Here is a 130,093-nt window from a genome sequence, read left to right as displayed (position 1 = left end):
ATCAGAACATCTAAGTCAAGCAAATCCGTTCACAGGACAACCTAGCCGACCTCCTCACGAAGTCATTACCGAAGTCTATTTTTCAAAAGCTCGTCCAAGGAATTGGTATGCGTACATTATCTGAATTGAATTGCTTATAGTTCTCTTATTCATAAGTTATGTCTAACTCATGAGGAGTATCCTGAAGCATACTCATTTAAACTTAATGTACTCTTTTTCCTACGATTATGAGCATTTTTTCCACTGAGTTTTTGTTACCTAACGAGGTTTTAACGAGGCACCCATCTTAGGATGATCATACTCCATTGAGTTCACTACTTTCGTCCTGTTTAACGTTTGTTTTAGACATTATGCATACTTCTCACTTTTCTCCTTAGTCTATGGGTTTTCCACATGCCTTGGGTTTTACCATAGCGAGGTTTTGTGAGTTTTACTACCAATGCATACGTACTTACTTGTCTTTGAGACTCGTGTTCACCCATTATGCTGAAGACTTCATCAATTGTTCTACCTCATCTGCTGAAGATCTAATGCAATGTTTTGTTTGAGTATTTACACACTCAAGGGGGAATGTTACAGTCCTATCGGATAATGAATGTGATTGTGTAAATCCTGGTATATCTAGGAGTATCTAGTTTATTCCTATTAGGAGTTGATTATCTATTAAGAGATGTAATCCTAAAAGGTAAGGATTCTACCCATCCTACTACTATAAATAAAGGCATAAGGGGGTGATACAACACACACCTCAGAATTAAACTCTCTCATTCTCTCTTGTTGCCACCGGCCTCCTTTCTCTCTATTCCTTAGATAGCTCAATTAAATAGGCCTACGACACTATTGTTTTTATTTAATTATAAAAAGACATTAATGACCGTGAATAAAGCTTTTATGTTCAATTTCCATTTTCCTAGTTTTTTTTTTTTTTTTTTTTTTTTTTTTTAACAATCGATATTATCTACACTGAGAGGAGATGGGTGGGCTCAAACTCATAATGGGCTAACAATAATATGGCTCAAATTCGCCTTTGGCGAGAATTGAACTTAAAACCTTTTACTTACAAGTGAAGATGAATACCACTAGATTATAATGACATGTTATAAAGAAAACTCTAAGTTTGTGCACCCAGAAGTGAACTCCCAATGGACAACAAGCCTGAAGGCCTCGACCCCCGAAAGAAAACTATAAATTTATAACTCTTATGTTCAATTTCCCTTCTCCCAATCTCACTTATGAAGAAAAGGAGTTATCAAGTTCTCATGTGACCAAAAATAGCATATCACGTGCCATAAGTTGCTAAAGGCAAATGAAATATTATTATGATAATGTAAATATTTTATACCACTTTAAATAGGATGACTCAACTATTAGCATTCAATCTAGTGTTGTTATATTCACCTATCAGTGAACTCTCATATTTAACTTGTTTTAATGACGGGTTTGATATTTAATTTAAAAAAATAATTTAATGACAACTTAAATTCGAATACCTTTCTGAAAAATGTAACCGACTTAACTCATATTTACGAAAAATAAGCTCATTCTCTTCAAATTACTGGGAGGGCCCGAAGAAGGGGTCCGGTCCAAATATTGAAGGCTTCTGTTTACCACTTGGGCTGTCTGTAAATTGCACTTGTGTGTGGCCTCACGGCACCGGGCACCGGCAGCTGTGCGTCTCAATCGGTGACAGTTGTCATCACTCCAGCCTCCTTAGTCACCACCTACCTCCGTTCGCTTTCCTTCTCTCTCCTCTAAAACCGCCACCACGCAATGGAAGCATGGTCAGGCTCTATCTCCTCTCTTCTTCCACTCACCTCCTTTCTTTCTGTAGAAAATCCACTCTCCACACCCTGACCAGACGAGCTCTTTCTTCCACCTCCACCGCCGCCGCCACCATGTCCATAAGCCTCCAGTCCCACGCCTTCGCTGGCAATCCTCTGCTATCCAAGACCCCAAATCCCAGCGACCCGTTTTCACCATCCCAAGCCCTCGAGACCCTTAAGACCCAACTTTTGGAAGGGGCCCAATTGCCCTCTTCCCTCGGCTTCAAGGTTCTGCCCTTCAGAAAGGGCAGGCCTTTAGCCTCCTCAAGCGTTGGGGCCGGCGATTCCGCGCCAAATTGGCATCTGGGTTGGATCAGTTTGTCTGAGTGTAAAGGTTTCCTGGCCAATTGTGGGGTTCAGCTGAGTGGAGAGTCGCTGGTTTATCTGGGTTCTCGGCCCGAAGACGATGTCGTTTATTGGGCAATTGATGTTTCTGCTGAGAGTAACTTGGTTACTGAATTGGGTAGCAAGCAATTGTGTTTTGTTGAGCTGAGGACGCTTATGGTGGCTACTGATTGGGCTGATGCTCGAGCTATGGGGGAGTTGGCAATTGCTGGACATGTAAGTGCTTCTGCTCAAAAGTGCTTAAGAATGCCTAATATTTTAAAATTGACATGTTAGTGAGATCAAGTTCTTTGAATTGCAATGCGAATGTCTTTGGTATGTTTAGTGAATGAACCTATTGAAGTTTTTTATTGCCGTGCACCAGTTGTATGATGGTCTCAATCGGTTTTGGAAATGGTTTAAGATATGTTGAATGATTTTGGTGTGATCAGGCCAGGGCTTTGCTAGAATGGCATAGTATATCACAGTTTTGTGGACATTGTGGAGAAAAAACAGTCCCCAAGGAAGCTGGGAGGCGGAAGCAATGTTCTAGTGAGCAGTGCAGAAAGCGGGTCTACCCTCGTGTTGACCCGGTATGGTTGTACTAGTGAGTTTCCATTTCAAGCATTGGTTCAACCTCTTGTTTAGTTTTCCCATACCTTTACCTTTTGAACAGGTTGTCATAATGTTAGTCATTGATAGAGAGAATGACCGTGCTCTATTAAGTAGACAGTTTCGATTTGTACCTCGAATGTGGAGCTGCTTAGCTGGTTTTATAGAGGTAAGCTTTATGGGATATATCACTCTTTGTTAACACTTAATAGTTTTAATATCAGTATCAATGCTCACTTTCGGGAGTTCCGTAACAGTTTAACTAGTTTCGATCCTTTTGTTGTCCTTAGCCAGGAGAAAGCTTAGAAGAAGCAGTGAGGAGAGAAACGTGGGAGGAGACCGGAATTGAAGTAGGAGAAGTTGTCTATCATAGCTCTCAGCCATGGCCTGGTATTAACTTTGTGTATGTGTGTTGTCTACAGATTATTGTACATCCCATATGGATTTCTTTCTTTGTTTTATGTTGATTGATTGAGTTCCTGTTTTGGTTTGTTTCCAGTTGGACCAAGTAGCATGCCGTGCCAGTTGATGGTTGGGTTTTTTGCATATGCAAAGTCACTTGAAATAAATGTGGACAAGGAAGAGTTGGAAGGTACCCACTAAATTAGCCTATATTTACAATTTTATTGGACCTTCGATCATGTTTCCCCTTTGCTCTGTCCTGAAATTTACGTTTCCCGTGAAAAAACTGTAAGAATATAGTACTTATGCGAGGCATTGCATCTGATACGATCAGATGAATTTCTAATATTTTTTTCTCCTGAAAATTTTTGTTTAACTAGATGCTCAGTGGCACAGCAGAGAAGATGTGAAGAGAGCCTTGACATTTGCCGAGTACAAGAAGGCACAGAGAACGGCGGCATCAAGGGTAGAACAGATGTGCAAAGGAGTAGAGAAAGAGCAGAGCTTGTCTGCCGACTTCAATGTTGAAAGTGGCGAACTCGCCTCCATGTTTATACCCGGGCCATTTGCAATTGCCCATCACCTTATCTCTTCATGGGCCTATCAGGATGGAACCGATGGTGCCGCAGCTCTAAAACAATCTAGTGGTTCTACTTCGAATTTGTAGCATGGTTCAATTCTTTTCATCCGTACTCCAAATAGTCTTTCGATAATCAAATAAGCTCAGATATATGTTGATTTGGATGCTGCAGGGTTATGGATGTTTGAATTTTCTTCTTCTTCAAGATTCACATCATTCGATCATTGTAAAAGTTTATTGTTCAATTTTTATTTGATGACATTTTGGCTGTCCACTTGTAACTCATAAATCTGAGTATATATATTTCAAACCAGAAGTTGATTTTACAAGAGGTTTCATCTGAGTTGATTTAAAGATTGCTAATATCTTCAGAAAAGAAGAGAAATATGGCACAAAGCCACCCAGATTATGTACATTTTATTTAGCCATGTTTGCTCCGATCTCTTATCCACCGTTGCCGGTGACCGTTGCCCATTTTATCGTTGACCTAGCCAAAGCGAACCATGGGATCGATACATTTCTTAAGAAGAAGATTGTCCGGAGGCAGACCGCCCTGCAACTCCTCTGAAACAATGATCGCGGCGTTCACCGCCCTCACCAGCAGGACCTGGACTGCAATTCTTGACGGGGTTTCGTGCCCCCTCCATGTCCCGTATTTTTATCTCTTTCAATTGCCGGAATCAACACATGCTCCATGTTTTGTGTGTCAGGGTACCACAACCTCAAACCCCCGTTCATTGCCATGGGACTAGAAAAACGTTTTCGCCGGTGACTTAAAACGCAAGAGAAGTTTTCGAAGAAAATCGGAATTGGTATCTTCCAGGCTTTCACATATTTTTGATAAATATGTAAACAAGAAAGTAACAATAAATTAACGAAATTGACTTTGTAACTTTTCTTGGTGAAAACCAGCCATAAGTTGCATCTGCAGCAAGCACTCCAATCCTTACACGTCCTTTTTCCAGTGGCTTCAACTTTGCTTCCCTGAGCTCCCGGGCCACACACTCATCGACGTGAAGGAAGCACAGCGAACTGCACAGCGAACTGTATGAACATCAAATAACACATGAGAAGATCCGTCAAACTGCTTAGCGTCAAAATTTCAGAGTCGGTCAAATGATTCACTACTACTCTACACCGATATTCTTCAACAGATCAAAGCGTTTACTTTACTACACAACTCAAGTGGCCCTGAGGACCCAACAAATGTGGTATTTCAAGTGCAGTAATGCTATTCATACTATGTTCTTGTACTATATTTTCATATCATCTCATGGACCCATAAACCACATGGGTTTAGTACGTCTGGCCTTAAGGTTCGACTAATGAGCCATTTGGATTCCACTTCAATAGACCAGGCCCATATTTGAATTCACGGCCCACCCAGTGATAAGTATCCGATCCATAACTTGGGCCGTTGGGATGTTCCGCCCCGCCAACCACTGACTTCCACGCCATAGACGTAGAATTTACCGACGAAAGAGGAGCCAGAGTAGAAAGAAAGCAGCTATTTTCTTCTCTTCCTCGCTGAAAAATGGCTACCTTCTTCCAGAGGCTCTCCAAGGCGGCCCCGATCGCCTTCAGCAGCTCGTTCCGAGGCCAATCGAAGTCCAGCTTTCGTATTCCCTTCGGAGCTGTCGCAGCCGTCTCCGGCGGAATCTCCTACCTCTGCTACTATTCCTCGCCGGATTTGGTAATTTCTCCTGCTCATTTCATCTGGGTTTTGATCAGATCGTGCATTTATCTGTGAAGCAATGTGGTTTATCTCAGTAATTATTTTTCTGAATTACGGTGATACTGATGTTATTTTAGTGGTGCTCCCAATTGGGTTTCTCGAATATTTCATTTCTTTTGATGGTATTAAGCATTTGAAGAAATGGGTTTATTTGTGATGATTTTATTCATGTTTTCAACATTTGACTTATTTATTCATAATTTATAAATTAGAGGGCTGGGTTTGTGGTTGTCTGTGTGCTTCTGTATATCTAATTTGGATTTTTTATGTTGGTTTATTAGTTATATATTTGTTGGCCAATGGGTTGGTATTCAGCTTTCTCTTGTCTTTCCTACTTTCACGAAAGAAAAGCAAGGGGATTGTTCAAGCTTAAGGTGGTTCGTGTTTTGAGACAAAGTACATGCCTGCATCTTATAGCTTTGTAAACGTAAAAAACCCCAGGATAATCTATCCCTGTGATCGTATACCTTATCGTTGGATTATCTTTCTTTCTTATCGTTGAAATTTGATCATGTGGTTTTTTAAGGCTAAAGGTTATGGGATGTGAATATCGGAGTTGATGGTGTTTCATTTTAGGCATGTATGTTCCTTTCTAAGTGAAACTGCATGTGATACATTTGATAACTACAATTTTCGTAACATTTTGGGATTTGAGCTTACTAATGAGATGAAAGGTTGTTCGTTGTTTTCCTGCTCATTTTGGTATAGGTTATATGAGATGATCTGCCCATACTAGCAACTCATTTGTCATTAAGAGTTTAGGTCTCGAAGTCATTTTTCTTTATTAAAAACTAACACTCGTATTTTTCACAGGCTTATCTAGACGAAGTCAAAGAACAAGCTGGCCCAAAAGTTGGTGAGTCTCTCTCACTCCACATCCCATGCAACACTCGGAGAACATGACCATTACGAAAAGAAAGTTGGTTGGAATTTTCGATAAGACTAATAGTTAAATGAAAGGCTTTTGTTTACATCATGAACATAGTTTTGTTTTTAAGTATCTAATACTTATGGTTTGAAGCTTAATTTATGGAAACATGCTCAATAGATGTGTTTACTGTGTTTTCAGCACTTAATCCAGACAAGTGGATTGAATTTAAGTTGCAAGATACTGCAAGGGTTAGCCACAATACGCAATTATTCAGGTATTGTCCTCTAGGCTCTCTCCAGAAGCCTTGGAACTATTATTTGAAAGAAATTCTATATTGATCAGAAGCACTATAAACAAAAGTTTGTAAGGTGTCCTGATTTATGTTCTCGTAGAATGTTTAAACATCAATGTGACTGATTTTTCTTAGTTTTCTCCAAAATTGGCAGGTTTACATTTGATCCAACTGCTAAGTTGGGTTTAGATGTTGCTTCATGTCTCATTACGAGGTATTCTGTTTATAGCTACTCTGCTTTGTCTTGAGATTCCCTACTGATAGGAGTCTGTCACTACATTGATTGACTTTTTTGTCCCTGTGATCATGTACTCTAGGGCTCCATTAGGACAAGATGCTGAAGGGAAACCAAAATATGTCATACGCCCGTAAGTCTCTTTCTGTCCGCATGTCAAATGCTGATCTTATTTTCTCCCGATTTCGGGACTTGAATATAAGTCCTTGAATTCAATATTTCTCTACTTGCATCCATTTGTACGAGTGATTGATTTTATTTTGGCTTACCTTTATGCTCAGGTATACTCCTATTTCAGATCCAGATTCCAAGGGATACTTTGACTTGTTAATTAAGGTATGCTGTCAATTATATACACCTATTCTCCTGCTTTGGTTAAGTTTTTGAGGATTTATGGATCCTTAGATGTAAATCATGTAATTCAAGCTTCTTTCATTTTGTTGAAACTCTACGCAGGTGTATCCAGAAGGAAAAATGAGTCAACATTTTGCAAGCTTAAAACCAGGCGATGTAGTTGAAGTGAAGGGGTAATTTGTCCACATTCACAAGTAATAGTAGTGGATATGCTCTAAATCATCTTCTAATCAGGTGTATCTGTTCCTTGCAGGCCTATTGAAAAACTTAGATATACTCCCAACATGAAGAAACATATAGGCATGGTATGAGCGACTTGTATAGAATTCTATGTTTAAGACTTACAAATTTGCTCCACCTTTTATACAAATTTCTCGTGGGTTCCATGCATTTGCATTGTTTTAACTTTAGCATTTACAGTAGCGGTGTTCAGTTCTTTTTTGCATTGTCTGTTTAATCACGTGAATAGTTACAAAAGTTAAGACCATCGGTGTATGATAAATCTGTGTAGTCACTTTGTCTGAAGTGCGATTTCATTCCGTATTACAGATTGCTGGTGGTTCGGGTATTACTCCAATGCTTCAGGTTATTGAGGCCATACTGAAAAATCCTGATGACACGACTCAGGTAAGCAATAGCCTATATCATTAGTCTTCAGTCACATCACAAGATCATAACTGCAGTTTCATCAATATATGTGTACCTATATACATGATACTAACAGTGTAAATATATTTGTGATATTCAACAAAGTCAATTCCATGTGATTAATCACTGTATGACACTGTCCTTAAATATATATGTGTAAAATTGACGGTTTATGATGCCTAGGTGTCACTTCTTTATGCAAACGTCTCCCCAGATGACATACTGCTTAAACAGAAACTTGACATACTTGCAGCTAGCCACCCAAATCTAAAGGTACAATTTGTCTCATTGGAAGATACTATCTCTGCATCACTCCAAATTCGGGTATTTATCTCATGAAATGAGGCTTTATTTTCTGAAAATAAAAATGCAGGTATTTTACACGGTAGATAATCCAACAAAGAGTTGGAAAGGGGGAAAAGGTTACATATCAAAGGACATTGCAGTTAAAGGCTTACCTGCTCCTGGTGAAGATACTCTCGTCCTGGTAAGTGTACTTGTTGATATCAGAGGACCACATACTGGAGAGGCGCCATGTACTAGTCGATGTCACTTTTACTTCAATTAACTCATCGATCGACCTTCATTTGCTTGTGCAGGTGTGTGGTCCTCCTGGGATGATGAAACATATATCTGGTGACAAGGCTAAAGACTGGTCTCAAGGAGAGGTAAAAAAATGCGCTGTCCTGGTTTTTAATTTTGGTGTAAAACCAATACCATTTCTCTTATTTTTCTTCTGTGTTTGCTCATAAGTTTCTGTCTGTTTTGTTGCAGCTCACTGGCATACTAAAAGAACTTGGATACACTGAAGAAATGGTTTACAAATTTTGATTCATCGACGACGATTTAGCTTTGAAGAAGCAATCACTAGGCTTTGATTCAAGTTTTGTACAATAAAATGCGTTCTTAGGAAGCATACCTAACTCGAACTCAAATTCGAAATCTTTTATTCAATAAATTTGGGAAGAATACTGAATAGGATATAGTGTTATGAAATTTTTTGCATTGCCCATTTGAGTTGGCCGTTGATTTTCAAAATTGATTCTCATTGAATTCATTTACGGAATGCCAGAAATAAATAAGGTGTGCAGGGAGAAAAAGAAAGTGTGCGGAAATGATTTCCCATTTTGAAAACGAGTATCAAACTTGATGCAACGCGATCTATTATGTTCGAGTATTGAATCACAGATTGTAAAACGAAACTTACATATCGTTTGATTCTGCATGGGCAACCATGTGTTGAAAATTACATTACTTATATACCTTGCAAGTAAACAAGTCATTAAACTCATTAGGCGTAAGGAAGTTGACCGTCGGACTGGACGGTTGCCCCACCGGCAAACCGTGACACTCTTAATTTTTTACTATAAAGGAAAATCTAATATGTGTACGGTTACCTGAAAAAATTATTAAAAAAGAGCGAGTAAAAGAGCAGGGCCTATATAAACCGAAACGAGGAGTCGCCGCGCCAAAGGATCCGAAACGCCACAAACAGCAAAACCCGAACGACACACAGAAAGCACAGCACAAACCTCCCTCACTCTCTTCGTTCCCTCACTCTCATCCGCCATCGCCGCAGTATCGGCCATGCACATTTGTTAGCACCCTCCGACTCTGACATTTCTCTTCAAGTTTTTTTTTTCCTCTCACCATTTTCTTCTGATTTCCGCTTCGAAAAATGGAGGAAGAGTTGGTGAAGAGAAACACCGATTGCGTCTATTTCTTGGCTTCTCCTCTCACATGCAAGAAGGTTCGTCGACAAAAACAATAACCCGTTTCGCTTTTTTATTTGAATTTGATTTTACTTTTGTGTTTGATTTTGTCCAGTGCTGCGAGTTGGGGTTCTTTCTTTGTTTCCAATTGTTACGATTTGCCCTACATTTGAAGGATTTTTGGGTTTTAGTGTTTCTGAAAGAAGAGCAGGATCTAGGGTTACAATTGTTTGATGTATCGATTTCGAGTGTTCATTCTTAACTGGGTTCTGTATGCAGTGAATTTATTTTGAATTTTACTACATTTTAGTGTGATATTTGTTTGAGTAGTGACATTGGTGGTGGTGTTCTTTTTCAGGGAATTGATTGCGAGTTTCGACACAGCAAGATTGCGAGGCTCAACCCGAAGGAATGCTGGTACTGGTTGGCTGGGAATTGTCTCAATCCGACCTGTGCTTTTCGACACCCTGTACGCTCTTGTTCTCTTTTTTTCAACTGCATCATTGTGCTGTGCTCGACATCATTGTGCTGTGCTTGATTTCTTTATCCTCGGTTTACAGATTCTCCTTTCTAGGTTATGTGTAGGTTGGGACCTAGAACATGATATGTTTAAGATGATCTTACAGTTTCACAATAAAATACATGTTTTCGTCAAAACGATATTCTTAATAATTTATATATGTTTCTGGTTCCATGTGTGTTATCTTTTCATTGATTGTTTGTCCTTTTTAAGTTCCATATCACATGTCATTAGGGCGACAGAAACTCTTGATGTGTTGACGACTTACGCACATTTAAGTTAGTGCTAGTAATTGACATTTAATTTGTATTCTAAATTTGATACCCTATCATATCTTGAGGATTTGCTTACACCCACCTTTTTCTTTTCAGATGGTTTTATGTAACGTTTATCGATTCATGACTGTTTTAATGATCTTTGCCATCCCCTGGTCATTTGACAATGCCAATTGACACTTTTCTGTTTTGATAGCCGTTGGATGGGCATGGCGGAACACCATCAGAGTCTTCCCCGCCTTCTGTAACTTCAAACAAGACCAGTGTTCCTTGTTACTTTTACTCCAATGGCTTCTGCAACAAAGGTGATAAATGTTCTTTCTTGCATGATACTGATGGTAACGCATCAAATGGGAAATCTTCAAAGACAGCCTCTGCATGTAATGAAGCACTTGCACTTACTTCAGAAAACGAGGCAGCTGCAGGGAATGGAGCACTTGCACGCATCTCAGAAAGCAAGGCACCTGCAGGAAACGAAGCACTTGCACTTAATTCAGAAACCAAGGCATCTGTAGGAAATGACACAATGTCAGCGCCAAGAATCACACATCTCAACCCTTCTGAAACTGCCTCGAAGGCAACAGTTGGTACAAGATTCCAGCACAAAGAGAATCTTAGTTATTTTGAGCAGCGGGTACAAAGAGATGTTACACAGAAAAGTGTCTACACTCAGATTTCTATGTCTGGAGGTGAAGAGGCTGGTGAAATTAGGTCAGACTCGCCTCCAGAAGATAGCTCTATTCGTACCAAATCTCATTCATGGACAGATCAGAGTTCTGAGGATGAAGATGATGACCTTGTGCTAGAGGAACGCTGGGAATCCTCACCAGGATTTGATGTTCTTGTTGATGGAAAATCAGACAATTTGGGTTGTGACGATGATCAGGAGTACTTTCCAACACTTCACGGGGAGCACAGGGAGCTGAATAGCCGCTTCTTGGGCCATGATTTTGAAAATCCAGACGAGTATGTTCCCAAATATCCTGATGCTAAACTTCTACATGACAGAGATATGTACAATGATTGTCTGGATACCAGGATTATTTTTGGTAATCATGGACCAAATCCTGTCTACACGAAGGAGAGAATGTCGGATTTGATGTTCTCCAGCAAGAGGAAACATATGCCAAGGGAACTGTTCGATGGTGACGAGGATTTTTTGGATCTCCGAGACCGCCTGAGAAGGCGAAGAGTGACTGATGGTCGTTCAATTAATGGCTTATCAAGAAGGCACGAATCACTTGGATTGTTTGGCAGGCCTCAAAGACATGGACTAGGTAGGCGGTTGCATAGAAGATTGGCATCAGTAATGGGAAATAACACTTATGAATCACTTAGGGGGAATGGAGCTTTCTCCAATGGTGGAATTCAACGTGGTTCGCTTAGGCATGCACAGGAATATAGATCCAGGAAGCATCACAAGGAGAGAAGGCCGGCTAAGCAGCAGTTTCCTTGGTCCGAAATCTCGAAGAAACCATTTCCAAGGGAGAAGAGATGTGCGGGGCAGCCAACTAGCTTTACAGGACCCAAGAGCCTTGCCCAGATCAGAGAAGAGAAGAGGAAAGCAGAAGAAAATGGGGGTAGCATTGGGATACCAAAACGTGCGAGAAGAACTACAGTGGATTTCCAGGGTCCAAAACCCTTGAACGAAATTCTAAAAGAGAAAGGGAAGATACCTGACTAGAGGGAAGGAAGTGCTGCTGGTAGCAACTGAAGTACTTGATGAAGAGCGATTTTCAGGTGATGACGACAAAAAGTTGTGTGTTGTTTACCGTTGCTAGATAGAAATAGAATCATAGAAACACATTTTCCTTCATGTTACTAGATGAAGCTTGCATGGCTGGTGGTGCAGAAGCTTACAGGCCTTGTTCAAAGACCCGTTTTAGAGTCTGCATTTACTCTCGAATATGATAGTAACTGATTCGGAAGCTTGACAGAGTTGGTTGCAAGGCCTTGGCATCTTTTTTTGGCAACTTCATTTGCTTTTGTTATGATTTTTGAACACAGCCACATATCCTCTCATCTTAGTCATTGTCGTTTCTCGTTGATATTTGGTTTCTATTTTCGCTTCAATTTGTACAGTACATACTTACGTAGCTCAAGCGGTCACGGGCGTTTATTGTTGCCCGATGTCTCGTTGTAGATATTAGAATTCCTTTTGGCTGAGTCAAACACAGTGGTTTAGGAAATTACGAGTTCGAACAACAATATTGACCAAGTGGTGACCCATGTTGGATTGTTTTGGGACCCGACCCGCATTCATCTGAAGGTCCACACGGCTTGTACACAGCAGTGATTGACCGTTGATCCAATTTATATACTTTTCAGACCAAAAATAAAAGAATTATATATTTAGACCAGAGCTAACACGGAAGTTGGCCGACATCGGAAAATATGGAAAAAAATGTTACCAAATGATTTAATTTCCTTTCGGTTGATGTCCCGAACTTGTATGCAGAATGGGGGAGCAACAAATGTCCAACAACCGGTGTGGAATTGGAGCATTGTGAACACAGAAGTCGCCATGCCATTGGAAGATTTTCTTGCTAGCTTTGACGATCTCAACTTCGTTTAGGAACGTTTTTTTGTCTTCTATTTAGAAAAAGAGAGAGAGAGTGAGAAATTAATTATTTAAGTTAGAATGAATAATATCGATTAATTTTGTATCTATAATTTTTGCTATAATTGATTTTCCTTCTTCTTAAATTGTAGCTCCAAGTTGTTAAGTACATTTTACTTTTACATGATTTTGCTCATTCAATAATTAAAATGACGGAATAGTATATTTAAAGGAGATATTAATTTTAAATATAAAATTCAAATTTGATTATCTATGTGACACCTTGATATCTTTTAAAGGTTCTTTATGCATTCGTTATGTCTAAATAAAATATTATTTTATTACATTAAACTATTACAATAAATATTTTAAAACAAAAAACAATAATATCACTAATAAAATGCATTTAATAATTAATCTTTTTTTTTTTTTTTAAGTTGTTGTCAATTTTGGCAACAAGAGTAAGGACTGTCAATTCATGTCATGTTATATCATATTAAAATTTTCAGTTGAAAAACATTGTTACTGCATTTTTTTAACAGCTAATACTAGTTCAGACATTTTAACATGTCATTTAAAAGTAAAGGAGCTCTGAAAAAATCTTTTCAACTTTATTCTTTTTAGAAAGATTAGGATATTGGGTGAGTTTATATTTCTTTCTCTCAAGAGATTTATTGGTTTTTCCTAGTTGACTATGATTTCATTAATTCTTTCCTTATAAGATCTTCCAATTCCTAATAAGACTTGGAATTTAATACAAATTAGATTCGATGCCTATATAATTGCCTAGCTCAAATTTGTTGCATTCATCCTTATTCACATTTTCTGATAAACCAAAACTATCAAAAATATTTAGGGAGAAGAAATGAACACTAAAATAAGAATTAATCGCAAATTAGCGATTAGATTTCACCTCCTAATCTCTTTCCTCCTAACATTCATTTGTCACTCTCTCTCTCTCTCTCTCTCTCTCTCTCATCCCCATAGCAGCGAGAAAAGTCCAACACCGTATAAATAAACAAACTCATACCATTATAGCAACTTGGACTTGCAAATTTTCAATCCCAAATTCCAAATCCCATCCTTCAAATCCACATAAATCGAACCCTCCAGACTCCAGAAACAAAACCCAGATCGTAGATTCAGAGATTTATCATAAAATTTCAGAGATCAATCCGATGGCTGAGGGGCTTCAGAGGTCTGAGAGCACGTTTAGGAGGCAGGGCTCGTCGGGCTTGATTTGGGACGACAAGTTTCTACAGCAGGCGCTGAACCAAGTGGAGGCGGAGAAGCAGGCGGAGGCAGCTCAGCAGGCTGAGGGCGGCGGCGGCGGCGCGGCAGGACCTACCATGGAGCGGAGCCGATCCAACGGAGGAAAGGGGTATCGGACGGTCAAGGTTTCGCCGCAAGCGATGGACCCGCCTTCCCCGAAAGTCTCCGGCTGCGGGATCTGCGGCGCCTTTGGAAAACCGAAGCCGGCGTCGGCGCGTCGGCCGAGATCGAACAAGCGAAGGTCGTAGAAGTAATTAATTATTCAAATTTGTACTTAAAATTTGTTAGCTGTTTTTGGTTTAATTGGAACAAAAAACTGCATGCCCAGTTTTTCTTTTTTAATTTTCTGATCTTATTAGAGAATTGTGGGGATGAAGGTGTGATTTGTAATGTAATCTTGTTAAAAATTATAATTAAATACTTTTGGTGTGTCTGGCGAGCTACAATAATATCCACTTAGAATTCTTAATTATGTTCTAATTTTTCTTAATTGGTTTTTAGTTCCTGGGGAAGTTTTTGTGTTCACTTTTGGAGTGTCACTAGGTTTTCCGAAATTATGCATATTCTGAAGTTAATTACTAATTAAGCTTAGCGTTGTTTGTGTGATTCTCTCACCTGATAATTTGCATGTTGTGTTCTTGTTTACCAATCTTAATTACCAACAAGCTCTTTGTTTCTTAGGATTTGAAGATGTTCCAAGTTCGAATGCTCTTAATTTTTTATTGTTTGAAGATGTTCTGAGTTCGAATTTTTGTCACGTATTGATAATTTGATAGACAAAATAAAATGGTTGCCAATTGGAATTATAATTCAAATGCTATAATCCGCTTACTCTATAATTCAAATATTACCATTCGTATTCATGATCAGAGAATATAGTTGACGGGTTCGCATAGGAGCTGGCGTATACAATTGTTATACGTGAAATTATACGAATATTTCTTTGATATTTTTAAGCACGATATAGGCAAAATGCTTGATAAAAATGTCTCAAAAAAGATATTTCAGAACATTTTAAATGAAATAGATGTACCGCCGTATTCCTAATTTCATATACATTGTCATGTGAAAAAAAATACTGCATTTAACAATATATTATTAGATACGGAACACCATGTGACCAAAGAGCAACTAGATAAAATGGCGTTTCGATAAAACCTGAATCCGCTAACTAATCACCTCAGCAGATTCAAAGAAAGTGGGAGCCGGAAATTTGATCTATTCAACTACGGGCATTTTTTTCATGGTTAATGAAGGGAACATCAAATTTATAACTAAATTTTATAAATTAAATGATATAGAAGCTGATAATTAGATTATTATTTAAATATTGATTAACGTATTTATTTTTTATTAGTTTCTTATTAGTGTCACATTAGTTAGTTACAAAATTCGTCTACAAACTTAATCTATTTAACATTAATCCCTTTTTCATACGATTTGGATCATCTCTTGAGCTAATGGAGAGGATCCTCCTAACCAATTATTGTGGACCGTTGGATTTTTATCCAACGGCTACAAACAGAAGATTCCTTTAAAATTATAAGAATTGTAGCCGTTGGATAAAAATCAAACGACTCACGATAATTGATCAGGAAGATCCTCTCCATTAGCTTGGAGAGAATCCAAATCCTTTTTCATAAAAGTTTTTGGTGTTTTCGATGTGAGATAAGAAATAAGAAATAAAATTGTAGGATCTTTTTACAATATTGCCCTCTTGGAGGACAGCGCATTGCATAATGCAGCCACGCGGTAGCAGCTAGCAAGCATATCAAATTAACTACTTTTTTATATTAATATAATATAATGTCTGAAAATTGTTGTGTTTAGTTGAGAACTGAATCTGCTCCGGACTTTATTGTTTGGAGCTTAAGGATTAATTTATCTAAACCGTTGATTAGTGTGTTAAAAAAATCAGAAATGTTAGTTTGTATGGTGGGCTAAGAAAATAAGTTAAAGGAGACCGTTAAATTTAATTTGTGCAGCCCAGATTAGTTGATTATTAAGGTCTTGAATGGATCCAATTCCGTTTAGTTGGTGTTTGGTAAGTAGCAATTAGCAACTTTTGTTAAATTCTAATCATTTTCTAATAATTATTGTCTTTTGAAAATTAAGCGTCGGTCATTATATCATTCTACTATTTGTTGTCTTTACTTTTGAAAGAAGAATTGTTATTAGCACTCCAAAAATTTTATTTTACACTCCTCACAATTGTATTTTTCTTTCTAATTGTAGAAAATTTGAAGTGTCAAATGAGATTTTTGGAGTACTAATAACAATTTCCTTTAAGAGTTCTATTTTAATTTTGTTTAAGAATATACCACAATGAAAGTAATCCTTGACACTAACGTGCACTCCCCCAAGTTTCCAACGTTATTATATTTGCCAAGTGCAAGAGAACAAGAAATGGATGTAACATGAGGACATTTCAGGCGGATTCACTGTTTTTTTTAATTGAAAAACATGTTGTAAATGAAGAGATGTCGAACAAGCTTATTCGTTACTTACTTTTCAAACAAACATTTGTACATCTGTATATATAAATGCTAGTTCATTAAGATACGCAATAGTTCAAAATTAATTGTTCATCATCTAATGATTTTTTTTTCCTTTTAATACTCGAGAGTTTTCAGTCTCTTAGTATTACTCTTACATAAACTCGGTTAGTTTTACGTTTTTATAAATATTCAGTGTATGTGAGCTCGTATGGATTGCATCGTTTTTTTTTCTTTTACACTTTTAAAATGAGAGATGTTAAATCCCACATCGCCCAGGAGGGGAGAGAATCCTCTATGTCTTAAATGTACATGCACACCTCCATATAGCACGAGACATTTTGGGAACTCACTGACTTTTGATTTCATCGGAACGCCGAAGTGGCGAGTTCGTGCGAGAGCAATCCCATGATGGATGACCCATTGGGAAGTTCTCGTGTGAGTTTCTAGAAACAAAATCGTGAAAGCGTGGTCGGAGCCCAAAGAAGACAATATTGTGCTACGGCAAAATCGAGCTCGGGATGTGGTGGAGCCTGGGTCAGGATGTGACGAGATATTAAAACAAAAATACTTCAAACAAGGAAGACCAAAAGTCAGTTCTAGTACCAATTAGAGCTCAGCAATTTTTGCCCAACGGTATAAGGGAACATTTTTGTTATAACAACCAGAAAATAAAAATGATAAGGCATTTTAGCCAAAATAATCGTTGAGATTGGACTAAATCCTATCGATTTTAAATCATATGAACCATAGTGAGGAGTTATACCAATCTCAATGACCATTTTGACTAAATCGCCAAAAAATAATGTGAGAATATTCAAATAAATAGGACTAGTTGTGAAGAAGTTACAATTTATTTTGGTAGGTCCCAATAACAATTATTTTTTTTCTCAAACGTTGAATTTTATTAGATTAAATGTTAGATTAGCCAGTGATGGAGTTTGAACCCAATAACAATAATTAATTAAAACAAAATTGTGTGGCAAAGTTGACAGCTAATAAACTATCAGCTAATTCATCTTCTAATCCAATTTTCTATTGACAATTTGGCTTGCTTTAATTAGGTTTTTTGACGAAAAATAATAATAATAATAATCAACTAGGGTTAGGGTTAGGTCACTGCTATTGGATTTTGACAATCCAGGAGGATGCTCGCCGGATTCTCTGTGAGAATCCTAAAGATCCTCCAATCATATCCGTTTGTCGTACATCAAACGGTAATAAATTATTGTAATTTTTTTATTTAAAATTGAATATAAACAGTACCTGATAAAAACTGACATCACAATATACGATGAACGTATATGATTGGAGGATTCTTGAAATCCTTACAAGGAGGATTCGGTGAGAATCCTTTCTCTTTGACAATAACATTTTCCTGCACTTAACTTCCTCACAACAATCATTTTTGACCTTTTAAATACTATTTATTCACGATTTTCTTCATTGTTGACTTGTTAAGGATCCACACCATGTGAGCGTATGAATTTTTTTCTTCTGAAGATTGTAGAGTACATAAACAAAAATGACTCTCTTTATCTTTTTTGTTTAAAAAAAAATGAAATTGTTAGTGGCGGGTTCAGAATTTTTTAGTGGAAAATGACTTCTGTCAAACAGTTTGTTTCAAGGAGGGGATTCTCTATCCTCCTAATCTTTCTACCCTTTCATCCCCTCCTATTTGAACGGTTACGGTTAAACCACGTTAACATCTTATATTGATTTTTTTTATAGAGATAACAAGACAAAAAACAATATGTGAGAGGAATGGATGGAAGAGGGTGGAAATAGGAGGATAGAAAATTCTCCTTGTTCCAAAACAACCATGCTGGAGCTTAACTTCCATGAAAGTTCTACATTATGTGTAGCAAAAGGGGCAAGCAAGAGTAACAAACTCCACCACTCGCCCTTAAATCTGCCTCTAAATAGTCATATCAAATATCAGTAAGGTAGTTACAACTGATTACAATAAGATCAAGGGTTTAAGGCAACCTATAAAATAAACGATTTAATTATCACTGAATATTGCAAGATAAAACGAAGAGACAGAAAAGATATAATAAGAAATCGAATTTAAAAAATTGTTAGCATTCCTCGAATTTTAATTATTGTATTTGATTTGTTTAGCAGTCCGAATCAAAAGGAAATTATGCGTTTCCGGAAAGACCTTCCGTGACTTCATCGTTGGCTCGTAATTGCATATGTTCATATATATAAAATTGCGGGGTTTCTGTTTCCATACACTCCAAAACAAGCATAGTTTCCTAATTCCAGTATATTTAAAAGCTTAAGGATAATAATTAAAACTGATTAATCATAGTCTCACCTATTATTTATAGATAACTTTAACGAAAAGCGTAATGTTCATTTTTACGAAAAGTTATATTTTTACATTAAAAAGTTAATTATGGTATTATTCATTTTACTCTTTATTTTATCCTTATCGTTAAAACTTAAAATTTTCAAACTCTTTTCATCAGCTTTCCTTATTTATATGCTTGGCCAAACAGAAGAAGCCAAATTAATTAAGAAATTAGCAATCAGCAGCCGCAACCGAAGAACCTGACCGCCCCGGTATATATTCTTCTGCTTTAAGACGTGTTCAACAAAAAAAAGCCAGCCACAAGGGACCACGAATTGGTCAGACTCCAGACCAATCTGGCAACCCATATGTACTTTACTCCTAATCCCACCTTCCCTCTTTCTTTTTCTCCATAACTGCTCATGATTGTTTCTCTTTTTTTTTTCCTTCCTTTTTTCCCCCTTTTTTTTTTATACAAACAACAGTTTGCTTTAAATAATTCAATCTCAAGTGCAGAGAAAAAACACATTGTTCTAGCAAATCTGCGTTGTTTCTATGTGTTTAATTAATTAATATTAATTTATTCATTATTTTGCCTCATTTTTGTTGATTTGTTTCGTCGAGACAAAACAATAAAACCCTAATTTTTAGTATCCTATGTTATGTTAATTTGCAGCTCCACCAGCTTCACATGCAAGAACAGACAACCAATAAAACCCTAATTAATTAATTAGAGCCCAACGACGTCAAAAAGAATAAACTCGGCTACCAGTCACATCTTTCACGACCAACTTGAAATCTCTTTTAATCGAACAGTCCTCGTTCTGTCAAAACCATAAAAATCTTGCGAATGAAATTGATCTTTAACCTGAAAAACAAGTCTCTCCAATGATTTATAAAAAGCTACATGCGGTAAAATTCCGAAATCCTAATCGAAAAGCTGCATGTGGTAATTAAAATATAACCCTAAACCCTAATCCAGAAGCTGCACGCCAAATTGCAGGTCATCTCTGGATACCATGGCCCACAAGCTCAATTTGTGTTTTCATTGATGCCTTTCTAATTACTTTCGTGAAATCTTTTTATGCAAACGGGTATTCTATGTTAAACTAATTTAAATTACGAAAGCGGTGATTTAAACTCAAGTGCATAAAGCAAAGTAAATCTGCTCTAACCAATGTGATTATGTGCCCATATTTGCTCCTACTACTACAAGTACTTCCATGACTTCAATATGGCTATGGACCAAACTTGGAAATATGATTATGTTCTCTAAATAATTAAGGTCGAATATTTGAGATTTATATAAGCACACTCTAATCCAGTGTTCTTGTTTAATACAATAATGATTACCTCAACCCACAAAAAAGGAATAAATAGGTAAATGCAGACATCAATCAGTCTACTGCTTTCTGGATTTTAGTTCTAAACAAGAGAATGCACAGTTTCTCCATTGAAAAATATAGGAAGCAACCTGTTGAATGGGTCACAAACGACCCGAAACCCGAGCCCACTATGCAATGCCATGCCGGCCCGTACAACTTATCGAACTCCTGCATAAATCAGAGAGCCCATGATTAATCAATGAATATTAAGTGACTAATCGTGATTATAAGTTGTTTAATTGTGTGACCAAGAACATGGGCTGTTGGAAGCAGCTGGAACATGAACCCAGTCCAGATTTGCAGACAGGTGGACAACTATAGCAGAAACACAAGTGCTGCCAATTCAGATCCATTGATTCAAGATCTAATTAACTCGCTCATGAAATCATCTGATCAATGGGCCCATTGATAGAGAGTCAAAAGAGAAAGGCTGCCTTGTAAATGATATACAACTACGTGTTTATTTCGTACATAATTGTTTGTTAAGCAACCTCATATTAATTCAAAGACCAAGAAGAAGATCTGTCTTTATCACCGAGTTCGTGTATGTGTCTATCTTATGCAATGCATTTCATGCGTCTATATGATCGTAGTGCGGTAAGAAAAATAAACACATGACTATATAAAACCAAAAACACTTAAAAATCTTCAAGCGTAGGAGAACCAAGAAATATATCAGATCTGGTGATCGGTGACTCAATGTCTATCTAAATATTTTCATTAATTCATCCCATGTGGTCTGTGGGGTTTGTATGTGTCACCGTATGAATATGATCACACATGAACCCAATCATCAAAAACAAGACCGTATGAATATGATCACACATGATCCCAATCATCCAAAATAAGAGATATGAAGGGAAGGAAACTCCAAAAAGAAACACCACTTAGAATCCAAGACCAAAAAAAGAAAATAATTTATCCTAAACATTTGTCTTGGGCTTGTTTCCCCTCGGGAGATTTTCGGGTGTTACTGATTGTACCGGTGATGGGGCAAAATTTCTGCTTCAAACCTCATAATATAAAACTTTTTTCTTTTGAAGGATTAACCTTAATTAGTTTTAAGAACAAATAATAGTGGTGAAATAAAGTAATTACAACATAACATATGTAGATCTAGGGTTTGAATTTGGAACTTACCTTTTTTAAGTTATAAGCCATGTGTCTTGAGCTAAACTTCTCCAAGCTGTCATAAGTTCGTCTAGCGCTACGAAAGGCATGAACTTGCATGAACCCAGGCATGTCCGAGACCAACACCTTCACTTGAAGAAATGAAGCCACTGATGCCAAATTAGTTTCCACATGAGACACAGACTTCCTCGCCCCCACCACTTCTCCTCCACCTCCTCTGCCTCCCCCTCCTCGTCTTCCATTTCCAAAAGTACCATCTAAACTATAAGTTTCATTCCCGCCCTGCTGCCTCTTCTCGTCACAATGGAGTACATCAGTTTCTGGACGAGGTTTTGGTTTTCTCATGGATAAATTGAACCAGTTTCGTAAAGCATGTGTTTTATCCACCATTGTAGTAACAGGCTTGGATTCCGGCTTTAAGTGACGGCCGCTGCTCGGATTGTATTTGTACGTGGACATGGCTCCTCCTCTCTTCTGCTTCTCATGGCTGGGAGTGCTACTCGCCATTTCTCAGTTCTCAGACTCTCTCTCTTACTATTTCATGTGTTATGGAGGTACAAAAAATTTATAATCAGGGTAGGGGGACTGTTTCGAATCACCAGGACAATCAATGGGGTATTAATTAATGGTTGATTAGGATGGCAACATAGTCTATAGTAGCAAACCATGTGTTTCTGCCTGTAATCTTGGATATTAAAATGATGTTGAAATTGCTATTTTTGTGACTAACATTTCTTAATTTTGATTAGGAGTAATAATGTTTCATGTCGTTTGTCATTTTTTATATTTACGTTGAATATATATACTAGTCGATCTAATTCATTTCGATGAAAAACTTCGTAATAATGTCTTTTATTTTTAAATTTGTGCTATCGTTAGCCATGCATGTACTGAGTTGTTTATTGATTTCGATTTATATAGATATTAGTCAAATCTTAATTCATTTCAAACATGAATAATACACTCAATCATGCATGTGACCTAATATTAATTGTATTTGCATGATCAATCAGTCATGTATTTGCATGATTAAGTAGTGATTAGAATTCGTGTTAATATATCATATCATTTTACGAGTTTTTTGTAGCTTGAAATTGGTGATGGTTGGATATTGGTAATTACTCGTTGGGGCATAATGGTCGCCGATCGATGGGCGGTTTATGTGGTTTTGTTTTGGAGACAAAGCAGCAGAGGACCCCCGACCTCCCTACCTTCCAGCGCTCATTTTGTTGGTGGTACACAACAAAATGGTCGCTGTCTTTGCTGTATGCTGTTATTCTTTATCCACATATATACATATATAAAAAAAAATTAAATTACAAGATTTGACAGCTCCTAACTTACAATTGACTATGATATTGTATATGCTAGTGTATATTTTATAACAACCTTTGTTTTCTTCAAAGCACCCTTCCTAGAAATTAACAGGATCACAAATTATTAAAAGATTATGATCTAAAAAAGAATTATTAAGGGCAACAATGAAAATTCTGTCTTAGACTATTCAATTTTTCATTTGTAATATTGAACAGAATCGATTATTGTTTCGGTCAGTTAGTCACGATATTATGATTATTTCTCACTCTTTAATTCAAAATTTTAATAATGTAAATTAAAATAGTTGGGCAGAAACAGAATCTGTTAGTTTGATCATGTTTTCTATTTTTACTTTAATAAAAAAATATATAAGAATTATATAGGAAAAATCAGGGAGGAAGAAAAGAGATTACATAAACTACTCTTGGCATTCGTTTAAGAGATTTTCAATCAGTGAAAAATTACTGCATGGGCATATAATTATCTATTAAGCATCACCATCGGGTCAACACGATCACATGTCCTATACTTCTTCCAATATGCTTAGAGGTAAAAAAGTTCCGAAATAAAATTCTCTTTTAAAAAAGATTAGAAGGTCAGATTTTACTTCCTCATAATGGTGCAGTTCACTTTTGATTTTATACGTTGTGTTTGATTTGATCAACGATTACTTGAGAATAAACGAACAGTTCGAATCATTAAAAGACAATATATAATAAAATTTCACCCAATAATATCCTTCAATAAAAAACACATTTTTTATAATTTTAAGATATATAGCGTCTATAGTTCTCATAGACTCAAAATTTAGGCCAATTTTGAACCACATAGCCAAAAGTACTTAGAACCCCATCTAAACAGTAGAGTTCACCAATCACCATATTATTCTCTTTCCAAATTAAATGTTTACGTAAATTGTAGGGAGCATATTTGTTAGAAGACATTAATGGATTTTGATTGGTGAAGTTGTATTTTAGTTCCTTATCGTTGGCACCATGTAAAATATAAGGGTATAACTGTGCATGTGGGGCTTCGGACTTGGAAGCTCCTGAGTGACCTCTCCCTTCCCCTCGGGCCCCCGCCCCCCTCCACACCCCCACCCCACCGCCCCCCCCCCCCCCCCCCCCCCCCCCCCCCCCCCCCCCGCCCCCCCCCACCCGCCCCCCAACAAAATACTTGTGGGTTAAAAGCTCAGCAACATACCTTTCATTCAGGAGGGTCTTTGCTGATAATTAAAGGAAGAGGAGCCCTCAGTCTCCTTCTTCATGCATTCATAAACAGTGTAACGCAAAATGATATAGTTTTCTTTGAAAGCGATCTGGGAGTCGAATACAAGATCTTAGGTGAAAGAGCGAGTCATTCTTAACTACTTAAGTTGCATGCCCCTTTCAGGAAAATCTTGATGCCAATTTGTAATTGCTACATAAACATGTAAGTGTATGGCAAAGCAAAATGACCTAGTTTTCTTTATACAAGCGATATTGAATAATGGAGAAATCGAACATAGGACCTCATATGTAGGAGTAACTATTCTCAACTACTTGAGTTACCTTACCCTTGCAGGCAAAATGAGTATTTAAGTAGACAAAAAATTGGTTAGGTTTTGGGATAGAAGAAAGCTTCCAATTTTTGTGAGGGTAGGCGAGTAGATTTAATAGGATAGTAAGTTTAGTTAAATCTAGTAGCTAAATTGTAGTGAGAGTCAAGAGTGTGGGAAGAAAGTCAATGAAACAGTTAAGAAAAAAAAAAAAAGGAATTAATGTTGGATGCAAGGACAATGTTATTTGGCTATCGTATATTAAAACTTCAATAGTTTTGGAACTTAATTTGAGGTGTAGTTAGCAAAACCACTTACAATTACAATTATTTTTCTGCTGCTTCGTAATATGGTCTAATGATATTCTTCTTCACTTGCAAGTGAGAGGTCTTAGGTTCGATTCTCGCCAAAGAAAAATTTAAACTACATTATTGCTAGCTTATTATGAGGCGAAGCCCACGCACTCTCTCTTAGTGTAGATAATATCATTTGTTAAAAAAAAATTGCAATTATTTTTCCCTTTTTGGGAAGCAATTAAAAAACTTGATATCACTTTTGCATTTGTATGCTATCAAATAAAGATTATTCTCTAGGTCAGTTAGATGTCACAGTTCTACAATCAACGCTTTGGCATTCATCTTCAAGCCATGGTTAGCTATAAATTCACACACCATTTTCATTCCTTCTAATCTTTCTCAGCTTTCCCTTTCTCTTTTCTCAACTATATTCATGCGAAAATTGCAGAAATGGGAGTTCCATGCAACCCAAAACAGCGACTATGAATGAAATAGTAGCTTGGACTGAAGGGAGTGTAAACCAGTAGAAGGTTCTCAAGAACACAGAAAACAGAAAACAGAAATACAATGAGAGAGATGAAGAAAATGAGAGAGAGATTAGAGAAAGAAAGGTTATATTTCCATATCTGAATATATTCGTTAGTTACAACTGTTTACACCAATAGTATATATCAGCAAGCATAGCTTGCTCACTAAGCTACAATCTTTAACAAACTAACTGCCCTCTTAATCTCTGGCCACATGTTTCTTTTGTAGCCATTGGATCTTAATACCTCTAACATCCCCTCACAAGCTCAGGAGCAGTGAAGTTGAGCCTGAGATTGGCACAATGTGTCTGAAAAAGTGGTGCAGATAGCCCCTTTGTAAGAATATCAGCATATTGTTCATGCGAAGACACAAAATGGACTTGTAGCTGTTGTTTAGCAACCCTTTCTCGAACAAAGTGCACATCAATCTCAATGTGCTTAGTTCTTTGATGCTGAACTGAATTACAAGTAAGAGCTATAGCAGATAAATTGTCACAAAGCAAAACAGGTTGCACAGATAGTGGAACGTGAAGAAACAGCAACAGTTGTTTGATCCAATCAAGTTCAGCTGCAGTTGTAGATAAAGCCCGATACTCAGCTTCCGTGGACGACCGAGAGACTGTGTTTTGCTTCTTAGACGACCATGAAATTGGATTAGAACCCAGAAAAACAACCAATCCAGTAGTAGACCTGCGATCATTAGGATCCCCGGCCCAGTCTGCATCACTATAGGCAGTAATCTCTAATGAACCTTTGATATAGTGAAGACCACAACCTTGTGTAGCCTTTAAGTAACGGAGGATGCGCTTAACAGCCAAAAAATGTGACTCCATTGGACACTGCATAAACTGACAAACCTGATGCACTGCAAAGGATATATCAGGTCGAGTAAATGTCAAATACTGGAGAGCACCAACTAAGCTTCTGTATAAAGAAGGATTATTATAGGGCTTGCCATCATCTTTGAGTAAACGATTATATGGCAAACATGGTGTAGCACATGGTTTGGAGAGCAACATTTCAGATTTAAGTAACAAATCTGTGACATATTTATCCTGAGATAAGAACACACCATCCTCTTTCTGCACAATTTGGATGCCCAGAAAATAATGAAGAGGCCCCAAGTCTTTGATATCAAACTCCTGAGTTAAAGAGTGAATAACTGCATTAATAGCTTGTGTTGCACTCCCTGTGATGATGATATCATCCACATATAAAAGTAAAATCACCACAGAGGTACCCACAGTCTTGACAAACAAGGAGGAATCTGCATATGTGGAGAGGAACCCCAAGGATGGTAGAAAGCTAGTGAATCTCTCATTCCATGCCCTTGGGGCCTGTTTTAAGCCATATAAAGATTTGTGTAATCTACACACATAAGCCTCATGTTTTGAATCCTGAAAGCCAGGGGGTTGAGTCATGTAGACTTCCTCTTGTAAGATGCCATGAAGAAAGGCATTCTTCACATCTAGTTGCCTCAAGGACCACCCAAAATGTGCAGACAGAGCTATAACCAATCTCACAGTGGTAGGTTTCACAACTGGACTAAAAGTCTCCCCATAGTCAATACCTTCTTTTTTATTGAACCCTTTAGCAACAAGTCTAGCCTTATATCTCCCAATAGATCCATCAGCATTCCTTTTGATCTTGAAGACCCATTTGCAGCCTACTAAGTTCTTATGCTGTGGGAAAGGTACCAAAGACCATGTACCTTGTTTATGCAAAGCTGAAATCTCATCTTGCATATCTTCATACCACATTGATGACTTTAAGGCAGATTTATATGTGGCAGGCTCTACTTGACTCAAGTCAACTCCCCCATGTTCATGAACAGCAGCTAAAAGTGCAATTTTCTTTGAAATACCACTCTTTGATCTTGTTTGCATAGGATGAAGATTGAGGGGTGGTATAGGTAAAACCACTTGGAGATGTTCAGGTTGGAATTCAGGTACCACAGGGAGTGTAGGGGATAAGGACTGTGTAACTGGTGGACCACTGGACTGATCAGAACTGGAGGATCCTGAGGGGGAACTTGAAACTGCACCTGCTATGTCATTGAGCTCAACAGAGGAGTGGTTGACATTAAGATTGGGCATAGGGCTCAGTGGAGCAACAGAACCTAGATGTGGAGACCCAAAAGATAAACTAGGAGTAGAAGAACTCTGAGTAGTTGGTAAAACAAGAACATTATTGTTATCCGGGATTGGAATCTGGGGTGATATGAATGATGGTAATGGTGCAGAACAAATAGAGTGGCTTTGAAGAACCAAAGACTTGTAAGGAAACTCAGTTTCATCAAAAATCACATGTCTTGACACATAAACTTTCTTTCTAGACACAACATAGCACAAATATCCTTTATATTTGGATGTATATCCCAAAAAGACACATTTGGTTGTTCGAGGTTCAAGTTTGGTGCTAGTGTATGATCTTAACCAAGGATAACAGGAACATCCAAAAACCCTCAGGTGTTGGATCACAGGTAAAACATTATGCAGCAATTCAAATGGGGACTTATGTCCTAATGTTGGAGATGACATTCTGTTAATCAAGTAAACTGAGGTTTGACAAGCAAATGACCAAAACAAAGATGGTAATGAGGCAATTTGTAACAAGGTAATAGATGTTTCAATGATGTGTATGTGTTTCCTCTCTGCTGTGCCATTTTGCTCAGGTGTATGGGGACAGGACATCTGGTGACTAATTCCTTTATCAAGAAGAAACTTTTGAAATACCTTACTTATATATTCCCCACCACCATCACTGTGAAGAACTTTTATGGATGTATGAAACTGAGTTAAAATAAAATTGGAGAATGATACAAATGTGGCAAAAACATCACTTTTATAGCAAATTGGAAAAATCCAACAATACTTGGTACATTGATCAATAAAAGTCACATAGTATTTGAATCCCTCTAAAGAAACACAAGGAGCAGGGCCCCACACATCACTATGGACAATATCAAATGGTTTGACAGATTTAGAGATCGAAGGAGAGAATGGGAGTTTACTAAATTTACCCTCTAAACATGTTTGACACAGGGAAGGAATGCTATCTGCAATACAAGATATATTGGACTTCTTTAAGATTTGAGAAACAATGGGATTTGAAGGATGACCTAATCTTTGATGCCAAAGACTGATTGTCACGTGTTTGCCAAGAAGAGCTACAGGTTGGTCTGTCTTAGGGCCTGGAAGAGAGCCTGGTGAGATGATAGGGTACAATCCATTGTTACACAATCATTTGTAAAGAATCTTCCTTGTGGCTTTGTCCTGAATCCAAAATGAAAATGCATCAAAAATTAACCAGCAATTATTGTCCAAACAGATTCGATGCACAGACAGTAAATTGTGAGACAATTTTGGAACATAAAGAATAGAATTGAGCTTGACATGATGCATTGGAGTTGGTAAAAGAGAGGAACCAATATGGGAGATAGGTAAACCTTCATCATTAGCAGTCTGGATTACTTCATTGGCAGGGTATGGGGTGGCCAATGAGAGATTACTCAACTCAGAGGTCATATGGTTATTAGCCCCAGAATCAGTGAGCCAAACTTGCTGCTGCATTGGTGCAGAAGGCACTGAAGAAGAAGAGAATGAACCAGTGCGAGTAGCAGCATGCATTGCATTCATTTGTGTAGAATAAGCCTTCTGAAAACAAGTTTCAGCACTATGATAAGGGTTTCCACAAATCTGACAGGCTGGAGAATCCACTGTATTCCTATACCTGCAGGTATCAGCAAGGTGATTTTGCTTCCCACAAATTTGACACCTTTGAGAAGTATTTGTATGCCTGAACCGGCAAGTAGAAGCCAAATGATTAGTCTTTCCACAAATTTGACAAGGTTGAGCCTGAAAACCATAGTTTTGAACCCTTGGTGGAGATGAACCAAGAATGCCAGGAGCAGGGCTTGAATGAAAAATCTTGTTAGGGCCAAACTTTGGATTAAAGTTTGAATGATACCGATTTCGACCCTTATTATTGCTGGTGAAGGACTTATAAACAGTGGAATGAGGACTGTTATGAGTAGGACCAGGACTGAAAACAGATTGGTGTTTGGAAGAGAAACTATTGTTCTGTGCCACAAGTGCAGTTAACCCAGGTAATGCAGATACACTTTCAAGTAAACCTTCTTCAGCAAGTAATTGAGAACGAAGATCTTTCAAAGATATAACAGTTTCACGACCCCTAATTACAGACCGAATGGTATTATATTCAGCAGGCAACCCATTAAGTGTAAGAATCACAACATCATCATCTTCAAACATCACACCGGCAATAGTTAATAAATCCCTTGCTTCTTTGATCTTCTGCAGATATAATGTGATAGAATCATTCCCTTTCTTTATAGTCTGAAGCTCATACTTGAGTTGAAAGATACTTGCTTTTGTAATTGTAGAAAACTGTTCTTTAAGTCTGAACCATAAATCTTTAGAGCTGGTACTGCCAATAGCACAGGAAATGGCAGCAGGAGATAAAGTGGCAGTAATCAACTGCATCAATGCTTTGTCATGCATTTTCCAAATCTTGTACTCAACTGTTATTGTTCGAATAGAAGAATCAGCACAGAGGACTGCAGAATCCGCAGATGATTCTTGAGCAAATTGCACAGGACACGATGTTGATCCATCCACAAACCCAATAATACTATGACCTTCAAGAAGTAATTGCATTTGAAAATGCCAAGCCAAGTAATTCGTATCATCCAATTTCATATGAACTGAATTTGAAACGGACGAAATCAATGAAGTAATCGGGGACTGCAGAATCTGTAACTGAGCAGCTGTGACCATTGTTGCCGAAATCAAAGAAATCTTGAAGTAATTTGACTGAGGAATTACCACAAACACTTGGTGTGCACACTGTGTAGATCGCAGAACCGGTAGAACGGGTATAGAAGAAGAACCCCAAATTTATCAGACAAAAGCACAATTTCATAGAAGAATATTGAGATGGAGCGGAAGCAGATCACGATCGAAGAACCGTCAAGCTGTTACCTTGTTCCGGCGATGATACCATGTAAACCAGTAGAAGGTTCTCAAGAACACAGAAAACAGAAATACAATGAGAGAGATGAAGAAAGGTTATATTTCCATATCTGAATATATTCGTTAGTTACAACTGTTTACACCAACAGTATATATCAGCAAGCATAGCTTGCTCACTAAGCTACAATCTTTAACAAACTAACTGCCCTCTTAATCTCTGGCCACATATTTCTTTTGTAGCCATTGAATCTTAATACCTCTAACAGGGAGCTGCCAATTCTTCTATTTTCTTTCCTCGACAAGGGACTTACAACTAAAACAGCTTAAAATATCTAACCCTGCAACCAAAGTCATGTGTTCTCCTAGCACATATTCTTTTGCTTGTATCAAAAAAAAAAAAAAAAAAAAAAAGTAGCGGTCATGTGTTGTAGGTAAGTTATTATTTTTTAACTTTTATCTGCTCACTGATGAAACTTGAATCGGCACATATGTACAACAAAAACAAAAACAAAAGTTAAAAAAAAAAAAAAAAGCACTGGTTATTTTCAACTTTTATCTGCTCATGCGATCTGCTGTTGTTTCAGAGCACTACAACTGACACGTGTGCAGGATCTGATAGGTTAGCTTTCTAGGGGCACAATTACAGATCTCAATCACTGTGCCATCTGGGGCATGGAAGAAAAGCTAATTACAGTTGATCCCACCTTCCTCCACCCTGCGCTTCACGTACTCGATCCCCATCGATCTCCTTCAAATTTTTCTCCACCAATGCCATGCTCTCACATTGCAAAGAAAACAAACAAATGTTTTTTTTTTTTACTTTTCTAGTCATTTCACATGACCAATAGTTCAATACTCATACACATATACAAAAGTTAATATTCAATATGGGAAACGGGAAGAACAATATGGGAAAGGGGAAGAAGAAGCAAAATAAGGCAGAGGCAGAGCCTTCTTTGGCCGAGCCTTCTTCTGTTCTTCGTCCGAACCTTCTTTGTCCTCCAAAAAAAGAGCTCCACGCGCAACAGCACACTGAACTTACAGTGTACAAAAACACCAAATGTCCAAAGACAGAAGCCCTGAACACATCGACAGCTTGAAATTGTAGAAAAAAAGTACTCGTGTGTGTGGGTAAGCTTTTATTTTTATTTTTATAACTTTATCTGCTTACTGATGAAACTTGAATCGGAACAAATACATACACATTCTGATTTCAGGAACATTTTCAAGTTGGTTGACCAAATTAAACGTAATATCTCTTCCTAAAAACTCCCCATTCATGCAGAAGGCAGGTAATCTTTCTTGATGTGCATAGGAGGGAGGCATATATGCCATCTGCTGCTGATGCTGTTGATGTTTCATTTGGACTACTTGTCTGATGATCTGGTGTGGCACTTGTTCTTATGAGCACTGCAGCTGATACGTGCTGCAGGATCTGATATAGGTTGGCTTTCTAGGGGTATAACGGGAACGTTGTCACAGTTACAGATCTCAATCATTGTGCCATCTGGGTCATGGAAGAAAAGCTGATCAACGTTGATCCCACCCTCCTTCACCCTGCGCTTCACGTACTCGATCCGCATCTCCTTCAACTTTGTCTCCACTAAGGCCATGCTCTCACACTGCAAAGCAAAGAAACAAACAAATGTTTTTTGTTTTCTAGTCATGCCACATGATCAATGGTTCAATACACATGCACATATGGAAAAACATAAGAAGACTTGTAGTTAAGTGGTTTAAAAAGTATGTTCTACGTTTGGATATATTGATAATCACATGATCAACCGTCTAACTACAGTAATTAGAGATTGATCATGTGATTTTCAACATAATATCATCCGCGATATCGGTCTTAAAGAGAAAAGGAAAACGAAAGATGAGAACATATGTACAAAAAGGAGCTAGAGAGAGACCTGGAAAGAAATGTGGTTATCCTTGGGATTAATCTGGCTAATCTTGGGCATTTTATCAGTGTCTTCAGATTGGAGAAGATGGATGCCAATGCCATAATTGAATAGCCTATATATGATTAAAATTAACCAAAATTAACACAAAATAATATATCCACTATAGTCTCAAAATCATAGTAGAGAGCTCACAATATATTATTTTTGGTTGAAATGGACACTTTATTCGAAAAGTAGGTAGCATAAGATTTATAAACGACAGTCCATGCATTCACAACCCAAACGTGACTACCAGGAAACAAAAGCGGAATCCTAACTACAACGAAATCAACAAATTGAAGGGTTCTTGTTGGTTTTACAAGTATATACAGATTATATATGATCTTGAATAATGGAAATTAATAACAGTGGTAATACATATACCATGCACCAGTGAAATCTAACGAGCCAGGCCTCCTGATTGGGAAGAACCCTAGATCATTCTGGTAGAAATCAAGGGATTTCTCAACTGATCTGCAAGCTATCGAGATGTGATTCAAGGACTTCAAATGCAGCGGATTTCCCATGCTCTCTTTCATATGATCCAAATGATATGATATTTGAAAAATATTTGGGTAGAACTATATTTAATAAAAAGGATAGGGACGAGAGGCATGGAATAAGCAAATATATAGAAAACTGGATTGAAGGCTAGAAATTAGGGTTTAAATAAATAGAGTTGGGAGGAGAGAAATGGAAGGTGTGCTGCTGCTGCATTTCGTAATGGCTTTTGTTTTTAGGTTTCTGATGATTTTTCCAGATAGGTGATGACCGGCCATTACACGTAGGTTCCACGTTGATGACTCATATCAAGATTGGTATTACTCATTTCTTTTTCAACACGTAAGGGCTTTTCTGACAACCTAGCTAAACTAGCTAATTAATTGGTGAACTTTTATTTCTCTCTGTTTTCTCATATTCCTTTCACCAAGTTGTTCTCATCAACTTATTTGGACCGTTGAAATTTGATTAAACGGCTACAAACAGGAGCTCATTTTAAAAGTTATAATAACTTTAGCCGTTAGATCAAATTTCAAAGGTCTGAATTTGTGACTCAGGTGGAAGGGACAAGTTGCATGCCTTTGATCACAGGTCCGGATTTGTGTAAAATTACATGCAATCCCTCCACCAAAATATTTTGTATTACCTACACTCTTATGCTATCGAGTTTGGATGATTTTTGACACTGATCAAATGTGAGTCGCAGTAATTAATAATTAGATAGTTGCTCACGTGTGGAAAGAAAATTTAAATTAAAGTATAAAGAGAGAATATGTTGCTCTAACTAACTTGAATACACCAAGGTCATGCAGATTTGTTGCTTTAATAACTTGAATATGTCCTAGATGCTTAAAAAATGAATCAACGACGGTCATTTAGGAGGGAAAGGAAACTCACACCGATAAAGAAAGGAAAAGAAATGTCACAACATAATATCTGTTAGGGTGAATTTTTTTTTAGGAAATTAGTAGGAATATAGTACATTCAAACAATTTAGAATTTCGAATGACAGTTAAAAATACATATTGAGATATGGTTTAGTCAAATTAAGATTTTAAATCACTTATAAATTTTATTGTAGTCAATTTAAATTTTAAAAGACATTTTAAAAGTTAATTTAAATTCATATGTAGTCAATTACGATTTTAATAAATTTAATTTAAATAAGTGTATACAAATTTAGGTGTAGTAAAAAAATTAGGAATTTGATCGGATTTCATTTTTTAGTGGATTTTAGTAGATTCTATGATAGAAGATATACATGTCAATGGCCATAAATAATTCCACCCTCCCAAAAGATTTCATTGGATCCTTCTCCCCTCACCACGCAACCTTACCGGCGGTTATCCACATCGACCAACCATCACCTTACCCACAACCCTCCTCCCAGCACCGCCTGGCCAATTTCCAGCCTTCTCTTTAACTTGGACGGCTTCAACAATATGAGAGGCCACAGCCCACAGGTGGATATTTGGAAGATGTCGTTCCCTTTTGCCTTGAGAACATAAACTTTGGACCTTCTACTTGATTTTCTCTACCTTGGCATGAATTGGTTTAAGTTGCAAGTTGTGTAGATCGGTTTAAGCTGCTCCAAATTCAACGATCTTCTTGTGATGATTACAGCCAACAAACACAAATGGTCGATCCAATTCCTTTTCCAAGTATGGTTCATAGAAGTTTGTTTGGAAAAGTAGTGTAGCACAGCTCCAACTTCTCCATATGCCATTTTTTTATTTCCAAGTACGGTTCCATGATAATATTTTTGGTCCACCTTAATACATTCCAAAGATTCTCCTCCACCTACTTGTTTGCTTATTAACTCATAAGTCAACCTAAGTGGAATCCCCATTTCTTCAACCAAGTCTACTTGAGTGGCTTGTGAGGCTGTGGATTTCGATGGGATTGTAATATATGAACATATTCTTTGTTTGTTAGGGATGATTATGTTGTTTAGCACAAGTATAAATATAAATTTCCCACTACGCTTATCCAACATAACTCCCACATGAGCACCACATCCAGTCCTCGTCTCTACTCTTGATCTTTTAATCATATCATTTCGCTTATCTATGGATTGAAACCCTTTTTTAGCACAAGAAAAGATTCTTGAAGTGAGTTCACTTGTCTTTTTTTTATTGCCACTACTTTCTCTTTGAATACTAATACTCGTAGAAATCATATGCTTCTTTTTCGATATCAAACTCTATATATTTTGTAGATTTCAATTTCAAAGTACCTTCTAGTCGTCATCTGGTTCATCCATTATATCATTCACTATCAAATTCTACCACAAAAATAAATCAAGATTCAGAAAACTTGAGCAAAAGCATAATTTTAATCCGGTATACAATACGTATACGAGACAGATGGTTATATACCAAAGGTTGTGACCAAAGAAATGTGCAAGTTTCATCTCATAATTTTAATCCGGTATACAATATGTATGAATTTGGCAGTTGAAAACCCAAAATTATGTGCAAATGGGTGTGATTGGACAATTAAAATGGCAGGAGTTCTAACCGTTGATTGATGCAATTTAACTAAAATCCAAAATAGGAACGGCTCCATAACGAGTGTCGTCAACTTGGTTACTCTCACTTCGACGCCTTTGATTCGGTCAAACGACGTTAACTTTATTAACGTGGCAGTGGAGGAAGACCAAATTATGGCGATGCCCTCACTTTGGGAAAAAAAAATGTATTAGTAGCTTGAAGGTTACAATTTTTAAGATCTAGTACTTATCAGCGAGTTTCTAGTATATGAATAGGAAAATTTTATTTAAACTCATGTAACTTCTTTCTACACACAACTTAAATTTTAAATGTGAATTATTTTTTTTACTTTATTTCATAATTACTATCAAGCACAAGATGTCACATCCTAGATCGGCTCCACCGTAGCACGATATTGTCCGTTTTGAGTCTCGACCATGCCCTCACGGTTTTGTTTCTGGAAACTCACATGAGAATTTCCCAGTGGGTCACCCATCGTGGGAATGCTCTCGCCCGAACTCGCTTAACTTCGAAGTTCTAATGGAATCCGAAGCCAGTGAGTCCCCAAAAGGCCTCGTGCTATATGGAGGGGGGCATCTACATTTAAGGCACATCACCCCCTCTCCGTTGGTCGATGTGAGATCTTACAATCCACCCCACTTAAGGGGAACCCGGCAAGGAGTGTCCTCGCTGGCACATCCGCACCGAACGACAGAGTGGCTCTGATACCATTCTATCACATCCCAGACCGGCTCCACCGTAGCACGATATTGTCGGATTTGGGCCCCGACCACGCCCTCACGGTTTTGTTTTTGGGAACTCACACGAGAACTTCCTAGTGGGTCACCCATCCTGGGAATGCTCTCACCCGAACTCGCTTGACTTCGGAGTTCCAATGGAATCCGAAGCCGATGAGTCTTCAAAAGGCCTTGTGCTATATGGAGGTGGACACGTACATATAAGGCACATCACTCCCTCTCTGTTGGTCCATGTGGGATCTTACACAAGCTAAAACTAACAATAAAATTAAAATTTATCAATAAACCCACATTCAATAATCAAACCCTGCCACTATGCAATCTTTATCCTATATTCATTTTAGCTAAATGTCGCTTTAAACCAACCCGATGGATGATGATTTTGAAGAATACTGATTTGCACAAGCTGTTAATAATGATGTAAATGTCACTTGTTCTGATTGAACCATGCTATTCAGCATCTCATAAAAGAGGCCAAGAGATGTATCAACATCTTTGTGGGATGCATTAGCTGAGATTATTGATGTCCAAATGATTAAGCTCTTACATTTTGCTTGATTAAAATCCCTTTGTGCTTGGTAAAGAAAACTCGACTTTGCATGTATATTGATGTATAATAGCACTTGCAGCACATTGATTTTTGCTTGATCAAAATCCCTTTGTGTGCAGACAAATTAAATTGTTTCTAACAACATAAGTATGTACTTCCTCCCTGACTTTCAGATTTGATAAATACCATACCATGGGAAAAATACTTGACAATGTCACGGTATTTGGTTTGCAACCACATGCCTGCATTATGCGAATCAAATTTAATGCCTCTTCGTGCCAGTTGTTCTGAACTAAATCAGAAATCACAGCATTCTAATTAGTTAACTTTGGCTTCTTACTATCTCGAAAACAACTAACAAACCCATGAAACATGTACCCCGAAACTAATGAGCCATAAGTGACCTCATCCTTTTCACTCATCTCATCAAATAATTCTTGAATGAGATGCAGAACACTGGTTTTTGAGTTTTTTTTTCTAAATGGGTGTAAAGATAAATTTATAAATTGAATTGGGTTTGTGAGGGTAATTTAGGTAATAAATTTGGGTTTAAAGAGATATCAATAATTTAATTAAAAGTAATATGTGTGTAGAGAGTAAGTTGGATATAGAAAGATGTTAGATGAGTTCAAATAAAATTTCTCATACGAACATACTTCTTTTCACATAACTTTCTCTCTCTTATGCCTTTAGGGCTGGTTTGGTATTCGCTTTGAAAAAAAATTGCTTCTGTTGTGCTATAAGAATAAGCTCATTTTTGTTGTTTCACGTTTTCGGTTTTTTTTTTCACCCAAAATTGTGAAAATAAGCTGTTTTTAAGTGTTTATCAAACACATTTTTTAGCTCAGTTTTTTTTATACCTACTTTTTATTAAAGCACCTTTGTACCGAACCAGTACTTAGCTTAGTGAAGTGAGGGGGCTTCCATACTTAAAGATTATTTTCTGGTAGGGCAATGCTAGGGAGACTAACTTTTTATACTAAAATTTGTAAATAGTATGACGTAGTTGTTGATGATTGAATTATTACTTAAATGTTTATTAACGTGCTTATTTACTATTAGTGACACATCATATCATTTACAAATTTAATTTTAAAAGTTAGTTTATCTAGCATTACTCTTTCTGATATGAGCTTTTAGGAGCCTTGCCTCCAACATTGCTTATTCTGCCTTTGCCTCTCTTCTATGCTTAGTTTCGTCTTCAATCGACTCTTTAGGCCCATTAGTGTCACTGTAGCAAAGTTTAACAAAATCCTACCAATATGAGACATTCATCGTTCATTGAGTTTCAAGAAGTTAAGTGAAACAATTTGGGTTTTAAAGAAAGGAAAATGACCCTTGTCAGATCATTTTATTGGAAATCCTGTAATCATAACTGTTCTTCATACATCGTGCGATTAGAAATCATTTTAAATTTAAAATTTAAAATTAAATATAAATAGTACATAACAAAAACTGATCGCACGATGTACGATGAACGATCATGATCACGGGATTCCCGAGATCCTCAGGAAAAGAATCCGACGAGCATCATTTTCCATACGAAAACTAAAAATCCAGTTAAAACTTAAAAGGTCAACAAGAATAACCCTATTAGAAAAAGGTTGTGCCATTCACATACATCTTTTTACTTTTCACATAAGGAATTGTTATAGCACTCCAAAAATCTCATTTGATACTCCAAACTTTCTATAATTAGAAAGAAAAATACACTTGTAAGGAGTGTAGAATGAGATTTTTGGAATGCTAATAACAGTTCATTTCACATATTATTATTAAGTTTGGCTATTGATTTTCTCTATTCATTTAATCGGATGATCAAAAATTAAAGAGGATGTATGATAAGTAAAAATGGGCGTGAGAAAAAGGCCCGGAATAGGCAAATACATCTTTTTACACAAAGCAATCCGTGACTTTTCCCTTTCAGTACCCAGCTCCCCACTTCCCGCTCCTCCTAGGGTTCTGCCCGAATTTTCTCTGAAAATTTTCACTTTCCCGGAAAAAATCGAGAGAAAATGGACGGAAAAATGGAAATCTCGCTCGACAAGCTTCCCATCAAGCGCTTGGAAGTCATTGAAGAAAACGGCCTTGAACGATTTCCTCCGTACGTCGTCGTTATTTACCGTCTTTATGTCTGATTTTATTTTCTCGGCAACCAAACAGGCATCAACTTTTTATTTTCTCGGAAACCCTAATTGTCTGTTTCTTCAATTAAAGTGATGTAGGCTACGACGAGAAGCGGCAGAATTTGATTCGGAGAATCGATTTCGCCTGGGCTGTGGAGAAGGACGAGAACAAGAAGCAGAAGAAGAGCTCGAAAGAGAGCGCGGCGACGCAGTGGCAATGGCAGAGCATGGTGGAGAACTTGCAGCTGGCGCACCAGGAGCTCTCCGTTATAATAGATCTCATCAACACTGTAAGTATTTCGATTTTCGTTCGATTTCGGGGAGACATTCATTTGAAGGAGCAATGCTTGCTGTGATTGAGTGATTCTAATGGAATGTGAATGTGTGCAGGTAGAAACAAACGATGCTGTAACAGTGGCTAGCATGACGCGTCCTAAGCTGCTTCCTAATGAAGCTATGTCTGATCTTGCTGTGTCTGCCGCAACCAAGCTTCAATGCTTCAGGGTAAATTTCGTAAATTTTTTAAATTCGGTAACTTTTTGTTTTGATTGTTCGTGGATATCTGTTTATGTGTTATTGATTACCATTTCAGCATCTTGGAAAGTATTTTAAGCAGTCTGCCAAAGCTTTGGACCGACAGGTTGCTCGAGAAGCGAGATTTTACGGTGCTCTAATCAGGTGAATCTGCAATGTTTAGTGATGCTCTGGCAGTGATGTTAGTTTGTTTGCCATTTATTTTTTCTTATCACCCAGCAAAGCCATTTGCTTTAATTGTGTATATTTCTGCGTCCATTGTTTGTATCACCTATAAACAACTTCAATAAGCCCGTTGGTTTCTTCTTGCACAGAGGAATTTGGGTAACTTAGAAGTTGTGATATTCTGTTTGTGCATGAGTGAAAGGAACTTGGTACGATAGTATTCATATATTCTTGAACAATATTCTCCATCTTGTATATTGACAAGCGGATAGATTGCAGCAGAACTGGAAAGTTAAGCGGCAGCGTATGGCAGCTTCAGCTTCTGGAAATGAAGGCTTTACCATTGATCTGTTTGACAATTCATTATATGATCGAGCTGCTATATTTCGTCCATCTGCTCTGTCTACAGTTCGTGTTGAACATGACTCGGCTGGCATGCTGGCGATTAATCTACCTCCAAATTCATTTCGATCTCTTCAATTTGGGTTTCTTGGTGCTGATCCAGGTGATACTCCAATTGAATCCAGTAAAACCAAAGCCTATTCATCAAGGGAAGCTGAGAAAGAATCTGTAAGTGATGATGAGTGTGTTAAAGAAACGCATTCACTTCTTCGTGAAGTTCATCAAGCAATCTTCGATGAGCAGGTATATTTTTCACATTCTTTTTTTCCTTATTTATCCCTCTTTCACACTTCTTTTTAATGGATTTTAACTCCTGGTCTTATGGTCCAGGTGTTTAATTTGGTAAATCGTGAAGCCTTCAATCAAACTCTAGGAGTCAATGTAACTGGAATACAAGAAAATTATTTGCAACTGAATATTGGTGAAGGAACCTCTGTGTTCATATCACTTATCCCATCTAAAGATGAACAAACGGCTGACAGTCCAAGCACCCAAAACATAGAGAATGCAATTTTACCTTTGGACACATTGGATGGCCTGCAGTTCCCAGAGGATGATAAACCGGAAACCCCAAAGATAAAGTCAGTAATTCCTGATCAAATTAGTTGTGAAATATATCTGCAACAGATTTTTCACCAGCATGTATTTGTCAAAGCAAAGGATATACCAACTTCAACAGGTGCTCGAGTATCTGGTCAACCAGCCAAAGAAGGTTCTGGACTTCTTGGTCATTTCTGTTTGTCTTTGGCTCATCGGATCTTTTCAAACAAAGTTCTTAAGGAGCTGGAAAATGTGGTAAAGCTCAAATTCTTGTGAAGACATCAATGCTTGAATTTAAATTTGGTTGAACTTTTTCTCACTTGTGTTCATGATTCTGTAGGTTAAAGGGGTACCATATCTGCAGCTGTTATCTCACCCCACTTGGCATTCACGGACATCATCATGGATGCTCTCTGTGAAGATTCCTCAATCTATTCTACATGCATGCCAAACCCGAGCATCTGACATGCGTCACATGAGGAACGTTGCCAAGTCTCAGTTTCATACTAAGGTGGTTGTAACAGATGATTGCATCAATGTAGAAGGGGAAGGTGCTCCTAATGTGGTTGGCCTGTTCAACGAGAATTCTGAGGAAATTTGTTCAATGAACAGATACGATTGCGACTTGGCAGATCTTCCCGTGATAATTTTGCAGCAGGTATTTCTTATATTTCTGAGGTGGTTTAACCGGTTTTAATTTATTTAAAAAAAAGGGTAGTGTTGTGAAAAACAGATTATTGGCAAACACACCATTGGTGTCTTGTGATGTCTGTTTGCATATGGTTGCATGTGGTACGCTACAACTCATGCGTGCTTAACATGATTGTGGAATTTGGCGACAGGTTGCAGGTCAAGTTATTCGCTGGCTTCATGAAGAAGCTCTTACGGTTGGAATAAAGGCAAAACGAGACTTTCTTTGTTTGTCATTTGAGCTGGATCAGGGCGAAACACTCAGTTTGGTGGCACATGTGGACCCAGAAGACAGTGAAGGATGTATCTCATGGTGGTTGGTCATAGACGGAGGGTTTATAGAGGAACAAAAACTCAGTATAGACGCTTCCGATGCTGCATCAGAAACTAGGAAGTTTTTAGGTCATCTATCCCTGGAAGTGTTATATTCAACACTGATGGACTTGGTTAGCCTGTGCAACGGAGGCGGTAACTGACGGTGAAGTAGCTGCTGGTTGTTTTTTCTTTTTTCTATGTTATGTACAAATGTCGTCGTCATGTAATCGATATACAATCCCATAACCCATTGTGGCATGTCCTTTGCACCCTACTTTTTGCCCCCATTAACTACTGTAATAAAATGTAACCTTGTTTTTGAGTGAGATGGCAATAGCTCTAGCATCCCGGACTGGCTGGCTCGAGATCGGCACTGCCGGATCCGAGAGGCAAAATATTATTGTGGCTCATAATCCAGAACACAACCCTCGGCCGCTAACAACATCTGAATGCAACATTCTTCCTTTTGCAAGCATGCGAAACAATGCCAAATTGAAGCCAGCAATTTGCTTGCTTGCCTTTGAAGCAGGCAATCAACAAGAAAAGCAAAAGTCAACTGGGGAGGATGAACCTAGACGTTTCGCGTTTGGGCCAATCACCCCTCGCCAACTTTTAATTGGCGTGACTTTTAAACCATCTCAATCTTTCCGTTGTGTAGTCAATAAATTCAGCTTTCTCTATCACGCGGAAAAAATAATAAATTTGTGGTAATTAAATCAATTAGTGACACAATTCTTTTAATGGTTGCAGCTGAGTTTGAATTTTTTTACCTACATAATACAAAAAAAAAAAAAAAAAATTTCATGATAACTAGTCAGATTTGTTATGCGAGTGTTCTCATTTTTTTTTCTTCATCTAAACTCGAATTCTTTTATAAGAAATTTTATTTGAACTCATTTAACCTATTTCTACATTCAATTTATTCTATTCACCCATATTGTTTTTTATTAAAAAATTAATAAATCAAGATATATTACCTAACCAAAAACATTAAAGAGGGAAATTTAAAAAATTTAAAATCAAAATTGGAAGCTTCTTTTTCTTTCCTGACATTCTTGTTCTCAAACGTCCACGAAAGGAATAATATCCTTAATTACTTCTTCCCCAGTCCCTGCAAACTTCCAATCCAATCCAGACACTTTCTTTCTTCCGTTGATCCAATTCTGTCTTCCCTCTCCAAACACCTGCACCCGCTCGCACAGACCCAAAAGACCAAAATACCCCTCTAGAGTTCCGTTAGTTACACAGCCTTTACACACAGCTCGCTCTCTCTCTGTCTCTTTCTCTCTGCTCTCCTCTACTAGGACTGCTGCGTGCTTCGGATTGGTGTCTGGAAATCGGAGAAACCGATGAAATTGGCGTCTGGGTTCCGACGGGAGGTTGAGTTCGGGAACTGTGTTTGAAGACTTTGAAGCATTCGTTGGAGGAAGGTATTGGACTCCAGGACCAGATGGGTTTGTTCTTCTGAAATTCTTGTTTTTTGTATTGGAATTCGAGATGGTTTTGCGGGAATTTGGATTTCTGATAAGGGTTCTTTGGTTTATCAAGATTTATTGGTTCTTTGATGAGCATGTGGTGGACCTGTGTAATTTTAGGTGATATTGGTGATTGGATTACTAGATTATTGCATTCAATTTTCATAGATACAGAAACACATTGCTGCTCCAAATTTGATTAGAGGTTTAGGAGCAGCAGAGAGAGTAGAACAGTTTACTACATTCCTTGTAGAATTGAATTTTGCCCGGTGGGGGTTTAATTAGTGATTGATTAGCGTGGTTTGGTCAGATTCTGCGGCTTGAGATTCTTATAGTTTGTGTAGTTCATATTGTTTGTATCGATGTCCAGTGGTACGCCAACTGGGGCCGGATACATGAGGCAGAGACATAGCCAGGGCTATGCATCTAGCGGCGATGATCTTGAGGATGATGCATGCTCGGTTATGCGCACTTCATCCCCACAAAGTCCGAAAGTTTGGTCACGGATTGAGATTTTTGAGAATGTCCTTTGGCTTGCCTCAGCAGCATTCATTGTGTACTATGGTGACAGGAAATCCAACTTGATATATCTCTTCTGCCATGATGAGCGAATTAGAAGGTATCGGTTTTGCTTGAATTGTTCTCAGTTTGCACCTCTAGTTATTTTGTTTGTTCATTTGTTAGAAGGGTTGTGCCTCAGGGTTGTGATAAGTGATATGTGTTACTGTTTTATTGCTAGTGTTATTGGACAAGTATACTGTATGACTTGGTTTTTCAGTCTTGTGTTGTTGGGAAACGATACAAGACATACTCGTGGAAATTTGGTAGTTTCCCATTGAATTGATTGCGTTTGCAAGCTTTGACCGAGCTTAAACTTATGTTTGATGTATTGCTTGCTATTTTTTGACAGAGCCTATACCTCTTCATTTCTGTTCACGCAATTGTAATATTAATTTATTAAATGAGAATTTGGATTATGTGATTTTGATTTATGGTCAAGTGATTTGTGCGTATATTTGCTTAAGATTTGGGTTATGTGTAAGACAAGCATAATCATGCTGTTTAGAAAATTCTTATTCTTTTAGCGACTGGAGAAGCAAGGTTTGCCTGCGTATATTCAGTAGTTGTCACGAATTATATGGTGTATTAACTTTTAACTGATCGGGATACATATACATTTTAAAGCTTTCATTCTTATCTATTTTATATAACTTGCAGATTGCCTTTATACCTTGGGATGGCGGGCATAGTTTTAAACATTATCATCTTCTTTTATACGAGTATGTCGGCATGGAGCGTAAGGAGATTTGACGAGAAATGGGAATTAGCAAGTATATCTGCTTTGCCATTTGTGACACTACTTGGCGGCATCTCCTTTTGCTTGTAAGAGGAACCATACTGCAATTCCATTTACATTCATCAGGTGGTACGTTTACAATTACTGCTTCTGACTTGCTGCTCTTTATTTTTTGGCAGCTTCTGCTTCGCTTTGTGGCCAATATGGAGTCTCTTGACGCTTCCTCTTCTGGTAAATCCTGTTTTTTCATCTTGTCATACCTTGTAGATTTACGTATTATTTTTGCTGTGGCAAACTGTCTAAGTACTGTTTGCATTACTGCAGTTCACGCTGTTTATGTCGGGCATGGTTATATGCCCATACATTATAATTGGGATATTTAGGCAACAGCATGATGTGCTGCGTACAGATTATGCCTCGGAGTTAGGTGATAAACAATACTGATCTAGATCAACTCAAACCAGGGATGGTTAGTCGCGTAAGAAGAAGATTGAAGTTTTATCAGATGCTTCCTTGCCATATTTTGCGAGATTGGCCGTTCTGTCATAGTCTTCCAAATCAGTCGGCTTCTACTTTTACCCGAACCTTATTCGGTCGATAAGACTGGTGGTACATCCATAGAGTTCTGTATTAACGTGAAGTGGATTGGTTGGGATGTAGTTTTTGTGATCTGATACCGGTTAGCGATTAACCATATAAGCACGTTGAATCTTTCGAATAGAAATGATGCTCTTTGTTGCTGGTATGAGCCATCTTCGCTTGGGGAGGAGGTTGTGAAATCACCTCTTATGTCCTTTTTTAATCTTTTCTCATTGTAAATGAGCAATGTTTGCACCATAAATTCTGTAGCTTTGAGAGAAACTTCACTATTCGATTTTGTATACCCCTCTCGATCTCGTTTGCTTGCCTTGGCTAGAACTGGCATGGCAATTAATTTTCCTAAACTAAAGAAAACTTTAGGTAGGAGTGTCCAACCATGTCATTTATAAGACACTTCTTACAAAAATATAAAATCTCGTATATTTTGGTCCACCCGACCCAAGCGCTAGTCCTACTCCGTGTGAGAGTCGCTTTGGTCAAAAAGCCCTACCGAAGTTTCTTTCATGACCAATAGAATGTGTGGGAGTGTTGAGTTGGAAAGTGCATGTGAACCCCACAAAGAATGAAAGAAGTCAAGTCACTATGCCTTGTCCCCCATCAAAAAGGAAAAGTGGTCTGTCACTACTCTGATCATTCTCTACTTAGTGCTCAGAATAATTGATTTGAGTTTGCATCGCATGGTGAATAAATGTCACACTCAAATTCCAACACAAAAGCTTGTACAATTATACCGTGCAACATAGGGAAACTCCCAATCTGATGGCCACGTTTGTTGACTAGGATTGGATTAGTGCATTAGATTAGATCACATTGTATTAGAGAGGTTAACAATATTCTAATGTGATGTTTGGTGCTACACAAGAATGAGGAGTTGGATTCTCTGAAAAATGTACTTGTGTTCAAAAGTCTAGGTTCCATTTGTCTTGGGTTTGCATATCGGGAACTGAGAAGGATAAGTATGTTCTTTACCAACCAAAAGAGCCTATGACAAAATATATATATACATATATATATATATATATATATATATTTGAGTTATTGAAGTGCTTCATAAAGATTTTTAATGGGGTGCATGTCATCACTTGTTTACCACTTGACCAATTATAATATAAATAAGAGGAAATAAATAAATAATCTCTCCTAATCATGGGTTGAGAAAATCCGTCTCCTCAGCTCAATTTGCCAGCACTACTTTTGGATTTGAGCAACCTTGGAATGCCAAGATTTCACTAAGCCCACAGTAACTTTCCAAATATTACATTGGATTAGTCAGGGCCAACCCTAAGGGGGTGTCAGGTGTGCGACTGTACAAGGCCTCGAGTTTTAAGGGCCCTTGAATTTTATTAACCTTTATAATGTACTACATTTGCTTTTGCACGGGTTCAACTCCCAGTAGAACCCTTTTGGGCCTTTTTTGAACTACATTAATTTTTTCTTTTCTCTTTAGTATTTGTAGTTTAATTTCTATCATTATAAAAGATAACTTTTGATGATAAATCTATGATTAGGAATATCATAATTAATTAAAATCCTTAAAAGTTTGAACATATAATCTTTAAAACCCCCCTTTCCATATATGACATCATTTAATCGAATACATGTCATTCGTTTATTCTTTTGGTAAGCTTTTAAGGATCATCTAGTTTTCATTCTATTTGAAGACCATTTAGTCATATATATATATATATATATATATATATATCATATAATACAACTTTGCTCACAATACTAAAGTGGAGGTGAATAGGTAATGCTCATTTCCTATTGATTACCGTTAAATTAATTTAGTTTAATTGATTTAAGACACGAATCTTGAATTCTAAGTAATCTAACGACAATCAACCGAGTGGGGGTTAGAAGCATCCTCACTTTAGGGAGTGAGAAAAAATGCAATAAAAAAACTAACAGTTCATTATAACATGCTACAAATATCATAACCAGTGATTTGTTTAACTAGTTCATAATAAAGAGCATGTGTTGTTCTGATTATGATATATGTGCGGTGATATGATATGTACATAGCAGCACAACATGCTTTTTGTGTTTTAAAGTAAGGAGTTTTGAACCCAAAAACATAAAGAATGCAGATACATAGCCACCAAACCATGCTTCTTTTGTATTTTTTTCTTTTGCATTTATATCAATTTATACACAAGAAAAAAAATATATAAAATATAAAAGACAATATAGCAACCAAAATTTAGACCTTGTAAGGGCCTCCGTTTGAGTCTCGCACAGGGCCTCCAAAATCTCAGGACCAGCCTTAGGATTAGTGCATATGAATTGCTACTCTTCAAAGATTACTTTTTTAATTCGCGCATGATTATTATTATTTTTTAAATTTAATTACTTCGCAGAATTATTGTGTTTTGATTTAAGAAGAATTATTTAAGTTGATAGTTTAATCTACCAAATAATTAATCTAAGGGCTCATATGAAAAAGAAGCCGATACGTCCTCAAAATTAGGAACTTAGGGGAGCAGTTCAGTTGAATGAGAATCCAAACTTTTGGAAAAAAAATAAGAATCCTAACCAAGCCAAACTCATAAATTGCTTGGCAGCAGAAAACAACGTAACATACAATTAGAAGCAGCCAAACAGGACTACCGTCTAGGGTTCCGCCATTAATTACGTAACTAAAGATGTTTGAGAAGAAGAGAAAACGAAGTGTCGACATCAACCAACCCAAAATGGACGCAGACTTGGACATGCCGGCACCTGAGGAGATGAACGAGGACTTGAATCTTCCCGGGGGTGAAGGGAAGGAGGTCGGCATGCAGGGCCTGAAGAAGAAGAAGCGCCTCAAGGTCGAGGACACCAAGAACGGCAACGAGGTTCAAGGTAACCGTCTTTAACTTACTCGTTTTTCTGAAATTTTGAAACTGTCATTTTTGGAAAATTGGTTTTCTTGTTTTGGGATTGGGGTTGATTGGCATGGCCATGGCTAGTTGTAGAAGGGTGTTGGCAGACAGCACCTTCGGATACCATGGAGAATATCATACAGCGCCTCGACTTACTTGATCGGATTCGCGGCTTAAGCATCCTCTGCAAGAATTGGAGTTCGATTGCATTGCGAAGAGGCATCCGCAGTGTTCAACAATTTCCTTGGTTAATAGGCACTAAACCAGCCTGGACCCGCAAGTTTGGCGGTACTAAACCAAGTCCCACGTACTTAGGGTTAGAGTTCACCATCCCGCCTGATGGTAACGTTATCAAGTTAGGGTTGTCAAAGCGGAATCAAGGGCGGTTTCATAGTTCCTGCAAAGGTTGGTTGATTATGGTCAATGAAGAAAACTCTAAAGTATTTCTACTAAACCCTAATTCTGTAGTGAAACACGTACTTCCTTCCTTGAGAAAAATCCCGCCCTTCCAAAGATTTGGAGTTCGAAAAGCTGATCGCTTTCTTCTTAAAATTGCACTGTCCAGTTCAAATATCTCAGAATGTAGGGTGGCAGCAATTTTTTCTTCTATGGAAATTGGTGTGTGCAGGCTGGGGAAAAAAGGTTGGAGCATCTGTCCGATGTTGGATGATAGAAAAGAGTCCCCTTTATGCCTATTGTTGTCGTCATGTGGCATGCTATATGTTTTGATAAAAAAACAAGGAGATTAAGAGTGGAAAGGTTACAAGTCGAACGTGACGCTTTGGAGATGATCATGAGAAGTTGGAATATGACAAAAAAGAAGAATCAAGGAAAAGTTATTCCACTGGTGGTGGTCGTCCTAATGGTTTTAGTCATGTAAAGGTCAAGGACAAGTCATACTTGATAGGATCATCAACCAACAATGAAATCTTGTTGATCCATCAGTTTACGGATCACGAAAAGAACGATTCTGGTACCCGGATGATGACTCATGATTTTTTAGTTTACAAGGTCGATCTGGATGAGGGCGGAAGCTTTATCGAGGTACAGAGTTTGGGGAACCAAATATTATTTGTAACAAGTCGAGGTTGTTCTTTTTCCTTGTCCGTGAGTAATTTCACAGGGTTGGAAGCCAACTGCATTTATTTTGCAGAGTTAGGAGTTAGTTCCTATATTGCTGTACGTAGTAAAACCAGCATGTGTGATTTTTCTCATCATTTCTGTAGATGCAAATTTCTTCCTCCTTGATCTTGGACAAAATTGCACCTACAAAACAATTAACACCTTTGGTCAAGGCCAAGAGCTTCATGCGCCCAAGATGAATTTTGTGGGGGGGGGGGGGGGGGCTTTGGCCGAAAAACCTCCGATGCCAAAGTTAAAATTTAGAGAGAAATTGTTTGAGAATTTTTAGAGAATTTTAGCAATAGAGTTGGAAGTAGTCTTTGGGAGAGAATGGATAGCTTTTATAGGTCAATGGCCGGCCTCTTTGGGTGAGAGAGGACCGGCCACCTAGCTCTTTTTGTGGGCTAGGTTCTTGATTTGTTTCAAATTGGAGTTATGAAATAATTAGCTAATTAATCAAAATAATTCCCTAATTAACTTAGCTAATTATTATCATAAAAAGGAAAGATGTGATAGAAAAGGCAGAAGGCATGGTTGATTTCTTTTGGGGTGGAGGATAAACGGCCTTATTGTGCTTTTTGGGTAAAATGGATGACTTAATTGACATTTAAGGGATTAATTAGGCAATTAACCCATTAATTAGTCAATTATTATGTTTTTAGAAGGAATGTTTTAGGAATTATGGAATGAATAAATTATTTAACTAATTGATTAGCTAAATAATGAGGTAGAAAATATATGGAATGAGATAGGTTTTGGGAATTACCTTGTAGATGAGATTTGATGAAATAGGTTTTGAATTGTTACCTATTTGGGGCATTTTCGACTTTGTTGAGGGATGATTGCCCGCTGCTCGCTCGTAGGAATCCCGTTATGCCTCAAGGGTATTTTTGTCCTCTTTTATCCAAAAATCCACGTGTGGTGAATATCTTTGGCTCCACAATTTCTACTTAGATGGTCAGAAATTTGGACAATCAAGAGAATACTACTATCATGCTTCACCTAAGCTCATGCGGGGACCGAGTTGGTTCATTCCAAATTTATGATAGCTTAGCTAGAGATTTTTTGTTTCTTTTGTTTCAGTACTAATTATTTTATTAGAAAACTAAATTTTAATCCTTAAATAAGATGAAGTTTAGAAAAATATCTTATACAAGATTAAAAATTAATTTTAGTCCCTAGACTATATTTAATGCCAGCATATGTATTCAATATATATATATTTTTTTATATAAATTTTATGAATTTAATTTTATGAAAATATTATAGCTTTTAATTCTCATTATGGTAGGCATCTTATATAAGAAAAATATTTTCATAGAGATTTTTCGGTACACTTATATTTTTGCATATTTTCTTATCTGCCACTAATTCATTACAATATATTTAGGTACGAACATTTCGGTACAATGAGTTAATATGTTTAGGTACGGACATTTTAGTACACTAGTTTAATATAATATATTTAGGTACTGATATTTCGGTACACTAGTAGTATCATATAATTAGGTGCGGAATTTTCGGTACATTTATGTTTTTACATATTTTCTTATCTGTCACTAATTCACTATAATATATTTAGGTACGGTCATTTTGGTACACTAATTTAGTAAAATATATTATGATATGGACGTTTAGGTACACTTATTAGAGAAAGTTAAATAAAATTGTATAATAATAAATTTAAAATTTAATGTAATAACATTAAATAAGTTATCTATTAAATATAAAAACAAAAATATAATATGAATTTGAATTAAGTACACATTAAGGGACTAAAATCAATAATCAATCTAACACCAGGTTTTTATTAAATTTTAATCTTCTTGGAAGATTAATGTTCAAAAATCCCTTATGTTATTTTACCAGCACTAGTACAAAATCTGTTTTGCATGACGGAAACTTGCTCGACGAAGCAAATTTTGTCACGCAAAGTTTGTTTGCGCGACAGAGGCAACAAAGCGTCACGCAAAATTTCTTTGCGTGATGGAACTTTGCGCGACGTACATAGACCTTCGTCACGTAATGTTGGGAAAAAAGCGGTAATCATCCTTGGTTTCGTGCCAAAATCTTGCGGGACGCACAATTGCATTGCTCAAACTACCTTTGCGTGACAAATGTCTTATTCGTCGCGCAAAACTATTTTGCGTGACGTCACATTCGTCGCGTAAAGTGGACAACTTTTAGACCTGTTTCAAACCTTGTAGCTAGCTTATTGCATACATTACAGAGGCACTGGTGTTAATTTTGTTTGGATTTCATCCATGTGCGAATGCATACAAACATTTCCTTTCACTGCTTTAATAGGTATGGGTGTGAAAGTATTATTTTCTTCTCAAAGTATTATTGTAATTAAGTATTTACTTTGTTCTATGTTTCTGTAGGAGTCAAGAAGGGGTTAATAAGTTTCTGATTTCATCCTCTTGCAGGAATCATTCCAGAGATTGTTGCACAAGCAAGATGGAACTAGAGCTGAGTGGGAATATCCCTTTGCTGTAGCTGGCATCAAAATTTCCTTTGTCTTGGCACAAATGTTGGATCTTCAATCAGGTACTGAAATTTTCAAGTGAGAGGATGAAAAATCTTGTACTGTCAGATAACTAATCGATGAAAAAGCATCACCTTAGCATGTTCATCTGAAGAGTTGTTTTATTCCTCCACCAAATTTTGAATTTTGATGTTGTGTTTATAATTTTTACGTGTTTAATTTGATTTCATGTTCATCAAATGTTTGCTTACCAAGTTTAAAGGATGTCAATTCATTGAAGTGGGCAATTTCAATTTTAAAGGGTATAATGTATTGCCCTGCATTCTAGTGGATTTGTCCACATTTTGGGTTGTTCCAGGTTCTCCATTACTCAAGAATTTAGAACCATAATGAATTGCCCTGCATATCTTGTCTCTGGCCTAAGAAAACAAGTACAAGTAAATTGTCATATGAAGCAATTTTGGGAAGCACTGATAACGCGAAAATCAACATGGGAAAATGATACATAAAGCATATATTAACACGGGAAAATGATACATAAAGCATATATTAACACATGAAATTTCGCAAAATATGTATAACCATCACTCAAGAAATAGACCAACTTTTGGTCGATATACTTATGATTTCAGCTTGTATTAACCAGTCCCTGATTTTTTACTTGAGTTCTATCTGGTCAAAACAACTATACCGTCTAAAAAATTAGATAACATTTGTAGAAACATTTCAATTGACATACGAGAACTGTAATTTAAGTATACAAATTCCACTATAAATGAACCAAATAACCATTTTATCTTACACAATATTCAGCTTATCTTCTTGGCAGTCGAAAAGTAGGAGTTATATGCTTTGCTATCTAGCCTACTCACCATGAACATACAACACAGTCCATACCCCCTTCAGCTGAACCCCACACGTGCGCGCGCACCCGCATACAAATACTTCAATTAGCATCTAATAATTGTAATTTTGCATTGTCCAACTTCGTTAATCAATCAGAAGCAAACAATTTCCATGACAAAGAAAGCAGAATGACGCACTGATCATATACAATATTTACCCCTTTTCTTGGCCATCTGAAATTAGTAACGATTATGTAGTCTACCCAGCTGAAATCTAGCTCCCCCACCACACACACACAATAAATTTTCATCTCTCTTCTTCTCCATTTCCTCTCCCTTCCTCGATCTATCCCTATTCAATAAGCGATTTGATTTTGTATATGTAACTTTGAATTGAGAATTCAAACTAAAATAACTAAATTTGTTTTGTACAGGATTTTTGTATACGAATATCATTGAAGAACGAAATTGAAGGTATTTTCTTTGTTAAAATAAACTTTATTAATTTTTGTACATCACGTACAAAATTGTTTTGTGTTGTACGAAGTTAATACTACTTAACTTTGTATATTTTTTTCAAGACAAACTTAGTTTCCCGTTTGAGAATTAGTTGGATTTCGTGCATGGATGCGAAAGCATGACTGTGGTCCAATTAATTCTTGAATTGTCCCATTTTTTGGACAGTTTGGGAATGCATAGTTATGTGTTGTAGTTTGCGGTTCATGGATTAGGTTTCGATAGTGGAAATTTTGGTAACATTTTCTGATGTTCTTCGAGTACACGGTAGATATTATGTATCTATGACGTTCACTTGAAGAACTGTAAGGAAATGCTGCCGAAATTTGCACGCGTCGAAATTTCATCCATTGGAATCATAAATTACGGCACATAATTGTGCATTCCTGAATGGGATAGGGCCCTTACCGAAGGAATAAGGTGACAAGACAATAGTTGAAGTTGTTGTAATTCTTGTTCTTTTATTAGGATTGCAAACAAAATGGACAAACAGTGGATACAAAATCATAATAGATGTGTTGTTGAGTACTTGGATGGAATAGAAGAGTTCGTTGATTTCGCAACTAGACACAACGTAGGTTCAACTCATATCCGATGTCCGTGTAGGAGGTGTAACAACTCAATGAGGGAGACATTCGAAAATGTTCGATTTCATTTAATAAGAAATGGGATGATGGAGACCTATACTACTTGGTATCATCATGGAGAACGATTAGACCAAGCTTCATCTTCATACATGACACGAGTGGGGACTGTTGAATCTAATATGGATCCTAATGAACAAGTTATGGATATTCTAAATGACGTTTATCCATACGCCTCGACCACCACCAATGAGGAAGGGGGAGATGACGGCCATCCAACCATGGACAGTGAGGCATTCAAAAACTATGAAAAACTATTGAAAAATGCCAAGCAAGAATTATATCCGGGTTGCGAGAACTTTTCGATGCTCACGGCAATTGTGGAGTTGATGCATGGCAAGATCAAGTTTCGTTTGTCAAACAAGTGTTTTGATTACTTTTTGGGAGTTATCAAGAGGATGCTTCCAAAGGACAATTGTTTACCTGAAGATCATAAAAGTGCCCAAAAAGTGTTGAAGGGTCTTGGATTGGGGTATGAAAAAATTCATGCATGTGTAAATAATTGTATATTGTTCTATAAGGAGAACATACAGTTGGATAAATGCCCTGTATGCAATGAGCCGAGGTTTAAAATGACATCATAGAATAGAAAGACCAAGATTCCACAAAAAGTAATGCGTTATCTTCCATTAAAGCCTAGGTTGCAGCGATTGTACATGTCGATGCATACTGCAATCGATATGAGATGACATAAAGAAAGACGGGTAAATGACGATGTGATAAGGCATCCTGCAGATGGAGAGGCATGGAAAGAATTCGATCGGATGTACCCTGATTTTGCAGCTGACCCGCGAAACATAAGATTGGGACTTGTCACCGACGAATTTAATCCATTCGGGGTTCTAAACCAAATCCACAGCACTTGGCCGGTCGTCGTGTTTCCTTATAATCTGCCACCTTGGAAGTGCATGAAAAAAGAATACATGATGTTGACTCTATTAATTACCGAAGATCCAAGAAATTCCATTGATGTTTATTTGCGACCATTGGTTGATGAGCTAAAAGATTTATGGGAAAACGGTGTTCGTACATACGATAAGTCTACTGGGCAAATGTTCACCATGCGAGTAGCAGTGATGTGGACAGTAAACGATTTTCCCGCGTATGCAATGGTTTCATGGTGGATGACTAAGGGTTATTTGGCATATCCAATATGCAAGGAGAATGTAACATCGTCTTGGCATGCGAGAAAAGTTTGTTATCTTGGTCATCGTAGATGGCTCTCTTGGGACAACGAGTGGCGTCATAATGATAAAGCCTTCCACAGCACAAAAGAGACTCAGTCAAGACCAAGAGAATGGTCCGGAGATGAGATTTTGGATCAGTTAAACCATTTGGAATTTGGTCATTTTGGCAAAGGGGTCAATAAGCCCAGACCAACTACACATCTAAACTGGACGCACAAAAGTATGTTATTTGAGCTCCCGTACTGGTCAAAGTTAAAATTGAGACACAACCTCGATGTTATGCATATTGAGAAAAATGTGTTTGATACTTTGGTCGGGACAGTTCTAGACATTGAAGGAAAAACAAAGGACACGGTCCAAGCTCGCCTTGATTTGGAACGAATGGGCATTAGGTCATCCTTGTGGATGAAGAAAGTTGGTGGTACATTGAAGAAGGGCCATCCTTTTTTTACAGTTAAGCCGAATGGGAAGAAAGAGTTTTTCAACTTTATTTCTTCTGTAAAGTTTCCAGATGGGTATGCTTCCAATATCTCACGTTGCGTGAACGTAAGTGGGTGTAAATTTTCAAACATGAAGAGTCATGACTGTCATGTGATACTCCAACGCCTTCTACCGGTTGGTATTCGACACTTATTGCCTCTTGATGCGGTGAAACCAATAGTGTTGTTGTCGAGATTTTTTTCACAGTTAACTGCAAGGTGTTTACGGAAGTTGGATTTTAAACAATTGCAGGACGACATTGTGAACGTCTTATGCAATTTCGAACAGATATTTCCTCCAGCTTTCTTTACAAGTATGATTCGCTTGCCAGATGAGGCATTGCTTGCCGGACCAATCAATTGTCGATGGATGTATCCAATAGAAAGGTACTTAATTAAGCGTGTGTGTGTATATATATATATATATATAAATATATGTATATATATATAACAAATTCATGATCAATGAACACTTTGAATAATTTGTATCTACCCTTTTATTTGTGCATATATCTTGGTGAGTTGAAAAAGTGTGTCCGAAATAGGGCAAAGCCCGAAGGATCACTTGTGGAAGCATGGGTTGCATATGAGTCACTTACTTTTTGTGCAATGTATCTTCAAGATGTTGAGACAGCTTTCAATCGTCCTCAATGCAATAATGACGGTGGTGTCAGAAAAGAGAAACTGTCTGTTTTTGCCAAAATTGCGCGACCATTCGACAATTCTGTAAAAGGCAAATCGTTTACTAAAAATGACATGGAGGTAGCACATTAGTTCATACTCAACAATTGTGACGAGGTTTTGCCATACCTTGAATAGCATGAACAGTTGATGAAGCGAGAACATCCTTCGCATTTATATGCCAAGAAGCACCGTGAATTATTTCCTTCGTGGTTTCACGAACATGTAAGTTGTATGTGTTTTGAATTGAGCATATTTTCTAAATTGTTCATGCACGTCTTTAAATTTGGTTACACTAATAGGTTAACTTTTTGTATATGTTATATTAGATGAACAAATTGAAGGAATTGAATTCACCCTCTTATGATGAAGAATTATATAATTTGGCGAGAGGACCGCTTCACATTGAATTGTTCTCAGGTTGTCATGTCAATGGGATCAAGTTCTTAGGGGCAACACGTGATGACAAGTTGTCTACTCAAAATAGTGGTGTCCACGTCCCGGGTGCTGGCGATAGTGAAGACATTGATTTTTATGGCAAACTAACTAATGTAGTACAATTGCTTTACAAAGGCAGGTGTCAAGTGATACTGTTTAAGTGTGTTTGGTTTGATACAAACCCACATAACTGAACGAGTGTTAAGCGAGATCATGGTTTACTATCAGTAAACACTACCAGATGTTGGTACGATGAAGACCCATACATTTTAGCAACTATGGCGAAACAAATATTCTATCTAGACGACCCTAAAGCCGGCAATGGTTGGAAAGTTGTTCAGAAGATTGATCGAAGAAGGCTATATGATATTCCGGAACTAGATCATAATGACAACGACGACAATGTTGCTGACCAACAGTTTTCATCTTTGATAGAATTTGGTGAAGAAACACTCCGGGATACTAATGTTGTCCAAGAACCATTTGTTGTAGTTGGAATTCCCGAATTTGAAATATCAATTGACCTTGGTGATCTGCCACGATACAATGCACTGGAAGAGGCAAACGAAGATGAGGACGAATGGAAATCCGAAAATGATAGTAGTGAGGATAACGAGAGTTATTATTGTAGTTCGGATGACGATTAATATCTAATTGTAAAGGAAAAACCAGGAGGTTAAGGAGAGGCAAAGTCAAACTAAAAAAGGCACAGGAAGAATCTGCTCCCCTCAAATTCTTCTTCTTTATATAGAAATTATATGCTTTGTAGTTTTCTTAGCTGTGATGGTTCACATTAAGTAATTGGTTCATTGGTTTCTTCTGTTTGCAGATAAAGTTTTCGCTTCTACTTCCTTAACAGAAGCAGTATACGAGCAAGGAGTGAAAGATGTCACCTTGTCTTCTTCGATTTTCTGTTTGATACAGAGATTGTAAGAAACATATATTTATGAGTTATGCTTATAGATAAAGTCGGAGGTCCATATTTGAAAAGTTTCATTCGGCAATTTCCTGGGTCTTCAGAAGGTAACTTGTCTTTTGTATCCTACCCACCTCACATACTGTTGGAAATGTGCCCTAAAACCAATCATATGATGATACTTTATGGACATTTCACATGTTAAACTAATCTAGTTTAATATTAAGGGCAAACATTATTGTTTGAGCCGTCTCATATAAATGTTATATGCTTAAACGACAAGTCCAAGGAATATGTGATTGGAAGAATGCGATCTAAAGAAGTTAGATTTATGAGACCATTCTTTCGTTGACACATCCTAAACGTTCCTGATCATAGGATTGTCAATTGAGCATTGACAGTCCGTTAAGATCAGTACGTGCTATGTCTTCTCTCAGGGAGAGTGACTAGTCTCGAGTCATTGGTGTGTGTGACATCAAGACAAGTACGTAGGTGCTCAATAGAGAATGAGTTCACTGAACACGATCAACGAAGAGTTCTCATATTCATGTCACATGAGAACTCATGGTTGGGATAATGCAAATTAGTCTTTTGACCTGAGGCATCACAGTTGTCTTGTGGTTAGGTCCTTAATCTTTGATTATGTCAAAGTCACTCCATCAGGAGGGTGTCCACGACATCGTTGGGGTTAAACCACTTAGCCATGGAGGCAAGTGAATGCGCAACAAGGGATCTCTAACCTTCAAACTGTTTGAGGGAGAATACTCTATGATATGATTAAGAATCTTTGGCCAAAGTATGAATGAGATTTAGGAATGTGTTCCAAATCACATTCAAGGTAATCATATAAGCACAAAACTCACATTGGATAGTAGACATGAATAAACTATCAAACCAAACAATGTGGTCAAGAGTATTGTATTAGAGAAAGACCGTATTGCATTTGTAATCCTAAAACTGAATAGGTTCTCCACCTCTTCTGATTAGCTTGGGTAACCATGACATGCTACTAGGCGTCAACCATGGTTTGTGGAAGCCCTAAAAGTGTATTATCACTAACGGGAGAATTGAAAGTAAGTTTCAATTCACAATCGATTTGAAAGAGTTTGAATCGCCCACTGCCTCGCTAAAAGGAACCTAATGGATCGTACACCGTGTAAGGTAGAGATTGAAGATTCAACGAAGATGAGTAAGAATAATTAAATGGTTTAATTATTTATGGCAAGGATTAATTAATATGTTAATTAATCAAATGAATAAGTTCGTTAAAGACCTCGGGATAGTTTTGGACCTTAAGGCCCAATGGGCTTCGAACGTCAAGTCCATTGACTTAAGTTGCATGACCACTTAATGAATAATGATTCACAAAGGCCCAAATAGCCCAATAAATCCCCTTAGGCCGGCCATTTAGAGGAGGGTAGTGAACTTGGCTTAATTGCAAGTTTGCCACTCCATTGTGAGATTGTATAAAGACATCTTTATAGCCATTTCATCCAAAGGGGTTTTCTTAGGAGTAAAGATGAGAACACAAACCTCCCTTTGCTCTCAAAGAGGCCGGCCACCTTGGAGGGATCATCTAGCAATCAAACTCCTCCAAGGTCACTCATTTCTTCTACAATATGCCTTGGTGTGGAGACTTAGAGGTTCTCAATTTTGGGAACTTGGAGAAACCTTTTCATCCATCCAAATCCATGAATCTAAGATGCAAGGAATGAAGGCCCTCTCTTTGGGTGATTAGCCTTTGCTTATGCAAAGAGGAATCTACAAAGGTATTGATTTCTCAACTCACTTTGTTTTGAGTTGAGTCTTGGTTCACCTATCTACTAGGCTTTGAAGTTCATGGGTTAAGTTTTGTTTTTGAGTGCATATAAACATGATTCCGCCTTTTAATTGTTAATTGCATGTTGTTGATGTTGCTCAAATGAACTTGTTTTTCACAAATCTTCCTTCACATACATGTTGTTTAGGAAGAAAATTTATATAGTTAGGCAGATTATATTGATTTTTTTCACAGAAAGGTTTTGCAGAATGAGGACTTTTATTTAAAGGCTATCTTTAAGATTGCGAATCTTCAATTCGTTCCTAATTGATTCTGTGGAGCATTAATTTTTTTTGCTAATTTGCTAACTATTGTTTACTAGGCATGACTAGAAATGGGCTGATGTGTCATCCCAATTTAATATGATAATTTTTCTAATTTCCTACTTCCTTAACGGAAGCAGGATACGAGGAATGAGTGAAAAATGACGCCTTGTCTTCTTTGATGGGCATCAATGGTTGTGGCTTATCCTTAGACTCATGTCCCTTCTTTTTCGATCCTCATCTCGCTTTTCAACAATTGATTTATTTTCTTTGGCACTGCAACAACTATTACTCCAGGTATGAAGGAGTGATTAGAGTATCTTTTTGCTTGGAATTTTTATTTTTTTGCTATTTCATTCCGCATCTCTAACATTTGGAATTTTAGGTACAATGTAGCAATCAAGTGTGCAACTATTACTCCAGGTATACACTACTGAACAATTATACATGCATTTGTTTTCTAACTCTAGATCCTGTATTAATATTTTCAATCATCACCGAGAGATTGACAAAATTCATGATATTGTTGTTATAATTGACAGATGAAGCTCGTATGGAGTTTAACTTGAAGAGTATGTGGAGGAGTCCCAATGGGACTATTAGGAATATTTTGAATGGTTAGTGAACTGTCAACTATACATTTTCAGCTTTTGAACAATATTCTTTTCAAATTACAATGATTGCTTTTTCTACAGGTACTATTTTCAGAGAACCAATTATTTGCAAAAACATCCCTCGCCTTATCCCAGGTATTATAATGTAATATGGTGATTCTATAGTTTCGTCGGATTAGAACAATGCTTATTGTTTCTGTTTTCTGGCTGGACAAGGACAAACGAGCAGTGGGAAGACATACACAATGAGAGGGATAACAGAGAAAGCTGTCATTGATATCTACAATCATATAATCAATGTAAGTTTAATCATCACAAACTAATAACAATTATGAAAGTTATAGTGAAGATTGTTGCTTTGACAGAGATTGCAAGTATAACATGGTGTTGTGTTGGATTAAGGATAACCTGAATACAAGACAACTATATAATATGATTCAAAATAATGAAATGTTGCACTCAACTGCCACCACATAAATTCAAATCTAAACTTCTGTTGTAAAATAAAGGGCTAATGTAAATGGACACAGACAGAGGAAACCTATAATGTAGAATTGGCTCTTCTTCTCTGAAATGTATATTGTTTGAGAACTATTATCAATTAACTTATTTTTGTAATTCAACCTATCTATAAACATCTTTGCGTTTTTGTAATTGTATTTATGAAATTAAAACAATTTTGGACATCTTTGGTTTAAATTTTTATAAATGATCTGTGTTGGCAGTTTAGTTCAGTCTTTTGTTATTTTTAATTGTATTATAAAGTTGAAATATGTGCTGGTTATAGATTTTGTGTTCTGCTATATAGAGGTTAAAAAATGGGATAATTTTCATGAATAAAATTTCTGCATTGTAGGTTTTCCCTTTGTTTCTATCAATTTACATTTACTTTCTGTTTTACAAAACAATTTTATACTTTGTTTGATAACGTTGGTTTTCATGGCTTGCAGTTAAGGATTGGTACATAGGAAAGCAGCCAAAGAATCCTGTTGTACAATCATTGGTGGTGCAATTTTTTGCTCTTTTATTAAATTGTCCATTCCTGCCAAATTTAAAACGGTGAGAGTGCAACAATTTTATTAAAATTTTTTTTTTCCTTATTTCACACTCCCAATCTCACAATATAATCTTTTTCTCACTCAGTGTGTGTGATTTTGTTGTTTTTTTGTTTTCTTTGTAGAATTTATGTGTGTTACTCTCACTCTTATTTTCACTCTTGCTCACAATCTCACAATATAATATTTCTCTTGGTCTTACTCTTACTCCGACTGTGACTCACAATTTCATACTTGCTCATTACTTTTTTGGGGGTATTAAGTTACTATCAATTTTTGTCAATGTTTATTCATATTAATTGTTCCGTGGCAGAATTGGAGAGTGTGTTCTTTGCAATCTTAAGCCAGAAAACATGTGGAGTATTAAGTCATACACAACGAGAATGTGAGGGACCTGGTAATGTAGAAAGGTACTGTGGTTGAGAAGCTGGTGGAGGAAACTGCAAGCAATGATCAACATTTGGGACATTTAATCAGCAATGTTGTGCTGCTGCATTTGAAACTGCAAGCAATGATCAGCATTTGAGACTCGGATTGTTTGTTTCCTTAAATGTTGTGTTGCACAAAAACAAACCTTGCAAATTGCAATGTATATTTTTTTCCTTAATTTAAAAGTTTGAAGTCTATACTCCCTCTCTCTATAAATATATTAGAGAAACCAAAAGCGGAGCTGAAAAAGCAGAGAGTCACAAAACAAAGATAAATTTTGATTCCCGTTTCAATCAACAACCACAAGTTCCTTTTTGGATTTTGGAAGAATTGAAAAGAAAATCAAAGGGGTTAGGTTTGGATTTTGGATGTTATTTGGTTTTTTAAAATACAACTTTGCGCGATGTACCAGCTAATGCGTCACGCAAAGGCTGTTTGCGCGACGTCCAATGAATGCGTCACGCAAATATTGTTTTGCGCGACGTAAAAGTCAATACGTCACGCAAAGAACTTTTGCGCGACGTACCAGTGAATGCGTCACGCAAAGTGTTTTTGTTACTTTCGTCACGCAAGATTTTGTGCTATCAACTAGCATAAATATTTTAAATTGACGATCGAATTAGTTCATTGTATTCATATAGGATCAAGGAGTGTAGCTGTAAAAAATCACCAAAATCGGAGTTAAAACTACCGTTGAATCATGATTTTTCGTTTATAACCGTCCAAATATTTTGTCCCGTTACTTGATCTCCGAACGTTTGTTTTTTGTGATTTTTTATGTATACGATATCGACGCATATACAAACAAGTTTGACGGTTCGATCGTTCAAATTAGTTTCCAACAATCCATATCTCATCAAAACAATAGATTCACTAACACTTTTGGAATTTATTTATACTTTCATTAAGTATAACATAAGATTTTGTGGTATCCACTAGCGTAAATATTTTAAATTGACGATCGAATTAGTTCATTGTATTCATATAGGATCAAGGAGTGTAGCTGTAAAAAATCACCAAAATTGGAATTAAAATTACCGTTGAATCATGATTTTTCATTTTTAACCGTCCAAATGGTTTTTCCCGTTACTTGATCACCGAACATTTATTTTTTGTGATTTTTTACGTATACGATCTTGACGCATATACAAACAAGTTTGACGGTTCGATCATTCAAATTAGTTTCCTACAATCCCTATCCCATCAAAACGATGGATTCACTAACACTTTTGGAATTTATTTATACTTTCATTAAGTATAACATAAGATTTTGTGGTATCCACTAGCGTAAATATTTTAAATTGACGATCAAATTAGTTCATTGTATTCATATAGGATCAAGGAGTGTAGCTGTAAAAAATCACCAAAATCGGAGTTAAACTACCGTTGAATCATGATTTTTCGTTTTTAACCGTCCAAATGTTTTGTCCCGTTACTTGATCCCCGAACATTTATTTTTTGTGATTTTTTACGTATACGATCTTGACGCATATACAAACAAGTTTGACGGTTTGATCATTCAAATTAGTTTCCTACAATCCGTATCCCATCAAAACGATAGATTCACTAACACTTTTGGAATTTATTTATACTTTCATTAAGTATAACATAAGATTTTGTGGTATCCACTAGCGTAAATATTTTAAATTGACGATCGAATTAGTTCATTGTATTCATATAGGATCAAGGAGTGTAGCTGTAAAAAATCACCAAAATTGGAGTTATAACTACCGTTGAATCATGATTTTTCGTTTATAACCGTCCAAATGTTTTGTCCCGTTACTTGATCTCCGAACGTTTATTTTTTGTAACTTTTTACGTATACAATCTCGACGCATATACAAACAAGTTTGACGGTTCGATTGTTCAAATTAGTTTCGTACAATCCATATCCCATCAAGTTCAACGGTATATATATTTATTAAGTATATTTAAATTTATTTATTTTGTATGTATAACACTTAAGAAATTGAACGATATATATATTTATTAAGTAGCTTTAAATTTATTATTGTAGTTCGGGTCGAGTTTTTGTTAGAAAAATATATTATTGTGGATTTTATGTAAAAAAAATTTGATTTTGAAAGGAATAAAGTCATTTTATCAGTATTTAAAATAATTTTAAAAAAAAAAAAAAAAAAAACCTTGCATGACACCTTAATGTAGTCGTCACGCAAAAACAATTAGCGTGACGTCAACTTGAATACCTACGTCACGCAATTTGTTACAATTTTGACGTGCAATTGTAAAAATAAGGCGGTTTTTTTGAAATTTCCAAGTTTGGACATGCGCCCTTTCTTATACCCAAACTCCCGTAGCCTTCCTCATCATCTCACCCTTTCTTATACCTGGACTCCCGTAGCCTTTTTTTTTTGAAATCTACATCACTGGGTCTTTATCCCTTCCTCATCATCTCGCCCTCTTTCTCCGTCTCTGTACCGTAGCCTTCCTCATCATCTTTTATATTTTGAACTCAGACCTCTGTTTTGAATCCAGATCTTTCTCCCTCTCGTTCTAAACGACGGGCATCCACCACCCCTTCGTCATGCTTGTCTCTCTCATTGAAGGTAAGTCTAATTACAAATTATGAAATTGTGAAATTAAGGATTTTGATTGTGAATTGAGATGAATTTTAGAATTTAGGGTTTTAATTTGGGATAAATTACTAAGGCATGTGATGGATTTTAGGGTTTAAAAATTTTTGAATGGGATTTAGGGTTTTAATTTTGAAATGGGGATTGAATCAGGGTTTTTATTTGGGATAAATTATTACGAAATGGGCTGAATTTTAGGGTTTAAGAATTTCATTTTTGTTGTTTCTTGTTTGCAGTTTGAAGATATTTTGGTATACATTTTCAATTCCTAGCCAACCAGCAGGTATTGACCCAGATTTTCAATTCCCTCATCTGCGTTAAGCAATACGCTGCCTGTAGTCCCTCTTACATCTGAATTCTTTTTGTGTTTTCATATGCTTAAGTTTGAGTTTTTATACGCTTGTTGTCGTTTGGGTTTTTGTTGTTGCTACTGTTCTTGTTCTTGTGTTTCTTACTAGAGTGTTTATTGGGCATGCCTCAGCCAATGCATATTCATCATTGGATTATCTTCTTAGTGGTAAATACTTGAATTCTGGCAACAGTGGCAAAAAAGAAGTTATCTTACTTTCATTGCTTATGTGTCAATTTTAAACCTGTTAGCTGGTAACTATTTTATTTTAATCTCAGTCAACATATTACTATTAATGCACTGTTATCCATATCTTTGAAATGGTTGCGCATATCCAAATTGGGATCCACCATTTAATTTTGATAAGTTGATTGAAATCAGTACGCACAAAATCATCAACACCGGCTAGCTTCTTACTGGAATCTTTGTGATATATGTACCCTTGTGCTCATACAATTATTCATTATTATAAGCTATGCGTATAGATAAAGTCGGAGGTCCAGATTTGAAAAGTTTCATTCGGCAATTTCCTGGGTCTTCAGAAGGTAACTTGTCTTTTGTATCCTACCCACCTCACATACATGTTGTTTAGGAAGAAAATTTATATGGTTAGGCAGATTATGGGTTAGTTCATAGATCTTTGGGCTTCGATTACCAAGGAATAGAAACTTTACAAATAAAACCCGAGGATTGGCATTCGATTGCTGTCATTTTATATGTATATGGTTACAATTATCTACGTTCCCAATGTGCTTATGATGTAGCACCAGGCGGATTGTTAGCTAGTGTCTATCATCTTACAAGAATAGAGTATGGTATAGATTAACCGGAAGAGGTATGCATAAAAGTATTTGCCTCAAGGAGGAATCCTAGAATTCCATACTATAATGATTTTTTTCACATAAAGGTTTTGCAAAATGAAGACTTTTATTTAAAGGCTATCTTAAAGATTGCGGATTCTTCGTTCCTAATTGATTCTGTGGAACATTAAATTTTTTTGCTAATTTGCTAACTATTGTTTACTGGGCAAGATTAGAAATGGGCTGTTGTGTCATCCCAATTTAATATGATAATCTTGATAGTGAACATGTAATTCTTTATTTTGTTTTCCCCAGGCTCCTGATCCCTGAAATTACTTTCGGAGAGGATTAATCTTTTTTATTTTCACATTTCATAATATCAGATAATCTTTACAATGTATGCTTACTAGTGCGTTTACTAGTGTTCACCATGTTATAGTTGATACTGATATAATGAAGTTTTCGTACCATTGATTGATTACAATGTCTGCTTACTAGAGTGTTTACTAGGCATCCTGATTTAGATAATCTTTACAATTTATCACATATTCCTAGTGTTGGATTACCCATTCTTTTTTGTTTCACTTGATGCAATTTGTTTTGTTGGTTATGAAAATGGATAGGTAGTTCCTCTTGTTTTCAAATTAAGAATGTTCCTACCTACTTATATTACTTTGGCTGCTAATTGATTAGTTTCAAATGCAAGAAAGGATTAGTTTCTAATGTTATATTTTTACGGTTCAAAAGTGTATAGATGTCGCAGTTGATCACTCGTTGTCGGAGTGTAACCAATGCGCCTCCCGCATTATCAACATCTACTACTCCAAGCGTGAGTGCTCCATTGATTGGGGAGCCTACACCTCTTACTGAGGCTACTCTTACGTCGTCTCAGGTGCCCGTATCATCGACATCATCAGTGTCAGTTCACCCGCTCAGTGCACAGCGGCCTCATCGACGTCGCCGCGAGCCGGAGCCTTCTGATCACGCTTCCTCGTCCTCTATAGTCCAGGGTGAGGCCTCCTAGCTAGGTAGTTTTTTCTAATTCTCACTACATTGTATTTTTTTTCATTTTAGAACTATTATTTTTATGATTGTGAAAATTTGCTAGATTGTGAAAATGTGTTACGGGTTGTGAATTACTGTTATTTGACTTTTTAAGGTTTTGGGAAATGATGTACTATTAGGGGAGGATTTGCAGAATTTTCTGTACAAATTTAAGCTTAGGGTTTTCATCATTTAAGTTTTTTTGGGCAGCTAAAAAAAACACCAGGGGGCCTAATCGAATGCTGAAGGCGGCACAGAACATACGTCTCACCGCCTCCTTGATCAAGATTGCGTATGACTCGCGACATCATGGAGCGGCTACCTCACAGCAACATAACATCGTCGCTACTAGCTGTGGTTATGTTATTAAGCATTGTTGTCCTATGCATTGGGAGTCTTGGGCAGATATTCCCGAGGAGACGAAAAAACTGGTGCGAGACAAGTTGTCGGTTAGTATATTAATTTTTAGCCTTTTATCATTTTTTAATTATGTTTACAAATATTATAAACCAAAGTATATTATCTTAATATTATTAAATTTTTTTACTATTATTTTGTTGTTTTTAATATTTGTAGGTCAATTTTCATCTTAAGGACATATCCCCCGAGGTCTTCGCCTACTTAGAGGAGATCTTCGCAAATCGGTACAGAAATTGGAAGAGCGATCTTCATGTGCATTTTAAGAAATAGGGTGATCCGGAGACTGCTCGCCTACATGGTTGCCCATCCGAGTTGGTGGACCGGCAGGATGATTGGGACTGGCTTTGCAAGCATTTTATGGACCCAAAATTTGTTGTATGTACATAATATTTTAATAATAATTCATTACTATTTTACTTATTTTTTTAAGCTTTTTTAAATAATTTCTTTCAAATAGTCGCACTAACATGTACAGTGTGTGTTTAACATAAGAGATCTGTTGTTGGCAAGATAGCTCGGGAGTAAAAGACACTTCTCCACCATTCCGGTTCGAAGCCTTTTTCATATAGGCTTGATGAACGACGTCAGGTAAAAGTATATTAATTTTGAAATTTCATACAATTTTTTTTTTATTATTGATTAATAAAATTTTCTTAATGTTTTTTTTCTTCAGGAGGGTTCCAAGTTCTCGAATATCGACTTGTTCAAGGATGTTTACGTTTGACCCGATGATGAGAACACTGAGCAACTTCATGTAAGTATATGTAATTGTTAATTTTCTTATATTTATGAATCGTTCAAATATTATTTATATTTTGTTATTAAACATTATAAGTTTTTTCTTCTTTATTATTGTAGGCTGCTATGGTGGAAAAGGGAAATGCTATTCTTCAAGAAGCAACATCACAACTTCCCCCGGAGACCCCAATCGAGGACGTCACTATACCTGAGGATGTAGGTTTTCAGATCCTGACTGAGGTCCTGGATCAGAAGTTCGGTCGTCGTCATGGCAAGGTTGTTCGATGTATGGGGAAGGCGGGAGTTCGTGAGATAGGTACCTCCTCTTCCAGATTGACCATAGGAGAGGTATTTGCCCTTAAGGAGGAAGTGACAACCTTGAAAGGTAAGCTTGCGGCCCAAGACGAGCAAATAAGGGCCCGGGACGAGGAGATGAGGGCCCGAGACGAGGCCCGAGATGAGCAGATGAGGTCCCAGGACGAGCTAATAAGGGCCCAGGGTGAGCAGATGAGGACCCAAGGCACGCAGATGGGTATGATTCTACAGGCCTTAGCGATGTCCGGTCTTCAAATCCTTATGCCAGCACTTGATCTTGCTCCACCTTCGACCTCCCAGCCATTTTGCCCACTCGATACCCAGTAGCCTGATGTGTCAAACTTAGAAGATTACTTGTAGTTTTTTCTTTTGTTTGGACATCTTGTACGTACATTTTCATATATTTTAAAATTAAATACTTTTTTCTTTGTTTATTAATTATTGTTTAGAATTTAATTACAATATTTATTAAAAATTAAATAAAAATATTTTTGTCAAAAAAAATGAAAAAAAAATAATAATGGTTTGCGTGACGAAGAACCATACGACGTCGCGCAAACCCACTTACCCACTTTGCGTGACGTAGGTACATACGTCGCACAAAGCGGGTTTGCGTGACCTAAGACATGCGTGGCGCAAAGTGGGTTTGCGTGACGTAGGGACCTACGTCGCGCAAACCCACTTAGCCACTTTGCGTGACGTAGGTACATACGTCGCGCAAAGCGGGTTTGCGTGACCTAAGACATGCGTGGCGCAAAGTGGGTTTGAGTGACGTAGGTCCCTACATCACGCAAAGTGGGTTTGCGTGACCTAAGACATGCGTCGCGCAAAACTAGTTTGCGTGACGCACATACCTACGTCACGCAAACTAGTTTGCGTGACGTAGGACATTTCTTCGTCCCGCAAACCCTGCTTTCACAGCCTTGGCGCAACGATTGGCGCGCGACGAAGGTTCGTCGGGCAAATATTTGCGTGACATTTTCTTGATTTTGCGCGACGAAGGACCTACGTCGCGCAAAGTATTTTTTGTACTAGTGCGGTGTTATGCTTTGCAATTCTTAAATTAAGTTATGTACTATTATCTTTAATTTGTAACCTTGTTTCTTGGTGGCACTAAACCAAGGCCCAACCTATGGTATGCAACGTTATCAAGTTAGGGTTGTCGAAGCAAAATCAAAGGCGGTTCATAGTTCCTGCAAAGGTTGGTTGGTTATGGTCAATGGAAAAAACCTCTCTAGTATTTTTACTAAACCCTATTTCCGGAGCCAAACACAAACTTCCTTCCTTTCAAAATATCCCACCGTTCGAAAAATTTTGAGGTCGAAAAACCGGTGACTTTATAAAAGAGTTGTACTTTCCAGTTCAAATATTGCAGAATGTACGGTGGCAGCGATTTTTCTTCTGTGAAAATCGATGGGTGCAGGCCGGGGAAAAAAGTTTGGAGCATCTCTTGGGTGTTGGATGATAAAAAAAGTCCCGTTATGCCTCTTGTTTTCGTCATGTAGAATGTTATAAGCCTAAAAACAAGGAGATTACGAGTGGAAGGGTTATAACTCGAACGTTACGGTTTGGAGATGGTGAGGAGTTGGAATTGGAGTTGGTTCATGACACACAAGAAGGATCAAGGAAAAATTATTCCCTTCCACTGGCCCTGATAGTTTTAATGGTTCTAGGCATTACGTGTGCTGTGTAAATGATTTCAAGTTATACGACCAACACTGAAATCTTGTTGATCCATCAGTTTATAGATCACATAAAGAACGTAGAGGTCCCCAAACAAGGACTAATATTTTTTTTTTTGTTTACAAGATCGATCCCGAGGATGACAGAAGCTTTCTCAAGGTACATAGATTGGGGAACCAAATATTAATTTTCTAGAGTTAGGACTTGGTTCCTATATTAAGGACGCAGTAAAACCAACATTATGGTTAGGACTTAGATGGTAGGAAAGGAATTTCAAGAGAATACTACTCTCATACTCCACCTAAGCTCATGTGGGGACTGATGTCTTCATATTTTCATATTTTCATATATTTCTATCATTTATTATTTTGAATTTTGTATATTTGAATGGATTAGATGCACTGAATTATATTGTTTTGATATTTAGGCATACGATAGTGGAGCTACATAAAAAAGAAGAATATAAAACGAAGACTTGGGTGCCTATAATAATGTTTTACGTGCATATTTACTAGAAGCAGTAATGGATGGGCGCGAAATAGAGTTTGATCCCATGATGAACTAGTGCTTATGCGGCAGCAGTGCAATGATTCCTCCATGGACCAGTTTTTGGCAATACAAAAAGGCTTTAAGGGAATTCATTATTAGTCTATTATTTTATTTTTCCTTCTTAATTAAGGATTTATATACCACATAAGGTGACCGTTATTAGTTGAACTCTTTTTTAATAATTTAAAAAATGAGTTTAACCATCAATTATCACATCATATATTTTATAAAAATGATTTAAAATTTTAATATCTCTAGCATTTATGAGATTAATCCGTCACCAAAACAAAATATCATCATATTTCACAGGGGGTTTGAGGCAAAAGGCAAAGTTGGAAGACCTAGATTAGAGTTGTTTTTAAAAAAAAAATTTTTTTATCCATATTGAGTATCTTTTGCTATTTGTAATGCACTTGATTTTTATTTAGATGCTTGATCATCATCTAGGTTTAAATTAAGTTGATTTTTTTTTTTTAAAACACCATATTATCTACACTAAAAGGGAAGGGTGTGTGTTTACCTTCTTGCAATCGATACCATGAATTCTTATTTGGAGATGTCATGCATTTAGGGTTTATATGATTTTCCAACTATTTCCATAACGCTTGTAAGGATAATTTTGATACAACCAGATGCCATGACCATTAAATAAACTTGGAGAAAATTGATTATCAATATATTGGGTAATTACTTGTTCATAACATATTAAGGGGATTAAGTAGAATTAGTTACGGTGAATTCGTATGCCCTAGGTCTGGTTTTGTTTTTAAATTATTATTTCAATGTGTTTATTTTCAAGCTTAATTTAAATTTTCAGTTTAATTAATTCAAATCTTCTCACTTTTATGTTAAAGCTTATCAACTATGATTGTTTCAATTTGCTTAGTAAAACTTTTAGAATCAATTCGATATGTGTGACTATGTGGGACAATATTTATACTTATTTGTTATACCATCATCTGATTTATATACTTACAAACCCTAAAATTCGAGAATTATTAAAGTTAATTTTAATTAATCTAATTTTCGCAACAGAAACTGAGTTGGTTCAAATCCCATTAAGTCATTAACCCCACAAAGAATGAAAGAAGTCAAGTCACCGAACCTTGTCCCCCATGTTGGGAAAGACATGTTTCAACGTCCATCCCCCTCTAAAAGGAAAAGTAATCTCTCACTCTGACTCTGATCATTCTCTACTTAGTGCTCGGAATAATTAACTGGTTTGAGTTTGCATCATATGATGAATAAACACCACACTCAAATTCCAACACAAAGCTTTTCCTCATGGCCATGTTAATTAAGTGACTGGGATTGGATTAGTGCAGTAGTTTACGTGGGATTGGAAAGGATAACATTATTCTAGTGTGATGTTTGGTGCTACACAAGAATGAGGAATTGGATTAATGAAAAATGCACTGGTGTTCCAAATTCTTGAGTTCGGATTCTCTTGGGTTTGAGGTCTCGGGTCTGAGGTCATGCGATTGGAGTAGTTGGATTAAACGCTTGTTAAGTTCTTGTTGTAAAGTATAAAAAATCAATTGAAAACTCTTATTCTTTCTAAGTTTCCCCATCAGAATATTTTGAGAGACTAACAAAAAAAAAAAAAAAAAAAAAAAGATTAGCTAAATATATACACACTTTTGCCATCTTCCTAAAACTTTAATAAACGGGTAATGCTAGAAAAATTTTATCAAACTAAATGATGTGTCATCAATAGGAATAAACACGTTTATTAACACTTAAGTCGTAATCTAATAACTAACTTCCATAATTTCATGTCATTTAGTTTACAACATTTCGTCTCCCTAACATTACCTTTAATAAACCAGTGAAAAAAGTATTGGTTAGTGGGAATTTTACTAATTGATTTCCTGTTTGGATGATTTGGATTATTCCCAATCATGGGTTTAATAAAGCAAAAAACAAAAAGAAGTAGGAGCTAATGATCTTGCTTTATTTTTATTCACTTGAATTATAATATCAAGTCAAAAATCAGCCAAATGATCTTTAGACCAACTCCAATGGTGGGCTAAAAGCCAAATTACCTCCCAAAATTTCCCCCCAAACTCACTCCAACCCAAGGGGAAATTTTGAGCTAAATGTTAAATGTTAAACCAATGCCAAATTCCCCCTGAAATTTAGCCCAGAAATCGGGGTGGACTCTATCCAATATTTATCGAAATTTAAATTTTTTTAGATTAAAATGTTCATAAAATTAATTTACGATAGTCTACATTTTTTTTTTAATTTAATTTAACAAAAAAAAAATAGCCTAAGTTCATTCTTTAATAATCCCTGACTAAAATTTTAGAGTAGAACGGTTGGAGTAGAAAAGCTGTTTTTGGGCTAAAAGCTAAATTTTTTGGGTTTGACTTTTGACCCAACCATTGGAGATGGTCTTAGGAGACAAATGGTTAGGAATTAGGACTAGCTGAGATTTTTTTTTTTTTTTTTTTTTTTTTTTTTTTTTTTTTTGGTAATTTCAAATTAGTCTCAATCTTATAAAATGTTCTAAATAATTACTTAACATTTTAAAAATAAGATATTTGGTATGTTACCGGGGACTTTAACAATATGTTTTTATGACATTAATAGTATTAAATGACAAGATGGACAAATACTAAAGTTGGTTTTCACTAATCGACGTCTTTGGAGTTCTAATTCTTCAAATGACCTATTTTAGCCAAGTTAAACCATAAATTTTCTTAGCTAAATGGCGTCAATTGAATCTATATAGATGACTTGAGAGTTAAAAACATGTTTAATATTTGTCCATGTCATCATTGAACTCTAGTGAACATAACAGATGTTAATTTTTCAAAACTTTGGGTAGTTATTTGGAATATTTTAAAATGTTATGACCAATTTGAAATCAGTTCTAAAGATTAGTAGTTATCCAAACTCAACCCTTATTTTATCACGTAGCAAATTTTTATTGGGTGAGTTATTCATTTTTAAACACATATGATTGAATGATGCTACTAAAACTATAAAATGAATAATTGCATGATAGACATCAAATGGATGTTATGCATAGATTTTCAAGTAAAAACAGTCTTCTTTTCTTTTTTCAAAGTGCGGTGTTAGGCACATAATTCCTTCTCGAAATGTTTGAAGATTGAAAAGTTGTGTGAATTGGAAATTATACCAACTATTTTGGTACCTTAACGTTCAATGTTGAGTATTCTACCACCATGACATGTTTTGCAATTTTTATGGGCTGATAATTTTAGCACTCCAAAATTCACTTTGAAAGCTTTCTTCTGTAAATATTTTGGCACTTCAAAAATCTCTTCTAGTTTTTTACATTCCTCTACTCTCCTGCGTGGGACATTCTTGTGTGTTACTAGAAGTAATACTTTAGTTGTAATTTAGAATCTCTTCTCGCATGTAAAAAGTGTATTTAGTTATTTCGAGAGTATCGATTTTTTATTATTTTATATGAATCTAATTAACCCTGTTATCATGGTTGAGTCATTGTTAACAAGTCTTATGTATACAAAGTAGTTTAGGATAATAAACCACCATTTTCACGGGTAAAAAGAACATAAGAAGTTATAGAAATGTGGTCACATTTGTAGGTCAACTAGATATCCCTTAAGTATATTTGATTTCAAAGATCCAATAAAATTCACACGGGCATTGATCCTATCACTTAATTTCACTAATACAATATATTAATTACCAACATTATCCGACAGTGTGATTGCCACGCCCAAAAGTTTATCCTTTGACCTCGCTATCATTTTTGTAATGCATAAATTATTAATATCACGTGACAATGTTACTATTATGCTTAAAAGTTTCTGTTTCTTTTCTCCACTACTTATAAAAGATTATTGAAAATATATAGAAACAATAAAATACGGCAGCACAAATTAATTAAGTTGGTAATCACAGATTCATAAACATCTGGACTAATTTGATCATCACCAACACCAAGCAATGACTAATATTAGGATTTGTTTGTAGTGACTAAAATACCCTTGGTGGAGTACGAGTCTCATGATAGTGTGGTGCGGTGGGTCAACGCAAACACGTAGCTTGGATTAATCTTGTGTCGTTGTTACCATTTCGGATTTTTGGTGGAACCGCGTTTTGTGATTTATGGAGAGATTTATTATGTTGGAAAGACGGTTTGATATATTAAGTGTCATAATATAAGTTATTAAGTAATTGCATAAAAAAATTTAGCCACTTGTAAGATAACACTTGGTGTACCAGACCGTATTCTCGATACATTGAAATTTTTTTTTCTAATTTGTGGAGAAATTTTTCCTTGTGACCTGAACATGAGTGGTACATCACGTGTTTTTTCACAAGTGGTGGGAAATTGTATTTTTTAATTTATTAACTTTTTAACACACATATTTCACCATTTGTATAATAACACGTGGTGTACCACTTCATATTCCGATTACACTCAAAAATCTTTTATGATTTGTGAGGCTGTGGTGGGCTCGTGGGGCACCTCTTATTTTATTTTTGAATCTTTGTCTATATCCTATTATTCTTCATCTAATAAATAACACTAGCTTATGACCAAAAATATAATAGAAAATAAATAACACTAGCTACATTTTGTTGAAGTTCGGTTTCTACTTTATAGGGTCTATTTGGATTGTTTTGTGTTGAAAATGTTCTTTGACAATTAAACGTGTTTATAGTTTTAATTGGCGAAAAATCAAAAGTATTTTTGTATCATATGTGTTATTTTTAAAGGTATACATATTCGATGCTTTTTCATATAACACTTTCAAGTATTTTTACTTAACATATATTTAATGAGAACACTTTTAATAAAGGCTTATGAGAAGAATACTCCGAGTAATGCTAAAGAGACTAAATTTATAGACAAAATTTAGTAAGCTATATAACATGAAAATTGATGATTTGACTATTACCTAAGCATTGATAAACATGCTTGTTTTTTATTGGTTACACATCATTTAGTTTTGTAAATTTTGTTTACAAACTTAATCTCCTTAACATTACTTGAGTACTTAATTGAGAAACAATCTCAATTGTTTGTAAGTGAACAATGAAAAACGGTAAGACACTAGTTTGGTATGAGTTTATATTATATGAGTTTCGTCTGCTTTAATTTTCTCTCTTAATTGTTACCTAGTTGTCACTTAGTACTACAGTTTAGTAGTATTTTTCATCACTTGTAAATGAGAGGTCTTAGGTTCAATTCTCGCCAAACACAAATTTGAACCATATTATTGCTAGCCTATTGTGAGGCTAAGTCCACTCTCTTTCCTTTAGGGTAGATAATATCATTTGTTAAAAAAAAAAAAAATTATTACCTAGTTATTTGTGTAGTTTTATAAATTTTGTTTGTTTCTTAAAATTTACTAGCATTTGCCTACACGCTTTGTATGTATGAACATATTTTTTTAGAAAATGAGAAGGAGAGAGGGAGAGAGAGAGAGAGAGAACATGGGAGAGTGGGAGGTTTTTTTTTTAATTTTTTAGTTTTTTATATTAGAGGTATTTTAACATCACATGTAGGTGAGACTTCAATAAAAAACAGTAAAATTTAGATATGTGAAATTACATTATTGCCCATTATTTTTTTTGTGTGATAGAAGATTAATTTATCTTTTCACCCTCTTTTGATTGACAAAGAAGATTTCATTAATTAGTAGAGATCAAATTTATATGTTAACAGTTGAGATTCGTGCTTTTTTTTTCTTTGAAGAAATTAAATTATATGGAATTGTGTATTATTATTAACAAAAAGTTTTAAATGTATAATTAAAAAAAAAAAAAATTGACCCTCAAATTTCCCAGTCTCTTTTCCACAAAGTCTCAAAGCAAAAGCTAACTTCCAATCTTTGGTTTGTTAATTATTACTTCAATTTCTTTCACAAAACAACCACCAAATCGTCATCACTCTCAATCAAAACCCTCTCTTTCTCTCTTTCTTTCTTTCTTTCTTTCTTTCCATAATCCTCCAATCCTTGGTTTGATAATGGTTTTGGTTTGCCCCTTCCTTTTCCTCTCTCTCTCTCTTTTTCAACACTTGTGCTTGGTGGGTTGTGCGGCTGAGGTGAAAAATGGGCCCTAAACTCCACTGAGACATTTTTGCGAGAGGGGTCTCAATCTATTCCTCCACTGCTCTATTTGCCTCCTACTCTTTGTGCTGCCTCGCATTTGGAGGTTTTGGGTTCTCTTCCTTTTCGTCTTTTTGTTGAAAATATGAGATCTTTGGAGGTTTTGGGTTGTGATTTTTGAAAATTTGGAGGCTTTTTCCAAGTGAGTTTTTTTATTTTTTATTGGTTTTGATGAGAGATGAAGTGAACAATGTTGGGTTTGTGTTGTTTTCCAATTGGGGTTCCTCTTCCTGTGATGTTTTCAGATTGTGATTCTTCTGCTGAAAGTTGAAGATTTGAATTTTGAGGTGGAGTTTTTGAAGTTGAAGTTTTGGTTAGGTTCAAAAGTAGGACATTATGATTGAGAGATTGGTAATTTGATTTCTGAGGTGTCGTTATTTTGCTACAAAAGCTGGTATTGGGAAGTTCCTCAAAGGAAGAAAAGATGGACAGAAGGATACAGCCTCCGTTGGTAAGTTTCTCTTGTCATTTATTCTACCATTTTTCATGTTTTGCTTCCTATACTGTGCCCTACTGATCTTTCGTTTTCTGACTCTTACATTTCGAATTGTCCGATTCTCCGGTTTTTCTTTTGATGTGTGTGTGTGTGTGTGTGTTATAAGTGTTGTAACTATGGAAAATAAAAACATTAAGAAGGTGAATGGATGGTGGATGAAGTTCAGCTGTGTCAGCTTTCATTGAATCCAGGGAGAATGCTGGTTGTATGGTTAATTGTTGATGAAAAGTTTATATTTTGTGAGCTTGGAAATTGTGTATCATAAAGTGCATGTTTTGTCCAATAACTTCAACGGAAATCGTATATCAGTTGGATTGGTTCCATTTCCAACCAATTTGGAATTTCTCTAGTAATGCAAACATCCTTCATGCCTGTTCTAAGGTGTAAGAGGCAACGAAAAACACTAAGGGAGGACAAACATGTGAACAACAAGGTTGCAACACAGACAATCTTCCTACTTGTTGGTACCTGTAGAAGAAAATTTTGGCTTCTCGCTAATTCAAAACCTATACTCCTGTCAACTCTGTTTTTATCCTTTTGGTTTCTGTTTCCAGGATTGTCTTGTTGCCGAGTGCTGATTTTAAGTTTGTCATAGCTCAAATATATAATTTACATTTGCATGAGTTTCATATGTGTTTAATTGGCTGCAAACCTGTTGTACCCCCGTTTGTGATATTGAAAGGAGTTCGTCATGCTAGTTGTTCATGAAAATTATTAGAAATGATGGAAGATTATCCATGCCACCTGCTCCCTCGTGGTAACGACTTACCACGAGATCTGGGAAACTGTGTTTGCATAATGCATTTGTGGAGTTGCCGTATTTCCAAAGTAAAATGGCCTGGTTGATTGTTTAAGTAATATACATTTCGCTTTGCAGGTTGATTCAACAGCTTGCTTATGTAGAGTAGATGCTGGCCTTAAAACTGTTGCTGGAGCTAAAAAGTATGTCCCTGGGGCAAAGCTCTGTCTTCAACCCGACATTAAATCATCCATTCATCCAACTAGGAGTAAGCCTTCGCGTGGTGAGAGTAGCCGCATTCAATCCCCTCTGCTTCCTGGACTCCCCGATGATCTTGCTGTTGCTTGCCTAGTTCGGGTCCCAAGAGTTGAGCATCGTAAGCTCCGCCTGGTTTGCAAAAGATGGTACCGTCTTTTGGCTGCTAACTTCTTTTACTCCCTCCGTAGGAACCTTGGCATTGCAGAAGAATGGATATATTTAATTAAGAGAGATCGAGAAGGGAAAGTCTCTTGGCATGCTTTTGATCCCGTATACCAGCTCTGGCAACCCCTCCCTCCTGTCCCTAAAGAATATTCTGCAGCCCTAGGGTTTGGTTGTGCTGTACTCGGTGGCTGTCACCTGTATTTATTTGGAGGAAAAGACCCGCTAAAGGGATCAATGAAGCGAGTCATTTTTTATGATGCCAGGACCAATAAATGGCACCGTGCCCCAGATATGCTTCGGCGGCGCCATTTCTTTGGCTCGTGCGTTATAAATAACTGCTTGTATGTTGCCGGTGGGGAGAATGAGGGAATGCATCGGTCCCTGAAATCAGCTGAAGTCTATGATCCCAACAAGAATAGATGGTCCTTCATTTCAGAGATGAGCACCGCAATGGCTCCCTACATTGGGGTTATTTACGAAGGCAAATGGTTCTTGAAGGGGTTAGGGTCTCATCGACAAGTTTTGAGCGAGGTCTACCAACCAGAAAACGACAGCTGGTACTCTGTGTATGACGGAATGGTTGCAGGCTGGAGGAATCCAAGTGTTGCTTTAAACGGGCATCTCTATGCTTCGGAATGCAAAGATGGCTGCAAACTTAGAGTTTATGACAAAGCGACGGATTCTTGGAGCAAGCATATTGACAGCAAGATGCATTTGGGTAATTCTAAGGCTTTGGAGGCAGCTTCCCTTGTTCCCCTCAATGGTAAACTTTGCATCATTCGGAATAACATGAGCATCTCGCTGGTTGATGTTTCGAAATCCAGCGATGTTGGCCAGGCAAGTGCTGAATATCTGTGGGAAACTATAGCAGGTAAAGGGCAGTTCAGGACCTTGGTCACGAATCTGTGGTCAAACCTCGCCGGCAGGAACCGCCTTAAAAGTCACATAGTTCACTGCCAGGTTCTTCAAGTTTAGAAACTGTAAATTTGTATCAAATTCAAAGGTTCACTCTTCTGGTTCGTATGTTTCTGAAAATTTCATGATTCGATGGACTGCATATGTAATGTTGAAGCCTAGAGGCTTCGCCCTGTCTGACGACAGGGATTCTAAAGTCCATCGGTATATATACTTGTGTACCATGTGCTAGGTGTTCGACAATGTTTGTTTTGGTGAACTTACTTACTCACATATACGATACACATGCTCGTTGCTATGTGCAACTGTTCCTTTTCTTTCATATCGCTGCGCTTAAACGAACAACAATTATGAGATCTGCCACCTCTCTCGGTGATCTAAAATTCGAGAAATTTAATCACGAAAACTCAAAACTGTTGTACATGAATCCGAGGACAGAAAAACATTACACATATCAGATACATAAGTTTCTGCATTACACTGCTTCGGGAAGCTCCTGAATGCCAATTATTTGTTCATGTTTGTTTTCATTTTTCATCTAACAATTGGCTACAAAAGAATACAACATTTCCAAAATTGGTATAAAAAAAAATAATAATCTCCCTACAATTTCATCACATACCAACACCTACTTATTGCGCCTTCATGTTTAACCCGGTCTCACATTGCGCGAGATGTGATCTTGCCATGGAGAAGCATCTTTCCTTCTGCTTTTTGTATTCATTGTATCGCAGGAAGAAATAACCAAGATAGTCGAAATTGATCGGAGAAAACTTTGCCTGTATACGATTGAACGGAATTATAGTCGGCGATAAATTTGATGGTTTGGGAGGAGAAGCACAAATAAGTAAGAGGTATACCTGGATTATTCCCCATACAGCCCAATATAAGTGTGAAGCTAACATATATGTATTTGTCTCAACATAGAGAGCTTCAAGTTCCTTGTCTGATACCTGTTGGTATGGAAAATATGAATGAAAACTTAAGGAGTAGATTATCATCCGTTAACATTAACTCCGCCTTTCAATTAACGCCAGAATTATTAATTTGAAACCAGTTTACCTCAAGTGGATTTTCAGGTTGTAAATAATGCCTCAAGAAGAAGTATTGTTCATCCTTATTCGGGCATCTGCATGGACACCGTGTTCAACAATCAAAGGTAATCCCATAAGATCGTGATGGTATGAAATAAAAGAAAAGAAGATAGAACAAGAAACAGAAAACATACGAACTGTAGTCGCATTCATAGCCTGCATATTCATTGAAGTGATTCCCAATGTCGAAGCCTCTATAATTGTATGATCCGTACTCAAAATCGATGAAGTAGAGTTTGTCTGGAAACTCATCAGAAAAATCAATGTAAGTGGAAGGAAAAAAGTGAAAACAATATTACTTTCATTTTATAAAGTTATGAAACGAAAAATTGAATCTATTCTAGCTTTCCCCCCAATGCATGTCCAAATTCTATTTCAAGCACCAGGAACCAAAACTACCATCACGAAAATCTCATTCTGTTTCATTTCTGAACACCTTGGACATCCAATAACGATGGTGGGCACAGGAAGACATCATAACCCTAGCCCCTAGGCAACTATCACGAACAGATATTTAGCAGGATTGAATTCTGACTATTCTTTTAACATCATAGGAAGATAAAGTTCTTTTTAGCAGTCAATGATAAGAGACGGTGAAAATAAGTGTGGAATACCTTCTTCGTCATTAACCATTATATTTCCAGAAAGCAAGTCATTGTGAGCGAAAACGACTGGAGCGTTAAAACGGTCTGTCAATTCCTGTTCCATTATCAGGAGAAACATCTAGGTAAATATGCACAAAGTACATTAAACAACACAGAAACAGAAAATGACAGTTGGAAACAAACTTTTTGATACAAATAAATATATTCCTTTATCGTTTCATCAACATATCATTGTTAAATCACTTCTGCATTTGCCTTCCACACATCATTATTATGCCAATTTCTACATACTTTCTAAGTTGATTAGAAGGATAGCCGAGTAAACAATGATGGTGGTGATACCTTGAGCTCAATCATTTCATTGTGAACTTCACTAAATGAAATGGTCTTATAAACTTTCTGCTTCTCATTGTCGTCAAATTCAAGAGCAGATGCTGCAATGAGAAGGTGACTCAATCATGAGAAAACTTACATGTATGAACTTATGTTAAAAATTATATGAGCTGTAAACCCGCCCATGAAAATCAGGCCACTTCCAGCCGCCTAATATCAATTTAGCTAACAAGACTTAGAACATAACATATATGAGGCAGGTAAGACTAAGAGATAACCTTTCTCAAAGAACTTGAACAGGTCAATCCACAACTGAGGTTCCTTGGAACCTGGAATTTCCACTTGATGGAATCTGCGCAGTTCCTTGGCAATATCGGCAGCCAGCTTTGGATTTCTCATGTCTGCCAAGAAGGGAATAAGTTAAAATCATGTCAATGGACAGATTCAGTTCAGCAAGAACCCTGAAAATGCATATGATTTACTTCAACGAAAGTGACCTCCTGTCCCTGAACTTGTATGCCAGTTTCAATTGCCTCAAAGGACATTTATTTCAAAATGAGAGTTGACCAAGAGATTATCCACTGACCGAATGAGAAAAGATTTTGAAGGGTGGAAGTGGTGGAGTAAAGGGGTGAATTAGTCCATCTGTTTTTTAAGCGTTGTATAAAACCTGAGAACTCTTTATATTGTTTACTTGATTTTCTGCTTTCCCTTCGAGCTTCTTTAACAAAAAACCTTACTTTAAAAATAACATATAACCGAAGCTACCTGATGGGACTAGTGTACGTGCATTGATAAAAGATTGCACCATCCCATTGGCAAAAACTCCAAGCAAATTTGCACCAAATCCGGCAGCGGAGAGGTATTTGATTGCCTGAAGACAATATGCAGTGAGAATTTACAAAGCAAAGCATACAATTAAAACATCACCAATAAGTAAAGATAAACAATCAGTATAGTCAGAAAGACATCTCATATAAACATCAACAGAAACACGAATTTATGGCAGTTACATTAAAAAAAATTGCAAATGGGGCATAATCCAAGTAGACGAAGAAGTACTCAGATCAGCTTTACCTATAAAATAAACTAACCACAACTTTAAAAGAAAGGAAATGTGAGAGTTGAGTAAATGAGCAGCCAACCGGACCACAACGGAGACTTACAAAACAACATTACAAAACTTCTCAAAACTACCTGCAGTTCGCGTTCCCTATTGATAACATAATCGGTATTAGGCCCGTACAACCGCACTGTCACAGACACGGTATTTCCATTCTCTTCCTTCACAGTCACCTTCAGCACTGCATATATCAACGATCACTAACTCAGTTCAGCTCTACACCATAAAACACTCAGAAAAATCGAATGAACAATAACGAACTCAAAGTTTTGTTTTTCGATAACAAATTTTCACAAACGATAACTTCTCTTAGCTCATAGAATCCAAAAACAACAAACAAGAAGAAGAACAGCACTCACATTGATTTGTGATGCCGCCGGAAACTGTCTCCACGGAGAAGAGAGAGTTCTCCAAATTTGACCATTTCTTAAACAGATCCTTGCACAATTCTCTGCAAATTCAATCACATAACACATTAAAATATTAAATTTACTCCTTATAAAGTAGACAAATTAATTAAAAAAAAAACGAAATTGAATCCATTTTTCATATTTTCCTCTCGTTTCCTGCAATTTCTCATCCACCAAACTGGATTTTCAAAAAAATGTATATATAAATATCAATTATTTATCTGAGCTAAAACAAGTTGCACAAAACGAAACTGAAGGCCGTAGAAATTGAGCATATATACATATATAGAGAAAGAGATAGAGGGAGACTGACATGATGAGGGGTGAGATGTGAGAGAGAGGGAGGGAGGGGTCGACGGAGAAGGAAGAAGAATGGATCTGAGAGGTGGAGCAATCTGAAGCTTGCTCAGCTACCTCCATGGCGTTCCAGATGTTCTTCACCGCTCCCATTTCTCTCTGATTTTTTTTTTTTCTTTTGGCTGAATTTTTTGCTTTAATTTTCAAACGCAACTACTCTTTCCGAATGTACAACCGAAATTTCCAAAGCTCCTGTTTAACCGGGTGATGTGGATTGTGGAATGACCGACTTGGGCTTCCGACAATTTATCTTTTGCCACGTGTGTCCTGTTATGTTAGAAGACCGACACGTGGTCCTATCAAGAAAAAGCAAGATCCTATGTGGTCGACTCCGAAAAACAATATTTTATGAGGAATTAGTCGATGACTTGTATAATTTTGTTCAAACGATAAAAAAATTAATATTCAAATTACTTGTATAAATTGGGAACCCATGACTTGTATTAGAAGGAATCAATCGCGTATTGGTTATACAACTCGTATTTAAATTTAATATAGAGATTTAACTTAATTACAAGATGAGAAAGTTCGCTATACTTACGTTTATGAGGAATTAGTCGAATTAAAAAAATAAATTTATAGAGATTATATTGTAAAGTTAGGAATATGTATATGTATGAACATATGGAATTCGTAAACACATCCTAGACTTTATGTGATGTTCCCAACAAAGAGGAAACCAAATAAATAACAGAAATATATAAATTTATTGATATGAATAATTAATTATAAGTGAGGTGAGCCACTTATAGTTTGCCAAGTGTTGAATTCCGGTTTGCGATTTGGCCTAGTGTTTATTCAATATGACATGTGTCAGCGATAGGTGTTGAACTGGCAATTTGGAAGTATGCGGTGTGGACGACGAGAAATTTCATCAAATAGGTAATGTGAAAGCAAATGATTTTAGAAATGTCATAGTATTGGTAGTGTGAACGAGAGAGTTCGTGTTTAGAAGTTTCATCACATTTGGTAATGCGAAAATATTTTAAATAATTTTAGTGTTGTGAAATATTCGAATTCAAGTGTATAATTGTAAACATACTATTTTAGTTATCTCGGTTAAAATAAAGTTTGCTAATAGATTTACTGTCTATGAAATATTATCCTCATAAGCGTTTTTTTACTTGAAATATTAACATGTTAAAAGTTTTATCAAAAACTCAAGTTATTTATGAAAAAACACTTTGAAGTGGTTTTCTCCTAGGCGCTTTAATGCTTTTATATTTTTGTGTCATACTGTGGGAGGATAAAATCTAGTTTCGACTCATGGGCCACTACCAATCATCAAAGGGGAAAGTGTTGTGCAAGGTAAAAAGCCCACAAGAAATATACGGACATAAGGGAACGTGCTTAGATAACTACCCCACTATGGAGGAGAAGTGGGAGAGGGCGATAGGTCGTGGTACTTGTTCCCAAAGTATGCAGTCATATGACAGATGACCACTAAAGAAGTGGGAAAGGAGGATTGGTTGTGGTGCTTGATCCTCAAGCATGCAATCCTATAAATAGGGAGAGGAGCCAAAGAACAAGGTACGTAATCAGAACCCGAGAAGATCCAGAGAATAGAAAATCAATCGATTGACTTGAGCGTCGGAGTATCTCTTCCAGGTACCACCCGGGCAAGCTACTGAAGAAGACTATTCGGTGGCATCTCTAGCGAAGGATTCGGCGAACGTGAGGATTGTGGTCAACGAATTTGTAGAGGCATTTCTTCTTGTGAGAAATCTTGCTCCAACACATACATAACTAAAAGAGTGGTACTATCCACATACTCGTTTTTTATCTCCCATACAATTCTCTCAATTTTCGATGTCGGATCAAATGATTTGAAGAATATCAAAAAATAAAAATTAACATAGACTATAAGAAAAGTAAAAATGAGTGTGATAACACCTCTCAACCAAAAAACTTTTGATCGCCGTGTTTGCGCTGCGGGACTTTATGGGTCACGGGCCTCGATTTGTAACAGGCCAAAAAGGACCGAAGCCCAATTACTTTTAGGCTGAAAGGATGAGATAAATCTTGAGTTTTAATTACATCCGGGTCAGAAAGACCCGGATTTCGTACTCGGTAGGAAAATTACTACTTTGAATCAATCACTCCTGTTCTCCCCTCTCAACCGTCTTTCTCCTCCGCCAAAACCTTCGCCGCTACTCCGTCCCATCGCCTCCACCAACCCTCTCTCACTCTAATTTTTTCTTCCTCTCTCTCTCTCTCTCTCTCACTCGCTCTCACTCTAGAACTCACACGGTACACAGACGATGCAGAGGCAACTGCTGAAGAAGCTCAGACTGAAACCTCCCAATGGACTCACCCAATTCAACCAACGAGTCCGTACACATTTCTCACTCTCCCAAGCTTACATTCCGGCCGAATCTCTCACTTATAGTTCCATCTGCTTATATCACCATTTATGGGTTTGGTTGTTTTGCAGAGAGAGATGCACAGCAGGAACAAGAAGGCGATGGAGTTGATAGCCAAAGGCTGGAGTGCCCTTAAGGAAGTCGACCGAGTCATCGATTACTGCGAGCTCAACGATCGCCGCCTCATCCCTCTCTTACGGGTAATTTTTAATTTATTTTCTGATGTTAATTGTGTATTTGCTCTAACCCCATCTGTGAATTTGTATTTTTGTTTATGGATTTGGATTTAATTTTTAATTTTTGACGTAAATTATGTATTTTTCTCAAACCCCATTTGTGAATTTTTTTTTTTTTTTTTTTGTTTATGAATTTATTTTTTTTAAATTTTATTTTAAAGTTTTTATTGTTTGAATTTGTATCAGGCAGCAAAGGAGAATTTTGAGTTGGCTTTGGAGGCTGACAATTCGAATACCCATGCCAGGTATTGGTTGTCCAAATTGCATTTGAAATACCATGTCCCGGGAGCCTGCAAAGCTATGTAAGTGTGATTTCTCGGAGTTTTAATCGATTCGTTTAGGTGTTTTTCGTGTTGCTTCACTGATGGTGATGGTCTGCATTCCCTACATTACTACACTGTATTGTATTTTAGAGCACCTGGATAAGCATTTGATAAGAAAAAAAAAATAAACGAACAGGAAAAGTAGGTCATGTAAGTTATATTTTCGTCTTTTTTGTCATAACAGAGGAGCTGCCTTGTTAGTTGAAGCAGCGGATATGGGTGATCCGGATGCACAGTACGAACTCGGTTGTCGTCTTAGAGTTGATGTAAGAATTCTAAGAAGTTTGTACTTGAAGTATAGAAGTTTTGTATTTATTTATTTATTTTTGGTATGGATCAGTTTAGCTTTCTTAACGATAGTTTATGTTTTCAAAATCTATGAAGTTTAGTGATTTCCGTTCTTGAGTTCACCCCTATTACTGATTTTCCAACTGTTTTGGTTTTCCGTTAGAATGAATACGTCCAGTCAGATCAGCAAGCTTTCCATTATATAGAGAAGGCTGTTGACCAGGTATATTTTCACAATGCAGATACAAATTATAATGATTCTGAAATGTGGTTCAAAGCCTTACTTGAGCTCGCTATGTTCTAGTTGCATCCAGGTGCTCTTTACCTTCTGGGTTCTGTGTATCTGACGGGAGACTGCGTGAAAAAAGATATGGCTTCCGCGTTATGGTGTTTCTATAGGGCATCAGATAAGGTAAACGAGCTCCTACTACTCCCTACTCAGTTTCAACAATGGATCATCGACAAGGGATATGCATGTGGGTGGAAACTAAGTACTGGTGATGGAAAAATGGACATTGTTTAAACAAACTTAAATTGCTTTAGTAGTTGTAGATTTTTGTTTTGTAAAAATGGTGATCTTTGAAACGGGCTTAGAAATACTTGATGAGCTATTATGACATTTACATAGACGAGTAAATTAACACTTTCGTATTTCTTGGCTTGAGTAGACACTTTCTTCCACTTCCAAAATGAGTTTTAAGTTTCATGATCCAAAACATGGTTGCATTTTGCCTTTGTAATACCAAACCCTTGTTTCTCCAAATAATTTATTAGTTGTAGCAACTCTCTCTCTCTCTCTCTCTCGCGTTGGACTAGTGCACCATTTTGCTTTTATTCCTTTTAATATATGCAGGGACATGCTGCTGCAGCTATAGCATTTGGATCTCTTCTTCTTAGAGGTCTGTTCTTCCAACCACGCTTCTTTTGTTTTACGTGAAACTTGGTGTCCACTCATATTCATAGCTGGTGTAACTATGAAGGATGTGTAACTATGAAGGATGATTTGGGAGTTTCACAGTTTTACTGGTAGTTTTTTGCGATCTTTCTATAAATAAAAAAAAAAGGGGGTTCTGGATAGTGATATTATCACTAACTGTCGAACAATTGGCATGGCTATATTTTATTTTTCTGCATTCCCTCATAGGAGATGACAGTGCGGCAGCACCAAGAATTTACATTTCATTTGCCAATTTTGTAATGATTTTTCTACCCTTAATGATAAAATTGCACGTCTTAGGTGCTGAAATCCCAGAATCTGTGACGAAGTTTGCTTCAAAGAGGGGTCCTTTGGCCAGAAAGGAAAGCATAACAGATCCCATAGAGATGGCAAGAGAACGATTCCAGATTGCTGCGAAAGCCGGGTGTGATCTAGGACTGAAATGGTTGGAAAGACTTGAGGAGGAAGAGAAGCATCTATTGACTGGATCTGAAATGGCCGAACAAACTTAATGAGGAAAATGTCTGGTAATCGGACATTCTACTGACGGGATAGAACTCTTCGAAGATTTCTCGAGACGGAATTGATATGCGTCCATATCAAAGTATGCCACGCCACAATCCGATCCTGTAAAATCTCTACCCTGCATGAAGATTGAATCTTTTGTATTCATTCTTCATATTTAATGTATGCCCCATAGTAGGTTCCATTTTTCTACCTTTTCCCGGGAGTCAATAACTATTCATAACTATTATACAGCGGGATTAAGTTCGAACTATCATGCAAGCGGGTGGAACACTGCTCTGGCTATCTAGCTTATTCACACAATGAGTCAATCACAGGTATTGACCTCGTCGTTCATGGAGTCACCATCCGTGGATAGGAATACAAACTACAGTGCTCGTGACATCGATGAACTTGAGTACACAAAAGCGAGCATCAAACTTTTTGCAACGGAATACAGAATTTGGTGGTATTTCATACAACTGGTGGAATGATATATGTATGACTCGTTTGAAAGTGTTTTTAATATGACCAAAAGCGCTTTTAGAAAATGTTTTTGGATTTCAAAAACACTTGCTTCTTCCATGAAGTACTTTTAAGTGTTTTTTCAAGATTTACTTGAATTTTTACTAAGTATTAGTTTCAAAAACATTTTTATTAAATACTTTTTCAGCTATTTTAAAAGCACTTCAAACAAACTTGTAAACTCTATCTCCATATGACTTTGTAATTTGTATTCGTATTTTGTGATGATGTAGTTGTTCTATAAAAAGGTCTATAGATGTTTTAAAAGTATAAAATACTCAAAACTTTTTAATCGTCAAATTTCGAATTCAGTTAAAACATTTAGGGAATACGAAACTTCAGAGAGTATTATTGGGGCCACATAGGGTTTAGGACAGCTACTTAGCCAAAAGTCACAACATGCACGTAAGAGCACTTATAGGAAGGCCTTCTATGGCGATTGTTAATTGAATCTCCTCTATTGAATAGTAATTGGCTTTAATGAACAATAATTGTCTTTTACATCTCCACTCCTAAACTGAATAACCATGACAATAGGTAATAAAATATTAGTATTTTTTATTAATAAAAAATAATTTTATTTGTAATTTCGGATAGGATTTTTAACCGGTCTCGTTATGCCACGTGTTATTATACTAGGATTTCTACCATTAGATTACAGAAAATTTGAAATCCAACCCTTCAGATTGTGCCACGTGGCATAACGGTAACATATCATTTTTAAAATAAAAAAAATTTAAGTTCAAAAACGTGGATTCTTGATCTGGAATCGAATAGCTCAGATTGTGCCATGTCATCTAGCTATTGGGGGAGTTTTGAAATTTTTATTGTTTTTTTTTTTTTTTTTTTTTTTTTTTTATCATTGGAAATTGAACGGTCCAGAAAAAAAAGCCATTGAAATCCAACGGCTAAGAGGGTGCCATGTTGCACCTAGTAACAACCACTTTCAGACTATAACGCGCATGCCCCACCACCTAAAATATTGTCTGTAATGCGCCCCCATGCACGCGTGTGGTGCACTCACCTGATGCAAAATTTTTTATAACGTGGCTGACGCCATGTTGACATCAACATTGCATCACAAAGCCCTTAGGCACTTGGGCCTTGAACTCATGCCTACCCTCTCCTATGGGCTCCCCCTTAACCCAATTGCTCGAATGGGCTGGAGCTAGTTTGGGAGGCAATTGGATTGGATTTGCTCCCTGTCCACGGGGCTACCCAGCATGCTGGAAGTGCTCATGGCGGTTGGTTTTCTCAATACAGAAGTTCACTTCGCATTCTTAGTGCGCGTTAGAGCACGAAAACGTCCTACAATTCCCAGCATAGCAACTAGCCACATCACCACCTGAAAGATATTTTTTTGAGAAACGATCGGCCTTGTTACTGTTTTATTGGGAACACGGTGGTACATTACATGTTTTTATGTAAATAGTGGAAAATTTTTATTTTTTAAATTATTAACTTTTTAATACACATATCTCATCATTTGTATAATGACAGGTGGTGTACTATCTTGTATTTCAATCACACTGAAAAATTTCTCTCCAATACGAAAAAGAGAGGATCCTCAAATAACATTCGTTTATTGTATATCGTGCAGTCATAAATCATTGTAAATTTTTTTATTTAAAATTAAATATAAACAGTATCTGAAAAAAATTGATCGCATGATATACAATGAAGGAATGTGATTGACGAATCTCTGAAATCATGTAAAGATGATTCGGGAGGATCGGATTTGGATCCTCTCCTGAGCTAATGGAGAGGATCCTCTTCATCAATCATTCTGGACCGTTGAATTTTTATCCAACGACTACAATTATTATAACTTTAAAGAGATACCCTATTTGTAACCGTTGGATAAAAATTCAACGATCTAGGATAATTGATAAGAAGAATCTTCTCTATTAACTCATGACAGAATCCAAGTGCGGGAGGATCCTCTCTGAATACGTAATACCCAATTAAAAGGGATCCTAAAAAGGCCTCCACGTCACACGAAACCAGGGCCGTTGAGAAAAACAAAAAAGAATAAAAATCGGCGAACAAAAATTCGCGGGCTCAGCATGCGCGCATTAAATGAACGTGCGAAAAAACCATCCATCTCTCCATCGCGCCATCGTGCGAAAATGGTGTACGTATTTCAGAGAGAGAAAGAGAAACAAGAGAGAGAAAGAGAGTGATTTTACTACACACTGTCACTGCATCCTTTTCTCTCATCGTCTCCATCGTGCTTTATCTCTCTAAAATACCTACACCATTTTCGATATTCGAGCCAAACCTCCGTCCGTACGGCTCCCCGAAACCTTAATCTCTCTCTCTCTCTCTACATTTGTATAAGATCTTTCGTTTTATCTCCATTTTTCATCTGAGAATTTGTTTTACAGAAAAAAACCATCACAGATGACAATGCCTTGTTCCGATTCCTTAACCGAGTCAAAACGGAACCCGACTCGCAAGCCCTTTAACTGCTACGTAGCTCCGCACCTCCGAAACACTGGCGGCGGCTCGTATGGTTACGGTTACGTGCCCCCAATCGAGTCCACCCAGTACGGCTTTAGGCAAAGCTACACTGGCCGTCCCGGAAAGCAAGCCGACCGGAACGGTCGGGGTCGCGGCGGCGGAGGACGAGGTGGCGGTCACTTTTGGGCACAACCGCCCCCAAACCCGTTTGATAATGTCTCTGAGAAATTTGATCAGCTCAAAGTCACTGAGGAAGAAAGCGGTGGCAATGGCGGTATCAATTCCGAAGCCTACGAAGACATCCCAGTGGAGGCGAGCGGCGAGGACATTCCGCCGCCCGTGGACACGTTTCTCGAGATCGATTTGGGCGAGTGTTTGAACGAAAACATCAAGCGGTGCAAGTACGTGAAGCCCACGCCGGTTCAGCGCCACGCTATTCCGATAGCCATGGCTGGCCGCGACTTGATGGCCTGTGCTCAGACCGGGTCCGGCAAGACGGCTGCGTTTTGCTTCCCCATCATCAATGGGGTCTTAAAGAATGGCGTCGAGTGGTCGCCGGCTCGCGCCGGGGATCGTGCTGTGTGCCCTACCGCCCTCATTTTGTCTCCGACGAGAGAGCTGGCTGGTCAGGTATGTAAATATTTGCTACATTGTGGCCATGTTTGAAGTTCATGTGCTAATGGGTTTGTGATTTTAGCTTAATTTTGTTTGGCGTTTGCTCTTTTTTGGGTTGGTTTTTTAAATTTTTGGGCAGATTCATGATGAAGCTAAGAAGTTTGGTTATCAGAGTGGGGTGAAGATTGTTGTTGCTTATGGTGGAGCTCCAATTTCTCAGCAGGTCTGTGTCGATTTCAAGTTATTTTCTGCTCTGAAGTTTGTGTCGATTTGCTATCATTGCAAGAAGTATGATGTGTTTATTCATTTCTTGGCTACTGATATAAAGCTAGCTTACTCCATTCGGGCTTCCGTGCACTTGAAAGAAATATCGTGAATCATATAAACATTTTTGTGTTTAAGATTAGTGAAGTGTAGGGTAGTGAGGGTGTTTTGTCATTGCCTTTTCTCTTTTTGTGTTTTTACGATTGTACTGCTCTATTTTGTTGTAATGTATTTAGATGTGTTGATTCGGAAGACTTATGGTATCGTTTTTTGTGTTGTGTTCATTGGTAATGATGGCTTGGTAATCCTTGACTCTGCAGTTGCGTATGCTGGAGAGAGGCTGTGATATTCTTGTTGCAACTCCTGGGCGCTTAGTGGACATGATTGAGAGGTCGCGAGTTTCGCTGAGAAATGTCAAATATTTGGCATTAGATGAGGCTGATAGGATGTTGGACATGGGTTTTGAGCCTCAGATAAGGAGGATTGTTGAACAAATGGACATGCCTTGCTCTGGTGCAAGACAAACGTTGCTTTTCAGTGCTACATTTCCAGATGAAATACAGGTGCACCAATTAAACTGCTCTTTCGTGTGATTAGATGTTATGCTTGGTGTGTTGGTTTATTCTAGCTGCTATTGCATGCTTGTTCTCTTTTAGGTTCGATAATCAATCAAAATCTTGTGGCTAGCGATAAGCATTTACTAAGCATTCATTAATTTGTTTGTGTTTATAATTACCATCTTCTGCAGAGGCTTGCTGCAGATTTTCTGTTAAACTACATATTTCTCGCTGTTGGAAGAGTTGGATCAAGCACAGGTCTCATCACACAAAAAGTTGAACTCATTGAGGATGTGGACAAAAGAAGCCATTTGATGAAGCTTCTTCATAGCCACCAGGCTCATGGAGCTCATGGAAGGGTATGATGACAATTTGAGAATTCTCGAGCTGTGACTGTAGCATTGATTTGGCAATGATATCGTTTTTTTTTTTTTTTTTTTTTTTTTAATTTTATATTTTTTATCGAAGAATGTTCTTAACCATCTTATGGTTTTTGGAAATTGATACTTTTCAAGATCTGATGCTGAGGTTAATATTGTTCGTGCTTCAGGTTGCTTTAACCTTGGTGTTTGTGGAGACCAAGAGAAGCGCAGATTCTTTAGAAAACTGGTTACGCGTGAATTGTTTTCCAGCTATAGCAATACATGGTGACAAAGTGCAAAAGGTTAGATTAACATTTTGTTCTTTATTCCAGATATCTTATTGTTTATATGAAATTCTTGTGGTTGTGTGCACCATTTATTCTGTATAGTTATCGAATGTTTTCTGCATTTGTTTCAAGTACAATGAGGTTTTGTAGTTGTATGGATTCTTTTGCTGTCTTGCAATTGTCGACATTTGGGGTTTGTTTCAATGTCTTCAAAACTTAGGTTAAACATGTTATTCTGGACTGGTAAAAAAAATTTATTGTCTGCCCTTGATGCTATCTAAAGTATTATTTGACTTGCCAATTTTGAAGGAGAGGGAGCAAGCATTGAGATCGTTCAAGTGTGGCAAAACTCCAGTATTGGTTGCAACTGATGTCGCTTCGCGAGGGCTAGACATCCCCCATGTTTCCCATGTCATCAACTTTGACCTGCCAAAAAGCATAGATGACTACGTTCACAGGATTGGACGAACAGGGCGTGCTGGAAATTCTGGTCTTGCAACTGCTTTCTTCAATGCCAAGAACCAGCCACTTGCAAAGGGACTCATGGAGCTGATGCAGGAATCAAACCAGGAGGTTCCAAGCTGGCTGAGCGAATATGCTGAGGGCGAATCACAGACTTATAGCATTGGTGGCAGTCGGAACAATAGGTCTGGTGGCAGTAAGTTTGGTGGCTATGACTTTCGTGGGGACTCCCAATATGCGCATGACAGTTATTATGGTCCAAGCAGATATGGCTATGGAGATTATTCCGCTGGCACGTCTGCTGCTACCTACAATGATGCTGCTGTTCCAAACGGCTACGGAAGCTATGAAATTATTGTTGCGGATGGGTGGGATTAGAGATCTGCAGGAACACCTTGGGTAATATTTACATAGAGGGTAGTAATGTTAATAGATAAAAGGTGCAGAAATAGTTGCTGAAGACTTCGGTTACATGTTGGATATTAAGTGATTAACCAAATGGTTGCTTTTGGAGGATTATGGCTCTTTCTTTTGTTTTCTTTTTTTCTTTTGAGTTAGGAATATTCTCTCCCAGATTTACAGAGCAACCACATTTTGTAAAAGTATGTGATCCAGAATCCCAGTTTAATGGATCAGTATGCCCTAGTTTTATATGAATGTGGTCTTTTGCTTTTTAGTATCGCCCTCTACAAATCTCAAATTTTGGTGTTGATTTTTTTGCTGATATGTTATACTGTTCGTGTTTTAAAATTCATCGATTGGATTAGGGCAGGACGTTTTTTTTTCTTCAGGCTGTTTGTTTTTGTGTTATGACTGATGAATATTGAGCACTTTAGACAAAGTAGCCCAGGTGGTGAGGGATGGCGGGATAATGGTGTTTAGTCCTGGTTCTATTTTGGTCAATGGAGATTGGAGATTCGAACTTGGTATCTCGTCCCTTTGAAAAATCTGTTAAAACCCCAAGACGCATCTACTCAGATTGTACATAGTAAGAACATATAAGAAACACAGTTTTTATAAATTTGTAAGTGTGACCACGGCTAGCCAACCGCCGGTTTTGTATTTGTCAGCAAGGTGCCCTTGGTAGTCCACACCATGTACAACTAGCAATCAAACTCATTTTCCTCCCCTGAAGACAACTTGAACTTTTCTTGACCCCCAAGAAACGAGTTTGAGAGCGTGATGAAGTAAAGATTACTTTCAGTTTGATGATTGTCCAGCCAAGCCCTGTGTATATATGGTTCAGTTTATGGACTAAAAAGAAACCACCTAGCTACTTTTTGATGGATGATCCAAAATTGCAAATTCGGAGTCCATAAGGGCGCGTATTAGATTTCTTCCTCGTTCTCAGTCAGTATTCGTTTGCATGCTTCGTAGCACATGAAGGAAATCCCAGCAGCTGGGACCAATTTCATGTAGCTCGGCCCTAACCCTTTGTACAGGCCACTGATTCCTTCACTTGCAAGTATGCTCGAAAGAGCGTCAAGTATGTGCTTGTACTGCCTCCCACTGAGAGCCCCAACCTGCATTCTCTTCCGAGCCACCTCAAGCGGGAAAGTTGCACCGCTCGAAATTGCAGCAGCTGCTGATCCGATCAGGAGAGTCGTTATGTTTCCGATTTCCTCCTTTTCGAAAGCTTTCTTGTAAGCTTTTGAGAGGGCGTCATAAGCAAAATAGTTGGCGGCAGCGTATGGAATTACGCCAATTAAACTCGGGGTGAGGCCCCTGTATAGCCCTGCAGGTCCCTCCCGTTGGACAATTTTTGATACTGCGTCGAAAAAGTTATTGTACACTCCTCTCTGCAATCAAGTAAAATATGTGACTTTGAGTACTGATACCAAGAAAACAAACCAATGAATTCAATAGTCCTTTCTGAATTTCGGGGTCTGATTTACCTGGATGGTTAATCGTGTTTTTAACAACTCTAGAGGGTATGTACACAAGGTTGAGCTGAATCCGGCAACAGCGCCTGCGATTGATGAAGCGGGGATAGGGATTTTCAGCTCTTCACCAGGTCGAGTTAAGTGCTTCTTCACCGTGTCATAAGCAAATAACTACCCAAGACCAGAGTCAGAAACATGAAGTTATACTAGTCGGGTTATGGAACGGATGTTTGTTCTTTATAAAGTTAGAATATCATTATCGTTGACAAAACCCATCGAGATGTTATCAATGAACAAACATTAGCGAACATTCTGCATAAAGAATTTCAAGACCAAGATGAATTCTTCGTGTCGAGTATCAAAATTTACACATAAAATTCACTAGTATCAATTCTTGGCGATCGTACCTCAATAGCCTTGCATGGAGCAACCCTGATGACATTGACCAAAGTACCCCTAAACAAGCCCTGCCATCCATCAGCTTCCATGATAGAATGAAACACTTGAGAAGTACTGGAGTGGCGACTGCCCCCCACCATCAAATGCGTCCGTATCGTCTCCAACGGAGCAACCGCCGTCCGCGACACCACTCCCGCCACTGCTCCGCTCAGCAGCCGCCTCAGCGAAGCATTCCCAACCTTTATTTTCAATCTCAAACCCCCACCATTACCATTAATTTTCTGAATCTTCAACAGCTCTTCTGCTTCTGCAACCTCGAGCAATGCCTCTGCCTCCACCAACTCATCAACCCTGCCAATCCGAAACCCGGAACCCGGCGTCGACATGTATGTCATGTACGTGGAGCTTAGAAGCTTTGTGGTTTGGTCTATGGAGTTCTGAGGACTCGGTGTGATACCAAATCCTCTTGCAACTTGAACGCTGGCAAATAGTCCACCGGACTGCGAAGGATTATTTAGAGGACTGCGTCGGATTCTAATCCCGGAAGAACAAGAGAATACTACATCGTCGTTTGTATTTCCAGTACCCTGCAATCTTCTTCCACCCATTAATCCAAAAGCTTGAAACTATATAAAGATCAAATCTTTCAGCAGAAAAAAGAGCTGGGGTGGATATAAAATTTGATATTTTTGGAGGAAGAGGAGAGAAACACTTTCTACTTCTGCATTTGTTGTCTCTCTGTTTTCTTTGTGGGTGTGAGAAGAGTAGGGTTTTGTTTGCCAACACTCCCAACTTTTTTTTTGTCGACCAACAGTCCAAAACTAAGGACAGCCAAGTATATTTGATTCTTTTGGGGTACAACACTCCTTTGGAATTATACTTTGCGCTTATTAAAATATAAATATTCAATTTTTTTAGATTTATAACTTTGTTTGCATTTACTAACTAGTAATGTTAGGAAGACTAAATTTTTTTAAACCAAATTTGCAAATCAAATGATATGATTATAGATAATTGAATTATTAACTAAATACTGATTAACGCGTTTTTTTATTTTTATTTTTTTATATTGATGACACAACATTTGACTTACAAATTTAATTTAAAATTTTGATTTCCATACCATTATCTTTTACTTACACATGATATGAATTATTTCATAAACACACATTACAGTTCTTAATCCAATACATGAAAAGAAAAAAATTACAGTATCTCATTTCAATTAGGGTATGCAAGGCATGGATGTCATTCACGTGTTATACCTGAACAACCATGTATGAAATTCACGAGAACATTATTTATTTTATATACGAACAACTAAGGTCATTTCCATTCATAATTTCTATCATTTAAAATAATTTTTGAATTACGGCTTATCTCATATCAAATAAGCAGAGCACACCATTGATTTTAATGAGTTAGATTTTCATATTTCGGACAACGTATCCACTTTCTGTCAATGTGTATCTTCGTGGTACATTTGTTTTTTTTTTTTTTTAATTTTGTAAGATGATTTCTTAGCAGTTTGAGGCCACGAGATTCAGATAGAATTTGGTTGTTGATGTTTCAAATATGCCTTAAGTAGAATAAAGTTATATTTTGATTGGAAGACCCTAATCAACTACGTGGCTATGTTTAATACCAAAAACCACACGTCCACAAATTTCATCGCAAAGGTATGTAATTGAGATTATCTGATTCTCTCTGTCCAGAGCCAACGTACCTAAAAATTCAGACTACTAAATTTAAATCTTGCAACTCCCATTAGCCTATTCTACTGGATCACTTTATACAAAACCAAGCCCTCGAACGGCCCTGATCTCTCTCTTGAACGGTCCAAATTTCCGAGTCTGTTGACCGGACACAGATATCCGGTTGCGAGGAACGCAACATGCACGCACAATAGAAATTGACCCACTTGAGAGAGAGAGAGAGAGAGAGAGAGAGAGAGAGAGAGAGAGAGAGAGATTGAAAATATTTCTCCTGAAAAATAAAGGAGTCTTACATAATAATCTTCGATTCCAAATGATTAAACTTGTAAAACCTACATCAAAACTCCCACAGCTTGTAAATGTCATGACTAATAACAAAGTCACTTTCCCTTTCCTTTCGATGAAGATCCCTTCTTTAATGGCTTCTTCTGGATGTTCTTCTTCGGTTTTAACGTGCTTGAGGACATCCCCGGCTTGTTCTTTCGCTTCTTGTCCTTCTTGACATTGTACATGTTAACAGCCTGTGTCACAAAAATTCAATTAATAAGTGGGACTCAAACCATATGAATACGGCAGGAGAAAACATTTGACAGCGAAAGAGATGAACCTTGTCGACGTTAAATATCTCATGGGAATTCTTAGAGATTAGCTTGTTCAGTACTTTATCTGTTTGCTCCTTCTCTTGTGATTGTTTTCCTTTTCCTTCTACAACCGGCAAAAACTGAAAGCAAAAGCCGAAAGAATAAGGGGCAGGTACTTTATCAGCTTATTGTGATGTGCAGTTAGTTGAGCATGGCTAGGATGAGATTTACATACCTTGCGGAACTTTCCTTTATGTTTAGGAGGCTTTTCACCAGGCAATTTCTTGTCAAACTTACCACCGCTGGCCGTTGCGGTTGCTGCTATTCCAGCTACATTACCCAGTTCATCTTTAGAAAACTTCTTGGCTGCAGACTGGGTTCCCGTTATGGGCAACCGTGTGGCAGCTAGCTGAACATGGCTGTAGAAAAAAGTTTAGTTAGATTCTGCGGTGCAATGCAAAAGATACATTCAATGATCACTAATACTTTCCCAAAGAGTGATTTCCAACATAAAGGCTAGCTTATCTCATTATTCTGGTTAAGGCTCAGCTTATATTGATTTGTAGTTATCGATTGCCCCATTGGATGTCTAAGCAGCTAGGCTTTGAATAACATGGAGTATAAGGACAAACCTTGGTAAAGCACCGACTTTCGCAGCTTGCTTCAAGTTCTGCAACCTATTCTTATCTTGCTTTTCAACTCTTTTCTTCTTATCCTCTCGCCTTTTAGCAAAAGGATCCTCCCCTGGCACTGAAAAAAGTAACAAGCATGAGCAAGATTATTTCGAGTTACCTTGGCAAAGCAAAGCATGCATTTCAGTGCTTACGAAAGAAAATAACTCTTCTGAAAGCATTAAGGCTTTGAATAAAATTACCATCATTCTCCTTCGCCTCAATGATAGGTACACTATTCTCATCATTTGCACGATCATATCCAAAGCGACGTTTCCAAGTTTCAGTTGGCTCATCATATGCAATCTTGTCTCTTTTACGGTTCTTGATACCTACAATACATATCAAAAGAATGTAACCACCACGTATAAGTTCAGCTTAAGGATATTCCACTTTCTCAAAATCTTAAATCCAACTACCTTTCTCAAGGCCCAAATGCCTACATATGAGAAACCTAGACAAAGTCTTAAAGGGGGGAAGAAGAAAGAAAAAAAGAAACAGAAGAAAGGTACTGTTCGACTCATACAGTAATGACTAACCTTTTGTTTTGGCAAAAGTTTCCCATTTTGTTGGAGGTTTAGGCACTGGCAGCTGTAGAAAACAAAAGAATATGCCATCGGCAGTCAGATGTTTATGCTAAGAATACAATAGCAACTCTTAATTCGGTTACAGAAAAAAAAAAAAAAAAAAAAACCAGCAGCGTCAACAGCCCGTTTGCATACGCTAACATTCTAGTCAACCAATTTACATGAGAGGAACTGTAAATTGGCAGCACGACAAGGGGGATCAACAAAAATCTCGACAATTACCTAAACCGCCTTAAACCTTCTTTTAAAACAATAGATTGTGAAGCACTATACATGTATTCACTATCGAATGCTTATATACATGATCAAACGTATTAAAGAACGTTGTTGGAGGATCGTAAACTAAGACGAATGACTTACATGCTTCTGTCTAGGCAGTTTAGTTTCGGGACGCGGCAACTGCACAATGGGACCGTCTATGTCCTCAGTTGAAGGTAAGTTGAAAAGGCTATTCGCAATAGCTTGAACCAACTCGGTCCCTTTCGTTATACATTCCTTCACTAATTCCTCCCTAAATACAATGAAAAAAACAAATCAGATTTTCACCCACGGAACAAAAACCTATCAGGTAGAAAATTCACTATTCCACAAGACTGCAACTTTACCGCTGGGAATTCTCCGAATAAAAGTCCCAATTTCCAAAATTAAATTTTCAATTAGTTTCTGGACAGCAATAATACAAAAGCCCAAAAGTATAATATTAACACAAAATAGAGATAAATTGAATAATTAAAGAAAAAAATCACCTGGAGGAGGGGATGGAGGGGAAGCTGTGATGAGGGTCGAAGGCCATGAGATTACCCAGATCGACTTGAATCTGCTGCTGCGGGGTCTCCATTGCTGCGACCTCTTTTGGTTTTGCAGCTCGCGACCTGAAAGCTGAAGAAAGAAAAAAGCTAATCACTTCAGGTTTAGGGTTTTTGTATAAAAACGAAACGACACAAAACGCGGCGTTTCTCTGTTTGCCGTATACTCCAAATACACACTAGATTGGGCATATCCAACCAATAACAAGGTGCCACATGGCTTGGGACTTTTCCATATCGTTACATGATTCATTTAGAACATCATTAGGCGTTTCTCTGTTTGCCGTATACTCCAAATACACACTAGATTGGGCATATCCAACCAATAACAAGGTGCCACATGGCTTGGGACTTTTCCATATCGTTACATGATTCATTTAGAACATCATTAGCTTGATGTCCCGATTTCATGTTAGGAGTCCTTCTACCATAAATCGATGTATAACATATACTACTTTTAATAGTTCAATCCACTCATTAAGTTCTTTAGAAATTTTTAACGCACATTCATTTATTGAATTCAACAATGTATGTCATATGAACCTATAATTAAAAGGTTTTACATAAACTAAACATGACCTTGTCATGTCGGAACAAGAAATGACGCCTCATATTCTACATTTTTCACAAAGAGTCGCATGATTAATTTAAACTACCGTCACCTTGACTTCTGCGTTTCATATAACTCTTCCTGCGGGAAGCTGGGCCAACTGAGACAACTGGGCCTTTTTTGTTTTTGTTTTTGTGGATAAACTACAACTGGGCCTTTTGTTGCTACCGTTTTTGGGCTTAATATACGTGGGAAGTAGTAACGACTTTTCAACCGTCCTCAAAGCCACATGAAAGTACCAAACTATAAAAATACAATAACTTCCACTCCCCCACTAATAAATCAATTTTCCCCAAAATCCTCCACTGTGTCGGACTCTGCCCCAAATCCCCCGCACCATGAAACCCTAATTCGATCAAAATTTTCAATATCCAGTAATTGATTTATACCAGCACACATCTCCTTCAGATCCATCTCACTTGTAAGTCAAAATTTCCCAAAATTATTTCAACTTTTGTTCATTAGTCAAATCAAATTGCTGGAATTTGGTTCTTTGTAAATCGATCGAATTCAATTTTCTATGGGGTACTAGTTTTCTCGGAAAATATTTGCTGAGAATTCTTTGTTTTTGTCTTCTGAGAAGATTTCGAGATGGACGGAAACAAAGACGACGCGTTGAAATGCTTCAGGATTGGGAAAGATGCTTTAGAATCTGGGGATCGAAGCCGTGCCGTAAAATTCCTCACGAAAGCTCGCCGTCTCGATCCGGCGCTGCCCATCGACGATCTCTTATCGTCGATTGACGGCAATTCCAATCCTCAATCGGGTTCGGATGCTGGTGGGTCCGCCAATGGGCCATCTGGGTTGGGTTCAGCTAAGCCGTTCGACCAACCATCGCTTCGCCAGAGGGCTACGGCAACTGGGTCGTCGTCATCGAAACCGTCGGCTGGTGTGTCGTACACGGAGGAGCAGATTGCGATGGTGAGACAACTGAAGAAGAAGAAGGATTACTATGAGATTTTGGGGGTGGAAAGGAGTTGCACTGTTGAAGATGTTCGAAAGGCTTATCGAAAACTGTCATTGAAGGTTCATCCCGATAAGAACAAGGCACCGGGAGCTGAGGAAGCGTTTAAGTCCGTTTCAAAGGCGTTTCAGTGTCTCAGCAATCAAGAGAGCAGAAAAAAATATGATGTTATGGGCTCGGATGAGCCGGTGTATGAGAGACGTGCTACCAACCATGGAGCGCATGGATTTAATGGATTTAATGGCTTCTATGATGCGGATGTCGATGCTGAGGAGATCTTTAGAAATTTCTTTGGAGGAATGGCTCCGGCAACCCAGTTCCGGGGATTCAGTTTTGGGCACAATGGAATGGGGCAGAGGGGCGGTGATCATGGCTCTGGTGGTTCCCATATTCGGACTCTAATTCAGTTGCTGCCTGTGTTGCTTATTCTGCTTCTCAACTTCATGCCGTCCTCTGAGCCTATACATGCCCTTTCGAGGTCCTATCCCTACGAATACCGCTTTACTACGGAGAAGGGTGTGAATTTTTATGTCAAGTCGACCAAGTTTGAGCAAGAGTTCCCACCAGGTACCTCGGAGCGTGTCAATCTAGAACACCAGGTTGAGAGAGAATACTTCAACATTCTTTCCCAGAATTGTCGGCTTGAGATGCAGCGCCGCCAGTGGGGATTCATTCGCGAAACACCACATTGTGACATGCTGCAGCAGTTTCAGAATGCAGCTTAAAATCTTGAACCAAAGGTCCATTTTATCTTGCCATATTTTTATTTTAGATGATGTAAAATTCTGTCTTTCTAGGGAAAACTAGTGAGGAATTGTGCAATAAGTTATTCTATGCCTTTGTTCTCTTTGGATACAAATTATAAGCATTAAAACACATGATATAACATCGTGCTTCTCCCTGTAATACTTGACCAGATGTTACGTTTTTACGGTTTACGTTGATAATTGCGCAAGCTAACATTCGATGTGTGATCAGGTCATGGATCTGTATCTGTTGATCTCCTGTCTCTAGCTATGTGTTATTGTTGATACTTTCTCTTTCTAAAACAACTCCGACTTTGAACTTTAGAGTGATATGATAACTAAGTTTCTGAAAGGTTGAATCACCAAAAAAAGCCATCTCGTATGCATGGTGTTTTCGTGAGTTTTAGTTTATGCCTCATTTCAGTACCCTTTTACCTATTCTTGTTTCAGTGATATACTGCTCCGGTGACGACAAAGTTTTGTTTGCTAGTTGAAGACACTACGTGGTTGAATCTTTGGTTTCAATTGTAGAACTTTGAAACAAAAATAATAGTTCTCTTCATGGTTTATCTTTCTTTTCTTAATATATTTATTTCCATGTTACCTTTGTGACACTGAATATAGTATGACGTATACACATAATCGAAGGAAAGTTTTTGCTTAATTTTACTTTTGTTCCGTGCTGGTGTGAAGTTTGGGGCTAGTCCGGTCTAATCTCTGGTGTTTGTGTTGATTCATTGTTCATTTTTGTACTGTATGACTTTGGCTTTTGCATGATAGAATCTAAAAATGTCCCCTTGTTTTCGAAATCATAACGTGTTTTGGATTCTTGTTTTCTGGTGCAGGCTGCCTGTTTGGCGCCAGTCTTTCGGTATACTTGTTGCGGACCATAGCTGCAAATTTTGGAGTTCTACGCAATGGAAATTGACAGTTTCTGCGGCCTGCGCACGTTTTATATTCGTTAGTCCTATATATGATGCACGATGAGTTTGTGTAAAATTGTCGGTGATTTAACTAGTGCTTGTTACGCATGCGTAACCACGGTGTTACATATCATGTTCAATACATACGCTTCGTTTCTTCTCAACAAAAATACGTACGCTTCGTAGAAATCCTTGCAATTTTTATTGTACTACATTACTAGTTTAAGAAATAAAACAAGTAATGGGGACTTTTGGTTTCCCAGTTGTAGAAATGGAGCCGGTTTGGGATTTACTTATGCAAAACCTAAAAGTGCTTATGAGCGGAAGTGCTTCTTACCAAAGCGGTCCCAAACGCCCCTCACTCGTGACAAGAATTTGACTCCGCATTCCCTCTCGTTTAATTTCAAAAAATGAAGAAGGTGTTCATTGAGCCATTGATTGCAACATTGTTTTATTATTGGTGTGATGCCTTACTACGATACTCTCTCTCTCTCTCTCTCTCTCTCTAGTATCTGGCTATCCCTAATCCTTGGAGGTTATGACCAGCAATCCCAGCGCCCCTATGAGAATGTACTGCAAGAAAGAAACACACGATATTACTGCAAAACAACGCTTACGTTCTAATCGAATAACAAGAGATTCCGCCAACGCGTTATATAAAATTACGTTTCTGAGTGAGTAACAATGCACGATTAGAAGCATATCTGAAGAATGTCTGCAACTTAAGTTAAGGATGTGTAAGATACACACAAGGAGACACATGTTCTGAATTATAACAAAAGCAAACCTTGATTATTGGTTTTTCTGTCATGATAATTGTCACCCAGCCAACATCAGGCAAAAACCTGCAGGGAAACAAAAAATGTGCGTAAATACGCAATGCATGTATATTGACGAGTACGTATTTTTTATATGTATACATGGCAGAAAATGACCACATTCTGCTTATGGTGAAACCTTTTCTTTTCAAGGACAACACCGAGCAATCACAGAAGGTTTGATAATATGGTAAAGGCAAAGAGGCAAAGAGGCAATCACCGAGCAATCACAGAATTTGAAAATATGAAAGAAGAATACCCAACAGCTCTCCCCATGCTATGGCGTCTGTGCAACCATCGCCGGCCCCGAGCATACAGGCTTCTGTCATCGTCATCGTTATTGTCTCCTGCAAAATAGCAAACGAAGCCACTGTTACTAATCATACATCTTAAGCACGCATCACAAGTGATCAAAACATATTTGAATCCTCTAACTTTATCACATGCAAGCGCAATTATGCCGTCATCTAATGACTTCAAGGTTTTGCTTCACTTCCCTTCTTTATAAGTTATATGAACAGCTGAACTTTAAATAATTTACTGGGAACAAGCGACAGCAACACAAAGATTAAAATGGTCTAATCAATCTGTTTATAAACAAAATAGTACCTTTTGTGAGGACATATACTTCTCCGGTATCTTTCTGCTCATGAACCTAACAGAAAATGGTCATTAGCATTAAACAGATTCAACCAAGATGAAAGGATATGCTATGATGTCCCAGGGCACCCCTTTTGCTCAGACGGTTAGTTTCATCCAGATATTAATATTCACCCATGATCCTTATTTCTTACCTTAATTACTCGATGAACAATTCGAATATCACGTCCCTGGAGAACAAGCAAAAGATATGTAAGCAGCAGTACAAACTACAAACACAACCAAAGACATACATAAGCCAGTGGCCTGGCCAAAAAAGTACATTTGGAATCATTGTTAAATTGAAAAGCAGCCCAATAATTAGAAACTGAATTTCAGAGCTGCGATACTGCCCAGTGCCATTCTTCTCTGTCAAAACAGATGCTCTATACCAATGAACCAAAGAATTTCTTGACACTTTTAGAATTACCATTGATGCCGCACCACTTCCAGCAGTGAACGCTAATCATCCAAAGCTTGGTCCAAAAAATTTCAGAAAAAAATGAAAATAATAACAAACATGTGATACTAAATGATGCTCGTATTCATGGACTGGACATGTAAGAAAATTTAAAATGAATGAACCACAAGAGGAATAACATAAAAGAGGACATACATCCACATTAAACACCACGATTTCTCCTGCCCGAATGGGATCCTTGCTCATACGCAAGAACAAAATGTCACCCTGAAAGACATCATCATGTCAGCAAACAAGTGAAAAAGAGCAAATGAAATTTTTGTGCATATTCAATGGTACTATGAGATACACCAAAACTTAAATGAAAAGCAAGATGGGTCAGTGTAACAGTTAAGCACGCCACATACTAAATTAAAAGGCGCAACTGTATACAATATTCTATCAAACAGTATATATACGAATGTACTAGTATAGTGGTATTTCCCTTGAGATTGAGGTGCTACGAGGCCTAGCGGATATGTTGATTCATTCAATGGGAGAATGTTTCTTGATTTCGGGTCGTTTCAAGTTTCAGTATTGACATGTTTAATGAAGCACCATTACTAGATCAAGAAGGGTTTAGGAATGGTCCTTGTTGCCCCAGTTGATGCAACTCTTCCTTCTAGAACCATGTTACTGTGGTATCACTTGTAAACTTTCAGTTATAAAACACAGTGAGTAATTGTTCAAACCAAGTAAAATGCACAATCTACATGCCAAATTTAACTTAAATCCCTGAACTTTTTTATTGAAACATGATTGATTGACACTTCTGGACTAAAATAAAAGGCTTAAAACACATAAAAATCATGGGTATTGAAAAAAAAAAAACAGAACTTTTACAAAGCAAGTGAGCTCAACTCACCCTTGCAAAGCCAGGCTCCATGCTTTCAGATAGTACAACCACCACAGGCGATTCACTCCCAGTCATACATATCAACCCCTTCCAAATAATCAATGCCGACGTCACAATCAAGCCTGAAACATTACGTCAAACACTTTAGCTGCTGCAATCTTTCAATGACACCCAAAAAAAGCCACTTGAAACCCCCAAAAAAACCACTGAAACATATATGCATGGACACACACATAGATATTTAAATGTGTGGTATACATATACGGACCGATAGTGAGGGCTTGGGAGAGAGCTTGTCTGATCTGAATGGACTTGATGGAGTCCAGGGTCTCCCCGAACCACCCCCATTGCTTCTGATTTCTGAACAACTACGAAAACAGAGAGATTACGGGGTGTAAATTGTAAATTCAATGCCGTTGCCTGCTCGCAGAGGAACTAGAATTTCGTAGTTGGATTCAGACAATGACTGTGGTGTTTGCCACCTATCAAATCATCTTTCGCCACCTGGACACGTACAGCCAAATCACATTTTTCTTTTTGGGTAAAAAAAAAAAGAGGAAATAAGAAAAAGGGAAATTTTATGTAAACTCATTTAACATTTTTTTACACTTAATATAAATTTTAAATATTAATTGTCTATTTTACTCTATTGCATAATTATTATTAAGTACAAAATGAAATTAATAATAAAACTCAAATTTATCAATAAATCCAAATACTATAATTAAACTCTACGATCACTTTTTGTTTATCCTACGTTCATTCTAGCTAAAACCCTAATAGTTCTCATAGAGAAAAATAAGTTTTTTCTAATGATGGATGATGATTTTGAAGTTTTGAATCGTCCAACCTAGGTATGACTCAATTTATGAATTTTTTGTTCGTTTGACTGCAATTTATGAATTGGCATCTGTGTTCTTCATTTTTGTAATCTCATTCGTTAATACAAGTATCAATTCAAATTTTCTTACAAATAACATCTCATTTGATTTTCATTGCTACCAAATATCACAATAGTTTGCCTAACAGGGCATAACTACCCTTTTACTTGGGGAATTACCATTACAAACACACCCCACGGCATTATTCATTGCTACCAAATATCACAGTAGTAACTCACTCAGAAATTCTTGTTCCCTATCTGGGTTTGTGTTAAACATTCTATGTTCTGGAGCAAGTAAATGTTAAAAAACATTACTAGCAAATTGGCAGATGAGGAACAAAACGTCCAGCTGATGGCATCAATGCTCGAGGATCAGCTCCAGTTCCAATCAGTACATATCTAATTTCCTTGTGCAATGCAACAAAATGAATCTGCATTATAGATCTTATGAAAGCTTAATTTTTGTTCTTTTAATAACGCAAGCATTACGGAAATTACACCCTCAACCCTTAAGGTTTTGCAACTCACAAACAAGCCTAGTAGAAACAAATCATGACGACACATTGATACTTTACCCAGCCATTGCCCCAAAAACCAAGGCTGGCTAGCTGTATGCAGAGGAAAGTTATTAGCTTTGCAGAGCAGAGCATAACAGGGACAAAGACCGACAATCACTGATGTCCAATGGAAGTAAAAATAAATCCACATATTGAATTGGGTTTATAGAGGTATATTATGTATTAAATTTGGATTTAAAAAGATATTAATAGTTTAGTTAAAAATTAAATGGGTGCAAAAAGTAAGTTGGGTGTAAAAATAGGTTAGATAAGATTAAATAAAATTTTCCCAAGAAAAATGAAAAAAAAAAAAAAAATTCAATAACTCAACCCATTCTCTATCCTTATTACACATTTCACAAAATCATGAAACATCATGAGATTTATGAGTGAGAATTCTCGTTGGATTCTCTTTGTGAGGATATCAGAATTCTCAAATCACATCCGTTATCGTACATTGTGTGATCAGAAATTATTGTAAAATTTTTTTATTTAAAATTAAATATAAACAATACCTAACGAAAATTGGCCGCACGATGTACAGTGAACATATATGATTGGAGGATCTTTGGAATCCTCACAAAGAGAACCTAGCAAGAATCCTCTCTCGAGTTTGATAGGAGTCACAACCACACGTTAATCTATTTTATGTGAGAGTTGTCTTACTTTGTAAGTTTGTCGAAACATTTTTCCTTAAAAATACTCGACCAATTGCTCTTTCTATATGGATTAATTTGATTATTGTTTCTTGTAAAAGATAAATTTAAACCACATTATTATTAATCCATTATAAAATTTAGCCGACTCCCCCATCATTTAGTGTAAAAAATATTGGAAACGGTTTTGGTGAAAATGTTTTTAGAATCAATCCCTAGTAAAAACGCAAGTGAATCCTGAAAAGCACTTAAAGTACTTCCAGGAAAAAGCTTAGTACTTTTGGTCATTTTAAAAACATTTACAAACAAGTCTTACAGTTCTCGAAGTGTTCATTCGCTTAATTTATTATAAAATACAATTAAAATGGACCTAAAAATATGGACCGGTCCAAAATCAACAAGGGATTAGCCCAATGTTTCATAACGGGCCGTCAAACCCAAGTGCATTTTGCTCGGTATAAACGACGGCGGCCCAGAAATCTCCTCTATAAATATCCCCGCAGTAGGCGTAAACGCTCTCCTCCTTAAACCCTAATTTGGTGCGCAACAAAAACCCTAGCCTCTCTGCACCTCGGAATCGACGACGACACACAATGGTACCCTCTCGTTCTTCATCTCTGTTCTTCTCTTAGGGTTTTCGATCGATCGATTAGGGTTTATGAATTGCTAATTTGTTTGTGTTTGACTGTAAATGCAGACCGGAGAGGCAGTGAACCCGAAGGCGTACCCGTTGGCCGACGCGCAGCTGACGATCACCATACTCGACCTGGTTCAGCAAGCTGCTAACTACAAGCAGCTCAAAAAGGGCGCGAATGAAGGTACTCACCCGAATGCTGCTTCTTTTTAATCCATTTTTTTTATTGTTTTCGTGTCAAATTTGGGACTTGGAATTTGATATTTGGGTTGTGATTCTTTTCAGCAACTAAAACCTTGAACAGGGGTATTTCGGAGTTTATAGTGATGGCGGCGGATACTGAGCCTCTGGAGATTCTTCTTCACCTTCCCCTGTTGGCTGAGGATAAGGTACTCTTTCTCTGGGGCTGAGTTTTTCGTATTCTGAATGCTTTATTATTTGTTTGTGAGTTGGAATTTTTGGTTGGTTGATTGGGATAGTGTTGATTCTCATATGGGGGTAGTTCAGTGACATATTCAAGTGCCTTTGTTGTTTGTTTTTCTACACTTTTTGGATAAAATGTTTCTATTTTGGTTCGATAGTTGGCGTATTATTTGTCAGTTGAGTTGGTTTGTGTAGTTTCCGAAGTGTTTGATTTTCCAGTTTTCTAGTAGGCATCACTGATTTTATTTACATCTGTTGGTTGGGCTGTGTTCAACGGCTTTACATCGAGGCACCAAAGATCATATGACTGTTTCGTTTTAGAATGTACACATCCCATGTACGACAACCTTTTAAGACTTGATAGTTGGCTTTTCGTCAGTTGAGGTGGTTCGTGTAGTTTCCAAATTATTTGATGTTCCATTTTTGTAGTAGGCGTTGATATTTGTACCCAAACCAGACACATTTACTATATACGTTTGGTTGGTGCTTGTGGCTGTGTTCTACGGCTTTGAATTGATGCACTAAAATCTTATGTCTGTTTTGTTTTAGATTGTACACATTTCATATGCAACACTGTTATTAATAAGCATCACGTGGTTATAGAAACGTAACACCATGCCTCGAGACAGTAGCGCACTCTAAATATTGTGTCTGTTTCATTTTGTACTGGAAATTTAAAACCCTTTTATTTGCTGCTTCTCCCCTAGAGACTCAGGTATGATGAACTAGTACACAACATGTTATAAACAGTCTACTTGAATTTGTGCAGAATGTGCCCTATGTGTTTGTTCCTTCGAAGCAAGCACTTGGACGAGCATGCGGTGTCACAAGACCTGTCATTGCCGCCTCTGTGACAACAAACGAGGGAAGTCAATTGAAGTCACAAATACAACAACTCAAGGTACTCTTCAGTCTAGTTTTAATCTACAATTTTGGATTTGGTTCTGTATTCTGAACATCGTATATGTAAAAATTCAGGATGCCATCGAGAAGCTCCTTATCTAAACCATTTCGGAGTGCATACTCGGTGTGATGGGCCTCTCGGACTGTAGCGAGAGCCTTCAGAGGCTTTGACTGGAGTTGTTGTGTACTAGGAAATCCTTTAATGTTGACTTTGTACTAAAAGTTTTGTTTTTAATGAACTGCTAGGCAAGCTTGAATCTGAAATATACTTGGATGAATTCGAGATGAGTGTTGCTGTTAAGTACAAGCTTATGTAACAACTTGCGTTGAGTGATTGCCTTGTTCTTCGGTTGCTATTTCAGAGAGATCATTAGTAATGCTTTACTCTTCTGTGTTTATTTGGTAGTTGATTGTCGGGCTCTTTCGGCTGAATGAGCTCCCTCGCTAGAGGCTATTTTTAGTTAAAAACCGTTGTTGCCGAACATTTCTGGGTTCAAATAGAGCTCAAGTAAGAACACTCCCTATCAAAGGTCTTGGGTTTAGGGCAATTGAATTTCCCAAAATTTTACCTAATGCTTGTGGACTCGTGAACACAATTACAACTTGTTGAAGGTCGCTTATCAGAGTCAGTGCTGTAATTTGGTTCAAAGAAGCACTAAAACTTCTGTGAAAACTAGCAATTTTACCCAAAAAAAAAAAAAAAAAAAAAAAAAAAACTTCTGTGAAAACTTCGGGTAGCGGTATCAAACAGCGTCATCTAGTAGGCCACTTATCATAAAAGTAGGGTGCTTCCTTAATGTTCTTATGTGACCACACGCTGGTCTCTCTTGCTGTTTTAGCTAGGTAGTCCTATCAAAGTTTTTCGCGATCTTGTACACAATCATTGTAAAAAATGTAGGTGTTAAATTAGTAATTTCAAGTAATCAAAGTTGAAAATTTCAAGAATCCTTGCTACAATTCGAGAGAAAACACCTACATGTGGAAATCATGTGGCCTTCGCAGGCGCAGTTGGTGATATACTCGGAAAGAGTAGATTGCATAATCATTCACACAAAAAAAAAGAAAAAAAAATCTTAATCAGATTAGTACTATGAATTATTATATATTTTAATATTAATTATATTGTCTTTCGTATTGATTTATCTATGCATTGATACGAACACGACCTAGATATAAATAAATAAAAGTGAACACGAGCAATTGGCACCGCTAAAATGCTTCAAAGACTGTCCAAGATATATGTTATCTTAAAGATGAATTTCCCTCTCCTTTTTCTTTAAACTTTTGCTACAAAAGAATAATTAGAGTACACAATCATGAGTTGCTTTGGCCTCAAATGTTTCACATGTACATATTCAAAGCCCTCACAGTCAGTGAGTTCATCTCCCACACATTCTCCCTCAAAACTTTCATCTCCAATCCTAAGCATTTCGCCATTCTCCAAATCTCTTCGGAAAGCGGGTGAGACGTATCGCCCGATGAAAACGGATGCAAAGACAAGGAACCATCAGCAGCATCACCACCACCAGTGTCCACCCAGCTAAACCCAACTTCCTTTCTCACTCCCCTATCTCTCATCCCTTTCCGTACTTTCGCCACCATTTCCCAGTCCCCTTTCTCAGCATACAAGTTTGACATCTGCACGTAAGCACCTGACTCCGTCGGTTCCAATCCCATCAGCGCGCTGGATACTCTCTCACCCATCTCCACATTCCCGTGTATCCTGCATGCCCCGAGCAGGCTTTGCAGCAGTGAAAACCCTGGCTGTCCTGGCATCTGACTGATCAACTCCTCCGCTTCCTCCAGTTTCCCTGCCCGCCCCAACATGTCCACCATGCTTGAATAATGCTGAGGAGATGGCTCAATCTGATACTCTTTGATCATTGAGTGAAAGAGATGACGCCCGGTCTCAACCATTCCCTTTCTGCTGCAGGCAGCTAGTACAGAAAGAAACGTGATTGAATCGGGTTTCACCCCTTCTCTTACCATCTCCTCGAACAATTCTATTACTGAGTCACAGTCTCCATGCGCAGCATATGCAGATATTATTGCAGTCCAAGCAAACTGACTTTTGTGAGGCGTTTCGCTGAAAACTCTTTCGGACTCACTAATACTTCCTCGCTTTGCATACATGTCAAGAAGAGCACCTGCGATGATCGGGTCAGTGACTGATCCAAGTTTGATTAAAAATGAGTGGCATCGTTGGCCATACTTCAGAGATATATCGTGAGCATCGCCGATTGCGCTCAAGACACTGCCAAATGTGTAATTGTTTGGCGTCGCCTCCATAGTTGCTACCAAGAATGTTTTGAGAGCATCCTGGCACAGCCGGTTCTGAGCATACCCTGAAATCAAAGCGTTCCACGATATGATTTCTCTGCATTCCAACTCCTCGAAAACTTTGATGGAGTCCTGCATGGACTCAAACTTAGCATACATTGTGATAAAGCTGTTGCAAACATTATCCTTAGACAAAAATCCAGTCTTTATGCAAAATCCGTGAATCATTCGGCCTTCTTCCACCTGCTTCCCAATCGTTACAGCATGGATTAGCCCAACATATGTAACATCATTTGGATATACTCCATCCAGTCTCATTTCATTAAACAGAGAGATGGCATCTTCTTCGTCTATAGAAATCATAGTCGTCCAAGAAACTACATTGCGATCGTTTGTGTACTGAAACACCAATTTTGCATCTTCAGTATCCTCACACTTTGAATATGTCGAGATCAATACATTACAAACTGAAACATGCTTTCCGTATCCTGATTTTATAGTCACGCCATGTATCTGTTTCCCGAGTCCTAAACTCTGTTCATGACCGCAAGCTGAAACAGCACTAGTAAATGAGACATGATCTAACTCCACCCCTTCTCTCATCATCTCAATAAAGGCCAAAACCGCTTCAAGCCCGTGATTTCCTTCTTGCGAATAACCTGATAGTATTGCATTCCATGAAACCAGATCCTTATTCCGCATTTCATCAAACACGCTCCTAGCTTCTATTAGATGTCTCTGCCTTGAATACATACTTATGAGTGCATTCCCAACAAAAACTTCACAATCCAAACCAGACTTAAATATGAGAGAATGAAGCTGCCATCCAAACAGAAAGTCCTCATGCTCCGCACAAAAGGAAAGTACGGTTGTATAAGTCACCGGATCAAAAACAACTCCATTCAAGTTCATCCTAAGAGCAAAACTCAATGCACCCTCACTCGACCTGAACCCCGAAAGAATTGTATTCCAAGAAACTATATCCTTAAAACACATCCTCTCAAAGATAAATAACGCACTATCAAACTCTCCAGCTTTAGTGTACATACTCATCAAGGAATTCAAAACCGTAACATAAGAAGCAAACCCAGAAGAAACCGCAAACCCGTGAATTTGGCACCCGGGTTTGAGGTCCCCTTGACAAGCCTTGACAGCAAGGGTAAGGGTAACTTCATCGATATTCTGTGACGAACATAACTGAAACTGCTCTCTGAAGACGCCGAGGGCTCGACGTGGAAGGTTTCTGTGTAAGTTGTTGAGCATAGCGTGGTTAACCGATGCTGCTGCGTTTGGTTGGCGATTTTGGTCGAACAGTTGGTGCTCATGTTTGAATGAGTGGAAGTTAGAGCATGTCGGAAACCGTTGGTTAGGTATTCGATGGAGGGCTTTGAAATTCAGTTGGCGGGTAATCATGGGAAACTGACAAACCGCCGATTGTAATCGGAAACTAGCATTTGGCAGAGAACAGAGGGCAGATCCTTAAACCTTGTCCAAGCCTAAAACCCTGTGTTTCACTTTCTTGTCTTATAATATGAAATGGGCCTTTTGTTTTTGGTAAGATGTAATAAAACGGGCTTTTATAAATGATTTGGTAGCCCATTGGGTTTTAGCTTGCCCACGCCCATAACCATTCAAGCCCTAATCCAAGATGAATAATGATCCAACAATCTATGGACATAAATAAATACGGTGTATGCGGAAATCATTTTCCAATATATTTGTATGAATTTTTCAAGATGTAAAACTGGCAACATTGCTGGCTCCCGCTCTAATACAAATGTCTCGCATATATGGGACTCATTCCGATAGTAATGTGATTATTCTTTTTTATGTCTAAATAACACTATTTCTTTTATATTGGCTTTTCATCCACGTGACGTACTCTTGGCTTCTAGATCAGCGAAAATCTAAGTAACACATTACGTGACGGAAGTTAACATTGCAATAAATCTAATTTTGAGTCAGCATGTAGGAGGTGAAATGTAATTTGACCATTGATTTTATGGATTGAGACAGAAATATGTTTGTTATTATATGTCTGTTATGATTGAGTATGATCCTCTCTACCTGTATAGAACATGAAAGGGCAGCAGCTACACAATTCTAGAATATGAAGGCAGAGTTGGTACAATGCTACAAAAATATTTATATGAATGAATGCATAATTGATGGGACTACTTGAAAGTTGTACATAGTATACATATATACACACCGGCAGATTTAGGATTTGAATTTTTTGGGGTCCTAATGTTAAAGGTTCAAGTTTTTAGATAGAAACTTAGTAAAAAGTGTACAAATGTCGATATCTATTGTCTATATGTCAACAAATATTGACATTTGCTGAAACAATACGATGAGTGTTATAGAGAGCGTTTGTTGATGCAACTTGCCAATATATGCTTAGCAGATATTACATCAAACGCTTAGTGAGCACAAAAAGATATATGTACCAAACATTCGGAGAGCCATTGGATGATCTTCACATGCTTGTTTCCTGGCCTCTAGGTGGTCCTGGGATCATCTTGATGCCAAAGTACAACCATCATATTGAATATATGTATATAAGTGTGTTTAAGCGCTAACCAATCAGTAGCTTAATAAGATGCTAACCAGTCACTTTTTTTTTTAATTACAAATTTAAAAATCATCCTCGTAAAATCATACAAATCATGCATTATATTTCCTCTTCCTCTCCAAATTGTTAGGTGGGCTGTATGGTGAAACCAGATTCAAACAGTTGTTATTAATTAGTGGAATCCCACATTGCCACATGCCATGTTCAACGCCAGGCTGACAAACCGATCACATGTATGATTATACCTTTTCGTCTCTTTAGTTTTGACTAATATATGAAAGAATGCAGACAAACTCAATTACAGTACTTTGTTGACTCAATCGAGTTTTATTTTTTCTTAATTCGGGTTTTTTTTTTTTTTTTTGAACAAATAATATTATGTACTGTAATGAAGAGAAAATGTGTTTAGCCTCATAATAGACTAACAATAATATGATTTAAACTCTTATTTGACGAGAATCAAACCTAAAATCTCTTATTTATAAATAAAAAATAATATTACTAGATTGTAGTATTTAGTGATCATCGACCAGCACCTGTTACTGTTAAAAAAGGACTTCATTTTGTTTTTTTATTCAAATCTGGTATACACTGGGTGTAGTAAATATTTATTAAATGTCGGGTTTTCAATAGGTAAGATTGATATTTGTAATACCCTAATAATATTGATAATGTATCAATACACGTCAACATATTTGAATACTTTTATGTTATCTATTAATTTTAGAGAATTTTAACGAAATACTTCTAGTACTATTCATTTTTAACGAAAAATCATATTTTTAATTTTTTTTGGTACTATTTACTACACCTTTATTTATCATTTTTTTCATTAAAACTAAATTTTTTTAACTTTTCGTGAGTTTTCTTTTAATTTTAACGACAAATTATTGACACCGTATCAGTCCATCTTTTTGAAAATTGAGTGCAAATTGTTCAAACACAAGAGAGACTTTGGTCATATCACACATACTGATGTGCCTCCCTCAACTTATTCTGGCTGAGTAGGATTTCAGGATTTCAATTAGTCAACTCTCTCCATCCGAAGGCACCAAATCAGACTCAGCAAATAAGTGTTAGTTGGGCTGTTCGGTGAATTCAATATGGCAATACGCTAATCTATTTGCTTAATTTATATCTTCAATTTGATTTTTTTTTTAGCAAACGATATTATATATACTAAGAGAGAGGGATGAACTTAGTCTCACAATAGGCTAGCAATAATGTGGTTCAGATTCTCATTTGACGAGAATCGAACCTAAAACCTCTCACTTACAAATAAAGAGGAATATCACTAGACTGTAGTACTAAGTGACTTCAATTTGATTTTTTAAGAGAAAGATTTATCTCGTTTTCCCGTGAAGTAATTTCTACACACCTATTTTGTCTCATTCCCATTGTTATGTTTATTCCTATCATCTAGATGATACAAGTCAAACGAGAATTAATAAGCAAATATAAACAAAGGCGATGAAAAAAAAAGAGTGAAAATTACTTGCTCATCTCCAAAGAGTCCAAACATAATTTCGTTTATGTTTGTCTTAATTTTTCTTTTATACAAATAACGTGACAAAGAGAAATCGAACTCATAATTTAATAAACGATATTATCTACACTAAGAAGGACTAAGACCATCTCCAACCGAAGGGTCCAGAGGGCCGAAATAGCCCGAAAACTGTCTCCAACTGAGGGTTAGGCCAGAGGGCTGTGAAATTCGAGAGAGCCCACGGAATTGGAAAGGGCTGGCCAGAATATAGAGCAATCCTATCGGTTATAACCGACATGATTGCTTAAAAAAAAAATTTGAATACGACGGCTAGTCAGCTAGCCGTTGTATTCAAATTTTTTTTTTGTTTTTTGGTTTTTTGGGCCAATTTTTTTTTTTAAATTCTTGAAAATTCTAATTTTTTTTCCCTATAAATACCTAAACCATTCATTAAATTTAAGTTCTAGTTTTTTTGGTTTTTTGGACCAGTTACCGTTGTAGTTTTTAAATTTAAGTTGTTGTAGTTTTCAGATTTAAATAATAAATTATGTTTGACTCTATGGCCCTCCGTTGGAGACGGAGGCAAATATGGCTATATACTGTTCATTAAAATATTAATTTCTTAGAGGGCCAGAGAGTTAAAACGAGCTTTCTGGCCAGCCCTCGGTTGGAGATGGCCTAAGGGGGGGGGGGGTTGAGCTTAGCCTTATGATGGGGCTAACAATAATGTGGTTCAAATTCGTATTTGGCGAGAATTGAACCTAAGACCTCTCATTTACAATCATATTAATAAGGGCTTTTAGATTTTAAGGTTTAACTAATATTCTTTTTATATTTTAATCTGAATGGTTTCTAAATCTAATTCAAGTCCCTATTATTGAAACTCACCACATTTAAGTATTTATAGCACATTTATTATTTGTAAACTCACAATCAGAAATTCTCTCCTCATCTTTGACAAAAAAGAAAGAAATTATTTTCTCCAATCATATTAATAGATAAAAATTATTCAAAATTGAAATTCTTATAATTAAATAAAAGTCAACAACAATACATATAATTAAATTAATTTATTTCGTTTTCTCCAATCATATTAATAGATAAAAATTATTTAAAAAACTCATAGGTATGGAAATATCGGTACGAATACATAAATTTTGATACAAGTGTCTTGGTACGTAACTATAGTACATACATAGGTACGTAATATGCATATATACATATATATGAAGAAATTCACGCACAATAAAAAATAAATGATAATATATGACTTTTCTTTTTATGAGAAAACTAATAATAATTATCAATGATAAATAACATTTTTGTTGTTTATAAAAATCAATATATAACCTAAACACAAAAAGCTCAATGATTAATACAACCTAATTAGTATTCAAATAATAAATGTCAAAGATTAGAGTTAATTTTTAATCTTGTGCCCGGTTTTATGCTAAAAGTAATTTTTTTTCAAAGATTGGAATAAAATTATCTGATTTTCTAACTAGCTGAGTTAGGAGCCGTTGCTTGTTTTGATTTATTTAGTCTCCTACCAGAGCCACGCCAGCTCATGCCAACGAAGGCTCTCTCACTCACACCCGATCCCATACCTTATAAGCTTATCCCACTACACTACGCAGCACCCCATATCCTCACACCTATCATGGCTTCCACACCTTCCTCCTCCCTCCTCCTCACGGCAGCCACCGTCCTCCTCCTCCTCATTTCCCACACCCAAGCCCAAACCGCCCCTGCCCCAAGCCCCGCCGGCCCCCTCAACTTAACCGGCCTCCTCGACAAAAACGGCCAGTACTCCACCTTCATCCGCCTCCTCATCTCAACCCAAGTAGCCAACCAAATCACCAACCAGCTCAACAGCTCCACCGAGGGCCTCACCGTCTTCGCCCCCACCGACAACGCCTTCGACAACCTCAAAGCCGGCACCGTGAACAACCTCGACACGCAACAGCAAGTCTCCCTCGTCCTCTACCATGTCCTCCCCAAATACTACACGTTGGCCAGCCTCTTAACGGTGTCAAACCCCGTTAGGACTCAAGCCACCGGACAAGACGGAGGAGCCTACGGACTTAACTTCACCGGGTCCGGAAACCAAGTCAACGTTTCGACCGGGATCGTGGAGACTCAGATCAACAATGCACTCAGACAGCAGTTTCCCCTTGCTGTGTACCAAGTGGACAAAGTGCTTTTGCCTTATGACTTGTTTGGTGCCAAGGCACCTGCTTCCGCTCCTCCACCATCAAAGGCCCATTCGGGCAGCGGCAGCGCTAACGAGACGACAATAAAGCCTGCCTCTTCACCGGATAATTCGGGTGCCGGTTCAGTTGTGAGCAATGTGGGATTCATGGGTTTGGCTCTTGGGTATCTTTTCATGGGAGCTTTCTTGTAACTAAGAAGAGTTTGAGTTTGATGATGGGGATTGATCCTAGTGTTTGTTAAGTTTGTCTTTGAGATTTTGGGAGCTCTGTGAGAAACACAATTTGTGCAGTGCTTTGTGTGGTTTGTGTTACGATCTAGACCTACCAACATTCATGTAATTTGTATTAATTCTATATATATCCGTCTCTGTTTTTGGTTCTTTGTTTTGAAATTCTTTGAATCGGATTGTTTGATTGGGGTCCCCTAAAGAAAGAGAATTCCATACATTATGTATTCATGTTCGTAAGATGCATTTGCAAAATTAATATTAAGATCTAAAATGTAGGTTTTTTTTAACACAAAGATATGTTAAGTTACTCTAACATACTGAGTAATATGATTGGTCTAAAAAAATAATAATATAAACACGCTATGATAATGAACTGATCTAATTTACGTATGCAAATCTTCAATGCAATTAATAAAGATGTGTTTAGCCAGTTGTACTAAAAAAGAAGAAGATGAAGTGCATAGCATTTGGTTTGGACTTTGGATGATTTAAGAAAGATTGCACTAGTAGTCACATGCATGGCTAAATAATTAGTTTGAACAATGATCTAGTTGCCATTATTATATAACAAAATTTTATAACTTAAAAATCATTGTCATATTCAAATTTATATAAAAATTATAAATCTCGAAAACAAAACGTGATTGTGGTGGTGTTGGCTTCCAATAGAAGCAACTGAATTCTATATCAACTTTGGCTAATTATGTCCTTCAGACTTAATACAGCTGGAATGAACACAAAAATATAAGTTGCATGAATGCATTCAATACCGTGACATGTAAAAAATTGAACTTCGCAATCATGAAACTGGATCAGGTACAATGGCTTTTCTGCGGCCGATATCATTATTGACATGTGCTAAGTTTATAAAAATAAAGTTGGGGATCGTTAAGCTTATTAACACGTGTCAATTAGTAATAGAGACCGCACATAAATGAGTACAGAAGATTTGAACTTCCTAATTCCATAGCTACTTGATGAAATTAGTGCTAAATTCTTTAATTAGGTAGAACTGGGGAAGGACCATCCTTAAAACAATTGATAAACTATACCGAATTCACTGAAAAAGAGACGAAATTAACATTAATCAACTTAATTTGATATGAAAATATTAATCAACTTAAACTAAATATGTGAAGAGTCACTGAAAATTCATAGATGAACTCATGAAAGCCTATAAATTTCATACAAATGAACAAACAAGTAGAAATTTATTTCTTGTTGTGCTGTTTTCCAAATAGAACTGTTAAAAAAAATAATTGGTTAAATAAATATAACTGTTAAAATATTGATCATCACCAGATCTCTTTTCTTAATGGCACCATTAATTGAAAATATATATAGAATTAATTAAGAGCTCATATTTCTTTATTTAATTAACTCGTAACCTAACTTCCATCCTGTGGTCGTGCCGGAGTGGTTATCGGGCATGACTAGAAATCATGTGGGCTTTGCCCGCGCAGGTTCGAATCCTGCCGACCACGTTTTTGTTAATCTTATTTTTTTAATTTTTTAATTTTTTTTTCCATTTGGACGATTAATGCTGACCTCTTAAAAGAATGATGAGTTTTTAGGACATGGGTTTCTTAACTCTCGTTTCTAAATGAAAATTATTATTTTGACTGTTTAGGTTAATTAATGACTCTTTTCGTTTAAGGGAACCAAATGGTTCGTTTATTAATCCGTAATCAGATTGTTTTTTTTACCATTTGGACGATTAATGCTGACCTCTTAAAAGAATGATGAGTTTTTAGGACATGGGTTTCTTAACTCTCGTTTCTAAATGAAAATTATTATTTTAACTGGTTAGGTTAATTAATGACTCGTTTAAGGGAACCAAAGGGCTCGTTTACTAATCCGTAATTAGATTGAAGGAAATTGAATTGAGGAGGAAACAGAAATAGATTACTGTTAAAGTTGTTTACTAAACTAAACTGGAATCGAAATACAAATGATATTGGTTCCGTATATATTGTTTACTAGTTCACTGGAATCGGAATTAAAAGTAGGTTGATTACTAAAATGTCCTTGTTGAAAATAATTTATTTTTATACTATAATTATTGAAAATTAAGTTTATCTATATAAAATTAAATTTATCTTTACAAACTTTATCTTTTCCCCCTACCATCCTCTCATCCCCATCTTTTCTTCACCGACTTCCAGAGCACTTACAGTCTCCCACGCCTCTTCGTTTAAACAGTGGTAAATTTCTTGTAGCGAGAGTCACACTTGGGGCAGCAAGAGAGACAACAATTAGTAGAGGAGCAAGCCCGGGCATCCACCCTTACATCTGTAAAGCAAGAATTGGAGGAAAAGCTTGCAACTATGTCTAGAAAGGCTTCAGGTACCAAAACCATCCAAATGTACATTTCTACACCATAAAGAATTTGAGAAAATCTCCTTTCAGATGTTCAAGTTATAAAATCTTCAAATTATACATGAAGAATGCTTATTCCTTTTAATTCTACAATTTAATGGTTAGATATTGATCCGTGTTGACGAGATAAATCTCTTTCATAAGTAATTCATCATCTACTTTTAAGCTGGACAAAAGTTATTCATTTTGTTCAGGCAAAGATTTTTCTGGGGAAGACTCCTCGGACCTTAGCACAGCTCCCTAAGGGATTGGCATTTTGGATGTGTAATTTGGCTCTTGCTTGTTGATGTGTTACAAGAAGAGGACAAAGTTAGTTCTGAAAGGTGCATTTATGGAGCCTGAGGTGCAGACCTTGAGGCTCGTAATCAAAACTAACTAATTGCTAGGCGTGCCACTGCTATCTCAGTATAGCAGATGTAGAACAAGTGTGTTTTAAGTCGATTACTTGCGCCCTAAGTTACTTGGACTTCTTGTTATCAAAGGATTGTCGTGGATGGGTTAAGTCCACATCAAGTTCTTTTTCTTGCCTTGTAAATAAGGACTTTTAATTCATTATCTTGTATGTTCGAATGAAGGGAGTCTAGATCCCCTTAAATCATTTGTTTGGTCCTAAATTGCTTTTAATGAAAACGTATCCATTAAACTAAAGGGATCCAGATGTAAATGGGACTCTTAAAATAGGAAAACAGATGGAAATAACTTGAATACATGCTGGAGAATACATTTAAGCAATAGATCTACTAATTTAGAACACAAACAAAGAGCTTCGGGCAAGATTTCACCTTGTCTGGCAAGGTTAAACTTCTTGCAGTCACTTCGCTTTGAGTTTACAGGGGTTATATACTAAAAAGGGATGGGTGGTAAATAAGTTTACACGAGGGAATGGATACTACGATGTTAGAAGGTAGCAGAGCTTTAAACTAGAGAAAGATAGGCTTTCTAAGGAAAACTATTGGTAAAAGATTTGAGATTTGGGCTGATTACAACTTCTAGATGCAAATCTGGCTTAAGAGCAGAGTTTGTATGTTTGTTTGTTTGATTAGTTGAGTGTCCTTGTCTCTGGGGCCTCTTCCTCATTTTATAGACAAATTAGCGCGATTGCTGTGACTTTGTTCTTACCCAAAAGCATTTAGAGGGTAGTGAGTCGTCAACTTTTTACTTGGAATGCCACTAGAAAGTGTTATTTAGCTGGTAATAGGTTAGTCTCCATCACTTGTCACTTCAATGGTAAGCACGTGGTTTGTATCTTGGCTGAGAAGACCTTAATTTACCTTTGGGCTTGATGCTGTGCTTCGAATAAGTCCCCTTTTGATTTGGCAGAAGACCTCAATTTACCTTTGGGCTTGATGCTGTGCTTCGAATAAGTCCCCTTTTGATTTGGCACCCTTAGGCTTTCCTCCATCTAAGTCCAATGTTCAAATATTAACCCAAATAGTGCCCCCTTTAATCATTGTTGAGTCTGCAAATCGAGGCGTTAATAATGATTAAACAGTCGCCACACACCTTCACTCGGGACTTGTGCCATTTAAAATAACAATTGTTTAACAAAACCTTTGCACTAACCCACGAATTCCAATGTTAACGAACCACTTACTATATAATCCCTACATAAACTCTTCAGCCAAATACCTTAGCAATTTCAAACCTTCGAATTTCCAGAACTCTCATTATTCTCAGAACCTTCCCAGTACGCTTTTGCTTTCTCAGTTCTTACTCCTTAATCTTCAATATTCTCTTCATTTTTCTTCAACTCTACTCAATGGCACCCAAAGTCGTTAGCACTCAAATTTACTGCAAGACTGGTGAAGGGATTACTACCATGCGCCGTTTACTCAATAGTCTACATCGCCCTGGGGCAAGCCTGCACACTGAACTTTTCTTTGAGGAGGGAGAAGTGCACTCCTTAGGGCCTGCATGGACCTCTCCAGTCCCTGTAACTGTAGAGAACAATATGCCCAATGAGAATTGGTTTACCCTGAACCTATTCTTAGCCCAGGCATCTCCTCCTCCAAATGGTCAGACCACCGTCGTGGCTTCCCTTTGATGAAGGACGAGGGATGTATGCAATGGATCAACGAGCTCGAGGCTACCTTTAAGCAAAAGTGGATGAACAATGACATCTATAAGCTGATAATGCTCACTAAAACCACTGTGATCGTTAAGCCCGAGCTACTCACCACGACCATTCTCTTCTGGAACTCGGGCATTAATACCATTCATTCCTTTGTGTATCTGACTTCAAGATGGGTCTAATGTCTCCGACTATCTTAGATGTGGCGCAAGTCTTCAGGCTAATGCCCTCGGGCAAGGTCGTAGACGTTACCCATAACTGGGCACTTTTTTCTTGCCAGACCGTTGAGAGCTCAGGCAGCCCTGGTCCTATGATCCAACTAGATTATAATTCTCCAATGCTAACAAAGACCAATAACATATGTATTTCCTACTGTACTGGCTTAATAAACACGTTTTCCCAAACAAGTCCAAGGGAGTGAAAGTTGAATGGATCCCTTTAGTGGAAGCGCTACACAACTTCAATGATGTGGCCACGAGCCCATTCCTTCTCTATCATCTCTACCATCTTCTCTTCGAGATGACTCGGGAAGAACCATTTGAAACCAACCTCAATGGGCCAACCTAGATGGTTTAATTATGGTTGCAATGGTATTTCCTTAAGCTTTGAACATCTAATCTCGAATTTCCTGAAGGCATTACTCCTACCCGAATCTTAGCCGAGGCCTCACCTACCTACCACTCCACCTTCTCTTGTCTTTACTTCTTCAGAGTTTGCAGGACTCGGGCATATATGAAGTGGGGAACTTCAGTGTTGAGGATATACCCCTGGTTTTCTGGCTACGCCTTCCAATATGCCTTTATAGAGGATGCCAGCCCTTTCTGCAGAGAGAGATTCATCATCTGCATCCAGCCAATGGATCTGGCTTGGGGAGTAAGGAGCAACCACTATGAGCGCGGGCTAAAGGCCTACCAACCTAACTTCGACGCTAGGCAGTTGGGGTTTAGACAAGTTATCAAAGTTGCTGCCACTACTTCCTTTTTTGCTCTTACTCTTGGGATTTTTCTTCCTCCGTCAATTGGAACTGTCTATTCTTCTACTACTGAAGAGATGCCCCTAACCCCATCAGCAGTATCATTACCCGAACTTGTCAAGAAGTTCGGGCAAATCAAGACCAAGCTGTAATCTCTTCCACCTTCAGCCAAGTCTCCCCTTCTCTAAAATGCTCGTCAAATTTTCAAGGATTGGATGAAGAGGGATTTCACAGTTTCCTTCAACCTTAAGGTTCTTCATGATGCTAAGAAGGCCCTTATCGAGCTATACAAAGCCCAGTTACTGTTAAAGGCTCAATACGAGTCATTTGTTAGTTTCTTTGAGAATCTGTGGGCACTAAGGGACCAGTATCAAAAAGTGGAGTGGGCATCCAACATAGTGAAGTGCTTTCAAGAGAAACATGTGAAGACCTCAACCACTTTCCAGCAGCTGGTGGATGAATAATCAGTTATGGAAGATAAGATTACAGTGGCTGACGCCAAGATTCAAAACTGGAAGAGCAACTTTTTTCTTTGAAGGCTGAGAAGATAACCCTTGCTACTTACCTCTTACAGAAAGTAGAAGAAATGGAAAAGATTTCTCGAGAAGTGGAGGATTTAAAGGCCCAACTTACCAATAGCAAGATGTATCTAGAAGAACCAAGCCAAATTTTCACCATTATGCAAACTTATTATTCTAGAATAGTTGCCTTGGATGAGGATGCAAAGTTGTTAGGCTAGGATCTCTTGTAATTCTTTTTACATGAAATGAAATGTACTTCTTCTTCATCTTCACTTATCTGAATTCTTGCTTTACATTGAAGTTTTACCAATAGTAATCTAACTAACCCCTCTCAACTTGCTTAGGCTTCCTCAATATAACAATATCTTACGTCCCTTAAAGTTGGATGGTATTTCTTTAAAAACTTAGCATTAATTGGATGTTTTTGCAAGTTTCCCTCAAGATCTGTGAAGTAATATCCTCCCTTATCCAGTGCTTAATGAATAATAAAAGGACTTTCCCAAGTAGAACTTTATTTCCCAAAGCCTCTTACTTGAGCTCCAAAACTGCTTTCCAAACTAATTCTCATTCCTTGAAGTTTTTCAACCTTACCTTCTTATTGTATGCTTGGCCAACGGCTCTATTCCTTTCTTGAATTTTATTTAAAGCTTCAATTCGGGCTATATCCAGATCTTCAACTCCTTGACACATAGCCTGAAGATATTCTTCACTGTGTAGCCTAAATTGGTTTTGAATCCTAACAGAACTCACATTTATCTCTATGAAGAGCATAAGGTCTTCCCTGAAGGTTAGGGCGTAAGGAGTAGTTCTAGTTCTTGCCATCTTGGAGGTTCTTTAAGCCCATAAAGTGTCTCCCAACTTCTCGTGCCACTTCTTTGAATTATCTGCCACCATTCTTTTAGTAATATTTACCAAGATCTTGTTGCTAGCTTCTGCTTGACCATTTGACTGAAGGTAGTAAGGACTAGATTGAACCATCTTTATCTTGAACTTGCAAATTTTTCTACTTCCTTTGAAATAAAAGATGGCCCTTGGTCTGTGATAATTGTCTCGGGCACTCTAAATCTATGTAGGATCTTGGTTTCAATGAACTTCTTAACTGCAGTTAAGGTGATAGTTTTAACAGCTGAAGCTTACACCTACTTAGTGAAGTAATTTGTTGCCACGATTAGGAGTGTATGTCCTTTGCTAGAAGTTGGGTAGATATGCCCGAGTCCATTGCCCATCCTCTGAGGGGCCAAGGTTTGACCACAGGGTTCAAGGGTACTGAGGGTACATGTTGGAGAAGCCCATGCCTTTGACATTTTTCACATCCTCAGGCATAGGCCTTACAGTCTTTCTCCATGTCAGGCCAAAAGTAACCATATCTTTTAAGTAACCACCTCATCTTGGTTTCAACTTGATGTGCTCCACAGATTCCTTCATGTACTTCAGCCATGACTCTCACAAATTATTCTTGGCCTAAGCATTTTAACAACAATCTATCTGGAGACTTTCTTAGTAGGTTCTCTTCCCACATGATATACTTAGTTACTTGCTGTCTATTTCTCTTACTTATGGGGGAAAAAATGATCTTTCAAGTACTGAGTAATAGGTGATCTCTAATCTTCTATTTCTGGCTCTTTAGTCATCACATCTATGTTGAATCCTCTATCAAAGATGGATAGGAGATTCCTTTTTTGTACTTCTATATTTACCTCAAACTTCCTTTCTTAGATCTGTGCTCCAGAGGCCATTTGTGCCATTTCATTGGCAATTGAATTTGATTCTCTGGGGATATGGCTGACTGATATTTCAGTACCCCAATAAACCAACAATTGAGTGGCTGCCAAGTAATAACCAACCATTGTGATGTGTCTGCACTTGTACTCCCCATTTACTTGATTGATCACCAACTCTGAATCACCAAACATTTCAACTTTAGTTGCCCCCAACTTTATCAAGATTTCTAGGCCAATTATCAGCGCCTTATACTTTGCCTGATTGTTGGTAGTCTCTTGATAGTATAGGAGGAATGAATAATAATGGTGAACACCCTTGGGATCAATGATAACAGTCTCAGCTCCAGCATCATTTTGAGTGCAAGAACCATCAAAATACAGTATCCAAGAAATGATCCAGAAACTAGCTATTCTTTTTATCTCTTGCTGGATCTATTCTTCTATACCCGAGAAGGCTTTGCTTGATGAGATCCACACACTGGCCACTTCCAAAGTTCCTGGGAAGTTGATAATCTTATCTTGAGACTCTTGGTGCTTAACCAAGAAGTCTGCAATTGCTTGTCCCTTGATCGCTTTTTGAGGCATATATTGAAAGCTAAACTTTGATAATGCTAGAATCCATTTTCCAATCCTCCAAGTTAATATTGGTTTTGATAGTATATACTTGATCATATCAATCTTAACAATAATGTGGATGTGGCAAGGTAACATGTAATGCCTTAACTTGCAGGCAATGAAGTATAAAGTCAAACACAACCTTTCTATTGGAGTATACCTTGTTTCTACCTCAGTAAGGATTCTACTGAGGTAGCAAATTGCTTGTTCCTTCCCACCTTCATTGTTTTGAGCCCGCAAGCTTCCCATTGATTTTTCAGAGGCAAAAATATAAAGCTTTAAAGGCTTCCCTCTCTAAGGTGGCATGAGCATTGGTGGAGAAGTTAAGTAAGCCTTTATTCTGTCAAAGGTTTCTTGGTGTGGTGGCCCCTACTCAAACTCTTCTTTGTCTTTCAATCTTAGCAGAGGAATTAACGGCTGAATCTTATCCGCGAAGTCAGCAATTAATCTTCTTAAGAAGTTAATTTTTCCCAGCAACCTTTGCAATTGCACTTTGTTGGTGGAAGGAAGTGATTCCATTATTGACTGAGTTTTATTTTTGTTGACTTCCAGCCTTCTTCAATGAACAAGGAATCCCAAAAAGTTGCCTGACCTCACCCCCAAAAACACATTCCTTAGGATTTATTTTTAGCTTATGGATCCTCATTCTTGTTAGGGCTTGCCTGAGGTCTACTAGGTGTTGTTCTTTAGTTTTAGACTTCAGCACGATGTCATCAATGGCATTCATTGCTCTTTGATAGGTTACACCAGCATTCTTGAGCTCGACTGACATTACTAAGTACTCATATGCTCCAACATGTTTTGGGCATTTTTATCTGATTATAACCAGCATTTCCATCCATGAAAAATGAAACTTTATGTTTTGCAACTGCATCTATGGATAGATCAGCCATGGGTATAAGGTATTCATCTTTAGGCGTGGCCCCATTAATGTTTTTATAGTCAACATAATACCTAATTGTATTAGTTATAGCTTTTAATATAGGTACAATGTTGGCCAACCACTCAACATACTTGGCAGGCCTAATAAATCCAGCCTTCACTAGCCTTTCAATCTTTTCTTTGACTTTTTCTTCGATTTCTTTTGACAATCTCCGTGGTGCTTGCTTCATAGGTTTATATTCCTCCTTAATACGCATTCTGTGTTCTACTAAGGTTGAATATAAACTCGGCACCTTGGTGTAATGCCAAGCAAAATAGTCTTTAAACTCATGGATGGGACTGACTATTTTTGCCTGATCTTCAGTTTCCAACAGGCCACTAACCTGTATAGGCCTTGAATCTTCCTTAGTTCCCAAATTAATGGTCTCCAAGGGGTATTGTACCTCTGGTGGTGGCTTGTCAGGTTTTGCACACAAAAATTCGACTAACTCTGGGCTCTCGGGCAAGTCTTTTGGCCCATCCTGGTCATATATACATTCAACCATTTAGATGGCTGCTTCTAACTCCCTTCTAAAAAACTCTTCATCACCTCTGTTCTGGCTGCTTGAAGTTGCTTTCTCTTGTTCCTCAGCTAAGCTCTCACTTTCTTGTTTTCTTTCTCTTCCATACACCAACAGTCTTTTGATTAAGGATCTGACTGTAAATACTTGGTGCTTTCTTCTTTGTTTTGACATTATTGCTGTTGAGGAGTTGAGATGATATAAGGTCTATCCCATTCCTCCCTTATGAGGAACAATTCTTGTTCCAAAAGCTTTTGGGCCGTTACCTTAGTCAGGCGGCCGTTCTCATTAGCTCCTAAGCAATGGAGAATCCTAATACTAGGATTGTAAAAGCTGGCTTCTGCCACATTGGCTGTGGGGAGGAATGGTCGTGACTTGGCCTTCACCATTGCCCAAAATCCTGGTCCCATGACTCATTCCTCATAGTAAACTGCTATTTGTTGATGCAAGGTAGAAGGCATGGAGAGACTCTGATGAATCCAATCTCGGCCTAGTAAAGATCTATAGGTGGAAGTACTGTCTACAACAAAGAAGGCTAGCATGATTTTCTTGGAACCCAAGTCAACATCCATGGGCAATATCCCATGGGTTTTGGTGATGGTTCTAGAGAAACTGGAAACTGTTAGATATGTGGGGATAAAATCATCCTCACTTCTATATCATCTGCTTATATGGCAATACATTAATCGCAGCTCCTCTATCAATCAAAACCCTTTTTGAAGGGTACTTCCTCTAGATGAGCTGTTACATAAATAGGCTTGAGATAGTTAGCTAGGGGTCAAGCTCGGGTGACTAAAGACCATTCTGTTTGAGTACACTTTCTCGGGCTCTTTCTTTGTGAGTTCGGGCAAACTTATTCTGGCCAACTCCTATTTTCCTGCTTCTTCAACAATAACATATGCCATTAAGTTCTGTTGCCAGGTAATCACCCTCCATTGTGGCAGGTTGATTAGGCTCGGTGCAAAACATGGCAGATAAAACATATGTCATGTTTACGTGGAAGTTGTTAAGTTTAGGTAAGTCCTCCTTCTTGCCTCCAATATGGTCCATGAATTCATTTAACCAGGCTTGTGCTTCTTTTGGCAACATCATCTTGGGCAACTTTTCCTCCCAAGTTATACCAAAGTTTGGCATTTGTTATGAAACTTCGCAAAAAGTATCAACCAACAAAGGTGAGGGCATTCTTCTTTTAAGCGAGATAGTTCCAAAATATATTCGCTTCGGGCTCCATCTTGGTGTTGGCATCATTACCATGTCCTTTTGAGCTTTTTTCAAGATTCTGTACTTTCCTAGATGAGGGCTTTGCGGCACATGATCTCTTTCCCCCTCACTCTTGCTATTTGCCTTCTCTACCTCCCTTTTGGTTCTCCAATGAAGTTGATTTCTTCCCCCATAAGGTACTTTCTCAAACTTCACATTTTCCAAGGTTTATGACGTAGCAAGGACTTTTAAAGAGTTCATATGGGCTTTGTGCTACTGTTGACCCTAAAAATTACAAAGCCTACATGGCGCGCAGGCTGAATAACTAATAAGTTAACTAAGTCCTTCGGTTGAATGCGGGGCGTGCCAAGTCGTCGGCCGAGCTCGGCCGAGGAGTAAAATTTGTTGATGTTGCGTTGAGCGCTTTGCTGACTTCTTTATCTTGCGACTGCGACCGAGGAAGGAACACTCTCGGTCTTTAGGTTCTAGAGCCTGAAGACGAGGTTGCTAGTTCTGCGAAGTTCACAAGTCGTCGGTGCCTGATTCGGTCACCGTGATTATATTCGTAAGAGTATAAGCACGTCGAATCGACACCAGACTATACGGACACAAATATTCAAAGGTGATGTATGTCTTAATGGTGAACGTAGTTCGGCCGTTAGAATGCCGAACTTTAAAACTCACTTGTGAATATCCAATCATAAAATCACTCGGCGTCCGATATGCCGAATGTCGTAACTCATAACACCTTACTTTGTTTAGATGGCTGATAAGATAACCCCTGCCAATAAGGATTCGAAAACCCTTCTCGACCGAGACTTGGATAGATAATCAGTCGGCCTCGACGCAGTGTTGTTTATCCAAACTGAAGATGCTCCTCGGTCGGCTGATTCTGCGGCAACAGTGCTGTTTATCCAAACTGAAGGTGTTTGCCGGTTGCCTCCACAGTGCTGTTTATCCAAACTGAATGTATGTTGACGGAAAAAGAAAAGGAAAAATCTCAAGGTATTTGAGAGGTTTTGCGCATGGCAATTGTATGTTGAATTGAATGTCCTTCTTTGTTGCATGATTTCTTGTATTTATAACACCCACTCCTTGAGACCGAATCAAACCCCTATCTGGATTGGTAGTCCTTGCCCAATTCCAACTTTACTTCGAACAACCCTACTCCCATTAGGATTTTGAACTTACCCCCCATTCGAGACTTTATTCATCGTTGGCCGAGAATTCTAGTTGCACCAGGACTTCCTCGACCATCTTTATTTATTTGGACTATTCCTTCTTATGATAAGACTCGATCGACCTTGCTAAATGGCCCGGAATCCATCAGGCAGCCCATAGTATTTGACACAGCTTTGGACCGAGCACAACCCTATGCTCGGCCCAACAATATTATTTCGGGCCCAAACATTGCCCCCTCGCTTCTGAGGTCACCGA

General features: G+C 37.5%; 20 protein-coding genes, 2 long non-coding RNA genes, 1 other non-coding gene and 1 pseudogene across 25 annotated transcripts; 18 read left to right on the top strand and 6 right to left on the bottom strand.

The window, feature by feature from the left end:
* Nucleotides 1–1,677: 1,677 nt before the first annotated feature.
* Nucleotides 1,678–4,084, top strand: LOC137742642 (nudix hydrolase 19, chloroplastic-like). Its single transcript, XM_068482567.1, has 6 exons — nt 1,678–2,384; nt 2,600–2,740; nt 2,824–2,928; nt 3,050–3,149; nt 3,259–3,351; nt 3,542–4,084. Exons 1-6 carry the CDS (start codon nt 1,779–1,781, stop codon nt 3,826–3,828), a joined length of 1,332 nt encoding a protein of 443 aa, XP_068338668.1. The 5' UTR covers nt 1,678–1,778; the 3' UTR covers nt 3,829–4,084.
* Nucleotides 4,085–5,210: 1,126 nt separating this feature from the next.
* On the top strand, nt 5,211–8,857 carry LOC137735005 (NADH-cytochrome b5 reductase-like protein). The gene is made up of 13 exons (XM_068474361.1): nt 5,211–5,434; nt 6,290–6,332; nt 6,546–6,621; nt 6,794–6,853; nt 6,957–7,007; nt 7,156–7,210; nt 7,331–7,401; nt 7,482–7,533; nt 7,778–7,855; nt 8,060–8,149; nt 8,250–8,363; nt 8,476–8,544; nt 8,651–8,857. Exons 1-13 carry the CDS (start codon nt 5,276–5,278, stop codon nt 8,705–8,707), a joined length of 975 nt encoding a protein of 324 aa, XP_068330462.1. The 5' UTR covers nt 5,211–5,275; the 3' UTR covers nt 8,708–8,857.
* Nucleotides 8,858–9,367: 510 nt separating this feature from the next.
* LOC137716796 (zinc finger CCCH domain-containing protein 32-like) lies at nt 9,368–12,540 on the top strand. Its single transcript, XM_068456175.1, has 3 exons — nt 9,368–9,626; nt 9,947–10,057; nt 10,580–12,540. Exons 1-3 carry the CDS (start codon nt 9,555–9,557, stop codon nt 12,065–12,067), a joined length of 1,671 nt encoding a protein of 556 aa, XP_068312276.1. The 5' UTR covers nt 9,368–9,554; the 3' UTR covers nt 12,068–12,540.
* A 1,312-nt stretch (nt 12,541–13,852) lies between these two features.
* LOC137747139 (uncharacterized protein At1g15400-like) lies at nt 13,853–14,654 on the top strand. The gene has a single exon (XM_068487170.1). The coding sequence runs from the start codon at nt 14,122–14,124 to the stop codon at nt 14,461–14,463; it is 342 nt and encodes a 113-aa protein (XP_068343271.1). The 5' UTR covers nt 13,853–14,121; the 3' UTR covers nt 14,464–14,654.
* Nucleotides 14,655–30,778: 16,124 nt separating this feature from the next.
* On the bottom strand, nt 30,779–32,827 carry LOC137718442 (glyoxylase I 4-like). Its single transcript, XM_068457997.1, has 3 exons — nt 32,527–32,827; nt 32,110–32,215; nt 30,779–31,818 (listed from the first exon to the last, which is right to left on the bottom strand). The coding sequence occupies exons 1-3, from the start codon at nt 32,679–32,681 to the stop codon at nt 31,564–31,566; spliced, it is 516 nt and encodes a 171-aa protein (XP_068314098.1). The 5' UTR covers nt 32,682–32,827; the 3' UTR covers nt 30,779–31,563.
* Nucleotides 32,828–38,339: 5,512 nt separating this feature from the next.
* Nucleotides 38,340–41,534, top strand: LOC137743172 (mediator of RNA polymerase II transcription subunit 17-like). Its single transcript, XM_068483066.1, has 8 exons — nt 38,340–38,547; nt 38,661–38,859; nt 38,960–39,073; nt 39,162–39,247; nt 39,541–39,913; nt 40,001–40,465; nt 40,551–40,868; nt 41,053–41,534. Exons 1-8 carry the CDS (start codon nt 38,459–38,461, stop codon nt 41,374–41,376), a joined length of 1,968 nt encoding a protein of 655 aa, XP_068339167.1. The 5' UTR covers nt 38,340–38,458; the 3' UTR covers nt 41,377–41,534.
* A 713-nt stretch (nt 41,535–42,247) lies between these two features.
* On the top strand, nt 42,248–45,405 carry LOC137715526 (uncharacterized). Its single transcript, XM_068454880.1, has 4 exons — nt 42,248–43,309; nt 43,909–44,073; nt 44,167–44,218; nt 44,312–45,405. The coding sequence occupies exons 1-4, from the start codon at nt 43,053–43,055 to the stop codon at nt 44,429–44,431; spliced, it is 594 nt and encodes a 197-aa protein (XP_068310981.1). The 5' UTR covers nt 42,248–43,052; the 3' UTR covers nt 44,432–45,405.
* A 1,872-nt stretch (nt 45,406–47,277) lies between these two features.
* On the top strand, nt 47,278–51,448 carry LOC137743304 (F-box/kelch-repeat protein At1g57790-like; annotated as a pseudogene).
* A 1,737-nt stretch (nt 51,449–53,185) lies between these two features.
* On the top strand, nt 53,186–55,503 carry LOC137743217 (uncharacterized). Its single transcript, XM_068483120.1, has 3 exons — nt 53,186–53,535; nt 53,788–55,116; nt 55,275–55,503. The coding sequence occupies exons 1-3, from the start codon at nt 53,186–53,188 to the stop codon at nt 55,501–55,503; spliced, it is 1,908 nt and encodes a 635-aa protein (XP_068339221.1).
* Nucleotides 55,504–63,305: 7,802 nt separating this feature from the next.
* On the top strand, nt 63,306–65,702 carry LOC137730728 (uncharacterized). The gene is made up of 4 exons (XR_011068208.1): nt 63,306–63,511; nt 63,775–63,821; nt 64,373–64,432; nt 65,435–65,702. It is a non-coding gene; the product is annotated as an uncharacterized lncRNA (long non-coding RNA).
* Nucleotides 65,703–66,662: 960 nt separating this feature from the next.
* On the top strand, nt 66,663–67,582 carry LOC137732218 (uncharacterized). Its single transcript, XR_011068318.1, has 3 exons — nt 66,663–66,739; nt 66,825–66,905; nt 67,010–67,582. It is a non-coding gene; the product is annotated as an uncharacterized lncRNA (long non-coding RNA).
* A 7,751-nt stretch (nt 67,583–75,333) lies between these two features.
* LOC137736169 (F-box/kelch-repeat protein At1g55270-like) lies at nt 75,334–78,278 on the top strand. Its single transcript, XM_068475497.1, has 2 exons — nt 75,334–76,006; nt 76,929–78,278. Exons 1-2 carry the CDS (start codon nt 75,980–75,982, stop codon nt 78,186–78,188), a joined length of 1,287 nt encoding a protein of 428 aa, XP_068331598.1. The 5' UTR covers nt 75,334–75,979; the 3' UTR covers nt 78,189–78,278.
* A 284-nt stretch (nt 78,279–78,562) lies between these two features.
* On the bottom strand, nt 78,563–82,233 carry LOC137714851 (probable ethanolamine kinase). The gene is made up of 11 exons (XM_068453983.1): nt 82,007–82,233; nt 81,643–81,734; nt 81,358–81,464; nt 80,929–81,034; nt 80,439–80,561; nt 80,170–80,261; nt 79,837–79,921; nt 79,357–79,462; nt 79,191–79,257; nt 78,989–79,081; nt 78,563–78,907 (listed from the first exon to the last, which is right to left on the bottom strand). Exons 1-11 carry the CDS (start codon nt 82,141–82,143, stop codon nt 78,761–78,763), a joined length of 1,155 nt encoding a protein of 384 aa, XP_068310084.1. The 5' UTR covers nt 82,144–82,233; the 3' UTR covers nt 78,563–78,760.
* Nucleotides 82,234–84,110: 1,877 nt separating this feature from the next.
* On the top strand, nt 84,111–87,409 carry LOC137707992 (uncharacterized). Of its 2 annotated transcripts, XR_011064755.1 has the most exons (9): nt 84,111–84,380; nt 84,485–84,613; nt 84,836–84,951; nt 85,157–85,238; nt 85,424–85,483; nt 85,565–85,672; nt 86,114–86,159; nt 86,498–86,826; nt 86,957–87,409. XR_011064755.1 is itself a non-coding variant. In XM_068446955.1 (8 exons), the coding sequence occupies exons 1-8, from the start codon at nt 84,312–84,314 to the stop codon at nt 86,707–86,709; spliced, it is 822 nt and encodes a 273-aa protein (XP_068303056.1). In that variant the 5' UTR covers nt 84,111–84,311; the 3' UTR covers nt 86,710–86,914. The 2 variants fall into 2 exon arrangements, 1 of the variants encoding a protein (XP_068303056.1); XM_068446955.1 differs by lacking the exon at nt 86,957–87,409 and having other exon boundaries at nt 86,498–86,914.
* A 2,220-nt stretch (nt 87,410–89,629) lies between these two features.
* Nucleotides 89,630–90,134, top strand: LOC137743139 (DEAD-box ATP-dependent RNA helicase 52C-like). The gene is made up of 2 exons (XM_068483057.1): nt 89,630–90,036; nt 90,116–90,134. Exons 1-2 carry the CDS (start codon nt 89,630–89,632, stop codon nt 90,132–90,134), a joined length of 426 nt encoding a protein of 141 aa, XP_068339158.1.
* On the top strand, nt 89,897–92,614 carry LOC137720111 (DEAD-box ATP-dependent RNA helicase 52C-like). The gene is made up of 6 exons (XM_068459126.1): nt 89,897–90,319; nt 90,444–90,527; nt 90,889–91,131; nt 91,317–91,484; nt 91,676–91,789; nt 92,084–92,614. Exons 1-6 carry the CDS (start codon nt 90,137–90,139, stop codon nt 92,612–92,614), a joined length of 1,323 nt encoding a protein of 440 aa, XP_068315227.1. The 5' UTR covers nt 89,897–90,136.
* A 638-nt stretch (nt 92,615–93,252) lies between these two features.
* On the bottom strand, nt 93,253–95,259 carry LOC137729320 (adenine nucleotide transporter BT1, chloroplastic/mitochondrial-like). Its single transcript, XM_068468599.1, has 3 exons — nt 94,527–95,259; nt 94,132–94,290; nt 93,253–94,035 (listed from the first exon to the last, which is right to left on the bottom strand). The coding sequence occupies exons 1-3, from the start codon at nt 95,124–95,126 to the stop codon at nt 93,565–93,567; spliced, it is 1,230 nt and encodes a 409-aa protein (XP_068324700.1). The 5' UTR covers nt 95,127–95,259; the 3' UTR covers nt 93,253–93,564.
* Nucleotides 95,260–96,487: 1,228 nt separating this feature from the next.
* Nucleotides 96,488–98,962, bottom strand: LOC137743557 (ribosome biogenesis regulatory protein homolog). Its single transcript, XM_068483476.1, has 8 exons — nt 98,819–98,962; nt 98,433–98,583; nt 98,025–98,076; nt 97,689–97,817; nt 97,447–97,564; nt 97,050–97,233; nt 96,841–96,954; nt 96,488–96,754 (listed from the first exon to the last, which is right to left on the bottom strand). The coding sequence occupies exons 1-8, from the start codon at nt 98,908–98,910 to the stop codon at nt 96,614–96,616; spliced, it is 981 nt and encodes a 326-aa protein (XP_068339577.1). The 5' UTR covers nt 98,911–98,962; the 3' UTR covers nt 96,488–96,613.
* Nucleotides 98,963–99,751: 789 nt separating this feature from the next.
* LOC137735125 (chaperone protein dnaJ 49-like) lies at nt 99,752–102,310 on the top strand. Of its 2 annotated transcripts, XM_068474517.1 has the most exons (3): nt 99,752–99,909; nt 100,072–101,192; nt 102,044–102,310. In XM_068474517.1, the coding sequence occupies exon 2, from the start codon at nt 100,080–100,082 to the stop codon at nt 101,175–101,177; it is 1,098 nt and encodes a 365-aa protein (XP_068330618.1). In that variant the 5' UTR covers nt 99,752–99,909; nt 100,072–100,079; the 3' UTR covers nt 101,178–101,192; nt 102,044–102,310. The 2 variants fall into 2 exon arrangements, with proteins under 2 accessions (XP_068330618.1, XP_068330610.1); XM_068474509.1 differs by having other exon boundaries at nt 99,766–101,192.
* Nucleotides 102,311–102,438: 128 nt separating this feature from the next.
* On the bottom strand, nt 102,439–105,978 carry LOC137743059 (uncharacterized). The gene is made up of 9 exons (XM_068483003.1): nt 105,955–105,978; nt 105,163–105,262; nt 104,904–105,016; nt 104,195–104,266; nt 103,734–103,769; nt 103,549–103,594; nt 103,199–103,286; nt 102,909–102,966; nt 102,439–102,694 (listed from the first exon to the last, which is right to left on the bottom strand). The coding sequence occupies exons 1-9, from the start codon at nt 105,976–105,978 to the stop codon at nt 102,644–102,646; spliced, it is 588 nt and encodes a 195-aa protein (XP_068339104.1). The 3' UTR covers nt 102,439–102,643.
* A 1,525-nt stretch (nt 105,979–107,503) lies between these two features.
* LOC137735793 (uncharacterized) lies at nt 107,504–109,334 on the top strand. Its single transcript, XM_068475216.1, has 5 exons — nt 107,504–107,586; nt 107,688–107,808; nt 107,910–108,013; nt 108,817–108,948; nt 109,026–109,334. Exons 1-5 carry the CDS (start codon nt 107,584–107,586, stop codon nt 109,050–109,052), a joined length of 387 nt encoding a protein of 128 aa, XP_068331317.1. The 5' UTR covers nt 107,504–107,583; the 3' UTR covers nt 109,053–109,334.
* An 864-nt stretch (nt 109,335–110,198) lies between these two features.
* Nucleotides 110,199–112,737, bottom strand: LOC137718776 (pentatricopeptide repeat-containing protein At4g32430, mitochondrial). Its single transcript, XM_068458313.1, has one exon. The coding sequence runs from the start codon at nt 112,641–112,643 to the stop codon at nt 110,292–110,294; it is 2,352 nt and encodes a 783-aa protein (XP_068314414.1). The 5' UTR covers nt 112,644–112,737; the 3' UTR covers nt 110,199–110,291.
* A 4,208-nt stretch (nt 112,738–116,945) lies between these two features.
* On the top strand, nt 116,946–117,903 carry LOC137729112 (fasciclin-like arabinogalactan protein 13). The gene has a single exon (XM_068467946.1). The coding sequence runs from the start codon at nt 116,952–116,954 to the stop codon at nt 117,693–117,695; it is 744 nt and encodes a 247-aa protein (XP_068324047.1). The 5' UTR covers nt 116,946–116,951; the 3' UTR covers nt 117,696–117,903.
* A 1,233-nt stretch (nt 117,904–119,136) lies between these two features.
* On the top strand, nt 119,137–119,218 carry TRNAS-AGA (transfer RNA serine (anticodon AGA)). Its single transcript has one exon. It is a non-coding gene; the product is annotated as a tRNA-Ser (tRNA).
* Nucleotides 119,219–130,093: the final 10,875 nt, after the last annotated feature.

This window comes from Pyrus communis, chromosome 1 (genome assembly GCF_963583255.1).
Source record: "Pyrus communis chromosome 1, drPyrComm1.1, whole genome shotgun sequence".
Classification (NCBI taxonomy): Eukaryota; Viridiplantae; Streptophyta; class Magnoliopsida; order Rosales; family Rosaceae; genus Pyrus; species Pyrus communis.
The sequence above is the reverse complement of the archived record's forward strand: the minus strand, read 5'-3'. Positions and strand labels throughout refer to the sequence as shown.

Excerpts from the sequence above, each read along its gene's own strand:
- LOC137742642 (XM_068482567.1), top strand. The coding sequence starts at position 1,779 with ATGGTCAGGCTCTATCTCCTCTCTTCTTCCACTCACCTCCTTTCTTTC. Across the intron at positions 2,741-2,823 it reads TCTACCCTCGTGTTGACCCG|GTTGTCATAATGTTAGTCAT; the intron begins GTATGGTTGTAC and ends CCTTTTGAACAG. Across the intron at positions 3,150-3,258 it reads TAGCTCTCAGCCATGGCCTG|TTGGACCAAGTAGCATGCCG; the intron begins GTATTAACTTTG and ends GTTTGTTTCCAG.
- LOC137735005 (XM_068474361.1), top strand. The coding sequence starts at position 5,276 with ATGGCTACCTTCTTCCAGAGGCTCTCCAAGGCGGCCCCGATCGCCTTC. Across the intron at positions 8,150-8,249 it reads CTAGCCACCCAAATCTAAAG|GTATTTTACACGGTAGATAA; the intron begins GTACAATTTGTC and ends ATAAAAATGCAG. Across the intron at positions 8,545-8,650 it reads AAGACTGGTCTCAAGGAGAG|CTCACTGGCATACTAAAAGA; the intron begins GTAAAAAAATGC and ends GTTTTGTTGCAG.
- LOC137716796 (XM_068456175.1), top strand. The coding sequence starts at position 9,555 with ATGGAGGAAGAGTTGGTGAAGAGAAACACCGATTGCGTCTATTTCTTG. Across the intron at positions 9,627-9,946 it reads CTCCTCTCACATGCAAGAAG|GGAATTGATTGCGAGTTTCG; the intron begins GTTCGTCGACAA and ends GTTCTTTTTCAG. Across the intron at positions 10,058-10,579 it reads CCTGTGCTTTTCGACACCCT|CCGTTGGATGGGCATGGCGG; the intron begins GTACGCTCTTGT and ends CTGTTTTGATAG.
- LOC137747139 (XM_068487170.1), top strand. The coding sequence starts at position 14,122 with ATGGCTGAGGGGCTTCAGAGGTCTGAGAGCACGTTTAGGAGGCAGGGC.
- LOC137718442 (XM_068457997.1), bottom strand. The coding sequence starts at position 32,681 with ATGAAAGAGAGCATGGGAAATCCGCTGCATTTGAAGTCCTTGAATCAC. Across the intron at positions 32,216-32,526 it reads TTAGATTTCACTGGTGCATG|GCTATTCAATTATGGCATTG; the intron begins GTATATGTATTA and ends AATCATATATAG. Across the intron at positions 31,819-32,109 it reads ATAACCACATTTCTTTCCAG|TGTGAGAGCATGGCCTTAGT; the intron begins GTCTCTCTCTAG and ends TTTGCTTTGCAG.
- LOC137743172 (XM_068483066.1), top strand. The coding sequence starts at position 38,459 with ATGGACGGAAAAATGGAAATCTCGCTCGACAAGCTTCCCATCAAGCGC. Across the intron at positions 40,466-40,550 it reads TTAAGGAGCTGGAAAATGTG|GTTAAAGGGGTACCATATCT; the intron begins GTAAAGCTCAAA and ends ATGATTCTGTAG. Across the intron at positions 40,869-41,052 it reads CCGTGATAATTTTGCAGCAG|GTTGCAGGTCAAGTTATTCG; the intron begins GTATTTCTTATA and ends ATTTGGCGACAG.
- LOC137715526 (XM_068454880.1), top strand. The coding sequence starts at position 43,053 with ATGTCCAGTGGTACGCCAACTGGGGCCGGATACATGAGGCAGAGACAT. Across the intron at positions 43,310-43,908 it reads CATGATGAGCGAATTAGAAG|ATTGCCTTTATACCTTGGGA; the intron begins GTATCGGTTTTG and ends TATAACTTGCAG. Across the intron at positions 44,219-44,311 it reads TCTTGACGCTTCCTCTTCTG|TTCACGCTGTTTATGTCGGG; the intron begins GTAAATCCTGTT and ends GCATTACTGCAG.
- LOC137743217 (XM_068483120.1), top strand. The coding sequence starts at position 53,186 with ATGGATCCTAATGAACAAGTTATGGATATTCTAAATGACGTTTATCCA. Across the intron at positions 53,536-53,787 it reads TTGAAGGGTCTTGGATTGGG|GCATCCTGCAGATGGAGAGG; the intron begins GTATGAAAAAAT and ends CGATGTGATAAG. Across the intron at positions 55,117-55,274 it reads TGGATGTATCCAATAGAAAG|GGCAAAGCCCGAAGGATCAC; the intron begins GTACTTAATTAA and ends TGTCCGAAATAG.
- LOC137736169 (XM_068475497.1), top strand. The coding sequence starts at position 75,980 with ATGGACAGAAGGATACAGCCTCCGTTG. Across the intron at positions 76,007-76,928 it reads GAAGGATACAGCCTCCGTTG|GTTGATTCAACAGCTTGCTT; the intron begins GTAAGTTTCTCT and ends TTCGCTTTGCAG.
- LOC137714851 (XM_068453983.1), bottom strand. The coding sequence starts at position 82,143 with ATGGGAGCGGTGAAGAACATCTGGAACGCCATGGAGGTAGCTGAGCAA. Across the intron at positions 81,465-81,642 it reads CGGCGGCATCACAAATCAAT|TGCTGAAGGTGACTGTGAAG; the intron begins GTGAGTGCTGTT and ends TGATATATGCAG. Across the intron at positions 79,463-79,836 it reads AATGGTTAATGACGAAGAAG|ACAAACTCTACTTCATCGAT; the intron begins GTATTCCACACT and ends ATGAGTTTCCAG.
- LOC137707992 (XM_068446955.1), top strand. The coding sequence starts at position 84,312 with ATGCAGAGGCAACTGCTGAAGAAGCTCAGACTGAAACCTCCCAATGGA. Across the intron at positions 85,484-85,564 it reads TAGAGAAGGCTGTTGACCAG|TTGCATCCAGGTGCTCTTTA; the intron begins GTATATTTTCAC and ends GCTATGTTCTAG. Across the intron at positions 86,160-86,497 it reads TGGATCTCTTCTTCTTAGAG|GTGCTGAAATCCCAGAATCT; the intron begins GTCTGTTCTTCC and ends TGCACGTCTTAG.
- LOC137743139 (XM_068483057.1), top strand. The coding sequence starts at position 89,630 with ATGACAATGCCTTGTTCCGATTCCTTAACCGAGTCAAAACGGAACCCG.
- LOC137720111 (XM_068459126.1), top strand. The coding sequence starts at position 90,137 with ATGGCTGGCCGCGACTTGATGGCCTGTGCTCAGACCGGGTCCGGCAAG. Across the intron at positions 91,132-91,316 it reads CATTTCCAGATGAAATACAG|AGGCTTGCTGCAGATTTTCT; the intron begins GTGCACCAATTA and ends CATCTTCTGCAG. Across the intron at positions 91,790-92,083 it reads ATGGTGACAAAGTGCAAAAG|GAGAGGGAGCAAGCATTGAG; the intron begins GTTAGATTAACA and ends CCAATTTTGAAG.
- LOC137729320 (XM_068468599.1), bottom strand. The coding sequence starts at position 95,126 with ATGGGTGGAAGAAGATTGCAGGGTACTGGAAATACAAACGACGATGTA. Across the intron at positions 94,291-94,526 it reads CTCCATGCAAGGCTATTGAG|TTATTTGCTTATGACACGGT; the intron begins GTACGATCGCCA and ends GGTCTTGGGTAG. Across the intron at positions 94,036-94,131 it reads AAACACGATTAACCATCCAG|AGAGGAGTGTACAATAACTT; the intron begins GTAAATCAGACC and ends ACTTGATTGCAG.
- LOC137743557 (XM_068483476.1), bottom strand. The coding sequence starts at position 98,910 with ATGGAGACCCCGCAGCAGCAGATTCAAGTCGATCTGGGTAATCTCATG. Across the intron at positions 97,565-97,688 it reads TGAGGCGAAGGAGAATGATG|TGCCAGGGGAGGATCCTTTT; the intron begins GTAATTTTATTC and ends TACTTTTTTCAG. Across the intron at positions 96,955-97,049 it reads ATAAAGGAAAGTTCCGCAAG|TTTTTGCCGGTTGTAGAAGG; the intron begins GTATGTAAATCT and ends TTTTGCTTTCAG.
- LOC137735125 (XM_068474517.1), top strand. The coding sequence starts at position 100,080 with ATGGACGGAAACAAAGACGACGCGTTGAAATGCTTCAGGATTGGGAAA.
- LOC137743059 (XM_068483003.1), bottom strand. The coding sequence starts at position 105,978 with ATGCCGTGGGGTGTGTTTGTAATG. Across the intron at positions 103,287-103,548 it reads AGTATATGTCCTCACAAAAG|GAGACAATAACGATGACGAT; the intron begins GTACTATTTTGT and ends GCTATTTTGCAG. Across the intron at positions 102,967-103,198 it reads AGCATGGGGAGAGCTGTTGG|GTTTTTGCCTGATGTTGGCT; the intron begins GTATTCTTCTTT and ends GTTTCCCTGCAG.
- LOC137735793 (XM_068475216.1), top strand. Across the intron at positions 107,809-107,909 it reads CAAAAAGGGCGCGAATGAAG|CAACTAAAACCTTGAACAGG; the intron begins GTACTCACCCGA and ends GATTCTTTTCAG. Across the intron at positions 108,949-109,025 it reads CACAAATACAACAACTCAAG|GATGCCATCGAGAAGCTCCT; the intron begins GTACTCTTCAGT and ends GTAAAAATTCAG.
- LOC137718776 (XM_068458313.1), bottom strand. The coding sequence starts at position 112,643 with ATGATTACCCGCCAACTGAATTTCAAAGCCCTCCATCGAATACCTAAC.
- LOC137729112 (XM_068467946.1), top strand. The coding sequence starts at position 116,952 with ATGGCTTCCACACCTTCCTCCTCCCTCCTCCTCACGGCAGCCACCGTC.